Source organism: Liolophura sinensis, chromosome 9 (genome assembly GCF_032854445.1).
Source record: "Liolophura sinensis isolate JHLJ2023 chromosome 9, CUHK_Ljap_v2, whole genome shotgun sequence".
NCBI lineage: Eukaryota > Metazoa > Mollusca > Polyplacophora > Chitonida > Chitonidae > Liolophura > Liolophura sinensis.
In genome coordinates, this window is record NC_088303.1 from 22102330 (window position 1) to 22219632 (window position 117303).

Consider the following 117303-nt stretch of genomic DNA (forward strand, 5'->3'; position numbering starts at 1 on the left):
TTACTGTCAGGCCACAGTTAATATTTATTTGATTGGAGCCTAACGCCGTACTCAAAAATATTTCGGTCATGCGACAGCAGCCAGCATCATGGTGGAATGAAACCTGGCAGAACCCAGAACCATGCGCAGGTTGCTGGCATATCTTACCATGTACGATCGGAGAGGAAGCCAGTATGAGCTGAACTCACAGCGACAGCAGTGTTGAGAGACTCCAGGGTCATTGTGCAGCACTAGCACACTAACATCTAGGAGACAGAGGACCTCTCCCGCAGTTTAAAAGTCAACAAATTATTTATGGGAAAGTATTTGGGGTGTCTCAAACTTTTTACGGATGGTCGTGAGTTTCACCGTGCTCTGATCAGTTACCTCACACTACAATGCTGGCCGCTGTCGTATAAGTGAAATATTCTTGACTACGGCGTTAAACATCAATCAAATAAATAAATAAATATTTAGGGCTCTACGACTGCATTAATTTTGAACTATCAAAATCAAAAAACATCAGGGATCCAAGTTACACCGGCCTGGATAGCACAGTTGGCAGCGCGTCCGCCTCGGGAGCTGTAGATCCAGGATTAATCCTGGGTCGAGTTTACCTAAGACCTTAAAAGAGGAAGTTGTAACTTCCTCGCTTGGCGTTCAGCATGAAAGGGAGAGTGCAACGACTGGTTGACCCGTATCAGTATAATGGCTTGGGCGGGCACCTTACTTACCTTCGGTAAGTCGTCTAAGTGAAGCAGCTCTAGATGAATCTGAAATTCTCACGGGAAATCCGTCTTGCAACAAGGAGGCACATTACATACACCCTAAGGATACCTTCGTCGTCATATGACTGAAAAATTGTTGAGTATGACGTTAAACCCCAAGCACTCACTCACTCACTTACAATATACATACGAAGCGGCCTGCGCCTACATTTCACTCCAATACGGTATCATATTCATACTCATTAAAGAGGAAAAACTTACGGCTGACTTTAGAGAGTTTGCAGAACTATGGTTGTGTGGTTAAGATGGTCATCTACCAAACGCTGGAATACACACAATGAGGCTTTTCTCCCAGCGTCAGGGATTTTTTAGTCCCTCTGCGTCTAGTGTAACTGTTCTGGTGCCATAAGTGGCAATACGTGGTGGTCAGCATGCTATTTCAATATCAATACGCCGAAAAACACCAATCAAATAAATAAATAAATATTTCAATATCGTCAGCACAAAAGCAAAAATGAAAAATGAACTCCGCAGATGGGGTTCGAACTACATACTTCAGGCGAGTAATTTCCCCAGATTAGAATGGAACAGGCGGCGCAAAAAAAATAAACAAGACTTTATTTTATTTATTTTAACTCTTTTCGCTTTAAACGTTTAAAATTTCAGCGTACTTATGCTAATCTATATTCGACAATTTCTTTGCAATAAAACTTGTTAAAGAGGAAATGCAAAAGGAAAGATAATGAGTTTTTTCGACGAGATTAATTAAGTTTGAAATTTTTGCATGGAATTTCTTTTTTTTTTTTTGGTCTTAGGTACGTTGTAATAACATACAGTTATACACAATCGATGTAAGAGAATCTTTGATGTTACTGACATGAGTTTGATGAAGTCATTCTGAGGCATGTGTTAGGTATAACATTTAGCCAGACAGTCGTTAATGATAACATATTTTAAGTACAAGATGTCATAAAATATAAAAGACCTCGGCATGAAGATTAAAACTAGAACGGTGACGACAGTGTGATGGTTGGCCAGTGGCAACGCAGAAGCGGTGAAATCCAGCATCTTGTCAATTAACCTTGTAACCTTATAATTGCTTATGAACGCACACCCTTGGACCACGGCTTAGGCAGAACCAATAAGAACATTCACAGAGACATTAATTGCAAATTTATAGGACGTCGCTGGTTTAAAATTACTTCAAATATTTACAAAAAATAAAAATCAGGCATTGCAAGAAGAGCAACCATTATTCGTCAACCTTTTCCCTCACAAACCACAGTTTAATAAATCAAATCATGCCATTTCTGGACACAGGACGAAGTGCATTTGTGAGCAAAAGAAAATAAGCATTAAGAAGAGAAATTTACAATTTATACGCGTGCATTAACTGTCATGGTCTTTTCCTTACAATTCTAATCATGACATCATGCCACACTGTGGCAATGACCATGCGTTCAGTGGCAATGACCATGCGTTCAGTGGCAAGAACCATGTCATATTTATACAACTTACATTAGTGCATGGTCTTTAACGTTTCTCGGGAGGCTTAAATTTGGAAGGGCGGATCTTCATGTGCACCCATTGTAAAGGGGTTCTGTTTTTCCATGTATACCACATGACGTTACGCAGATTGTGAGGATCGACGTCAACCCTGGCGCTGTACACACCGTTCAGATTGACGTTAGCACACCTACCAAACCACCAACCGGCGCCATAGTTTTGAGCACAATGGCGCTCAGGGGCAATGTCGTTATCGCTATCCGGGGTGGAGAACATCATGCCGCTATGAAGCTGCATGCTATCGCCCGCAGACCCCGAATAACCCCTCACAAACAGTCGGCACTTGCTCTCTTCGTCGGATACGTAAAACTGCTCATACATGGCCCAGGCGGACTCCCCCGTGTAGTCGGATATGCGCACAACGAGTTCCGTCTGGCACTGGGACGTCAGCTGGTTCACTCTATGTAGTCCCATCCAGAATTCACTTAGCAAGTTCCCGAAGCCCGCCATGTAGTCATCCCATCCTCTGTTGAAGTCCACCGAACCATCCAGACGCCTTTGAATTAACGTCCAACCTCCCCCCATATGTTCTAGGTCACACAGGACCAAAAAGCCATGACCGACCCCGAACGGGTAGATCCGGTAGATTCCATTTCGTACAGCCCCGCACAGTTGGATATCAGCGCAATCTGTCGGCTTGTAACAATCTAACCGAGGCGGTAACATGGAATTCTCGTTGAACGCGTTGAACATCTGCTTGGTTGCAGTGGCATTGGAGTCGAGTGCTACGTAAGAGTTGCCCACCGAAAAGGTGGAGTCCATGAACAAGTTTATATCTTGGAAAGTTGGTATGGTGTTCCCGTTAAGCCGTTGACCTTTATCGAGTTGAGTTACAAACTGCGGGAATTGCTGGGCATTGGACACTGTTGCTGGTGCCAGGAACGCAAGCAAACAGAGACAGTAGCTGTAGACAACATCCATTCTGAATATGTTGCGATATAGTTGACTACAAGCCTTACAGAACTTCATTAATTCTGTTATAAATGGGCTCTGTCATCTAATCCCAGATGTGCCGTCAGGTTGACCGGTGTTAACAATTATTTAAAGTGAGATTAACACACAGTGAAAGAACATGGACTGTGACCGGCCTTACAATGTCAGAAGAATGTACACGTTATTTAAGCTTAATGATTCTTTATAAAAAAAATGCCTGTCATAAACCCCCAAATTACCTAGTTTATATAGCTATGAGTAACACTGTGTAAAAGCTGGTGGTTTGCCTCTGGGGTCTTTCTCTCGAAAACCAGCCGTCAGTACCGATGTATATTAACGTTTTAAAAATAAACATAATAATTTATTACACATCCGGTTAAAACACATAATTAGATGCATAAAAACTAAATGTACACAATTTATAACAGGGTTTCAAGACACACCTGCATTTTATTTGCGCTCAGTAAAATTTCTGTAGTGGGTGAGTGTACTGCATTCTGTACATTCCTCTAAAACTTAAACCTAAAACTTCTAAAAGTCTAATATAGGGTAGCAGGCAGTGTCAACAAGAACATTTCAACTGTATACTACAATGTCTTTAATCAAAAATAACAGTTTCAATGAAAGAATGATTTGATTCGTATCAGTAAAAACATATGTTGTTGTCTACGTAATTCTTCTGTCGTAACTCATCGATGTGTATTGTAAGAACCACGACTGCCAACTCCAACGTGCTGTAAATGTACAGACTGGGAAATCTTTCTAGCCTAAAGCTTTGGGGTGACATTTTATCATTGTTCATATATTGCGAGAGAACAATTGTCAGTCTAGCTTGGACCCCAGGCGCCATTGTACTGACAAATGTACTCCATTATTTCTTCTTCACGTACATCAATCATAATTCACAGAAAATTCTAGGCCTTTGATTCTTGAATACATGCCCCTATAACGGGCTCTTCTTTTAATTCATATTTATTATACACCTGCTCGTGTCGTGAATATTATATCTCTTTATTTATTTATTTACTTTTTCATTTATGTATTTATTTATTTATATATTTATTTATTTGACTGTTTTTTCGCCGAACTCAAGAACATTTCACTTCTACGTAGAGCCCGGGTGGAACCCACGACCATGCCGGACCTTCAAACGTCCAGACTATATTGAACAATCTGTTATACAGATTTCAACATATTCTACCTTAGAGAGCTAATGTCTATTTATATAATGAGCTGTGGAATAAGTAATTAATGTATTCCTTTGTTTTATCCTTGTTAACATAGCCCTGTGTACGAGTATCAAACGGAAGAAAGCCTCGATCCTATGAATGAAACTGCAGCAAAGCATGCCTACACAACAAGAAACACTTGTGTGGTATGAACACAAATTTGTGTACTCTCCAACAAAAGTCTTGTGTTGTATTTGAACAACTCTATCTTGTGTTGAATTCATACAAGGTCTGTGTTTTATTATTTTGTAACACAAGCATGGCTACTTTACATTTATCTAACACATGTTTGTGTTGGGGTAACACATTCACGGAACGTCCTTACTGGTTGACGGCCGGTATAGGAATGTCCGTTTTGACGCATAAATTATACTGCAAACCGAACCCCGAGAACAATTCGAGTCTTAAATTTCCCCCAAACATTCGGTCACGACCCGCTGTGTACAGGAACTTCGCTTCTTATTTAGCACTAAACACAGAGTCAAATACAAGGACACTTTGATACCCTTTGGGATTGCCCAAATTACTGGATACCCTATAAAACCCCAAAATACGGGGAACTTCACCTGACAAATTCAACTTAAATGTTTCAAAGAAAATTTCTGATAGTCATTTGAATTGACTGTCTTTTTTTAAATCTGAAAATAATTTAGCCCAAATTGGCATACTAAACGGGTGTATAGGAAAGTTATATATATGGCCCGGAAACAATTTAAGGTACCGGTATCTTAATCTTTCTGCACACAGCACCCCCGCCGCCCACTTCCCCAAGGGTCCCCCATACACTCGAAAGAGAAAACCACACGAACCACATGCTAGTGACCCCACCCTTGTGCGCATCACGCATATATGTGGAGTTAATTACAGGCCCGGCTAATGCATATGAAGATAAAAGAGGAAGCTGCGTTAATGTTTTGTTCAGCAACAAACAAAAAGCATTAAAAAATTATATAGCCTAAAGTCAGTGAATAAAGTTATATGATGGAGAGGGCTTTCGGATTAAGTAGCTGGGCTTACAATCCCATTTTCACGTGACATTTTATGCCTATATTTACAGCGTGTATATTCCTGAATATAAACATATGAAACTGCACACAAAAAACGCTTGTGTCGAAATATAACTCACAAACTTGTTTAAACTTGCAACAAGTACTGTGTATACCATCCAACACATCTTTTGTCGATTCTTTCAATACAAGACGTTGTGTTCAACACAAAATATAGTTGTTCAAATGTGACAAGAGACTTTCATTGGAGAGAACACAAGTTTGTGTTCAAACAACACCAGTGTTTTTTTCTGTGTGGTTTACACCAGGCTTGTAATAATGTATCGAAATCAAAATTTCTACACGTCGTTGTTCTATTTGATGTTAACTTCATTTTACTTACAACTCCTGTTGCGACGTTAATGCGTATATACTAGTATGTCATTCTGCACTCATCCAGTGCCGCAATGCAATCATGGGCTAATAGATCAAACTGTTTTATACGATTTCCAATATTTGGGCTAAAAATCAGTTAACACGTTTCTATGTTGTCGGTACGACAAATCGCACGTTTCTATGATGTTTACCACTGCGGGTCGGTACGACAAATCGCACGTTTCTATAGTGTTTACCACTGCGGGTCGGTACGACAAATCGCACGTTTCTATGGTGTTTACCACTGCCAGTCGGTACGTCAAATCGCACGTTTCTATGGTGTTTATCACTGCCAGTCGGTACGACAAATCGCACGTTTATATGGTGTTTACCTCTGCCAGTCGGTACGACAAATCGCACGTTTCTATGGTGTTTACCACTGCCAGTCGGTACGACAAATCGCACTTTTTTTTTCTTGCAATTTCGGTGTTGACGCAGTGATATCGTGCACTTGCTTACATCAAGCCAACTTTGTTTTCTTCTTCTGTGTTGCTTGCTGAACCGACAACATTTTTACTTGCAATTTCCGTGTTGACGCAGGAATATCGTGCACTTGCTTACATCAAGCCAACTTTGTTTTCGTCTACTGTGATGCTTGTTGAACCGACATCATTTTTTCCTGCAATGTTCGTGTTGACGCAGTGATATCATGCACTTGCTTACATCAAGCCAATTCTGATTTCATCTTCTGTGTTGTTTGTTGGACTGATATCATGTATTATTTGCGGTATGTTTATTTGTTGTAATAACAACAACAAACTGCTCACAATACCTGTGTTCCAGTGACTGGTTATTTGGTAGGTTAGTGTTAAACACCACAATCAAGAATTTTGCGGTTATATGAGGGCGGTCAGGTTTATGGGTGGAGGAAACCGGAGCGCCCGGAGTAAACTACCGCACCTGACAAAACCCCTGACTTAAAGCTACAGCCGAAACAGTGAGAACTCGAACATGCGAACTCATTGGTAAAGGGGTTGGCATGGGCAGCGAATCAGCCCTTCAGCTGACCGCATGAGCCGAATTTGTTAACTACATCGTGGGTGTGTGCTGAAACCGTCTTTCAAGGTTGGTATTAATTACCAGTGGATTTGTTATGACGTTTAGGTTGTCGGACATATAGGGTGCAGCAACTCACCTCATGGAAAAAAACATGCATGACAGTAAATATGCGCTTTTGTAACGTATTTATACAAATGCACAGACAAGACTAATCGTCCCCTACACACATTTAACAAGACTTTAAAATTATACTTGTTACTGCCCTGTTTGGGGCTCAGCACTGAGCTTGGAAACAGTACAATGTGACTAGGTAGGGTATCATGCCTGGTGTCTTCGGCATGATATTTCAGTGGCGGCAGAACTTTGGCGGGGTGCACTCGCCCTGCCACAAGAAAAAAATATATGTACACCCACTTACTGACTCCTTGTCATGTTGTCATTTGACCTCTCCGTTACACACGAGACATCGTTTTTGTTTCATGGTCGGACAGGGAGTTTTCTGATTCCCATGTTTTTATTGTTCTGCGAGTATTTGTGACAATAAGCAGTCGACGCTGATCTTTTGTGTGATGTTACATGGCGTTCTCAGTTACATGAAGCCAGCATGAGATGGACCACATTGGTAAAAAGCTCCTGGGTTAACGTGCTAACAACTCATCTATGGAGACCACGCCCACCTTAAATTAATCAGAGTATGTCCATACAGTGCACTTCACATGTTGTATGTAGTTACCGTGTTAATCAAAAGGCATACCACGGTAAAAAGCAAATGAATATGGCTTTAAGCATATGGAAGGGGATATCCGTTCCCCTGTTAAATCCTGCTATGCTTCTACGACATTCGGCTATGTGGCTACCGAAATGTGGGTATGGTATGTATCTGAACATTGCAAATTGCGATTGCCGCAGGTTCTATCTTTCTAACGAGAAAGCTTGTGAGCGCGTTGAAATTTCAAGGGAGGAAATAGCGACCCCTGGTGTCATAACGGTGCATCACTACAGATGAGCGCTCGAGGTGCTCTCATCTGTGGTGATTCCCCGTTATGACAAGAGGGGGCGCTTCGGTCAATAGTAAATTGAAATAACAACCACTCGAGTTAAGATTTCGTTTTAGCTGATTTCCCATGTTCGGACGTTGCTGTGTGCTCTTTTGTTCTTACTTCATAAGAAATACTTTCTTACTTAACTGGGGTAAATTTATTAGACTTCATGTTTCAAAATTTTATTGCCCCGAGACTATTTTTAGGTATGTATTCTTGTGTTGGCTAGTACTCTCTTGACTCTTGGTACTATATGAACAGGCCGTAGAACTTTACTGGTATTAATGATAAAGCTCGCATGAAGTTCAAGTAAAAGTCAAATAACGTCTAAAAGCAAACTGCTCCAAATACACCGTTGCTTTTTCTGATTAGATTATCTATTTTCAATGCATAAGGGGACCCATCCCAAACGTTTCTGTGTATATCTGGTTAAATGCCTAGGCACCAGGCTTGTATGTCTTTACTCTAACATGTTTAAGCATAATATTATCATGGGCCCATCGGCAAACATATGGAAAATATATGCCACAAAAAATAACACACATACACACAAAATTAAAAAACAGAACAAAACAACAAACAAACAAAAAACGTCACATTTTATCAGGTCAGTGTAAATTTAGGGGCCCCCTAAACCCAAGGGGCTGCTGGGCAACTTCTGACTGTGAGTGTGCCTATGCAAGACGATGGCGGGGACGAGGGACTACTTCGAGCAAAATGTAAACAACAACAGATTTGAATCAGCTGCTGAAATATTAACAACCCTCATAATTTCATTACAAATTCAAAGGAGTTTTCAAACATTGTCACAACACGTGCAATGAAATCATCAGCAAAACTACTAAAAAGTCCTGGTAATTTTTTGGGTAATTAGCAAAATTCATCCATGAGTGACGTCTTATTATCTTAACAACAACGACAACTCAACAGTTTGCCGTAAAGTGGACTGTACTTCCAGGGTTGGGAGCAATTGTTATTTTTTCCTTTGTTTGATTACAGCGCCCTCTGTTGTCACAATGGCGCATCGCCACAGATGAGAGCAGTGTTGTAAGAAGTCTATATGGCTAACAGCGTTACTGGCACATTCGTCTCATCCCTAGCCAGAACTGCAATGGTGGAAACAAATGCACGCCATCGACAGACAGAACCTACGGTATCACAATTTACAATGTTCAGATTACATGCCTTACCCACATTTCGGTAGCTATATAGCCGAATGTCGGTAGACACAAAGCAGAAGCTGCAGACTTACATAGCAGTGTAGAACTTGCAACGTTCTAAGTTACACGCATACGGTTTTGGCGGATCTCCCTTTCTATATTAACGCCACTTGGCCAATAATTCAGCCATATCGTCGCGAGTATCTCAGCCGCAAAGGGTTTCTTCATTGCAATGTTTCCAGTTTATTTCACACAAATCCTTCCCTTGCAACTACGAATTTACACACGTACAAAATCAAGACTTATCGCGCCGTGCAACTGTAAGTAATGAAGTTTATGTGGATTAAAAAAAGAACACACATACATCGTTCCCTTGTAACTGCCCATTTATATACTGGTACAGACAATGCGTATCGCTACATGTTTTTTTTTTTTTTTGATTGGTGTTTTACGCCGTACTCAAGAATATTTCACTTATACGACGGTGGCCAGCATTATGGTGGGTGGAAACCGGGCAGAGCCCGGGGGAAACCCACGACCATCCACAGGATGCTGGCAGACCTTCCCACGACGGCCGGAGAGGAAGCCAGCATAAGCTGGTCTTGAACTCACAGCGACCGCATTGGTGAGAGGCTTCTGGGTCACTACGCTGCGCTAGCACGCTAACCGACTGAGCCACGGAGGCCCCTATCGCTACATGTAATAACTCAGTTGTAAACTGAAGTCTTTGTAGTTTACTAGTCACAAAGGCAAACATCAAAGATCAGGATTTCTCCAAAGGGTGGCCACCACTGAAGTATCATGGACAAGACACCAGACAAAACATCCCACCGAGCCACATTATACTGACATAATACAGTGCTGTTTCCCTGCTGTAGCCTCTCTCAGTGCTGAGCACCAAGCGAAGCAGCAACAAGTGCGGTACCATCCTTAAAGTCTTTGATACGACCCGACCCGGATTTGATTCCCGCCCTCCCGACTTCGAACTGGTTGCATTAGGCTATTTATTTACAATGCCCAGCGGAGTTCCTGGTATGAAGACATCACGTTCGATGACAAAGCCTGTGGGGGTTTCTTCACTTACACATGCACGACGGCAGTCCGGTTTATGTGTGGAGGAAACCATTGCTCGGAGTAAAGTGTCGCCCTTCGCAAGATATGAACAAACCTCTTGACTTAAGGCCGTGGTCGTGTCAGCGGCAACTGCATGTGCATATAAATTTGAGTTGGCGTTGGATCTTTCTCTTTCAATAAACGGTGTATCTATGATCTGAAGGCTCTAAAGAATTCATATATAGCAAAGGCTTTGAAAGATATTTTACCCACCTTACCCGCTGGAGTTAAAGCAAACCACACACTTTCCCGACGGTACATCTTATCTGAATCTATATTTGTACAAAGTCAAAAATGGTTTCCTTTCTGGCAGACTTTATGACAAGAGGGATAGTTTCAATTTTTGACGTTGTAAATTATCCTTACTTGGACAGCAATATACCAAAGGGCCCTGCAAAATACCGCGTGCACCTCCTCTTGTAGCATTTGTTTCATCCTGTGTGTTGTGTGAGTAGAGTGACAATGTTATTCCATCAAACGCCTCCAGTCGAAGTTTCTTAAGTTTTACAGTGAATGTAATTCTCTTGTAAATAAATATCTACAGAGCGTCCAGAATCTCTCGCGCTCTGTGTCATGAGTGTGTCTAATTCCGCTTAATCCGGGGCTAGGGGCAGTATATCCATTGTGTTGAATTAGATCGCCACACTGGATATATGAATAGTTGCAATCAAAGCGCAATTGAGATACATATTTATCTTATATCTTAACTTATATGCATGTACTAGCACGAGCATTGTACACGATTTGAATACTGATTTCCTTTATTCGCTTAGTACATACCTTGCGTCTTTCCAGCATCATTGAAAACTGTTGACTGCTTCTCTTTTATGGTTCCGTCCTATTTTCGTATTTCACTTTCTTAGTTCTTTGGTAGTTTGTGTTAAACGTAGTTTAGGGAATAGACCTTGCGATTATTGACCTTGAACGTACATCTTGGTTGCCGGCTGGTATACGAATGTCTGTTTCGACTTCAACGGATATGATATATCTATCCGTACATGTACTCTTATTGACTGACAGTTCCTGTCATTTAAGGTACGGTACATTTAATCGTTTTCTGTTAAGTTGGTTATGGAAGCGATATCATTGGTCCATTTGAAATGTTTTAGGTGTAGTAAAACATTGGTTTCTTTGGAAATGACGTCATCGATGAAAATACCGTGAACGTGGGACCAGCATAGTGCCCCAATACAAGGTTGCTTTGACAGAAATCATCGCTGACGTAACCAAGGCAGTTTACGTATTTTCCGGACTGTCTTACGAAAACTGTACTTTAAAGCCATTTGTACACCTCAAGAATAAACCGGAAAAGGTTTTTGTACCTATATATTAGGCCACGCCACATGCTCCATATTCAGACATAAATTTATTTATTTATTTATTTATTTGATTGGTGTTTTACGCCGTACTCAAGAATATTTCACTTATACGACGGCGGCCAGCATTATGGTGGGAGGAAACCGGGCAGAGCCCGGGGGAAACCCACGACCACCCGCAGGTTGCCGCCAGACCTTCCCACGCAGAAATAAAAACCAAGTGTTTCGTGTATCCTTTCAGCATGGTTCTCGTTGAATGTGGCGGGACCGGCGGTTCTAGTGTTCTAGAGATGTTGACTAGCTGCATTGATCCCACTCATTTATTTATTTATTTGATTGGTGTTTTACCCGGTACCGGTAATCAAAAATATTTCACTTTTACGAAGGTGGCCCGCACCCCAGTATTTGTTCTTACAAATAAGCTGGCAAATTGACTGACCAACATCTGTACCACCACATGACCCATGGGCCTAAATAAACTAATAAATGTTGCTAAGCAAAATTATTCAAGGTATAAGCAGAGATTATTAACACGCTTGTATAGTCTGAATTATCATTTATTTCAAATGGTCACTTTTAACTCGGAACATTTATACACATACGTCTGAAACAGTAAATTGTTCTGGTTTTGGTAAACTGCATATTAAATACAAAAATCTGTAAATTCTGTTACCTGCCAGAATTTTGACGGCTTGCACTATGAATATTTAAATCACACCTTTACTTATCACGGTTCAATGGGATGTCATTCCCTTCTGCACAGTTTACGTGCCTGCCTTCATATATATCCAACGACCACTAATGAAACTTCCAAACGCGTCTCAAGCTAGATTTCAACATTTTCTAAAAACTGGTTTATGTTATATTTTAGTGAAGTTCTGCAGCTAGGCAACCGGACACATCTGTCATGTCAAAAACTCAACCTCGACCTCACACATTGCTGCGTAAATACCAAATGATGAAGAAATCCTCACCCTGCTATCCACTAGACAACCTGCACTCAGATTATGATGCGTGGTGAAATGCACAATGACAACATAAACATTCAACTCAATAACAACAATGACAAACTACATACACATGTATTTACAAACCCATGAACAATATATAACAGTTCATTAGTTGTATTATCAACAATGTAACCATACCAAATCAACATCTATTAACAAAACATAAATTTAGAATCAGTATATGGCAATATGGTTACAAAATTCATAACAAAACGTTTAACCTCTCCTCAAGAAAGGAACGACACTACTGCACTAGGGTAAATGATGTAAAGTTTCGCCCGTCGGTTACTGTCGTTTACTTCAATTCGCACTGACAGTTAGCGGCAAGATAACAGAAGAGGGTGATTAGTTTGTTTATTTCATTCGGGAACTGTCCATATAATCCCCTGACCACTGCGGATTCTCGCCCGCGGCGCCCAGTCAGTAAAAACCACAATCAAAGCAATGAATCATGGGATACACTTTCCAAGTCTGGGGGTGAAACTTAAGGTCAGTTACCGTTTATATTTTTAATGATGAGAGGCTGCAGTGTAATAGTTAATCAAACATGTGAAATAAACATATTTTGATTCTAAACAACACTGGGCTTACCGATTTACATTACATACGTTTTTCTCAAGAATTCTTGCAAGTTATACGTGTATTTAATAATAATGCCGTTCTAACCCACGAAAAATATTACATGAAACTTGATATGTGAAATTTGTAAAAGTGAATTTTGTAAGTTCTGCTGTCATTTTGATTCAGGATGTATGTGGCGTAAAGGCAGAGAAAACAGTAAAATTGAAGTGAACACACAGTCAGCCACTTAAGCTGAATTAATTAATAAAGTAGTAATTCAGCAATGTTCTAAAAATATATAAAAATTCTACACCGCTTATCAACAAAATAAATAGCAAACGATCGTCAGTACCGTCACACTTTTGGTGACGCCATTTTGCCATGTTATAGCTATCTGGAGTGACGTCTCAAAACCTAGCACATCTCTCGTACCACCGGTATTAAACAATGTGACAATGAGAAAATACAAACAAAATCGCCTGATACCCCAGCTAAGAGTGTATGTATGGGTGTAAGCATTAGGCCTAGCTGGCTGTACCGACTTCAGGGAATTTACTGAACATAGCAGTACCTTCTGATTGATAACAGTCCCTTTCATTCAGTTTTTGGAAAGATATCTTCAAAATAAATCTGACTTTACTAAGGAAAAGTAATGCAAATTCACAATATTTTCTTCAAGTAATGACTCTCCCGAGGAGGTTTTCTTGCCAGCTCACTCTTGCAAGTTACTGCAGCATCCTGCCCAACATGTATGCATTGTGAAATTGTACGCGGGCAGACGTTCACAGTTCCCTGCTCATCAGGTGTGGTTCAAAATGCATCAGTTTAGCACTTAAATTAACAGCAAAAGTCATTGCATCGACATCTGTCTATCCACTGTAAGAAACCAAACTGACAATCGAGAGCTAATAGTTTTTTTGACAGGATAGTCAACAGTCAACTGTCACCTGACGCTTTCAGCGCTAGTGATTGGCCAAGTTCAAAAGGGCTTCTACAACATGGCTACTCAGAGTCAATTGCCCGTCAGTGCCATATCACCAATGCTGAACTTCATCTTCTCGGCTTTCAAAACTTTATAGTAAGTATATATAGTGGCAGACTTTATGTTCACTTTAAGTAAAGGTCATATCATTAAACACAGTCCAGGAAAAGAATTTGATTTCTTTTTAAGAGTCTAGAGTATTAAGCGGCAAAAACCTCACGTGACATCACTGGTCACAATATGATTAAAACTGGCAAACCCTAGAATACAAATCTGTTTCGAATGCATTTTATGTTTGAAATAAATTTTTAAAAGAATAAACTATTTTCTTGGATAGTGTTTAATGGTCATTCATTTCACATCATATACTTCAAGCCAATGCCTTCTTTGCATTAAAGATTTCAAAGTTCCATGCTTTGCAGGCCAAAAATTTACTCTTCCAGGCTACTTGGAATAAATATTAAGCAAATACAATTTTAAAGCAGCGTGTAAGGTACAAATAAGTTGCACTTTCACATCCACACGTACATGGCAGTGCATCAAGCAATTACAAACAACACATATTTCAAGCATTGTGTCCTTCTAATTAGACCAGCTCATTTATCTGTAGTCTTCCCACAACAGGTGTACCACGCTGGCTCAGAATTCCACGGCTAATCTACTAGATATTAACCCGTGGTTTTCTCAACATTTCAAAGCCTTGAAAAATTATTTTCAATTTCCACGCGATTCAAGGCTTGCAGGACCCACACATATCTGCTTACAATCCACGCACTGGGAAACAAGATCTCTCCGTAATCTCATCTATAAATGATGAATGTCTACTATTTCCCTGTATTCTAAACCTGTTTGGAATCAGCGTTTTTTCACCTGAGCCTACATACATGCATAAACCAAGGTCATGTGTAATTTAATACAAGCATGGCAAATGGTATTACACACACCTCATTCCCAAACACAAACTAATTTCTTTCGCAAGTGTCCACAGCACTCAAAGAATAACTGTAAACCCGTGGGTAGCCCTTTCCAGAACACCACAAATGTGTGGTCATGTAAACCAGATTAGTTCCCTCACAAACACGTGAAAACCAGCATGTATGTACCATGACAGTCACAGTTACAATGACATGTAACTTCACTAGCATCAAAACCAGAAGTTACCAGGGAAATTTTATTGATTTATTTAATTTGATCGAACAAATCAATAAAAGCCATTCCGTTTTAGCCGTACTCAAGAATATTTCACTTATGACTGCAGCCAGCATTATGTAGGGAGGAAACTCATGACCATCTGCAGGTTGCTGGAAGATTTTCCCACGTATGACCAGAGAGGAAGCGATGTTGCATCAGCTGGACTTGAACTCACAGCGACCACATTGGCGAGTGGTCCCTAAGTCACTGCGACATTGGCACGATAACAAATAATGCACATAATTGCAGCCTGTTAGCATCACATTAATGTCATTATTACGTTATTAGAGGATTCATAGCGCACGTATGAAATCTGACAATACACAAGTATATTAATGTAAACTGTTTACCAGCATCAATCATACATATTCCCGACTTACTTGTATATGTCTTAGTATCAACTGGTCCTGCATTATGGCTAGGTGTCATTCCAGCTATACATGTACAATTATTCAGTCATCAACATTAAAGATTTTCAGCACAATGCAAGAAAAAAAATTGTTTCTTCTCGATGTTGAAGAATTAGGATCAATGACATAGCCCAGGACACCAAAGACTCTCATCCACAGAGTTATTTAACCAGGCTCCACTGCTTGAACACCAGGGGAGGTAATACCCCATAACCTTGATTCAGCATAAACAAGAGAAACCACACGTTCACAAACAGCCCGGGGAAGTTCTACTCCACAACTTTGCTGAGTGTTTTCTCCCAGGCACACTCAATGACCAATCTGAAGTACTCTGGAATATTACCAATACAAAAGCAGATGAAGTCTCATCACCAGACTCTACCACCAAACTTTTTCCTTGGTCGCAGCACTTTTTTGCGCAGATTCTGCGAAGGTACGGTCGTATCCGCAGACTGACTTCCTTTTCTGCTGGCCTGTGACTCTGCAAGCGGTGAGACCAGATTTAGGGGACTATTCGTGGGAGAACACTGGGGAACTGAGTATGTTTTCTTCCCACGCCTGTAACAAGGACAAACCAAATGCTTCTTCACTAAAAGCTCATCAGGACTGGATGACAGTAATTAGAAACTAGAGTAACTATAAGAACGTCAACATGAAACATCTTCTGATTTTAATCAAAATTCTATAAATACTCTGTCCATGTGAATGTAGCCTTGGTATAAAGAATAATTGTATATCCAGTTGGCTAACTTGTAATTAACAATAAAATATTTCACCTTCCAGAATATCAAAAATTCAAATGCTTCCTTCCACCTGAGAAAGTAGGTCAAAGGCCAGAAGAGCTGACTTGTAAGGTTTGGAGTTTACAGGAGAACTGATCAAAAAAAAAATTGATGTTCATTTGCCACAAGGATTCACAACGAAGAGTAGGAAAAACAAGTTCATCAAAATATTTGAAATGAACATCATTTGAAGAAGACAGGCCAAAAGGTTACAAGAGTTCAGGTGAACACAACATAAGCCATAACAAATGCATTACTTTGAGATGAATAAAAGAATACCAGCAGCATTGTGGTGAGTATAACCCCTGAGGGGAATCTTCATGGGTGTTGATGATGGGTAAAGTGGTTACCATGACAACCGTGCAAGTCAACAAATGTGTCCATCAAAAATAGAAACTATATGCAGAAAACAGTTGGAGTTGTGGCCTGGACATGTTATTTACATGTTCTATATAAGGAAAATGGCTATCTGGTAACCATGGCAACAGTGCAAATGGAGAAATTTGAGTCGCGATATATCATCATCCATCAAAAATGAAAAAAGTTGAAGTTATAGCCTTGATACGAAATCATATTTATCTATATAGTATACATAGGGAAACTGGTGACCTGGTAACCATGACAACCGTGGAAAAAAACAAATGTGAGTCACGACACATCATCATCTGTGTATCTACCAAAAATTAATATTCTCTGTGGCAGAGATATAACTTGAGATATAGCCTGGACACCAATACAGATGGACAGACGGAAAAAATCGCTATAACATAATACCCTCCGACTAATGGCAGGGGCACATAAAAAATAATATAATCCGTGTCAAAGGTGAATAAAAGAAATATTTCAAGAATTCAAACCCATCACACTGCTTTCAAAATTTTATCCTATCCTCCCGCAAATACACATGTATGACGATCTCAACATTTTCCTTACCCCAATGCCTCAATGTTTTCACAGGTAAAAGAGCACCTTTTAGTGCTTTTTATTAATCTTTTTTAATTTCATTTTAGAGACAAGACTACAGTGATTCGATTGGCCAATTTCAGGACTTCAGTCTACACAAAACAATGCCCTCAGAAAATGCTTGAATATTATCTTGTTACAAAGGTTGAAGAATTACAGTGGTTGCCTACAAAAAGGCATTGCATGGATTACATGTAAGACTGTTCTGTGCTACACTTACCTGGACTTTCTTGGTTTTTCCACCACTGGTGTTCTAAACTCAGGTGGGGCGGGAATGACACCCGGTTCAGAGGATGTGTCTGACATCTTATCTACAGACCCCCTGCGAGTCTGAGAACGTGTGAGAGGTGGGGAGAAGATGAACGAATGGATAGGGGTAGAGGGTCTTTCAGCATCATCTGAAACAGAACAAGAAAACATATTAAAGCCAGCAGCACATGCCATGTCCAGTGTTCCACACTTATTTATGTTTCTACTATACAGAGTTATTGTCTGTATGTTACAGTTGTTGCCATCCCTGCAAAGGTTCAGCTGTTATAATGTTTACTTCTCACTGCACACTACTGTTGTCCAGCAATATTATTTCTTTCCCCAAATTTTCTCTTCACATCAGTGTTTCTTATCTGTTGCAATGTTTTTCTTTTCACAGCACATGAGAGATGCATTGCTGTGTGGCTGTTACAATGTTCTTTGTCTCATTGTAGATATAGTTGGGTGACTGTTACAATGTTTTTTGTCTCACTGTGGATGGGACATGTGTAGCTGTTACAATGTGTTTGTCTCACTGTGGATGGGACATGTGTAACTCTTACAATGTGCTTTGTCTCACTGTGGATGGGACATGTGTAACTCTTACAGTGTGCTTTGTCTCAAAGTGGATGGGGCATGTGTAGCTGTTACAAGTGCTTGGCTCACTGTGGATGGGACATGTGTAGCTGTTACAATGTGCTTGGCTAACTGTGGACAAGACGTGTGGCTGTTACAATGTTCTTGCCTCTCTGTGGATGAGACGTGTGGCTGTTACAATGTGTTTCATCCTGAAAGGGATGGGAATTGTGTTACTGTTACAATGTGCTTTGTCTTAAGGGGGACAGGAGCTGTGTGGCTGTTACATTGTTTACACAGGAATTGTGTGGCTTTTATAGCCAGTAACTTACAGTTTGCCTCTCTTTCCAGCTGAACAGGTTCTGAGAATCTAAAACTTGGTTCTGTCACCATATCTGTGTCCTCAGCTGAAAATGTAAAAATTCATCATTGTCAAATGTGCACAATTTTTTATTTACCTTTAACCTGTCAAAAACACTGCCAAGTTACATTTTTATTTTGCTTGTGTCATGAACCGAAGATTTATATGTTCATATAATGATAGGGGAAAACAGAGCAGAATATAAGAGAGATCAAGCACTGATGACAGCTGGTCAATACACGGGCAAAAGTCTTGTTGTACTTAAATCTCAGTATCACTTGATAACAACGCTACAGATATGTCAGTGACAGAGGTATACATACTAAACCATTGCATACTAAGGTCTTCATGACACACAGTTACTCTGAGTGAAAAAAAAACAACAATCAAATACATAAATAAATAATCTGTTTAAAAACTGAATAGGTACAAAGTAAAAATGTACATGTTCACCGAGGAGTTCAAGGACATAATGATTCATAAAACAGAAAGTATATGTCTTTTCACCTTAATTATAGAACTAAAAAGTTCAATCCTTTGGAAATAATCGTAGTGAAAGAATTATCACTTCCTGTGTAAGAGAGAATTCTTACTTAATTCATTAATCTTGGTATTTTTCGGGGCAGGTTTTTGGGTGGATGCTTTGGTAGCTCTGGCCGGTGAGCGCCCTGGAGACCTTGCTGGTGAGCGTGCAGGTGGTCTGCTGGGTGTGGAGCGGCCCCTAGATGGGGAAGCTGTCGGTGAAGGGGGTGGCGTGCTGCCTCGGCTGGCCTCTTTTTCACGTAATCGAGAGCTCTGTCTGGTGGGCGTGACAGGTGCAGCAGAGCTACGAGTCGCAGAACGACGCCCAGGTTTTTTCTTTGAAGAAACCTAAATGAGAGTGATAACAACACTGTACGAACACGTAACAACCAAGCAACTGCTACACAGGTAAAACTATGTATATTGGATATAACATCACGGTTAAGAAATGTGTCATTACGCCATGTACACGAATGGCAGGTAAATGAAAATAAAAAATAATAATCCAACTGTCATTAAGTGCACGCATGTCTAGATGACAGGAAGATATATATATATATATATAGCGTTTCAAGGAAATCGGTGTAAAGCTTTAGTAAATAATAATCCGACTATCATTAAACTAAAGCATGCACAAGTTCAGATGATAATAACGATGTATAGCGATGTAAGATGCATGGAAGTCAGTACAGTACTTTAGAAGAGGTTGCATGGACAAAATCTAAATGCGTTGAAAAGCAGTATTTCACTATTATTAAAAATAATTGTCATCAAACATAAGCTTGAGTAAATTAGATGATAGGCACGATGTATAGGAAGTTTCATCAAAATCTATGTTTGGGAGTTCCAAGGACAATATTGTGTCTACAGACAAACAGACAAGATTCCAGCATACACCCTCTGCCTTTGTTTCAGGAGAATAAAAATGGTGAGACAAAAAGACCATGAAAATGGGATGTTACACGCTAAATTACAACTCCATTTGTGGGGTTCTGTGAATATCTCTTGCTGTATAAAAGGTATAATACCAACTTAGGCTGGTTGCAAATTGATTGTTATCCCTGTGACGTCTAAAAAGGATTTCTATCCTACAGTGTTTCCTGCCCTAACTTACCAAACCTCCCCAGAGAATATTTGTTTGTCCACCTATAATAACCACATTGAGTAGCATAGCTTGCCCCTGCATCTTACCTTGTCTTGATCACTGTCTGAGGCCATGTCAGTGATGTCTGTTTCATCAGCTGCTGACATCTCCGACCCCTCTATCACGGACACATCAGAGATCTTTTTGGATCGTGTTGGCGTAGGTGGTAATGACCCCATGGGACTTACGGACCTGGAGCTCCGACTACGGGTAACACGGCCCTGAAAACCAATCACTCAAAGGGTTGGCAGCAGAATCTGACTGAGACGACAGCTGCCTGGCATGTATTACAGGCAAGTTCAGAGTTCACTTGTTGTAAGACATCTTATCTGCATACATCAGACATAGTTTTAGGTGAAATTAACATCAAAACTTACTGTTATTTTACATACAGTTAAAGGCCTGATGGATCAACAGGCCTTGAGGCAGTATATAAGTACATAAGCTCCTGACATTCTCTGTGCAGAATACCACTAAGTATTTAACTTCTGTGTGAATGTTTGAATGACGGCAGTATTTCAGCCTTACCATGACAAAAATACTTTAGAACCAGGAATCAGCTGAGTTGGTCAGATCTGCCAACTGTTCAAACCGTTGACTACTGTTCATAAGCTACAAGAATTCATTCCAATATGTCTTTTTATTACAATAAAAAAATGAAAGTAAGGTTAAGTGATGTGACTAAGATTATACCTCCAGTGAATCAAGGCGCTCCAGCTTAGCCTGGCTGATAGTGAGGACATTGCTCCTCGTGGGTGACCTGCTTGGCACCGGGGAGATCGGGATGGAGGTGGTTGAGTGAGGGGACCCTGGGATAGGGACTGGGGAGCCTGAGACACTGGCAGATTTGGCTGGGGATACCTGTGTGGTACTCAACGACTTGCGGGGAGATCCCGAAGGTGACAAATGCAAATGTAGCAAATCACTTTCACTGCTCTGGAAAACAACAAAAACAAACACACCAAAAACATCAAATTCTTTTTCTTTTGGGAAGAATGAGTTGTACTGAAAAATAGTTTGTACTAATTTTTAAACACAGCATATCACAAGAATTCTGTTGTCGGCCATGGAAACACTACAATTGACACACCTTGTGCACGAAGTGATTGATACTCTCAGACATACAAATTCGATGCAATTTGTTGAATGTTACAAACCAAATACTACAAAAAAAGCCACAAAACTAGCTTTAAACCCAATCAAATCTGGTAAGTTGATAAGATAAATCACAGTGTGCGAATGTGGTTTTACCACAGAATAAGTACTGAAAGATCAGTAAAGTGTTTAAGTCTCACAATAAGAGGCTCTATGGTAACTTTTGATGCACTTCTTGTCTGTACCCTGGGTGAGACTTGGCTTGGTGGCTCAGGAGGGGCAGAGAAGGAATTCTCTACTTGGCTTGTGTCTACAGTCAGGGGGTGGTGTGCATCTTTCTCAGGGGTGGTTTCCTGCTGAGCCTGAAGTACAGGTATCTCCCAACCTGTTGTCTTCTCAATGGGCACTGTGACAGAGGCATCAGTCGATGATGGTGTGATCTGGAGACGCAGTGGGGACATCTGACAATCTGACTGATCGACAACGCCCACCAAGGGCAATGGGAAAGGGGAATCACCTGGGGATGAATCGGGAGTCTCTAGTCTTGGTTCGGGATCAGTGGATTCCTGAATCACAGATGTGGAAGTGGAAGTGGAAGTAGAAGTGGAGGTTGTCACTATCTCCTCAGTCGTTTCACTCTCTTCCTCTCCTGTGGAGGAACTTTGTGAGGAAGTTTGCCCACGCAATGTTGTCGCTGTACCTTCAAAGCTGACACGCATCTCCTGTCCATGAATAGGAGAGCGACTCTTTATGGAGGACTGTGTAAATGACTGGCTCTGTGATGACCTCTGCATGGACTGGGAGGTTACAGAGGCCAGTTCGGGAACAACTGAACTCAGTATAGCTGTTCCATCTTGTAGATCTCCCCCTCCCTGTGCCTCCTCATCCTCTTCACTGGACTCTTCCATCATGTCTACATCCTCCTCTGTTTCAGCATCAACATCTAAATCAGCAGCCTTGTCTGAATCTGTTACCATAGCCTCTACTTCTTCTTCAGAGCCTGGACAAAACACAGCAGCCACAAATCTGTCATCATCGTCAACTTGTCAAGTTGGTATTCAGTACAGGCTTTTCAACTATTATTGAATGAAACTTTGTTAAGTGCCAAAATATTTGCTGTTTAACTTGTCTGATTGGTGTTTCACGCCGCACTCCAGAATATTTCACTTATCTGACAGCCGTCAGCATTACGATGTGAGGAAACCCAAGACCATCTGCAGGTTGCTGACAGACATTGCCACATTAGGCCGGAGAGTAAGCCAGCATGAGCTGGATTTGAACTCACAGCCATCACATTGGTAAGAGGCTCCTGGGTCATTGCGCCATCCTGGCACACTAACCACCTCAGCCCCCTGTATGATTTTCGGGGTTCCAATAAAGAGGTTCGCAAGTACAGATGATCACAGATAATTAAGTCCATATCATGGCTTCTTGAAAACACATATGTATTGAGTAGCTATGAAATTGTCTCAGCCAGGACTCTGCTAAAGACAAGACTGATTGTCCTTTATAGTTTTTTCTCCAGTGGAACTGTTTACTTCATTTCCTTTCAATTTGTTAAATACAGTTTACGGATTAACATGGCATAAATACTGTATATAGAGAATATTTATTGTGAAAATAAAGGCTTTGGCGGCCCCCATTAAACAAGCAACTGGAAACTTTTGCATGTCAAGCCCCATCTTGGAAGTAACAAAGTGATTATTAGACAATATACATCACCTTCCTGTAGTCTTTGGGACCTGTTAAAATTAAATGTAATGTCATCATCAACGTCCACTTCTATATCCTCCTCGTCATCTGCATCTTTCTGTTTCCTTGGTGACAGATGATCAACACGAGGGGCAAACTTTGGAGAAATCCTGAAACACACAGTTCAATCTTTCATTATTACATGGTACTGAATGTTCCAGGATACTGCTGGAAAGAACTGAGCAGAGGCTGAGAGAAAACATTGCCACAAGGTAAATCTCGACATAATTCAAACAGGCCATATTGTGATTAAACTGTGGTCCTAACACTCAGAAAATTAGATCAGAAAATTCATGGGAAATGAATATTACTGAATATTAAGGAAACTAATCCACTGGTATTGAAGACAGATTCCTTTTTTTTCTTGGTAAGTGCATAAAAGGAAAAATATCTGGCCCCTGGGGTCTTACTTTTCTGGGGTTGGGCTTCTGTCCTTCAGTGATCGTGGACTAGGGGGACTCCTGCGTGGGGAGGGTCGGCCCAGGGGTAGGGTCGGGGAAGAAGGTGATTTCACACTGTCTGCAAACCTCAGCACTTTTGGAGTTCCCACCACACTTTTGGAAGTTAATGGGGATGGCACATTTTCTTTGAAGCTCAACTTCTTTGGTCCTACTACGATTCGCATGGAGTCATCTAGAGTTGTGTGCACCCTTTCTAAAAAGAAATACGGAATGCGTTATAAAGCGCACCTACTTAATTCATCACAGCAATACACTGGGGAGGCACTATGAATTGTCCTTGAAATCTCTGGATTTCTCAACACCTCACAGGCAGACATTCTGAACAGAAGCATTTTAAATCTTAGCAAAAGTTTATGAAGCTATTTAATATTTAATGCCAGCAAGAAGAGCAAAAATTGTTCTGAAAAACGATTTTCTAGATTAGCCATTTGAATGCTTTATACAATGGGCAAAATTAGAAGGATTCTACATGAAAATCATGATTTCAAAAGATCGTACAAACCTTGAGATGTCCGCTGAGTTGATGGCGAGCTGGAGACAATTTTGGGACTGGGTGACCTCTGGATAAGGCGTCGGACCTTGAGTATAGACTGGGGCGTGGGCTGAGCCGAGGGCGGGCCAGTTGAAGGACATGAAGGTTTTCGAAGAACTGGAGGCGTCTTCAGCAAGGACAATGCACCAGCGCTCATGTAACGAGACATTCGCCTGAATAACACAAAATCAGAAAAGATCACGATATGACAAAAGTATTTCAACCTTTCTCAAGGCCATATGGAGTACATTTAACCTATATAATGAAGTAAATATACAGATTTTATCCAATTCCTGTCCTGGAAAAGATAATCATAAAGATAAGTACAATATACATGTACTTTTATACAAAACGATAACATTCAGGCTAATTAATACTGAGGGGAAATTTATAACTTATAAATTCTAAACAATTTCCTGACAATATGTCCTTTATTTGACATCTGGTTCAGTCTTAATTTATACTGGAATGTAATACCTTTTAGCAACTAAACCCTTCAGTGGAGTTTCACTATATGCCTCCAAGGATGCATCAGTCAGCTTTTTCCATGGATACAGAGTGGCTTGTTCCTCGTCCTGTGGCTTAGTGAGGGTCTGTTGGGGAGTTTTCTCCACACGGGGAAACACAATGCTTTGAGACAGGCTAAAAAGTATATGTAATATTTAATTAACAAGCTTGTGATGTCAAGGAACGGCTATACCAGGGAATATCCCTCTCCAATACACATTAAAGCAGGGTTTATAACAGATGCAGATTCATCCTAGATTGCATCTACTGAAACCCCAAGATTCATTCATAATTGCATTTGCTGAAACCCAATAGATTTTAATAATTGCATCTGCTAAAACTCAACGGATTAATACTTAATTGCCTCTGCTGACACCCAATACATTCATCACTTATTGCACTTGCTGAAACCCAATAGATTCATCAGTAATGCCATCTGTTCAAATATAGATGAAATTCTGATTCATCCATGATCTCAAAACAAATAAAGATTTATCCACAATTCATTTTATCCTTCATTCCAAAGATGCATTTATCCTTCATCTCAACTGCTGAAGCCCAAAACAGATCAAGATTTATCCATAATTCATCTTATCCTTCCCTCCAAAGATGCATTTATCCTTCATCTCAACTGCTGAAGCCCAAAACAGATCAAGATTTATCCATAATTCATCTTATCCTTCCCTCCAAAGATGCATTTATCCTTCATCTCAACCGCGGAAGCCCAAAACAGATCAAGACTTATCCATAATTCATCTTATCCTTCCCTCCAAAGATGCATTTATCATTCATCTCAACCGATGAAGCCCAAAACAGATCAAGACTTATCCATAATTCATCTTATCCTTCCCTCCAAAGATGCATTTATCCTTCATCTCAACCGCTGAAGCCCAAAACAGATCAAGACATCCATAATTCATCTTGTCCTTCCCTCCAAAGATGCATTTATCCTTCATCTCAACTGCTGAAGCCCAAAACAGATCAAGATTTATCCATAATTCATCTTATCCTTCCCTCCAAAGATGCATTTATCCTTCATCTCAACCGCTGAAGCCCAAAACAGATCAAGACTTATCCATAATTCATCTTATCCTTCCCTCCAAAGATGCATTTATCCTTCATCTCAACTGCTGAAGCCCAAAACAGATCAAGACTTATCCATAATTCATCTTGTCCTTCCCTCTAAAGATGCATTTATCCTTCATCTCAACCGCTGAAGCCCAAAACAGATCAAGATTTATCTATAATTCATCTTGTCCATCCCTCCCAATATGCAAATTCATCCGTCATCTCATCTGCTGAAACCCAATACAGATCTCACGCACATACATACACTGTCCTTAACCTGTTTGCATATAACTGAGCAACTTTCAGTGCAATTCATGTATGTTTTATGAATGGAGACAAAACTACACTGGTTGAGTTGGCCAATTTCTGGGTTTCACAAAAAGTATAATTTTATCAGTCTACACTAAAAATGCCCTCAGAATGTGCTTGAATAAACAAACATGCAAAAAGGTTGAAGAATTACAGTATATGTGTTCCTGTAACATGCATTTCTCTGACATACTTGAACAGCTATTCTTTCACTTACCGTGTCTGGCTCTCCCGTTTGGGGGTGGTAGGCGTGTTAATAAACAAACTATTCTCACGATCCTTTCTGCCAGTCCTGCCAAATAAAGTAACTATCACAATATCAAATATTACATACCAAAATCAAAAGAAACAGACATTTGAAAATGCATTTACAGTCAAACCTGTACCTACGGCCACCTGTCCATCTGCTGTAAGCGGCCACTCTCTGCCATGACCAAACGATTTTCCATGTTAAACGACCTGTAATATGCAGGCACCTGTCCAACGCGTCCAGCGGCCAATATATTTTGCAACCAAGTTCTATATCAGCCTGTCCTGAGCGGCCGAGACTATTAACAGTAATGATGATTGCCGCATCAGACATTAACAAATTTCAAAATGGCGACCACCCGACTTCAATAGTTTTTGTAGTGATTAAAAGTTACAACCTGCCACTTTGTGATGAGAAGTGAAGTGTGAACATGATGGTTAATAGCAGTGAGCTCTATTGTTCTTTAATCAGGCCTAGCTGGTTATTGTCCGGACACCCTTGCACTGTGGCAGTGGATCTGCTCCATGCTGAGGTCCACGCTATGAATGCCATAAATAGCGGGCAGACTCGGACATAATCGGATAAAATCTGACCTCCTGTGGTTCCTCCCATAAATGGTTTCTTTGACAAATTATCTGGCTTGCTTGGTCATTATCTTTGCAGGCAGATGGTGCTGTATTTTCATTTCGCGGGGTCAAAAGATTGCCTGGACCGAACACATGGAGAAATTGATCTCCCTTCACTTGTACATGTTGTTGTTTCACCGGTAATGGCAAATATGATTGAACATCTCGGCAGTCTGCCATTTACAGTCCAAAACTTTGTTAGAGTAGTCATTTATAGCTACGTAGGCCAAACTATCACATGGCTTTTTAGGGCTTGACAATGACAGGAAGAAAGTTCTCCTGTCATGCGTACCTTCACCTCAAACTCTTTCTGTAATCGACTGTTAAATGCGTGAAATCCATAGGTCTACCTCACAAAACTTGAAATTATTGAGTTACTATATTACTACAATTGTTTTATATTTCTATGAAATTTATGTAGCTGACCAGATTAGTGCTTTAACAATTATGTGTAAGATTATTATGTAGGCCTACATGTGTAGATTTCCTGAAACTTCCTGAAATTCAGTTGTGATTTGGCTTGGTCTTCACAATATAACAAACTGTCACATGCGGCCACTTTTTACATGTCCCTTCACTGGCCGCATACAACAGGTTTGACTGTACTTGACTGTTTGATGTTCTAAAGATTAACTAAACCATGGAAAGATTCCTATTCAAAATATTTGGAGTAGGAAGGCCTAATTAGTTAATTTGAACATGCATGTACAAATAGTGTAGTACTGGAAGAAAATTTTTCCCATTACAAGTTTTGTGTTCTTATTGTAACTGCACAAGTTGTATATAGCAGAAAAAGAGAACTGATTTCCTTCAAATTTTGAAAAGACGAATTTACTGTTAATACTTTTCCTGTACGGTCATACAGGGCAGTCTTCAATGAATGAAAGATTATGGCTTTACGCCACCAGGGCGTCTTGAAGGAACAAATTATACAAATTGACATTGATGCTCTCAAAGTAAAGGCTTCACTTTGTATCACGCTATACAGTTCTCACCGCTTTGTCTGCATGATGTCCTCCTCCATATCACCGATCTCGCCCACTTTTTCCATCATGGCCTGGATGAGGGTCGACTGTGAGATCACATGACCCTGCACCCCACGAGAGACCACCGTTGACAGGGGCTTGGGGCGTGGCACTGGAAACACACCATAAAAAGCCAATTAGACACTAATCTAGCCCCTGATGTTACTGGATTATACTTTGTGCACAATTCTACAACATTCTGACTTGTTTCAAATTCACACGGTTTCCAAGCATCCAATTATTATACATGATGATGTTGACCTGACAGTCCTCTTCACTATGACAAAACTGTGCAAGGTGAATTGCACTCAGTAAAGATTCAACAAGGTCTGATTATTACACATGATGCTAATATTATGTCACCCGAGACTGGTGCAGAGGAGAAACGGACAAGGTCCCAGGAAGACCAATCTGTCTTAGACTAAAATCAAACTCAGTCTTTGCTTTCAAATAGATTTCCACTATGCCAAAATTATGACTTACCTGAGGAATCTCTACTTCAATACCTAGAGTTCTCTTTGATCTTCAAGGTGAAATTGAAAATTGGTGCTTAAATTTAAATCTAAGCTCAGGAATATTACCACAAGCTAAGACTATATCGGGCTTAAATCTAAGACAGCTTTGTGATCCTGGGGCCAGGGCCTGTATTTATAAACAAATTTAAGATGTAAATCAAAAACTGTAAGTGCTTAAAAATCCTCGGAACTCGGAACAGAAAATGACTCAAATTGTGGCCAATACATTGTTCTGTAGTAACGAGCCAGTTTTCAAAGTTTCAACTTTCTACAGTGGAACATTTTATTTGTAGTTGTTTGAATTTTTGACCTAAAGTCTTAAGACGTTTGATAATTATTGGCCTTAAATAGACTAATTTCATAAAATTTATGCACATTTACTTTTATCACAGGCAAAAAATGCAAGTCCCAGCTTACAACATACATGAAAACATGAACAGTAAACTTAAGTTGAATTCAAGGTTGACTTTTAGTTCAGTAACTACTTCACTTGAGCAACATTCTTTGTGTCTCCTATTCTGATCTATGCAAATATACCAAAAAGTGCACAAACCGATTCTGTTGACAGTGTGGTGCTCCTTCACAGCAGGAAGACGCTCAAACACCATTTTTCTCTGGACAGCTGGCAAAATGTTCAGGTACCCCTCCACCAGAGCGTTGCGTGCAGCTGCCAATTCTCTTGCTCGTGGATTGCTTTCACCCTGCAGCCAACCAGAGCAAAGTTCATTCTCAACATCACTCATATCAGATTTCGCCTTAGTATACCAGAGGGCAGCTCAAAGATCACTACAATCTGTAAATAATTTTTTTACAACAGATTTAACAGCATTCAAATATTTAAAATCTAAAGTAGGCTCTTTGTCCTAGGATAGTGAATACTCCTATGCCACACTGACATTTCTTCTCTCCATTCACCTGGAAGAAAGGTGTGAGCAAATTCCCTGGAGGCCAAGCTCAAACAAGGAAAAGAACTACTATCTGACCAGTGGACCACAGTGATACAGCCACATACCATTGCTCTGTGTTTGAGAGTCTCGTTAAGGCGTATGCCCTCGATGTAGCGCCCGCGCTGTAGGTAGTACATCACCAGCGTTTCCAGGGAGTTGGGCTCGCCATTCTCCTGTAGGTACTTTATCAGGTAATGTTCCTCCGTTTCAGATAACGGCAGCTCCAACAGGTTCACAAACGTCTTAGCTGAAAATGTCAGTTCGATTAAGATTGACAGATCTTTACAAGTTATATATGAACTAAGATTTCATCCGTAACTAAGTTTAGCCATTTCACCAGATTCTGAGAGTTCTGAAAGGTGTTTTCATGTGTGTTACGAGGGAAAGATGACAGCCCATTAATTCACTCATCATTAATGAAATAATCACAAAACCAATAGAAAATCTAGCGTTAGTGCGTCAGTACTGAGTATGTGTGACAGTCCATGTGCTAGGGCTGAATACTTATAGTATGTCTGTGATCTGGGACACACTTACTCTGCTGACAGCCCAAGAAAAGGTGGTATAGCAGCTCCTTCTGGTTAGATTCATCTCTACACTGTCTCTGGTACTCCCAAGCTCTGGCTGTGAGGCTACAGTAAAAAGTAAGACACAGAAGAAATGAGGACAAGAGACTTCAGCTACAAGCTCTGGCTGTGAGGCTACGGTTAAAAGTTAGCCATAACACATGCATTTTAGAACACACTTTATCCTTATTCCCCAAACCTTTTCCTTACAGCTCAATTCATGCAGCCTTTATAATTTGATTATAAAGACAAAACTAAATTTGTTTAGTAGACCAATTTCAGGGTATGCCAAACATCAGTCTGCACAACACAACGCCCTCAGAATACGCTTGAATAAACACCCTAAAAACAAGTGAAAGCTTGAATTACAGTAGAACATTGTACACATGACCCATTGGGGCAGATTCCTGGGATCAGCTTCACTCTAACTTGAATGTGTATTTAAGGAAAAAAATATTCAACTTTGTGTTAATGTATTATCATTTTGTGCTCCCAATATTAAACAATAAGCCCACAAACAAGCCTTAAAATCAGGTTTTAAGTCTTAAACTGCTTGAATTCAGAACTGCCCATGTGCAATCAACCCTAGGAAAGATTCCCACACGAAAATACACACTGTTTAACTACATGCCTACATTGATTAAGATTTACACCTAAACATTAGCCACTCTTTCCACTGCATTATGGATTTGTGATCATAATCTCACACAGCCAAAAAAGCATGAAAAATATTTTGCACCATTAAAGAACAATGTAATATATATTTATTTATATATTAATTTGATTGTTGCAGAGCCTAGGGGGGAAACTCACGGCCATCCGCAGGTTGTTGTCAGAATGTGATATATATATACAATGACATTATCTCCCACCAACCTATTAGCCAGCAACACAGTGAGCTGCAGTTTGATGTCCTCTGGTCCCGCACTGGTGATGGGACGTGAGCGTATGTACCTGAGGGCCAGTTTACTCTCTCCTTGATACAGCAGGGCCTTGACCACGCGGTGACACTGCCAGGGGCCAAGCTCACCGTCCACCATTGGCTGGGTTAGCACCACCTCAGCACCCTGCAGCAAACACAGGCCACCTCAAAATATGTAATACTAAAGGATATTCTCCTGTAACTAAAATACCAATTTATTAATTCAGTTAGATGACTGAGAAACCACATGATAATGGTAATGGGAACCAAGCAGAGAGTGGATTAAAGCAGAGCACACTAGGTGGAGAAGCCCCAAGGCTTTATTTATGTCTTGCTTAACGCTATACTGAACATAGCAGCCAGCGTCATTAGTGAAGGAAACCAGAGTGCCTGGGGGAAACCAATGTGCCTGGAGGAAACAAGAGTGCCTGGAACAAACCTTTGGTAAAATACTGACATAGTTTCCCCTAACGTAGATTTTAAAGCTTCAGCTGAACCAGCTACAGCACGCCTCGAGAATGCAACCCCATTGGTTAACAGCTGATTGACTATGGCGTCATATTCGGTTCATGTTTTTTCTTTTTATTTTTCTTTTGATACTTTTGTAATGCGAGTTTTTTTTTTCTTTTCACTGGGAAGTCTGCTCCTGTTGTACCTGTCTATAGGCTTTCATCAATATACAACAGACTGACAAAATATAGCATATATGTACCTACAATGTGGTTATAAATTCTTATGGACTGTCTTGGCATTTACCTGAAAGTCTTTATGATCCAAAAGCCAGAAACCATGAACTAATCGAACCAAGCTCTCGGGCATAGACATGGCTTGACCAAAACAGGAAATCTTCTCGGAGAACTTTAAAATGGCAAAACACAGTAGGGATTAATCTTTCAATAGCAACACACAGTAAATCTGAGATAATCATATCAAAATCATGACAATAATCTTGAACCAAAATGGGACGAATGGGGTTCTTGTTTGCACAAATCACGAGGAATGGTGCTAGTTTCCCTTCAACATGAATTATAAAACGATGGGCTGCATTTAATTTTTATTTTCAAAAACTGACCAGAGCCACGCTGGTTAATCTGAAAAAGTGGGCCTAATAATTCGACAAATGTTTTGTCACAGGTACAAAAAACGCACTGAATTGCTCTCTCACACGCCAAAAGTTTGAGGAATTAAGGTAACTGTACATTGTAAATGAGAACTGTTTGCTAACGCACCTGTTCCTGATACTGCATGTCCCCGGCTGAGACGATATCTAACAGAAGATACAATACCACACAGTGCTTCTCTACCAGGGGGATGTCTTCCAACAGGTACATGTTGATCAGAGCCTGTAAAACGTACAGAGTATGTCACATAGAGTATGAGTATCACTTCCTTGTATTTTAGATTGATGACCATAATTGTTTTCTTCACCACTTAGCACTTATTCTGGACCATTTGTCTCTATTTTATATCAAATGGCTGGATCCAACACATCCAATGTCCCACCAGTTTTCCGGGTGACAATGTTACTTTTCATTCCATTCCCGGTGAAAGCAACTGTGGCCTCATGAAAAACTGTGTAACCAATTTGTAACTAATGTGTGGGACATCCAGTTGACCGCTTATGATTGGTCAATTGCTTGACTCACAGTTTGAAAAGGTCAAAAGTCAGTATTGCCTCAGCTTGCCGCATAATATATTCAGTTTATTATTTATTCTCGGGACGGTATGTGACTCACATGTAAGCTTGGAGGAGGATAAAGGCCATTACCCCCTTCACTGTCCCAGAGGTCCGACAGGGAGGGGCCCATGTGCTCCATCAACCCATCAATCATCAACAGATCAGTCTCCTTCACATTGCTGCCAAAATAAAGGATAAGTTGCATTCAAAATCCACGATGATTTTTTGAACATTTATTTGCCTCTTGTATACCTGTAACTGCATACTCAAGAATTTTTCACCTATATGATGACGAGTCAATTAATATGTGGAGGAAAACTGAATGCTTAGAGTTAACTGCTAACCTATGGCAGGTTATTGGCTAACTTCCCCACATGTTACATACGCTATTTTGTGAGAAGACAAGTAGTCTCGTGCAAATATCACGGTCCTCAAAAGAGAGTTTTGTCTACTGATTCCTATCACCAAGGCTAGCACATTGGAAATTGGGGAAATACTGGAAATTCTCTACCTAAGAACAGAGCTCAACCTACTTTGATGCTGAAGGGGAAGAACCATGCAAAATGTTGAAGATAATGTGAGGCCCTGTACTTGAGGCAAGCGGTTTCTAGTTGAGCATTTCCTAGTCTCTGCCACTGATAGCTGAGGGTAAGAATAAGCTCTGGCAAATCTAGGCAGAAAAAGAAGATGCTCTCTCGCTTTTACTGATGTCATATCTGCACCTTGAGGGCACACTTGTGTTTCATGCATCTATTGTGATGGTGGGTGACAGAGAAAATAGTTCATCAATAAGCACCTGTGAAGTTTCTTCAGTTCCATTCTCCTGTTATTGAATGTACTATACAAACTGCTTGCAGGGTAGGCATACTGTTCCTGGCTCAACTCCTCAACCTCTGCAAAACAAACCGATCCTTGGATGAGTCACAGGAAGTCAAATTATTCTCAGACACATCAGGCAAGAAAGGAAATGACACAATGACATTTACAAGACTGTCTGTAAATGAAAATGTATGTCTGTCAATGTTATGCTTTCAAAAGTCTTTAGAACTTCATAATACAAAAAAAAAATACCGAGAGAAATCTACGAAAACAGATAATATTTCTCTTACATCTAAGTTGACATATTGTACATAAAATTTATGTTGAAGTTTCTACATCTTAACCTAGTTAAGGTTGCTATTTACAGACAAATCAGATAATGAATAAGCAAGGCATAACACCAAGACCAGTGACTTATTTTGCCTGGAAAAATGACTTGCTGTGATGTCCCGAATGATCACCTTTCATTTAAAAATTCATGAGACCTGCACATACCATCATTCTCTGGGAGAAGTCCTCTATGTATGAACCAGAGGACCACAGTCAGCTGCTGAAGGACTAGTTCTATCACCTTCAGTCTGGTGCTTAACTCATGTACACCTGAAAAGTGAACAAGCTTTTGATACGACAAGTTCAAATCAAACTGAAAACATGAAGAAATACATATTCATTTATTTATTTATTTACTTGATTGAGTGAATATTTTTATTTATTTATTTGATTGGTGTTTTACGCCGTACTCAAGAATATTTCACTTATATTTCACTTATTATGGTGGGAGGAAACTGGGAACCCGGCGGAAACGCACCACCATCCGCAGGTTGCTGTCAGACCTTCCCACGGATGGCCAGAGGGGAAGGCAGCATGAGCTGGACATGAACTCACAGCGACTGCATTGGTGGGAGGCTCCTGGCTAATTGAGTGAATATTTCACTTATACTATGGCAACAAGCATTATGGTGAGAGGAAACTTGGTTGAGCTCAGAAGAAACCTTTCCATGCTGGACTTAAACTCAGAGATTGTATTGGTTAAAGGCTCTTAGGTAATTGTCCTGTGCTAACATGCTAGCTTCTAGGCCACAGATGCCCCCTGATGTGAGTCAAATGTAAGCACTACCTGACCGGCCGCATTTCTCATACCTTGGTCTGTTATGGGAGATGACTGTGCGAGAAAGGCTTGGAAGATGGTGGGCATGTGAGAGAGTTTCTGGTGACAGTGATGGAGAGTTTGCAGTGCCCTCTGGTCCATAGGCACTCCCGACCAATCATACAGAGGCACACCTGTCACAAATATCGCAGGTATGTTCATACATAAATCAACACAAATTTATAACAAAGTTATAAGTTAAAGTTACTAGTTACATACATGTTCTTACTACAACGGTTCTATTATTTGGTACCTGTCCAGACCAAAAATATCTGATATGACACAGTGAACATGTGGAGTTCTTACTACAACGGTTCTATTACTTGGTACCTGTCCAGACCAAAAATATCTGATATGACCCAGTGAACATGTGGAGTTCTTTCTTACTACAACGGTTCTATTACTTGGTACCTGTCCAGACCAAAAATATCTGATATGACCCAGTGAACATGTGGAGTTCTTACTACAATGGTTCTATTATTTGGTACCTGTCCAGACCAAAAATATCTGATATGACCCAGTGAACATGTGGAGTTCTTACTACAACGGTTCTATTATTTGGTACCTGTCCAGACCAGAAATATCTGATATGACCCAGTGAACATGTGGAGTTCTTACTACAATGGTTCTATTATTTGGTACCTGTCCAGACCAAAAATATCTGATATGACATAGTGAACATGTGGAGTTCTTACTACAAAGGTTCTATTATTTGGTACCTGTCCAGACCAAAAATATCTGATATGACATAGTGAACAACAGGACAGAAAATTTTTGACTGGGGTTTAAAAGTCTCTTTCAATATTATTTTGTTTATATCATGACGACGTCTCCTTCCAACAGGCTGGACCCATTGTTAACATATTGATGGTGCTGCCTCAATAGAACGCCATGACAAAGACACCAAACACAACGCCATACCAAACCAAAGTCAGTGTCAAACTAGGTAGTACCAAAATTGCCATGGTTTAAGTCTTTGATATGACTTGCTTCAGACTTCAGACCCCGAATGTACCATTTACAAGGCAGAAAACCAAAATGGTAAAACGAATCATTTTCATAAAATATCTTTAATATCACTTTTTCTTGCGATGAAATATTTTTTGCCTTATGGTGTAGACTAAAAAGCTGAAACCACCTAATACATATTTTGCATTTTATTTCGCTTCAACATCACAACTTTCAATTGCTGTGCTTTAAACAACATAAAATGTGGCTGTCCCTTTAGAGAAACAGTATCTGAACAGGTACAACAACAACACACTCTTCACTTACAGGTTTTATCAATCATGTCCTTGATTTCTCCAACTCTTGCCCAAGACCAATCCAGTAAAAACTTTAATGTACAACCTTGTGGAGTGAAGTCTGCAAATGTCAGAAAGACAAAATATTTTATATGCTAAGGTACCTGAAAATGATCTATTGGAGTTCACAGCCTAGTAATACATTGTATCTAAAGTGCACCAACACTAGGGATTTATTATAGACCATTAAGGAAAATTGAGTGAACTCAAACTTGCTTACTTTCAGAGGAATTGGCATATTCAAGAAAACATCCTTGAAAGTCTTAATCCAGCAGGAGTCCAGTGGAAACAAAATTTAACTATAACAACTGTAAGTGGTACAATGTAAATAAAATTTGCACTTTTTTCAGTGCATATGATATTTAACAAACACTGAGAACTCATACACCACTCACCTCCATCAGCCCACTGTGTTATACAGGTCTTGATGAAACTGACCAGGTTATGATTCAAACACAACGACAGCAGCGCCTCCCTGAGCTGCTGCTGAAATAAAATGGAACGTCATGTGAAAGTGCAGATCATGTTACTTGATAAACTGACCATATTATCCTCTGAAAAATTTATAATAAAACTATACTATTAGTTAAACAAAATCCCTTGGCTCTTGGGCTCATCATTTACAAGGGCCCCAAATCATTAACCTTATGCGTGCACACAGACATGTAGATATTTTATAGCTCAGCAATATAGGGGGCATTACAGCATTCACAAGAACTGAGAAGCCAAATATGTACTAGGGTCAGAGAAAGTAGGTCAAAGGTCAGTGATGCAGACTTGGGCAAGTGTCAGGTAGTCCATAGCTATGAAGTGAAGTACTACAGAGTATAGCATATTACAACAATTTATGGAATTCAGTTTTGGTTTATTTCAGATGGACTCGCTGACAGGGCATGATCCATACAACATGATGACAAAGACAAACTATGAGGAACTATAAAAGTTAAAACAGTACTTAAAACAGTGCCAGGATTGAACCCACATCCTTACGAATGAAAGACACACGTCTACAGCCACTTGACCAGCACTCATTGGGCAGGTATTAGATTAGAACATCACACTCTACTACTGGCTGAGGAGTAAGGCTGCTGATGTACTTACTGGCTTGTGTGGTGTGGGTGGGTGTCAGTTAAGGCTGCTGATGTACTTACGGCTGGTGTGGGTGGGTGTCAGTTAAGGCTGCTGATGTACTTAAGGCTGGAGTGGGTGGGTGCCAGTTAGGGCTGCTGATGTACTTACACATAGGGGTGGGTGGGTGTTGGTTAAGGCTGCTGATGTACTTAAGGCTGGAGTGGGAGAGTGCCGGTTAAGGCTGCTGATGTACTTAAGGCTGGAGTAGGTGGGTGCCAGTTAAGGCTTCTGGTGTACTTACTGGTTTTGATGGCAAAGACTGGTGATGATCTTACTGGATTGCGTGGGAGGTCCTCGGTTAAGGCTGTTGATGTACTTACTGGTTGGGGTGGGTTGGGGTGGGTGGGTGTCAGTTAAGGCTGCTGACGTACTTACTGGCTGGAGAGTAAGGTTGCGGATGTACTTACTGGCTGGGGAGTAAGACTGCTGATGTACTTATTGGCTGGAGAGTAAGGTTGCTGATGTACTTACTGGCTGGGGAGTAAGACTGCTGATGTACTTGCTGGTTGGGGAGTAAGGTTGCTAATGTACTTACTGGCTGGGGAGTAAGACTGCTGATGTACTTGCTGGTTGGGGAGTAAGGTTGCTAATGTACTTACTGGCTGGGGATAAGGCTGCTGATGTACTTGCTGGTTGGGGAGTAAGGTTGCTAATGTACTTACTGGCTGGGGAGTAAGACTGATGATGTACTTACTGGCTGGGGAGTAAGACTGCTGATGTACTTACTAGCTGGGGAGTAAGACTGCTGATGTACTTACTGGCTGGGGAGTAAGACTGCTGATGTACTTACTGGCTGGGGAGTAAGACTGCTGATGTACTTGCTGGTTGGGGAGTAAGACTGCTGATGTACTTGCTGGCTGGGGAGTAAGGCTGCTGATGTACTTGCTGGTTGGGGAGTAAGACTGCTGATGTACTTACTGGCTGGGGAGTAAGACTGCTGATGTACTTACTGGCTGGGGAGTAAGACTGCTGATGTACTTACTGGCTGGGGAGTAAGACTGCTGATGTACTTGCTGGTTGGGGAGTAAGACTGCTGATGTACTTACTGGCTGGGGAGTAAGACTGCTGATGTACTTACTGGCTGGGGAGTAAGACTGCTGATGTACTTGCTGGTTGGGGAGTAAGGTTGCTGATGTGCTTACTGGCTGGGGAGTAAGACTGCTGATGTACTTGCTGGTTGGGGAGTAAGGTTGCTGATGTACTTACTGGCTGGGGAGTAAGACTGCTAATGTACTTACTGGCTGGGGAGTAAGACTGCTGATGTACTTACTGGCTGGGGAGTAAGACTGCTGATGTACTTGCTGGTTGGGGAGTAAGACTGCTGATGTACTTGCTGGTTGGGGAGTAAGGTTGCTGATGTACTTACTGGCTGGGGAGTAAGACTGCTAATGTACTTACTGGCTGGGGAGTAAGACTGCTGATGTACTTGCTGGTTGGGGAGTAAGACTGCTGATGTACTTACTACTGGCTGGGGAGTAAGACTGCTGATGTACTTGCTGGTTGGGGAGTAAGGTTGCTAATGTACTTACTGGCTGGGGAGTAAGACTGCTGATGTACTTGCTGGTTGGGGAGTAAGGTTGCTAATGTACTTACTGGCTGGGGAGTAAGGCTGCTGTGGCTCAAGGTTCTTGGGAGAAGACCGGCGTACACACACAGGTTAAACATCTCTGCAGGGGCCAGGAGACAGTTTGGGCCCTGCTGCTGCAGACTCATCAACACCTTACAAACAGACAGCACAGAATCACTACATCATACAAACACAAACATTTACATGTGCAGTGGTGCATCCCTCTACCTCTACAGGGAAGGACTGGGGAAAGAGAATTTCAAATGAGCACTGATGCACTATTATTTGATAATGTTAATTCATTATTGGAAAAATTATCATACTATAATGTCTTTTCATTTCAAATATCACATCAGAAATAACAAAGATTACTTTTCTTAAATTCAGGTATAACAATGTAAACATAAGGCCGTGCCTTTACAACTAAAATAAGCACCAGTAAATTTGCATGACAGTATAAGGTTTCTGCATTAAGGAATTAGTCAAAGCAAAAGGGAACAGCTTTCCTGACTTTCTTATTCAATGCTGACAATTATGTGTGAGCAGGATTTCTTTAACTGTCTTTGTGTTGCACATATCAAACAACAAATTCCGAATAACTTACCTGTCTTTGAGTTCCCTGAAATCTTGCTGAAACAAAACTTGTCTCAAGAACACATTTAGCTTCTGCAACAGAAAAGCACAGAACAACTTTCATGAAAACATACATATGTAAACTTGAACAGCTCAGCTGTTTACTGTCCCCTTTCATTACCAGCTCTTAATGTTTCACATCTTTCTTTCTGGTATATATACATGTACATTCTTCACCATACTTACGGTTACTCAATAGTCAATGCTGTGTCTACATGTATGTATATAAAGGTTTTATTCACATCTGTCTTGTTATAGGATATTGGTTGGTTTTCAGACATCATCAGACTGAACTTGCAAGATGTACAGTGAAAAAATACATAACTATGTGCAGAAAAACAACGCAGTAATTTTGAAACCTGATGTGGATGATTGATGAAAACATTAATTTAAATGACAAAAGCAAGTCTCCATCTACTCACCGAACGCCAGAGATGATGGATAGAAGTGTTGTTCAGGGGCCAGAGGAGCATTATTGATAAATTTCCTCACAGTATCATAGCCAACATGGACTGCCTGTAACACAACACTATTTTGTTGACTTATTCCAAGTATTGAAATCCGGCTCACTATTACTGTGTTCATTTAACAACTGACTAAATACTGTATGCTGTATCAAGATTTCCCTGACATATGAGTACAACATAGGTGACAGGAAGTCAGAAATCCTAGTGAGATTATTTACACGTATTTATTTGATTGATCTTTTACACATATACTCATATGAAATATTTCAATTACATTATGGTTTATAAGGGGAAGAAACGGTACAGTGCCTGTAGAAAACCACTGTACATGGTCAGAAACCTCACAGCTCCAGGTGACATTTTAAAACTAACAATTCTGATTCTAAACTTTAAAGCAGAATGAAATTTTATAAAATGTAACTCAAAAAGATACTTTCTGAAAGCTGTTAAGTCTGTGAATGAAAGAAATTTGTATGAAAACTTTAGTGGTAAACAATCAAATATCTTGTTCAATTTACTTGCTAGTTTTAATACAACCAGATTAGTTTGGGTGCCCAACTGTTCAGGAGCCAAACACTTTTTTGGAACTTTCTTTTGGGTTCTAAATATGTCCCTGACTTCTCACGTAAAGCTGTAGCTCCTTCACAGAGAGTTCAATCCAACACCTGAATCTAGCGGCCTCGAATGAAGCATGTGACCTCTCTGTGCAGACCGTTTACATTATAAATGAACGATGTCAAAATGTTTGGCAAATCTCACCAGCAGGCTATCGGGGGCTGCAGTGTCTGTAATTTGGTCCAAACTGTAGAAGGCAAAGTAGGAACACAATTCCATGGAACCAGTAACCCTAAAATATAGGACAAAGAAAATTCTATTTGTGTTGCCAATAGTACCAATGGCCTGTACTTCTACAAAATGATAAAAATGTTACAATCTTCTTTAGTTATGGCACGTCCTAACATCTAGGGTTATAGATAAGTTTCTGAGCTTTCATTATAATGTTGTAACTAGATACTGGAATAAGGCCCTGGCTTTTCAGTGCAATTTGTTCACATTTTTAATTTAATTTTGGAGGCAGAACCACATTGGTTGCACCAGCCAGTTTCAAAGTTTTACAAAAATTAAAATTTTATCAGTCAACACAGAGTAATGCCTTCAGAGTTTGCTTGAATATTGAATAAACACCTTGCAAACATGTGAAAAGGTTGAAGATATACAGTATATTCCAACTGACCACAAACGACTTGACAAAAAAGTCTTTCAGCCTTGATAAGCCATAACAAATGTGAGCCTACCTTAAAGAGGTGGGCATCTGGGCGTGGTACCATCTGTTCATATCAAAGAGTCCGAGGTACGCCCTGGTATTGGTGGATGAGCCTGCTTCCTGAGCCTCCCAGATCACCACACTAAGGCTGAGGTCAGGGCCATGTAAACCTGCTGCCGACAGAAAGTACCACATACCCCACATTACTGTATTTCAGCTGAACTTTGGTAAGAAGAAGCATATAAAGGCCTGAAATGACATCTTTGTCACTGAATGACACTGAAGTTTTCCTGGTAAGAAGTTTATCAGAATTCACAAAAAGCTCATGAGTTGCATTTTAATTTATTTATTTGATTGGTGTTTTACACCATACTCAAGAATATTTCACTTATACGACAGCAGCAAGCATTATGATGGGAGGAAACCAGGGCTTGGCGCTTTAGGTTAAATACGGTATATCCAAAACTACCCTTCCTCACTTTTTTCGGATTGTATTTTAATGAATTAAATGCACATAAAAGCTTGAATTCTACGGTGGGCTTTGCTGAGATATTGATCATCATAAATGCCTGTCATGTGAAACTGGGTTTTTATTTTACATTTCTTTTCACCTTTGGTAAAAATGTTATGAAGTAAAGTCTTGATGTTCAACATCTGTCTAACAGACCTTGGATGCAGCTATAAAAGCCTAACCTTAATTTCTCCAAAAAATTACAATGCAATGCTCTGTTTGATTAAATTACTGAATTTTGCTTAAATTACAATGTTCCCAAAAACAATCATTGAGCCAGTAGACTGAAGTTTAACTGGACTTTAAAAAATGTTAGCCAGATATACAGAAGAACTTGAAATGCTGCTGTATCACCCCCACCTTCCCACCAACCAAGGCTTAAGTTAATATGTCTTACTCTCTTCAAAGGATTCTTCGCCCTCTGCCTCCTTATTTGGTGGGTTGTAATACGGGTCCTGCATTGTGTAACAGCCCAAAATACGACTCCATGCAACATCCTGGCCAAAGGGTGAAAAAAGGTCAGCGGATAGATCAAGGTCAAACCGCAAACCCACAGACAGCAAGTCCTGTATAAAATAAGAATAGCAATCAGACACCATAAAATGACATAGAACCAGAGATTTCAATTATATTATGATGGGAGGAAACCTATGATTATCTGCCGGTTGCTGACAGGTCTTCCCACATACCGCCTGAGAGGAAGCCACCATGAGCTGGACTGGAACTCACAGACCACACTAGTGAGAGGCTCCTGGGTGCTGCACTAGCACGCTAACCACTAGGCTACGAAGACCCCACAGGCCAGTTGAGAAGGGTAATTACGAATATTCAGCGCTTTGTTAACTTGATTTCGCCACAGCAAAGTCATTAGTGCTTACATATCCAAGTCAATTGAGAAGGTTACCTATACCATTTTCAATAAGTTTACTTACCTTGTAAAATGTACCATAGCCACTGAACCAGTCCTTACTGCTGTATGCCAGCTGATATAGACTAACACTTGCAATGCTATCCTGCCTGCAATGAGGAAAGTCAATATGGAGAGCATGAGCTCCAGTGCGAGTCCAGGGAGTTGAGGACACTGGATAAATGAATTTTGTGTTTATTTCCAATCCACAGTTGCATGTATGACAACTTCTATATCTAAAATCTGTTTCATTCTTCGGAAATACAGGTCTGTTATCTTTGATTCACTAACATGGAAATTGGTCTTGTTAAGAATGCTGTCTTCAACATATCCAAGCTGTGCGCTACAAACACGTTTCCTTTAATTGTACATTAATTCTTACTTCGCACCTCCTAGTTATTTGTGAAAAATAAAGACCATAATATCACAATGCACACAAATGTACCTGGTGCATGGAAAACAAGCCAAACTTTGCCATAAACCTCCATTTTCAATTTATACCGTCAAAAGGGCCAATGACAACTTGTTTGGGAGTCTTTACTTTTTGTGTTAACATGAACAGAAGGAACTGTAAGAAACTACTGTGAAAAAAAAAAAAAAGATGACCATAATTTTGGAAGAGCAGCCAAGTCCACCCTCGAAACGAGTCCAGTGATTCAAAAATGACAGTTTACCAGTGTAAATGCTGTTTGGGTAGATGTGCTGGTAAATCTGAGTTAATTGCAACATAACAGTCTTTATTATTCCTACATACTGAGGCAATTTGAATTCAGAATTACTTTAACATCATAAGAAACTAGTTTTCTGTGCATACAGCTTGAACACCTTACGGACAGTACACGCGACAGGACAGAGTTCCATGTTAATAGTGAATATAACTATTCCGAGTGACTGATGTGGAAGCTGAGCAGGGAAGACGGCCATCGATCTCAGAGCTAGACAACATCAGGCAAATAACCCTACCAGATTTTTTTTTCTTTATTATTTTATTACTGAGAAATGAAGACGGATGATGAAACACTGAGCACTGTTATGAACTGATCTCCCTCAGAAAATAAAGCATTCTTGCCTATACAGAGCACAAAAGAGTAAAATAAGTCTGTTTCTGATTCTTATGCTCAACCACAAAAATATCCGAACAATAAGAGAATAAGCATAGTGTAGCCTCGCTATAAGACGCCTCAATATAGCGCGCAATCGGATATAACGCAACCACAATTTTGTCCCCCAAAAATCTGTGGCGTACTTTCATGTGAGAACACCTAAAACTGCAAACGAATAAAGATTTTTCAACAAGAAATATACAAAAATAACACAACATCATTTGCTCCATATCTCACTGTTGGTGTGTGACCCATGTTTTATTTGAACTTTTAGGCTTAAGCTTTTGAACATTACGTGAGCATAAGCAAAAAAAAAAAAGGATTTTATTACGAATAATGAAAGAGGTTGTAGCTGGTTACATTTTCTTTGCAAGCAAGTTTGATTCCAATCGCATGTGACGTTGTTGTTGCAGCATTACTTCCGTCTGTGTGTGGGGGGCTTCGTCAGCAATGCAGAACACATTTTGCTCACTGTGACAGGCATACCTCATAAAGGGATTAATGTTTGTACACTTTCCATAAATGGTGATAACTCGCTATAAAGCGAGGGTTAAACTGCAGGGAGTAATATTTAGCTTACCGGTATGCTGACATGTTAGAGTTGAGATGAACTCGCTCAAATGTTTGAGAATGGCTTCTTAATTTTGGTCCTCTTTCCTTCATTTAATACAATGATTTAGCATGATATACATTAAAATGGTTAACAGTATTTTTGTTTTGTTCAGCAGCTATATTGCCGTCACGTGTCATGGGTTGGCAGTCATCTGCCACCTGCCATTTTGAATCTGAGGCATCTCAGTTCCAGGAGTTACTTCTGAAACGAGCAGACAGCCAAATTGGATACCAAATGCACTGCATCTTTTTTATTTAAAAATAAAGTCTACGAAGTGACGTGAATTGAGCTTGTGGAAATGTTTAACATGCGGCGAGTTCTGTAGATCAGCTCTGGCTAGCTTCGCGGGATATGACTGTAGGATGGTGCTGGAATGCTTGAATCCTTATGTAATAATAAATCTCATGCATTTATAGTAAACTAACAATACAATGGCTTTGATGAAACACATTTTACCTCAATCAAACTTCGGTCAATGTCAAAATCATGAACTGTAAGACTGAATGTAGCCATATATACTGTAGCCATATATGAAGGGTCAGATATATAAAGGGTCATTTCATTATAGTGCGAGGCAGCCTATAACGCCCTCAACGTGTCCCCAAAGCGACGCGTTGTAACGAGGTTACACTGTATAATCATTTTCTTCTGGTCTGTACATGTCAATGCAGCTGCAGCATTGCCTGGTAGCCGTGGAAATAGAACATTCCTATATTTATAATTATACAATATTTATATAACTTTTACCAAACCTAAATGCTTTCCAAAATAACAATTTTCACCACTGGAATCAAGTTCTGACAATTTTGTGACAAAGGGATTCCATCAACTTACTCCAGTTCAGAGGGAAGACAGCTACGGGCAACCCACAGATAGCAGAAATTTTTGGGGTCATTCTCCGGTTCTTGATGTGCAAAATGTGTGACAGAGGGTAGGTCCATTTCCAGTCGACTGCTGTACCTGTAAATAAGGTCAATGGTAACCTCAATAATGATAAACTCAATAAAGCATACATAAAGATAAATATTGTGTGTATGATCATTTAAGGACACGTTTATCCTACAGTTGTCTTGATTTTTTTTACTTCCATCTTTATTTATTTATTTTATTTGATTTGTGTTTTGTGCCGTACCCAAGAATATTTCACTTATACGCCAGCAGCCAGCACTTTGGTGTACTCCCACATTACCAGGGCATGCCCATTTTAGGAAACTGCCATCTTCTTGCATACTACTTAAATTGGTGGTAGCTCTCCAAGACATACAATCCTTCTGGCCAAAATTGTGCAGCCAGTCTTATCAAAGTTTGGAGAAACTTAACGTCATATGGTCAGAATTCAGCTTCGATATGTTGAACAATTTCTTTTTAAATCCCATTTGCATGTAGACTTTGCTAGACAGGTTTTACGTAACACGTACCCGAGTTTTTCACTTATATAATTACAGAAAATATGTAATAGTAAGTGATTAAGTGAGTGCTTGGGGTTTTACATCGTACTTAACAATTTTTAATTCATATGATGATGAAGGAGCCCTTAAAGTGATGTGATGTAATGTGTCTCCTTGTTGCAGGACGGATTTCCACCGCTCTTTTATCTAGTGCTGCTTCACTGGGATGACTTACCCAAGGCAAGTAGGCCTCCCGCTTAAGCCACTATACTGATACTGCTATCCAGTCGTTGTACTGTTCCCTTCATGCTGAACGCCAAGCGAGAAAGTCACAACTTCCTCTTTTAAGGTGATAAGAGGGGCCTCCGTGGCTCAGTTGGTTAGCGCAGCATAATGACCCAGGAGCCTCTCACCAATGCGGTCTCTGTGAGTTTTGATGCTCATGGTCGTGTGATGCTCTGCCCAGTTTCCTCCCACCGTAATACTGGCCACCGTAGTATAAGTGAAATATTCTTGAGTACGGCGTAAAACTCCAATCAAAAAAATAAAATAAATAAATAAGGTATTTGGTGTGACCCAACCCAGGATTGACGCTGAATCTACCACTTCCTGAAGCGGACGCTCTACCAACTGTGCTATCGAGGCCTGTAAAAATATGTAATGGGAGGAGGAGGCCAGTGTGTTGGCAAAAAACAACCAACCTTTTCCACATGACACTGGTGGAAGTCATAAATGGTGAACTTCATGTAAGATTACAAGAATAAAAGTTTATGTAAGATGTAAGACTACACGACTAAGAGTTCATGTAAGACGACAGGACTAAGAGTTCATGTAAGAATACATGACTAAGACTTCGTATTAGTGATGGGAGGCATCTGCTACCACTGACTAGGCTACTCAATATCACCGTGTCCATGGTGTCAATCAAATCCTAATTCGGATTAAGGAGTATACATACTATTAGTTATATGGTTACTCAGTGATAGGATACGAAAATATATGGTGTCAGTAATCCTCATATATAGCGTTAATATGAAGATTACGATACCATTTATTTTCCGTAATCCTGAAAAGACCCATCAATTCAGTGCAGAACTGAAGACCCAACAAAAGGAGGTAACCTACACAGCCGACACATTCGACATCGTCTGCTTGATTCAAGAATATATCTGTGACTGTTGTTGTCCAATGAAAATTGAAATTGATGTGGAGTAAAGCTACATGCATGTTCATGACACACCCACTTACTCCAAAACCGGGTTAAACAACTTCCAAAGCTGGTAACATCCAAAACTGAAGCCTACGGCTAACTTCCCAGTTTGAGGAATATACTGTAAACAGGTAATGGACACATCATCTGGAAAATAAGATAAAGGTATGACATAATAATTTAGAATCAACTCAAATTAGAGCTATGTACATACTCAGCTTCAATCACCTAATCTCAAATTTATACAACACAGAAGAAACTATGATTACATGTGTGACATTCAAGAAGTCTTTCCTATAGCCAAACCCTTCAAAGTGTTACACACATACCTGCCAAGAACTTCTTGATGGAACTATCATCAGGTTTTCTGTACACAAAACTGCTGCGGTGGTGACTGTCTTCTGTGAACAGAAAATAAACACTCTGAAATTTTGCTTTATATAAATTTCTGTTACATCACAGTTACAGCTTTTACCAAGACCATTTTTGAACCTTTTCTTCGTCATTAAGACCAATAACTAGTTAGGGTGCTAGCAACAGTGTTAGTCAGTCTGATCATTCCTCATTGGTTTCTGCCATGTCTTACCATCCAGAAGCATGCATAGGTGCTGTCCCTTGGACATGGCATGTTGTCGTTTGGCAGGTACGTCCTTAGTGCGAGGTGAAATGATGCATAAACCAGAAGGTAGAACAGGACCAGTCCTCATCACATACTCATCCAGACCCAGATCTGCCAGCAAAAAGATATCTATATCTGACAGGTATTTAAATTCCAAACAGAAGGCCTAGTTGTTCTCACATACCACCTTAGCAGAATAACTTTCTCTCACATATACATGTACATAAGCTAATTTCAGCTGAAGCCTAGAAAAAGGATTGGAAGAAATCATGCCAAAACCTAGAGAAAATTCAGCATTTTGTCAATACAGTTTTACACAATTACAACCAGTCTATCTGGCCAATGGCTGGTTATTTGAACCAGGGTGAGTAGATTGTTGTCAACTATCTGCATGTAGCTATAATGAACCCTGAAGACACACTGACAAAAAGACAAAAATCGGCATCACACCTCAGAAACACAGAAAGCTTCATTTCAATAATCTCCCTTATCACATGACTTAATGCAAGATTAGTTTTTGAGCTGTGAAACTAGGAGAAGAGGGACCTTGCTCTTGACTGCCTCTAAAATGTTGAGAGATCTTTTATAAAGTTCATGTTTTTCTTCTATATTCAACAGAGTTTGCCAAAACTGTCCGTTGTACATCTAGCTCTTTTTCAATAGGGAATTTTTAATCTTGCTCCAAATGGCATAAAAACACTATATAATGTATAATATATGAGCTTTCTAAATCAGTTCACAAAATAACAATGCGTCTTGAAGGTTGGTCTACAAAAAGTTTCTGTTACTTTAACTTCAAAACTGACCATCAGCCACACTCGAAATTTGGCTTAATCACTTCTTACCTAAGAAGTAAACATAGCCGCATATGGTGCCCACTGCAACTACTCCACAGAAGTAGCGCAGCTGTTCACAAAGAGCCCATCCAGGAACCGAATCCCCCCTTGATGTGCAAACAACTTCTACAGTAGATATCTGTGTGAAGAAGAGAGAAGTAAACTTAACAATCTGTCTACAAGTATTTGCCCTAGGACACAGTGATCAACAGAACAATCTGATTGAATTTGGTGATTCCCTTACTACAGATATAACAAACACTTGCTTGTTTTCAGCGCAAATACAAATGATCTGATGATAGATCTCACACAATCTTACTATTACATGACTGGAACCATTATCTCAGCTTACAACATATACAGCTGAAACAGATACAGTTAGAGGGTTAGCCTTTACATTAAAAATGAGTGAATGACAGCACTTTGTCTACTTCATTTCTTAAAGGCTTTTGCTTACCCTTTGTGGAATTTCAATTGCCTGTATGACCTTGGAGGTGAAGAAGTTAAGAAGACACAGCATGCCAGCACCAGGGCCTGTTTCCATGCCAACCAACAGGTGACAATTGCTGCCTAGCCAACATTCTTTAACACAAGTGACCTTTGCACCCAGATCATTGATTTCTGTGTCAAATCTTTTACAACCAATCAGATTCCCTGTGGCTAAGGACAGAACTTCTACCACAGTGTCTTCTCTTACAACACAGCCAATTCGTCCATCTGAAAAAGACAGATCACCAACATGAACAATACGTCTTCACGATTAATGTGGCAAAATCTCATGAGTCAACATATTTATTCTTTGTCAAAGTTAAAAGTCAAGTATTTTAGGCCATGACATCCAAGATGCCTGGTTTTCCTAAATACCAAGACGGTACAATGAACTGCTAATGTTTAGATAAATCACAACAAATTTAATTTCTTGTGGTAAATCTATTTCATGTATTTGTTATTTGTGAAATAACTTCCACTGTCAAAAAGTGCACATAAATCATATACATGCACTCATTTACCTTTAAAAACATAGGCCAATGGGGTCCTGTCTTCTTCCTGATCTCCTTCCACTAGTAATCTCCCTTGGGATGTCTGAAACGGCCGTAGTGCCTGAATGAAAGCAGAGGCTGGCCCCGTCGGAGGCATTTTCACACCTGCTTGCAGAAAGCACATTAGAACTGCATTTAAAAAACATGTAAAACGAAGGCATTTGAAGTGTCAGAGAACTAACCGACTTCACATGAATTAAAATACGTTGTGAACGATCGTTTTGATAACGCATTGACTGTGGTTTGTTTCGGTAGGAAACAATAGGGAGATTCTGTTTACGGCTAGTAGTAGAGCTAGAAAGGAGAAAATGAGCTCTTCTTTGATGATGTGTCTGCGGCATATAACATTTAATTTATTCCAAGGCTGGTCCAAACCTCAACAATGAACGTTTAAATCAACTGAACTAGATTTCATATTAAATTAAGGGGGCATGGGTGTACATATGTATATTATGTCATCGTATAAAAGAATATGTCCTTTACACGACGATCAGCATTATGAGGCAAACCATGCAGAGCCTGATCCCACTATCATAAGCAGGTTGCTACCAGACCTTATCATGACTTCTATGGTAAAATTTCCTACATGAGCCTACATGACACCAGCAGGCTGATAAGGAACAAAGGTGAGACAGCCGAAATTGTAGCATCCGTATTTGTGCAGGCCTGTCGTTTCATAACAAACACATGCTAAGTTACTAAGATGCAAGGTGACAAAACTCTGGCACTACCCCTAAATCAGTTCCTATTTTCAACAATTTCTGATTTTACCTGCCTCAATGTTAAATCTTTTAACTGAAAAATCCTGTCGGTCTATTTCGCAAGTGAAATGAAGTGGGCCTTTAAACCCACTCTAAAACGGCTAAACACATCGATTTCTTCTGTGAACTGAAGTGTAAGACCTGCCCAGAAAGTTTACAGCCCAGAGCATCAGTCTGGATTGACTGAAACTCACCACATGAGCAATTGGTCTTGACATAGCTTTTATAAAGTATTCAACAGTAATATGTGGTTGTCACTCTCATTCTGTAAAGGACACATCAAAATGATCAAAAACAAAGGGAGAAAAACAAAAACATCTGTGCATTAACTAAATTCTCTTCAAATATTATCATTACTTGTCAAAATAAACAAAGATTTCTGTCATCAAAAGCAATTCAAAATGAAGTCTGATTTGCTTTTTTGACAGGGTACTGATTACATGAAATTTACCGTGAAAATCAGCCACTGGTAATAAGAAAATAAAGAAACCCACAAACAGTGAGTTACCCCATGGAGTATTAACTATAATTATCTGTGGATAGACAGTCTACATATTCAGAGAGATAAAATACACTCCTACTTTATGTAACAATGAGTTTCCATTTTTTCCACAACAAAAACGGCTTAATCTCAGCAGCCTGAACTGATGTCCTGTCTGGCACACATTTCCAGGTTCAGCCTTTGAACAAAAACATGCTTTTATAGCGAATCAATGTCACTGGTAAATGTTCATATCTGGCAAAGAAGGTTTTGATTTGCTACTATAAACAGACTACCGAAAACGAAACCTGGAGACATCAGCGCCACCTGACGTCAGGTGGAGGAAACCAGTCAGGGCACATGCACTCAAATGCAGTCATTTGCACTAGACTAATGCCAAAAACAGAGTGATTGGAAGCCGAAGTAGGTCAAATTATTTGTGAGGACCGATTTGGTAGACACCAGAGTAGCTTAATGTGTGTCATGTTTGATTTCACATGCCCCTCTGTCTCCAAAAATTGCATTTTTAAATCTAATCTACGCAGATGGTCATTAATATTTTCATAAATGGAAGCTAACTCATCATGCGAACAGGTTGCTTCGCAGAATTTAGATATGTTAAAATTGAGTTTACCTCAAATTTTGAATATTTCTTTCTAAACACAACCTCAAATTGAACAAATGTAACCAGTTATTGAGTTTTTTATTCAATCAACAGACTGAATACCAGCTCGTACACATGACTTCTATGAACCCCTGCATTATGGTGGGAGGAAACTGGGCAGAGTTTGAGGGGAACCCACAGCCATCCGCAGGGGGCTGGAAAACCATCCCAAATAGAGGAAGCCAGAGTAAACTGGACTTGAACTCACAGAGACCGCATTGCAAGGAGGCTCCTTGGTCATTGCGCTGACGTACTAATCCCCTCGGCCACTGAAGCCTCCTATTCTCTTCAAATCTACACCAGAAATTAGCGTGCACTGCTGTTTCAGAGTGATCTAAAGGCTCCCCATTTCTTTCTGCAAGCATACTGCGGAATAGACCAACTGGATTTTCAGTTAAATGATTAAATATTGAGGCAGGTAAATAAAAGAAATTGTTGACAAAAGTCCTCAGTCCTCAATTTAATTTAACTACTGGTAAATGAAATGTGGTATGGTACCACAGGAGTGTGATGAACGCTTGAGCCGTGTTGAGCTAGTTTATCCCTTATTACTTTGTTTTAACAATCTCACTTGGACAGCGTGTTAGCCGCCTGCGTCAATGTCTAATGTCAGAAAGTAATGACGGCGCACAGTCTAAGTTAGCGTTGTTGTTGTCACAACATGACTTCGATGATCTGACTGCATTCACTACTCCTATTTTATTCTTCACATCGAGCAGTCAGCTTTCACTGCCTTTCCAAGTAGCTGAATGTGGGGCAATAACTTAGACCGTTTAAGGATACTTACAATCGGTGTATCTTTCAAGACAACAAATAAGACTTCGCGTCCACAAACATTTTTAGTTGTGCGCCATTTTCATTTTCGCCGGGCACGTGCGGAAATGAACCATTGCGCATGTTTGTACCCAAACCGGAAGTATTGCAAATAAAGCCGCGTGAACGGGAGATAATTCTGAAGCCGTCCTTTCGTCATCAGCTTATGTTTTTTTTGCTTTCGGGCAGAATGATTCGCCTGAAGGGCTTTGCTAATACTCCATTTTATACACTCAGCACGGGAGATAGCGAAGTTGATTTAGACGGTGAAGCGTGAAGTTTTGTTAGACGTTTGTCTAGGGAGTGTGTAAAACTACTAGTACGAGCATCTGTTGTCGACTGAGTGTGATTTTGCGTCACTTTCATTTTGAACAGCTGAACGAAACAGGAGGCTAATATAGCTGAGGAGGCCGGTGAAAGGCTAGCTGGTTTTCTCTTGATTTTACCTGTGAGGAAGACAGACATGTAGTAGGTTTACCTTGGCAATCGTGCTGCGGGGCGGCCAGCCCGAAACGTTCCGAGATGATTGTAGAAACTTTGAAAGGGCAAATGGAAAAGCTGGAGGGTAAGCTGTTATAGTCTCTTACCAGTTTCATACGGTATCTCATTATCTGTTTATCTTCATTTGTTTCACACTTTAATATTCCTAAGAACGAGGGCTGACACTTAAAACTGTAACAGAATTACAAACCTTTCTCTACTCACAGACCAAGTGTCTTATGACAGCATGATATACATGACTATATTCGCCCGGTAATGAATATGCTCTTTTTAAATAATTAGAAACCAGCAACAAGTGACGTATCTGTATGATACTATCCATTTACACCATCATAATATTCATGTAAGACTAATGACATTTGATTACTTGTTTTTATCACCCATCCACACATCATTTTATCCCACACAGAGAACTTGGTATTTCATTATCTGTCTGAATTTTACTTAAATTTTGACACAGGTGGCATTATGGTAAAATGAATGATAATGAAAATTGTTTTGCCACCGTGACAAATTTTGCAAAATATGTCGAAGGGAAATAAGGAATCAAGTATTATTATTTGTCCTAATATGTTCAAGCCTTTTTTTGAAATATGTTATTGTGTGTATTGTCTGTACACAAAGATATACAGTACCTGAAGTCTGATGACCATATATTTAATTTACTTGTATAAAAAGGACGTCTATCCTAAACAAATGAGTAAACAGGTTCACTTCTTGTTGAACTTAGTGCGATATTCATTTGAAATGGGGGTTCCAAAACACAAATCTGTTTACAATTGCATTCTTGCAGTTTTAAATGTTTTAAATTTGTGTGACTACCTATTTCTTTGGTAGAAGTTTTAAATTTAGTACATGTTAACCATGTGAACTAACACAAAAGAGGAACACGCCCACATGTGTGTCCCCCAGCCTTTTTGTTGATAACCTCACCAGAACTGTGTATTTGGAACAAAGTTATAAATAGTGCATTCATGTCTGGCTTTGGCGGGGTCAAATCAAAAATAGCCTGATCACTGGACACATGTCTGTACTTGGTGTTTTATATAAAATAGACCTGGTCATCTGTGACACACCTAAAATCAGCAGTACCGATATGCGGTATTGAGACTCACTGCAGACCGAAATACACAATTGTTAAATGTCAACATACCCATGAATAAATTATGTGTTTCACAGTGTTAGTTTCACAATATTTTTTCTTCTGTCTGAAGCTCTTTCAACCCAATTCATTTCATACCACTTTATTGTTTGTGACACTTTATACATGTGTCTAAAATATCTCTAACTCTTCACCAATAATTTCTCTCTTTTCATTCTGTAAAATTGATCAGCTGTGATAGTTATGTGGCAGTGTGTCAGACTATTTCTTCATCTCTCTGCATGACAGCTGTCATAAAAGTAAACTGGTCTTGAGTATGGCTTAAAGCCTTAACCATATCAATATAAAAATTGGAATCTACTTACATATACATGTGTTCAGTGTTTTTATTTTTTAGTTCCATAGACTTGTATATACATATGTAGTACTTGTTTCCATATTAATTTGCTTTATCACAATTGAATTAATATAATTATTAGGTTGTCATTTTAGTAAATGGGTTTAATGTCAAAAATATTGACAGTAGAGAAATATTATACATAAGACACTTAAAAAAATATTTACATGCAGTAGAATTTTTCATTTTAAGAAAATGTTTTTTATATATTTTTAATTTTACAGTTTCAGACTATTTAGCAAAAACATGGTACATTGTTTGGTGATTAAAACTATGTTAATTTTGGCTACCGACAATTACTTTGGATAGGATTCTTTGTCTTGTAAAATGAACAAAATTTAATTAATTAAAGGATTTTATTTAAATAATACATGTATTTCTCCCAACAAACTGATGACCAATCTGGCCTTTTCTTGTACAGGCCTTTAAGGAACTAACCGTTTTCCTCCACCCCTTGTCCTAGCCACTGTCTTCTAAGCAAGATACGAACCCTAATCAAATAAAAAGATGATTCAATAACTACTACCAATATGCACTCGTTGAATTTCTGAAGAAAATTCTAGTGGCTTTATATAGTGGCTTATTTTGCTCAAGGTTGACAATAAAATAAAAAACCAAGTTATGTCATAATACTTTCATAAAACATAGAGAGCTGTGGGACAGTAAAATAAAAACCAAGTTATGTCATAATACTTGCTTGTTTTAATTGATCCATGATTTGTACATGTAGTTTACTCAGCTTGTAAAACTTATATATATATATATATATATATATATATATATAACATTATCCTTATTGAAAACAATTCAATATATTTACAAAATTAGCTTAGTTTGATCCTTTTAACTTGGTGATATACTATTTAAACGTTGAAGCATATGATACAAAAGCTAGAAACATATTAAAATAAAATAGCCTGTGTTTCATCTCACAGACAGAAGCGGATCTACCTGTCGTAGCCTTTCCTCTGTTAATTTTGAAGCAAGAATGTAAGAAGCTGAATTGAGGTGCACAAACCTGTTATATTTTTTTATGACTGATCCTCATTATATTTTTGATGAGCTGTAACCCCAGTGTCATAGACATGATGTACATTGTATTTTAAGTTGTGCACAGGTGCTAGGAGTCCTAGAAACACTGGAATTGCATGCTTACATTTTAATCTTGACCAGGAAAAGTTCAGGCGTTAATGATCATTAGCGACGCATGTTATTTTACTAAGTGTGTAATTTCACGCAATCTTTGATAGGATATATATTTAGCACTGTACATAAGTGTGTCTGTACTGTGCTCATTGTTGAATGAAGTCCCTTTGTTCTTCCATAACAAAGCAGGTCATCAGTAATTTACACAGGTATGCCAACAGGTAGCTGTTCTTGTCTCTTTGAAGTCTTCATTTACCTGGAGGACCAAATGAGGTTAGGCATGATTACGTGTTAAATGTGCGCTGCCTGTAGACGGGGGGGATTTTTGTTAAGTGCACACTGACCTAGACTAAAATTGGAGGCTTCTAAAGTTCAGCATGTGTTCAGAAGGAAATTGCATAATGAGCTAGGTAGAATGGGAAATTGTTTCTAATAATCATTCTTAAAGTTCTAATGTCAGTGGTACATATTAAAATAATGTACTACATGTACTTACAGCAAAGTTACATGTGTAACAGGTATACATGTGCATGCATGGGGAATGCAGTTCACCTGAATACCATGCATGGAGCCGGAAGGATTTCATGACCCATGTAATTTCCTTCTTAGTTAATTGATTACCCTGCAACTGTATGATGTTAACTCGTGCACATCTGGGAAACAATAATAATTTGTACTAATTGACCTCTGACACACACTCATTGTTCTCTACATAAAGTATGTCTTAAAATGGGCGCATAAGGATATGTGCAACACTGCACACATGAAGGTTGAATCCCTTGCCCTTGACAGTATCTTGACATTTTGATATTTTAGTCAAGTGTACTTTAGGACAGATATGTGTATCCTATCTTACCCAGCACTTTAGGAAGAGAGTTAATCATGTCAACTGACTGATGGCGTTAGTGTGGTGCTTGTTGCGAACAGGATGTAACACAGAACACTGTCAGCAAGAAGATGTAAAGCATTTTATTTACTGCTTTAAATTAATAAGAAACCTGGGCCCTGGCTAGCTTCAAAGGTTGAAGTACTGGCTCGCTGCAACAGCCAGGTACTTAATCAACGTGTTCTGGTTTCAGATTCCAGCTGTCGCTGATTCTGTTGCGGCTTTAAAGTCCAGGAGTTTACCTGTTACCTGGCAAAATACGGTGGTTTGCCTAGACTGCTCCAATTTCAGCCACCAAATCAAATAAATAGATTATAAGAAATAGAGAATTTTTATTGATAAAATTTGTTTTAGAAAATAATTGCAGGTGTGCATGTGTCTTTCTTATAGAAGATAAATACACGTTTACAGAAAAATCATGTATATCACAAGTACAAACATACAATATTTATGACATTGGAGCTGTTGGCCCTCATTTTAAAGTTCATCATGTCTGTACTAATTGTGCATGTACACCTAAACGTTCGGCTGGGTTTGATTCAACACCACTCAATATGACACTGTTTGTGTACATATTTGTATGTGTATGTAAAATGTGTACTAAAAGTCAGCTGAGTGGAAGGAAGGAAGTTTTGATCAGTATTGATGTTGGTTGGACTAATAGTCAGATGAATATTTATGAGTGGGTTCCCCCCTTTGATCCTCTGTGACCTTACCATTAGGTGAACTCAGGCATGACAGTCGCCCACTTATGATCTAACCATCCAGGAATTTGGCACAAAGAATGTCGCAGAGTGTTCATAATTCCTGGTATACCTAGGTCGACCTAGATACTTTGTACTTTGTGCTTTGTGCGATATTGGAAATGCAAGTGGTTTCACGTTACCATGACCAGTATGTTTTTGACATAGCTACGTTCAGGCTGTGCAACTATATACTGTGATTGTTTGTGTTAAATGTACAACCAGCTGCATACAGTTTAAAAATTTAGTATGAGACATTTTGAAACATTCCAGAGTTCTATGGAGTGCAGAAAAATAACTTGCATATTTTTATGAAGCTTGCATCTTCAGTGACACAAACAAATCCTTTAATAATTATATGCATAAATTTCACTGAAGAAAGAGCTTTAATGGTTGAAAAGGCTGAAGATTTACAGTATTTCTGGAATGAAAAGATTGTAATTAAAATACTTGGAAATTTCAAAGGAGTTATCTTTATCACAGTTTTACTAACCTTAGTAAAATGTTTCCAGAAGAGTGTTTTATAATTTTCCGACCATTTTCCAAACCTTGCATGTGAAGATTTTCTTTCCTTCAAATGGCTCATGTATATGAATTATCTGTTCATAAGTAATGAAGCCATCATTCATGTCCTTGGATCTGATGAAAACTGTTTCCTACTTTATCTTGATCAGGGTTTTTTTTTTTTTCACCTTACCTGATTGTCTACTGTATCATTCTTGTGAGAGCTGTGTGGGGAAAGTTAGAGAGAGTAGATTAGCGGTATAGACTTATTGTATTCTCAGGTACATATCTACACTCAAGCATGACAAGGCTAACTTTTTTAGGTTTCAGAGCACTTTAGTATATATAAATGTATTTACTCTAAATGTGAGTAATTAATAATAATGTATAAATTCAATGTACATACACATTTATTCATGTATTGATTTCTTTATGAGATTAGTGTTCTACACCGAACTCAATAATATTTCACTAAAACAACTATAGCCAGCATGGGAGGAAACCAGGCTGAGCTCGGGTGAAATCCATTATTATCCACAGGTTGCTTGCAGACCTTTCCATGCACAACTGGAGAGGAAGTTAGCATGAGCTGGATTTGAACTCACAGCGACTACATTGGTGAGAGGCTACTGAGTCATTGTGCTGCTCTAGCACTCGGCCATGGGTTCCCCTTGGGGGTGGATGTACAAACAAATGCCTGCCAACTGCATGTATGCTGGTATATATGTATGTACAGGTTTTTTGTGGTCATTTTGGTTGATGGTAGGACATGGGTGAGGATAATGTCATGTGAGTATTTTGTGTCCGTAAATACCGAACTCACTCATATCATTACCCTGTGTTTACATGTATCACAAGACATTAGATTCTGTGTGTACTGATAAAGTTTGTAAATTTGTACGCCATGAACGTTAGGCTGTCCAGCCATGTAGTGTTTTTATCTCCATCATGCTAGATAGCTGTTAGATTCAAAATTGCTTTTTTATCCGCCAAAATGTGGAGAAATGAGGTTATTTCATTGTTTACTTCATTGTGCATTCTTGATGCGGCCTGTTGAGGTGCGTGGTGCTAAATATACATGCAGGCCTTATAGACCGCCCTCTGGTGACTGCCAAACTAATGACACCTTAGCCAGGACTCCCAAATAATAGATTGCCCTCTATAAAAAAAATACCCCTCATCAAATGTCAGATTTATGAGTGTGTTTTTGTTGTCGTTGGAAGAGGTCCTTGAAGGGCTTGAATTAACTAATGTGTACGTGGTTTTATAAAGAATCCATTATAATGCAAGCTTGTCCAAGACAGGGGGAAAAGTGGAGTGTGATGTTCATTGTGAAATGGCTAAACGTTCTACAATGTAGATGGCGCTTCTCGGGCCTTAATATTTAACTGGAATTGTCAGACCTAAATGTGTGTTTTATTCATAGGGCTAACTGCTTCATCAAGATTTGCGGCTGAGAATTAAGATTAACGTGTAAGAATTTCCTTTCGTTTAAAATATGTACTATATTTGAGTGTGTTTTTTCTTTCATACTGTAAAATTTTATGTCATTTTCTTGTTTATTACTGATCGAAACCGAGAATAATCAAAGAGAAAATACAGCACCTTGTCACCTCACACACACACTCCATGACAAAAACTTTCACCTCTAAGACCATTTGTCCATTGAGGACCATGATAAATTTAGGGCCGAATAAAACGATGAAATATGAATCTATGCTGCTACATTATGTATCCAACAAGCCTCCTGACTCTACATCTTAGCCGAAGCAGCGAGAGCTGCAGGATTACACGACCTCCTTGGATGTTGTATATAATAACACCGATATAGATTATTTATTTCAAAGTTTTTCTTTATATTAATGCATATAATGAAAATGGCATCAGCTGCCAGAATTATCAAGTATTTAATTTATTTGTTTATTTGATTGGTGTTTAACGCTGTACTCAAGAATTTTTCACTCATGTGACAGCAGCAATCATTATGATACGAGGACACTGAGCAGATACCGTGGGTTCCTCGGGTTGCTGACAGATCTTCCTACGCACAAGTTTTTAAATGTTGGACACGGTATTGAATTGCCACACTTGCGTGTAAGGTACATGTACATACATGGGCCAACTCGGGTCACTGGAATAGGAAGTGTCTTTGTCCTATAATGTTTTGCCTGTGATTGTCTATATATATACATATATAATGTGACAAAAATCTCACTGTTATTTGATATAAGAGATCTTTAGCTATTGGTTGGAAACCCTGAATGTATCTCACATGCGTGCAAATGGCATACACTAATTCCTCAACATTCTTGCTTATGAAAGAGCACATGTCAGTTGCACATTTTTAATTTTATTTTGGAGACAAAGCTACAATGGTTGGACTGGCTAATTCCATGGCTTCACAAAAAGTGACATTTTATCTGTCTACACAGAATAATGCCTTCAAAATGTAAATGCCTTGCAAGCGTGCAGAAAGGTTGAAGAATTACAAGAACTGAAAAGCATTTCTCAAAAGATCCATTCCTCAAATAGTTTTACAGTTATCTGAAGGCCGCTCTGCCTACTGCATGGTTACTGTTACTAAAAACTAATCCAATCCTCACTGTCTTGGAGCGCAACAGACTGTGAGTTTTAGATGTTCAGTCATTGCTGGTACAGTGTGTCGCAAAACAAACATTAAAATCGTGATGAATCCTACCAATCAAATTTATTGGAAACATGATCAGTGTACAATGGGTTATTTTGGTGAGAAAATAAGCAGTGGTTATGCTAGTCCATTCAGCTTAGATTGTTGATATCATGGCGATGTGTGTTGACAAAATAAAATCACAGTGTATACATACATGTAAAGTCTTTGGCGATAGTCGTTAAAATGATTTTAATTCATGTACAATGTACATGAACCGCTATAGAATTTTTTTGCATGAAAAAAATGAGCTAAAAAGTTTTGTTTAAGGAAATACTTTTGTTATTGTCGCCTTTTCTATTAATTATATCTTCATAACTCTTTTTTTTTTTTGGCATCTCTTTTTTTCTTGCATCCTTCAAAGTTTGTCTATTGTAGGGTGTCTTGGCCATCGGTAACTAGAAACTCGGTCTCTGTCAATTGCCCTAACAGAGCCCCATTTCTACACTAATAGAGGACACCTATCCCTCATCAGGCCTCTAGGTGTCTCTCATGTGCAGAGCTGGCCAAACTAACAAATAATAAAGCCTTCCTGCCCTGTGTCCTGAAAACGACCGTATGTTATGTACTGTACATGGTTCATCAGTTCTGTATGTAGGCAGCCAGGTACAACAACCTATGAAATTCTGAAATTTGAGCCGCTACCTAAAGAGGTTTTGAAGCGTGAAAAGTCTTCTCTTAACTCTGTTTAGTAGATTTTTAGACATCTTTATTCAACAGCCAAATGTTCCCTCGTGGAAGGATAATTATGTGCCTCTGACGTCAAGGCCTTATATGAATAGCCAAGTTTAAATCGTGGCCATGGATGGATTTGTGTCTTGCAACACATATTTCATTTCAGGTGGGACTGGAGTGCCAATATTGCATGTCTTTCCTTGGATATTAAAACTTTACCACCATTATCCAGAGGTGGATACATTGTTGAACAGTCTCAGTGTGTTGAAAACGTGAAAGGAATATGTTTTGTGGCGAAGTAGTACGATATGTCTGAGGATATTAACAAAGAGTCACTGGATACATGTGGATGTTATGGCCTTTGATGTGTAATATCACAAATGAGATAAGGTCAACTGTCATTGTAAATTGGCTTGGATTTTGTAATTACTGCAAAATATTTAGTGCGAAATGGTTTGTACTCTGATGACAGTAATTTAGAGGGTTACCTGTACATGTGAGATAATTACACAAAGTGGACTTACAAGTGATGTACCGGTACATGCTGTTTTCCAATAGGAATGTCATTTCATACATGTGTACATGTGATACTGTGATCATGGTGCTGGGATTGAGCCGACTAGGTCTCAAGTTCTTCTAATATTGTAGTGATACATGTACTGCACCACAACTGTCTGACCGTTATTGTCTCTAGCTGCTTGAGCTCATGTCTTTGATTGATTACTACAGGCCTGTGTACATCTAGCTTGTGTCCGTCCAATCAGACAGGAGTGTTGCCTTTCCGGGAGGAAATACAGCTCTCTTGCGTCAATGACAAGCTCTTCACATACCAATTCCACATCATTCATGAACAACTTTTCCAATCAAGTATGAACTGAATGCGTTTTCATTATTTCGGTGAAAGAAATGTGAGTTACCTGTACATTTGTCAGTGCTTTGATGAAGGAGCTGGTTTGGATTATGTATGCTGGACATGGTGACCAAGTTTATTTGTATAGGTGAGGACATACCTGATGGTACCTAATGTGCTGGGATTTCTTATCCACTTGAATTGTTTGTCATAAAGGAGTAACTTCTGTGGAAAACCTCAGAGTGAGGCGCAGGAAAGATAGGTCAGGATTATTGTTAACGATCGATGTGAAAGTATACCGAAGTACACCATGATAGAAGGTAAGTGAGTCATATGGCCTACATATAGCAACACTGAATGTTGTTGTTGTGGGAGGTAATTGGCGATTCTCTAACATAATCAGCAGTTGCATGTACAGTACTTCTTACCTGTTCAAGTTTCAAATCTGGGCAAGGTCTCATAACATTGAACTGAAATCAGATTCACTAGTATGTCATTTGCTTAGTTTATCTTGTGCAGATTTGGGGGATCTAGCACAGGTGTGTATTGAGTGCTGTGACGTTTACATGTACAAAGTTTGCTTACATGTGTACATGTTGTTAACTGCATGTACACCTGGATACATGCACATCACATGTATATCTGTATACTAAAGGGAAAGTATATTTGTAGTATATTAGTGTAGATAAAAAACATGGTTCGACTAAGCTTCCTTATGCTTTTCATTTCTCCATAACTTACCATTTGCAAGAATTTGTTATATATATATAATTGGGAATGTTCAGAAATATGTTCTAATTTTTTTTTTAAAAGTTACATTGAATATACATTTTAGGGCTCTAGTTGCAGATGCGCATGTTCCTTTTTGCTTAGATGCGTTTTTAGATTTACCTTTGCACATGCTTGGAAATGTCTTTTATATTCAAAGATCATAAAATTAGCTTTAGACCATTGAGAAATATGTACCCTAATTCCTCAACACTTTGGCATACAAAAGAGCAACTTTTAGTGCAATTTATGAACAGTTATAATTAGATTCTGGAGGCAAAACTACACTGGTTGGATTTGTCAATTTCAGAGCCTCATAACAAGTATAATTTTATACGTCTACACAGAATAATGCCTTCAGAATATGCTTAGACTTATTAATATTAGGTCTTTAAAAAAAAGAAATGAAAAAAAAAAATGGGAGTAATATTGTACCTTAGTTCGGGTTTGTGAAGGACACACAACTATATGTAGGCTACATGTACAAACATGTGAACAGTTGCTTGAACAGCTGTAGTGCATGCACTGAGTATGTGTCCAACATGTGTGCAGAACAGTGTATGTATAAGATGCTGTGCTAAGCAGCTGACTGTATACCTATTGTGTTGGGGGTTGGTTTGACATTTAGTAGAGGTCAGTTCATCAAACAGCTGGTAATAGTGACCTACTGTCTGACCTTATGCTTACAGTGATATATCCTTGTTCCCAGTGTATATGCCAGTGTGTGACATGGATATAGAACAGGTGTGCTGCACAAGCCCCCCACCCCCCCCTATGCTCTTCTCCCCTGCACTCTTCTTCCCTACACTCTTCTTCCCCTACACTCTTCTCCCCTAAACTCTTGTTTCTCCCCTACACACACCTTTTGTCTTGTCATGGATTACGGATTATGTTCAGTCTGAGAGTTCATGGAGCAAGCAGACAAGTACCTCAGACATTCAGTATTTGTTCCATTTGGAGCTAAAGATTCCCTGGAGCAATTGATTGCCCATAGCCATGACCCAGTAATATAACAAATATTCTGAACAGATTTGTAAAGTCTGTGTAAGGCAACGGACAGATTTATTTTGTGATAAAAAATTATGACTTTCCTAGGTATGCGGTATAGTGTTACATGTATGACTGAGAAAACAAGAGAAATACTTGCAATGTGATCAAAAATCAGGTTGGGCGATATTTACCTGTAGTTAGATATTAGGGCTTGTCGTTGATAACTGAGGCTAGCCTGTACCAAACTACCGGACGTTTCAAGGTTTGCAAACTTTTCAGACAGTAAACTATACATGATAAGAGCACTGTTCCTGTTGTAGATTAGAAATTTTTCTGAAGCCTTTTGATAATTAGCAAGCCTATGCCACTGGCTAGTGTATATGTTCAAATAGAGCCAAATTATAAAGATGATCCTGAATTGTTTACAAGAAAGGACTTGGAGATGTAAAGTGACATTGAGTCAACGTAATTGGCTGGTGTGTGTACATGTGCCAGATAGAGTCGGCTGAATAACTCAGCTCAGTTCACAAGCAAAACACTGTGATAAAAACCTTAAAGCAAGAAGCAGTACAAGTAAATGTAGCTCTTGTGTATGCAATATGCATGTGTTTGTGGGTACTATATACATGGGCAATACATCCAGAGGCTAATATCACATCACACTTGTCGTTCCTACATCTGTATGGACCATGACAGTGTGGCCTTAATGGCATCTGTGTAAGAGAAAGCCCAAGTGAACAAGTCTGGGGGTTACCTCAGTGCCATTGTCTTACATTACACTCTAACAGCAAGAGCAACTTCAGTACCCCAAATTCTTAAGCCTTCTTAAATTTAAATGTTCTAAATATGTTGTAAATTGTATTCTGTGATAATTTATACAGGCTTGTCATAGATATGTGAGAGGCATAGGTAGGAAAATTTTAATCATGCATTTATCTCAGAATGTTGCCTCAGTGAATAATATTTAACTTTTTTTATGAATATATGTACATGCAGAAAGGATTGATCCTCAAAAAGTACCATTATCATCGCATGAAATAGCTGTGTGTGATTATCATGCAGGATTGTCCCTTTGAAGTGGTGTGCATTAACATCAACAGAAAGAGTTTCATGCAGTTGTAGCATTTGATTCCAAACAGCATGGTCATTTAAACACATCTCCTCAATCAGTGAGATGAAGACGTAGCTTTCATATCTAACCAGAATGATCGTTGACATCACTTTAAACAGCTACATCTAGTGTTGATTCCCAGTAAATGTGAATTTCCATTTTTAGTGTAAACCATGCTGCATATCCAAAAACTTGGACGAATGAGATTATTATATTCACTCTGAAAATATAGACTGGTCTTCCATGCCACCTGTATGATGATAAACTTTATATAAGATACGTATTTTGACACCTCATAGCAATGGACAACTTCCTATTTAGCTTGGCACATTTACAGTACCAATACATTAGTTGCCTTGTAATCATTGCATCAAGTAATGAACTAAATATACATTTAGCAGTTAAGTATGAATATAGGTTGAATAGATTCATAATATGGGATTGTTGATTCCCGAGTCCAGTGAAAACTATGTTGAATGCTGAAATTACAGGGAATACCGCTAGTGCATGTTCTATTTTTATTCAACTCAAGTCAAATTTGACATGTTGACTGGACAGTCATACCATGTGAATGCGGCTTAAAGGTTTTTGTATACAATGTGAGATTATTATATTTATCATTATAATCTTGACTTTTCTGGAACATACATGTACATGTACATGCATTTGATACATGGAATCGCATAGCTAAAACAAAAAAGAGCAAATTTTTGCTAATTAATATCATGGGGGAGAATGTTGCATGCGATTAGCATCTTGCACTTAACTCGCTGGTTTGCTTAAGGCTTCAAGTCAGTAGGCTAAGGTTAGAGACCAAAAACAAAGGTAGTTGGCTTTAATGTTTTTTAGAGGTGTAGAATTTATTTGTGCGAATTTGATACGCTCACACTCATGAGAGAAAGGTCTCATGAAACTTGAATGCTTACATTTGTAGGTACCTCGTACATCATTATTAGAGACTAAGAAAACATTAAAATGGAGTATATATCAGATAAAAGACCACTAAGAACTCTCCAAGAAAATAGTGCGATATATTTTTTTAGAATTTTTAGATCCTATGGAAAGCTGACCCAGAGGGTGTCGGTGACATGACATCCATATTTTTTGCTTCCAACATTTCGCTTCAAGGTCCAGTGGGTGAATGCATCCATAGACCTACCATAATATGCAATATGCATTTTGAATGATAAAATATAGTAGTCTGTGTATGTTAATGGGCAAAGACCTGATGTGACGTCATTGGTACATATACGGTCAGATAAGGCCGCCTCAGAATCCATAGTTTGATATGCATTTTACTAGGGTGAAAAAATTCTTAAAAAAATAATAAATCCAACTATTTTTGTGAACAGTGTTTAATGGTCTTCCGTATAGAATATAGTTCAAGTTAGTGTTTTCTATGCTTTCAAAAGGAATTTTTGATGGCTGTATTTGCTGACCAGTGCCAGTGGAGTTTAAAGCCTGTGTGTTTATGGTGGAGACACCCTTGTGTGTACGCAGTATGGTGTGTATTCTAGTGCTGTTTTGTACAGATGACTCAGCTAACAAACCTGAGGTATATGGCCTGGATCATTATGTTCCAATGCAAATCAATGGTGAGCTCAAAGCAGTTGGAGTAGGTGACGCGGCCAAACACAAGGTCTGCTGAATGGCTCAGGTTACTGGGTGCAGCATGTGCTGCATGTTGTCATGACATACATGGGCAATGACGTACACAAGACAAAACAAGTGTATATGTTACCTGCACAACTGTAACAGGAAGAAATATACATGTCCTGATTTGAATTGGAGATTTAAAAAAAAAAGCTATCATTGCTGGCCAACATGGATTATTTCATGATTTTCAAGATCAAAACAGAGCTTGAACGGACATCAGAAGATCATGTTGAAAAAGATTTTCATTTTACAGTATTCTACTGAAATGTGTATCTAAAACATGGTGTATTGAAAGGGTGTTTATTTTTATTTTTTTAATTATTTTTTTTTTATAACCTAGCCAGTGCCATCTAGATTTATGTGAAAAATTATGTTATTTTTTTATTTGTTATTTTATTCATTCCTGATACATATATGTTACTTATGTATCTTATGTTACTTATATACTTATGGTTCCTAGTACTATAATCTCTGAAAATTGTTAAGAGGTATATGCAGTGTGAAAATAGTTTGGATTTTAAGTAAAAAAAATGTTTGCCTGATAAAATAAGAAAGTCCCTTAAAAGTAAAGTGGTTGAACCTCAACCATTGGGTAATAAATAGGCCTACATTTACAGTGTACATGGTCAAATCCTCAGCACCATACTGTAGCAGACTGCTATGATTTAAGTCCTGTTACTGTGAGCTTAATGTAGTATGAACCCTGTGTGAATTTGATCTCACTTTATAAAAAAGCTTTGTGGTGCCCAAGCCAAGCTTATATAATTCACAGGAGCTTCGGGAGGTTAAATCTTTGGAATGTAACCCAGCCCTAACAAATGTCTTTCAGCAGAGGTCATGTGAGGTCGCCATGTGTCTGACAGAGTGAATAGCACTCAGTGTTGTCTCCCCTTGCGAACCATGGTGCCCATTATAAGGTCTATTGTCAGTATTACATGAAAGAAACTGAAGCTTACAGATGTCTAACACAGAGGGGTTTTTTTTGGGGGGGGGATGGAGAGTGGGGGAGAGGGCATTTACAGAGAGAGTCTAGTAGTAGTAAGGCAGTTCAGATGTTGTCCTATAGCGATAGGCCACCTGTGCAGCTGTGTTTAATGGGATAGCTGTCATATTGCAGCGGCAAATCAAAAATTAAAGCCAGAGATAATATACATGTGCTCAAGTCATTGTAGCAGTTTGCAGATGTTACATGCCAAAGACTGGCTCATTTTCATCTGTCTAATAGTCTTTTTTTCTCATCAAATGTCTTCAGACTTTTTGTTCAGATGAAAACAAACTTAAAACGATTTGCAATGAAATAATTTAAAAAAATTATGGATTTTTTTATTTTATTGGACATAAAATACATGTATAGAATCGGTTGGCACTCCATTAGTCTTTCTGGATATGTTCCAATGTTTAATTTTTGGCAACCTACATTTGTACCTGTTAAAATGTGAATAGAATTGGCTTTCACGAGTAGGCATACTGTATTGACCCAAAATTTCTTAGAAACTAAGTTACTTAGAAAAGTATTTTGAAGTTTTGTGTGGAAGATAAGATAATATTCTATCAGAAAAATGAAAGTTTCATCTCCAAAAGTAATATTTTCGATCCTGTACTTGAATCCAAAGCAGAGTTTTAGGATGAATGCAGCACGTCCTAGACTATGCATGTGACTTGAGCCATTCTAATTGACTCTTCTTGATTTTTTTTCTAATATTAATCATATTAGTTGACATGACTTTCTGCTGTGTCCTGACCTGATATGCTGAATTGTTTGTCCATATGACTACCCCGTTATGTACACTTAGAGTATGATTGAGTGCCCCCTTATTTCCCCTGTGTATTATACAGGGAGTTCACAGCTTGCCCAGTACTCTAGTCTATTCCCTGATACACATCATGGTCCTTGTGTGCTAGATCTGCCAGACACAGTCTCTGTTCCCCATTAATATCAGTATAAAAGTGCTACATGTGGTGAATGCTATTAACCAGATGTATGACAGGACAGTGTGGTTCTCTCCACTGAGCCAGAGACCTAGGCTATTTCCCTAGTTAATAGATTGTAATGACTGGAGCATTAGCACTGCCTGGGACACTGTCCAAGGAATGTGCTTGTAATGATGATGGTCAGGAAATGACCAAGTGTGGAGAACTTTGTTGGCTTACCACCCACACACAGTTTTCACACATAAAAGTGCAGTGTGACAGTGAAAGCACCTGGTGCAAACTTGGTCTTTTGCATGTACTTACCAGTTTTGAATTGCTCAGAAATAATGTGTACCTCCAATGAAAGAAAACAGGCAAGAGAACTGTGACCAGAAATACCTTGAGTTGTTGTTGTTTTTTTTGTTGTTTTTTTTTACGGTATAACTCAACCTAGCCATTATTTTCAAGGGTGGGTTTTTAAAACCATATTTACATTATTTTGATTGATTGCATAAAAAGCCAAAGGTTATACAGAAGAATGACCCTAGAGTATTTAATCAGAGATGATTTACAGAAAGCTAATATTTTTCAAAATGTTCCATATAAATGAATAGAGAAATTCTTATGAAGAAGGTCGTATGAGTTACATCGTTTAAACGTTGTCCCAAAAGGCCACCATATTTTATCCTACTTTTTTGAAACATCAGATTTCTTTAGACAAAAAAATTAATGAAAATAACTTCTCAAGAATTTCTGTCAAAGGTGAAAGTAAAAGTAGAAAAACTTATTATTAAATACAGTAATGTGCAATTTTGTGTTCCATTTTAAGCATTTTCTTAACATCATTTGATTTTATAAGATACATACACTGCACTTATCTCATGAACACAAGTTCTCATCTACGTACAGTACTGCCCAATCCTAACAAAATACTCTACACGTATCATCCACCCATTCTACGTGCATTTTGATGGGATGTGGGGTGGATCCTGGGCAGATCATACGGCCATGATGGGAGGCCCATGCGCGGATGTTGACACTATCCTGATCGGATCTTACGCGGATCTTGATGGGCTGGTACATCATGGCACTTTCACCTTTGCCTACACTCTAGCTATAAACATGACACGATGTATGTTCAGTTTGCGTACCAGGTAAGGCAGGTGTGGTAACGAGAAAAGTATTAGTGAATGGTCTGTCATTAGCTTAACTCACTCATTCAGGCCAATGGGAAGGTGATCTAGCCCAGTCCATTACTCCCGAGTTTTGCTTTCCCGATTCTTGACCAAGTGTATTAGTGTCAGTGGAAATGTAAAATCGTAACTGTACTCCCGGAAAACTGGAGGTGATGTAAGTTCTTGCCAAAAGATGTGAAATATTATAAATTATCCATTTGTGGTGCCTAAATTATGTTACACAAAAATTGTGTAAGTTCTGTTATACTGTTTTGCTCTATATTTAGCGCTTAAATTGATTTCCTCAAAAAATTTGGCACTGAAGAAAATTTGGCACTGAAGAAAATCGTGTATTGTACATGCAGGTTGTGTTTTTGCATTTACTGAATAATTGCGGAAACCGTCAAACCTCGATCTGCGTATTATCATGATTATGTGTGAATTAGTAACCACGCTGGGTACGTGGGAATATTTTTTTCTATTCCAAGAGAACAAACAAGGCTAGTGTTGAACAAGATGGCATTTGTTATGACTGAGATGAGTTTATGTGCGTATCTTAGTGTATGTCACAAAACCCCCAGCACTGATGATGGTTGGTACACCCATCTTGGCTGTACGATCAGTGTATGATGAGAACATCTTCCTGTGAAATTATGCCCTTCCTGCGTGGCTATTCCGACGCACATCCGTGCCAGATATTTCATTAGGATGGAGCTGTAGATGTACATACAAATCCATGTTTACATTTTCCATGTTTTTGTAATAAAGTCATATGTAATTAATGGACGAGGGTCTGTCAGCAACTTGTGGATGGTTGTGGATTTCCTCCGGGCTCTGCCCGGTTTCCTCTCACCATAATACTGTATGGCCCCAATTAAATCAAATAAATGAAATATTCTTGAGTATGGCATAAAACACCGATCAAATAAATAAATAAATAAATAATGGATATGTAACAGTGAATAATAATAAATATTTATGTTTCGTAGCTCATTGCAAGAATCAGCACACGTGTGATATATGATTACAATATGTTGTGATGTGTCTGTAATGACAAACATGTACATCATGATCTCTGGTCACTAGTCGAGTTCTTATTTTCCCCAGCCTTTAATAAATATAAGCCACTTTGTTGTTCCCTGTCTAATAATGTTTATAGTATCATACCTGTAACATTGAATTTGACCTTGTCCTTCCCTAGCTAGGTAGTAAATTGCCGTGTTCTCAAGTTACCTGAATACATCAAAGTTACATGTATAGGACATCTTTATCTTTATCTCTCTATCTTCATTTTGTTTTTATTATTCACCTACATGTACATGTACTGTATATCTTCAACCTTTTCGACTTTTAAAGCACTTTGAAAAGGCTGAATAATTAGGGTAGGCTACGTGGAGCAGTGAGTATTGTTCTACCCTGGTCAGAGTCACTCAGTGTGACAAGCTCACCTTACAGGAGGTTGCGTGTACAGAGTATTGATTGATGCATGGCTAGGGAATTGTTTTGGGCTGACAGAAAGTTTATCTCTATCCCCAGATAGCCATAATGTCATTAAAGTGATTCCATAGACATATTATAGCAGTGTGGAGTTGGTTTTAGAGTTGATGATTCATTAATACAAAATTAATGATTTTTATTGTGATTTAAAGTCCAATTGGTAAAGTGCATTTTTCCAGATTTTTGTGAAAATTGTTTTGGAAGAATTTGAACTGAAATTCTCTGGTGAAAACTTCCATAAATTGGAAGCCTTGAATGTGTTTTCAGTCAACATCACTGTGGTGTAATCTATTTGAGGTGAGATAAAACCAAAACATGCAGTGAAATAAACACATGGAATGTACGCGCACACTATTAAATAAATACCTAAAGTTTAGTGTGTAATTTAGAATGAATTTTCAGAAACAAAAAATAATTGAAAATAATTCTTTTGATGCCACAGCTTAAGTTTTCCTGATAAGAAATATTTCAAACTTCATAAAAAAAAACTTTGTAGTGACTGTACAACGAGGATGAATCGTTCAACGTTCAGAATCAAGCAGAATATGTCACTGGAAAAATTTTTAGGTGAAATACATGCATGTACATGTACAGTGTAAGTCAGATAGGCCATAATAATAATAATAATAGTAATAAGTAGTAGTAATAATGTCAGAATTTTGTGCATGATTGAACATGTAGATCATCATGGAATAGAGAATATTATTTTAATTAGTTGATGGTTTCATTGTTTTCACCTATATTAATGTGGTACAGAAAGCCACATTTTACATGTACACTCAGTATCTGACAAAAAAATATTATACAATGTGTTGATGGTGGGAAAATTGAAAAAAAGAAATAAAGGTTGTCATTCAATTGTCATTCATGTTCATGGTGATGCCTTTAGTGTGAGAATTTGTTTCATGACCTGTGTATGTGAACTACAGCTTGTGACCCTGATGGATTACATGTATGCATGGTTTTATCTTCCAGAGCTGTTACCTGGCATTGAGAACTATCTTTCTCAGACGTTGGCCAATGAGAACTTGTCTGATGAGGCAGAGGAATTGAGGCAGTACTTCGTGGAGCGCTTGGATATTTTGAAACTCCCACCCTCACGGCCGCCGCGCACATCAGGTCAGACTCCGTACCTTTTCGAATGGCATAATCTGTAACATATTTAACTTCTTGAAACAAAGAAAGCTTTGTTAAAGTCTAACTCTAACATCTTAATAGGTCACAGTAACATAAAATGTATTTAAATTCACACACCAATCATACCAATTGTTTAATTTTCTTGAGTGGGGTTTATATATGCATTACTTAAAATATATATATATATATATATATATTTATTTATTTTTATGTTCATGTATATAACATACTTAGCCAAGGATCTCAGCTGTGATCTTTTGATATGAGGTTAGGCGTAGATCACATCAAGGTTAAAATAGTGGTATTTAGAAACAACCTTGTGCTGAGAAACTCAGCGTAACAAAATTCAGTGCAAAATGAACATATATATGCATTAACCATGCAAAGCTCCAATAAAGTATGTTCACCAAGACATTCTCTCTTCCTCTGCCAATTTTTTCCGCATTCTGCACCTTTATGACCAGTAAATCCAAGATGATTCACAGTTGTGACTTACGCTCACATGCCATGTTGACATCCTGACCTGATAAATCGGGTTGTTGCTTCCTTCGCATGTGTGGTTGGCCTTTCATGACGTCACTATGTTTTGATCAGCTGACTGTCAGTTTTGAAAGCCATGTGACTTCAGAGACGCAAATTTGCAATCAACTGAAGGGTATGGAACAGAATGACAGACCCCTTAGGTAGTGCGAACAGTCAAATTAAGTATGCAGTGAAGAAGGGGGTTATCTTAGGCATCCGTTCCATTCATTTTAACAGAATGGTCAACGGCTGCTGCGCATGCGCACTGTGCTGACCCAGATTTTAAAAACATAGCATGGCGACCTGCTAAATACGAGCCTATTTTCAGCTTCAGCTAAGATTTACAGAAGAATGGTGATCTAAAGGCAAATAGCGATTGTGGCAAAATGTACATAAATATTTCAGCTATGTAAGCATAATACAGGAATCTGGTCGACATAGATCGCGGGTTAAGGGTGGACAGGGGTCCCCGCGTATGAGTATATGTAAGCCACCCTAAGACTGAGATCTCGGGGCTAATAACATACTGCACATTGTACTCAACTCATATGCTGATCTCCATGTACATACATGTAGACAGAGCACATTCAGTGAAGTGTCAGCTGTCATGTCTACATGTGCAGCAGCACCCAGAATACTTGGATATTAAAAGGTTAGGCCATCATTCAAAACTTCCGTGTTGTGGGCAACCCAACCCTATCAGAAGAAATAGGGTCAGTTTGTAGGGATTTTTTTTAATTCTAGGTAAAGAAATTAGCATTGAGAGAAAAATAAGACAGATCTCCAGCCGTTCATGGGAAGGTCTGCAGATTGTTGTGGATTTCCCCTGGTCTCTGCCTGGTTTCCTCCCACCATGATACTTGCCGCTGTTGTATAAGTGAAATATTCATGAGTACAGTGTAAAACACCAATCAAATAAATAAATAAGTAAAAATAAGAAAGAAATTCCATAAAAAGCCCAGAGAAAATTTTAGACCATGGCCCTCTTGTTTGGGAAGGAGGGATCAGTCTTTTTACCTCAAATAAACATATTTTTAATGATCAGTAGCCTTATTCAGTAATACAATATATGTAATATATATAATTTTCAAGGATGGTAGAGTGACGACATTTTATATCCTGTGTGAAATTGTGTCAGGTCATGTGTAAGCTCATGCGTGTACATGTGCTATAATGGTGATGGTTAAGCTGTGTTTAACCACTAATTTACTGGTGAATCCTCTGTACTAACTACCCTTTTTTTATAGGTTTTCTTATACTATATGTTACTATATTAAACCTCACCACAACTATGTATGCCATCATATAAGGAAATGTTTAAGAGGGTAAGGTTCTGGTGTGTGGTACATGGATATTGTTGGGTAGGCCCTGCCCCTCATCTGTGTGGGTGGTGTGTTGATGGAGGTGGTTTTCACGGGCTTGTACATATCCTTTGCCAGGAAACAACCTTCACAGGTGTTAACATTCTTATACAAAAAAAAAAGGAAGAAAGAATGACATAAATTAAGATTAGGTCAGCCAGTAAATCAAATAGTTGTTAGCTCTTCTCAAGTAGTAGACACTTGACCTGTGCAGTGCCATTGAAATAGGACCGGAACACCATAAATAATCACTGTTCTCATCATTTGTCGTGTAAATCATCTGGGTCCAGGTGTTCAAAAGTGTATTAGCAGTTAAGCCTTGTATTAACCTCATTCTGAACTAACATGCCGTTAGTTTTGTATTAAGCTAAGACTAGTATTAAGATTCAAGCCCGTCTTAACCTTAATACACTTTTGAACAGCTTTTAGTGAGAGCTGCCCAGTGCTGTATAAATGAATCTAAGCCTATTTGCTATTATATAAATGTAATCATCCATGAAAAGGGAACAAAAATAAGCCTTGAGGTACATAAACCATGTCTTTCTTACCCGAATAAAAAACTTATTGCAGAAATACTGATCAAAATGACAATAAAACCCACACAAGCAGTTAATAACACCCACACAAGCAGACATTAAACACACAGGCTGTAGTCAGATTTTAAAACATATGATTTTGGGTCGATACATTATACAGATAGTGCATGCTGTGAGGTGGGACATCAGAAATTGTCAGCTCGAGAGAAGTGATATTTAACAAGGGCAAAGCAAGATATCAGCCACAGCATGCACCAAACGTAAAACAGTAACTTTTGAAGTTGTACTTTTAATCACTGAACTTGTACGTCAATAATAAGGGAGCTATAACGACCGTCTAGTTGTTTACTTTACGAACAAGCAGACGCCAGAGAGCTCTCAAAGGGAGATAACTGCTGTGGAATAAACGCAGGTGATGGTTGGATATTAGCACAAGATGTTGCACAAGATGAGCATGACATTGCATTCCTTGGGACGCGTGATCATTGTACATGTTTTGCGGAATATCATGTGACCATCTCTCGACCAATGGAAACCGAGATTTACCCTATGAGGTGTAATATTATCAGATGTAAAAGTTAAAGTAATACTGTTGTGTGTAAACCAGTTGCTGGTGACCTCAGCAAACATGTAGAGTGCACATGTAAGAAGTTCAGCATAAAGCACACCCCAAAGCTAGGAATCTGCAGTATTATAGGGTCGCATAAAACCAGCGATCAATTAAATTTGTGGATTTTTTTACTCCAGTGATATGTTTTTAAATTATTCTTGTCTCAAAATATAAAATTGCAGCAGCTGGATATACATGTAATATTATCTGCAAGGCATAATGGAAAACTATATGAGAAACCAGATGTTGAGTTTCAGTTTTAATATTGTTCCTGGTTTCCTGTTGTTTTTCCTCCTTTTTACCCGTACTATGGCTAGGAGTGCTTTGTGGAATTAACTGCATGCCGGGTAATTCTTGAGATTTTAATCAGACTCTTAGTGCTTGTATAAAAAAGTGTCACCGCCTTTTATTTTGTTTTTCAGTGTCACACAAGAGTGAAGCAATAACAGAAAAAATCCCTGCATTAAAGGACGAAGATAGTGTTGATGCTGAAACCAAGGTGTCTGTCATCTCCACAAACCCTGTATTGGACTTTGCAGCCAAACAGCGTGAACTGTCTAGAACATTGCTCACACATACTGATGAAGAATCGAATGACGTAAGTAAACAGGAGCTTGTAATTGCCTGTTAAGAAACAAAAAAATGTGTACCTGTGCGTGTTTGGTATATTCACAAAAATATGAAAGCCTTTTAAGACTTTTATGAAAATGAATGGCAACATTTTGTGACATGTTTTGATGTACAACATGATTTTTGAATGAATTTCTTACTATTTATTTCAGTTTTTCTAATGGTAGTTTTTCTGCTTCAAGATTACATGTATATATACTGGGATTCTTCAACCTTTTTTGCATGTTTGCGAGGTGTTTATTCAAGCAAATTCTGAAGGCATTGTGAAGACATACTTTTTGTGAAGCCCTGAAATTGGTCAATCCAACCAATGCAGTTTTGTCTCCAACATCAAATTATAAATATGCTTAGAATGTACTGAAATGTGCTCCTTCATGTGCAAAAAGGTTGAGGAATTAGGGTATACTTTATATTTTACATATTTATAAACAAGACATGTACAGTCTTAAATACCAATCAAATACATGTAATTAAATAAACATACTTTTTGGGGGACATATATGTAAATCTCTTAAGTGCAACTTCTAAATTATTAAGTAAGGAGAACTCTGATTGCTGTTTTCTGCATTATTCAGTTTTAGGAAGTAGGCCCACTTGTTTTATCAATTTACTTGTACCTTTTGAACATAATATATAATGCTAATGATTTCTTAAACTTTAACTTAATTTTTATTGTCTTCTGAGTATATCTAAAAACCTTCATAAGCAGCTGTGCGGGAATAAACTGGTGTAGGGTGCAACTATGTATACACTGTAGCTTGTGGTGAAAGTGGAGCAAGGTGTTTGGTCTGTACATATGAGTTACTTTCTAATCATGACCATTTCACATGCAGTATTATAACATTGTAGAAACAGTGACCTGTTTTCTATGCATACATTTTATGTATTGTAAGGTACAAAAGTTGTTCAATTGCCCCAGGAAATATGCATTATACCGTCATCATTCTTGGGGAAATAGTTTCATGCTGAAAATTACTCCAAGTTGCATTTTTAGTGTGGAAATGGTAAGAAAACAGGGCAGCTTTGTGTCTGTTATTTGAAACAACGTGCTAATTGCTGATGGATAATAATATCCTTGAACCTTTGCCACAAAGCATTTGTTTCCCTTGCAATCACCTTTAAATTGTAAACATTTGCTCATGACATGAGACAGTGAGTAGGAAAATATAAATTTCCACCATTTACAGGAATGGAGCAGTTTGTGTCGTCAGTCACACCTTTTCCTGCCATTTCTTCAGGTATCCAGTCCTTATCACCTTGACATCTAGACTTCTTCCTGGAGGTCATGGCTGGCGCATTAATCACCTTGACCTCTGAACTTCTTGTCTTAAAGGTCATGGCTGGCACATTAACATTGACAAAATTCCCAGCACCTTGTTATCTGGTTGTATAATTTCCCTGTATGATTTAAAAGGTTATATTTGTCAAGGTTCTGTTATAGCATCATGGCTATCAGATTTTGTGTTTGAACAGCGCATTTTACATCCCATCTTGTATCATTAATAAATCTACGAGCGCTCTGTGTCTGCAAAATGGTCTGCTGAATTTATCTTGTGAAATAATTTACAAATGAAGGGTTTGCCTTACAAAGCGCATGTACCGTTATGATAATTTACCTTTTTCTGGTCCTGTAGCCATAGACAGTGCCTACATGGTAATGGTTACCATGGGAACTGCCTGCTGGTTGTCAAGTCTCCAAGCTATTGTTTTACACTCAATAATGGAAGTCATAAACCTATTGGAGCAGTGAAAACACCCAACCAGTACTCTGATTAGATTACTTGTACTTCTGTGTTCTGTAAAGGCCAGTCAGGTTTATAGATGAATTTGATACTTTAGGCTATTCTTAAGCTTTATATGTTGCCTACATGTGATACTTGTGCATGTAAGCAATATCCTGTCTTGGATATTAACCGTGATCTTTCCGAAGTTTAAATGAATTGGTAGCAAAAATTAGTTACTTGTAGCTTAATTTATAATGACATTTACGTCAGATTGGGTGTGGGTTTATAACATATGAATGATTGATTATAGCTTTATGCCACTTGGGCAGTATGTTGCAGCCATATGGTGGTGATACAACGTAGAGGAATTATTTCAGTAGATACATTTTGCAAACAGAGCATTGGTTTTCTAAAGTCTTTTTGGCAGCCAATTTCTGAGATTCTTTAGCTGTCTCAGATAGCATTGTGACTATGATATTGGACCATGACCCTGTTTGGTGAAAATCGCGCAGCGTGCATTTTTATTGCATTTAATCATTTTTATTCAGCTTTGAACATGTTCTGTCACATTTTGCACTTGTTATTGATTGCCATCGGTACACTGATCTAATTTGCTTAAGGGTTTCTGTATTAAGGACTGTGATGTGTTTTTATTTTATCACTTTGTGATAGCAATGCATGGCTTACATGTGCACTTCACACCTTGGGCTGATTTTTTGTGATTTTCTTTGCTGCTTCCATTTGATCATGAAGATTCTCGCTTTGCAGCATTGTTTATAATTATCACATTCTGTGTTGTTTCTATGAAACTACAATTTTAAGAAACTTGATGAACCCTAAAATATTTGAAACTGTTAAATGCTACTTTCTTAGTTGTTCTGGTAGGTTAATTGGTGAACAGTATGATGGAAAAATGTATTGGGTTGGTAGTCAGCCGAGAGTGAAGGAAGCCAAAATTGAAAAGCATGGTTGCTGTGCCAACTCTTGTCTGATAATTGTCATAAAGCTGCTTTGAAATTTGGCTGATTTTGTTTTCTTCTGGATTGTTTAGGGTTTTGTGTTTTTTTTTGTGTGTTTTTTTTTTTAAGGAATGAAAAATGGGGGTCTTAATTGACTTTTATATCAACTAATTTTGTACATTTTCACTTATTCGTCTTGTTACTTACTGATGCAATTTATAATATTTTTAATCCACTTTTCTGAGTCAGGTATGAAACTTTTATTTTGTGCAGGAGGAAGGCAAGGTTTATGATGACATTGGCGATGATGATGGGAGGTATGTGTTGTGAAAACCTCAGATTTTACAGTGCATGTGAAATATTGCACGCCATGGCCCACACTTGATTTACATGTTTTCTATGTAATGTTCTGTTCATTACCTAAATATCCTGAATACCAAATATTTGACCACAAGGAATAAAGTCAAAATGTGTGTTCCTTGCGTGAAAATTCTATATTTTATTGGGGCCCGATGGCCAGCGCGGCGCTATGACCCATGAAGTTCTCATAAATGCAGTCAGTTTAAATCCAACTCATACTGGCTTCCTTTCCTGCAGTATGTGGGAAGGTCTGGCAGCAACCTGTGGATGGTTGTGGGTTTCCCCTGGGCGCTATCCATTTTTACCCACCATATTGCTAGCCGCTGTCCTCTGTAAAGTGAAGTATTCTTCAGTACGGCATAAAACACCAATCAAATAAATGAATAAACTATATGACATCAGAATGACAACTCTTTCCTCCCTGAAATTCTTGCTCTAAGACATGGTGATGGTATTAAAATTAGGAGGTGAAATTGATCATGAGCTAGTAAACATAAAATTGGTGTCACATGGAACGGAAGGATATACAATCATGTATTTTCTGAATTATCGTACTTTAACAAATGACAAACTTTGTAAATTGACGTATGGTTATTCTTTTGCTGAAGTGTTTATGGCCTGAGCAGATAGGTAAAGGTATAAGGAAGGATGACTACCATTTTCATTTTTGACAGTTTTCTGCCGTTTTGAGAGGTCACTCTGTTGATCAGTATGGCAGTGCTTGAGTGATTTATCATATTACAGTATGTTGTGTATGCGCAAATCCTTTAAAAGAAAAGCACCAGGCATTGGTAAAGTATCCCACACAAAATTTAAAATCTATGTATGAAGCAAAATTATACAGATTAAGAAAATCAAAAATGCTGCCATGTTATTGGTTGTGATCAGTCAGGCAAGAGCTATATCTGTAACCAGAGAACGCAGCGCTCTGTTTCCACTTATATCACCCCAACCCTGGTTTGCCTCTTCACCATATGTGTATGGGATGTGAATGGCGCCACATCATAAATTCAGTTACCATCCCACGGTCTTGTGTGTGGGGTGCCAGTGACGCCACACCATGATTTCAGTTACCATCCCATGGTCTTGTGTGTGGGGTGCGAGTGACACAGCATCATGATTTCAGTTACCATCCCATGGTCTTGTGTGTGGAGTGCAAGTGACACAACATCATGATTTCAGTTACCATCCCATGGTCTTGTGTGTGGGGTGCGAGTGACGCCACATCATGATTTCAGTTACCATCCCACGGTCTTGTGTGTGGGGTGCGATTGACGCAATATCATGATTTCAGTTACCATCCCACAGTCTTGTGTGTGGGGTGCGAGTGACGCAACATCCTGATTTCAGTCACCATCCCATGGTCTTGTGTGTGGGGTGCGAGTGACACAGCATCATGATTTCAGTTACCATCCCACGGTCTTGTGTGTGGGGTGCGAGTGACGCCACATCATGATTTCAGTTACCATCCCACAGTCTTGTGTGTGGGGTGTGAGTGACACAGCATCATGATTTCAGTTACCATCCCACGGTCTTGTGTGTGGGGTGCGAGTGACGCAACATCATGATTTCAGTTACCGTCCCACAGTCTTGTGTGTGGGGTGCGAGTGACACAGCATCATGATTTCAGTTACCGTCCCACAGTCTTGTGTGTGTGGTGCGAGTGACGCAATATCATGATTTCAGTTACCCTCCCACGGTCTTGTGTGTGGGGTGCGAGTGACGCAACATCATAATTTCAGTTACCATCCCACAGTCTTGTGTGTGTGGTGCGAGTGACACAACATCATAATTTCAGTTACCATCCCACAGTCTTGTGTGTGGGGTGCGAGTGACACAACATCATAATTTCAGTTACCATCCCACAGTCTTGTGTGTGTGGTGCGAGTGACGCAATATCATGATTTCAGTTACCCTCCCACGGTCTTGTGTGTGGGGTGCGAGTGACGCAACATCATAATTTCAGTTACCATCCCACGGTCTTGTGTGTGGGGTGCGAGTGACACAACATCATAATTTCAGTTACCATCCCACAGTCTTGTGTGTGGGTCATGAGTGACACAGCATCATGATTTCAGTTACCGTCCCACGGTCTTATGTGTGGGTCGTGAGTGACACAGCATCATGATTTTAGTTACCATCCCATGGTCTCGTGAGAATTTCAGATTAAAAATAGATTAAATGATTTATCAAGCACAACAGAGAAAAAATGGCTGTGGCTGTTTGTACCGGTTTCCAACCCTCTTCCTATATAACTCCTATAAAATTCTTTTAAATTTTGGTGCAATTTGGATCTGAATCTGGGACCAGGAATTTTTTGAATGATCCTTCACCATTGCAAGATAGGACACAATGCAGATTATTGTCGTTTTGTATGACAGAGGTTTGTGCTCTCTGAATGCGTTCTAGTATTGAAGTTGTGCTTGTTCTTTTGTGACAGTGATATTGATGGAGAAACAAAAGATGACCAGGATTTGTACGAGGTTCCCGTTACCAGTGCCTCCAGCGACAACCTAGGCCCAACATCGGCCTTGTTTGATTTTCCTCCGGGCTCCAGCGATGACCTCAATAGCACTGACACAACATTGGACAGCTGCTCCCGCCCCAGTTTACCCATGATTGACATCGTGACCACACCCCCTCCCCCTGTAGGTCCACCTCCACCTCTCCCGCCCCGTCATCATCGACAGTCCTCAGATGATCGCAGCACTGGATCGCTACGTCTCAGCATGACCATCAATGAGCCGCCCGAACTTCCTGCCAGACCGCATTTACCTCCACGCTCAGAAATCTACGCACTTACAGAGCGATCAGACAGATCAGAAAAATCTGAGAAATCTGAAGATCCGACAGATGATGGAACAGGTGAGTTAACTAGTAACATGTTTAGTAGATCTAAGGTGTGTTGTAATTTTTTAACCTTCTGGTATAAGCACCTTTTCTCTCAAAGCTCTGAAATAAATCAAACATTTTCTTTTTCTAAAGTATATTGATGTTCTCTTGTGCTTTAATGATCTCAGTATAATTTACCTTTCACATGTGAATAGAGTAGCATTTAGAATTGTCAAATTTGCATCTTCACTTAAATTACTCTGATGTGTGTCAGCATCACTTGAAGTAAAGATGTTGACATTGGTGACAGATGTTTAAATGATGGCAAGGAATCACAAAATTTTACATGTTGATGTGTTTTACTGTTGGTTTATACAGTAGTTATACTGTTGGTTTATACAAATGTGGCATATTTGAAAAAACAAAAACAATCAGTTTGAATGATAAATGTTTAAAAAATTTTGAAGTGTTTTCTTATTTGGCTTTCTGCATATTGGTATTTTGCATGTGAATCAGTAACAGTATATATTGCATGTGTTGCTTTATTATAATCAGTTTAACTCCAAACAGGAAAAAATCGGTTTTGTGTATCATTTTGGCCTCGGTCTGTTCTGCATATTAAAACAGTAGCATTTGTGTAATGATATTTGCTTGTGGCCTGTCATCACTGACCTTAAGATTGGGTGCTAATTACAATTCTTAAAAATATTTACATGTATATTCTTAAATCAGATAATATTTGGCAGGAGAGTTAACAGAACAGGTATAAATCGGACTGCAGCTAGGATTAGTGAAATTATATTCATCATCAGTATATAGATGGTTTTTTCCATACTCCTTATCAGTGGCTGTGGAAATTTTCTGTCTTTAAAATGGAAAGATGCACACAAAATCCTTAAATTCATAGTGCATGTTCAAATTGTTTTGTGGGTGGCAGCATTTTGCCACCACATACATGTATAGCTTAGGCTTTTTATTCTTGACTGGAGCTAGATAGTCTTAATTCAGACTGAAAATGTGTACTGTAATTCTTCAACCATTTTAACCTCTAAAGCACTTTTTTCAGTGGAATTCATGCATAAAATTATCATGAAAATGATGCCAAAAATGATTTGTTTGTGTCACTAAAGATGCACTAAACCCAATGGTTCTCTCAGCAAGTTTTAAAATATTAGTTGCAGTGGTGGGGCTGGGGCCACTTTCACAAAACTAAGAAAGTCATCTTTCTTGTAACTTTTTTGTAAAAGACGTTGACTAGGTTATAGTGCCATAAGGCGACATTATTTACGAGAAAAGTTACGAAAAATTGATTCACGAAGTTTGGTAAAAGTGGACCCTGTGGTAGAAAGCATATACATTCATGAAGCTGATGTCTTGTTGACAATTAGCATTCTTTTCATTTCTGTACACTTTATTGTTTGAAAACATAGTTTCCAATTTACCAATGTACATACTTCAACATGTCTGAAGCACATATACACATGTAAGCGATCCATCTTGTAGAACATTCATGTTAGTAATTCTTGAGGTGTTATTCATTATTAACATACATGTTGATATACATGTATATGTATTGCTTTACTGCTCAGGGATCTATTTCATGAGACCAGCCCCAATAGCAAAGTTGTAGAGGGCCGCTTCGGAAGCGGTAGATCCAGGTTCAATCCTGGATCGAGTCACACCTAAGACGTTAAAAGACGAAGTGGTAACTTCCTCGTTTGGCATTCTGCATGATAGGGATAGTGCAACGACTGGTTGACCCGTATCAGTATAATGGCGCGGGTGGGGCGGCTTACTTGCCTTCGGTAAGCCGTCACAGTGAAGCAGCACTAGATCATAGAGCGGTGGAAATCTGTCCTGCAACAAGGAGGCACATTATAGGCACTCTAAGGATTCCTTCGCCGTCTTATGACAGAAAAATTGTTAAGTACCCAAGCACTCACTCACTCACTCACTCTATTTCATGAGACTCAGGGACTGGTTTTGGTGCTGCCAATCCACCCAAGACTATTGATGCTAAACGCTCATTAGCATACCCAGCTCTGACTAGTTCCACTCCACCGTTAAGACAAGAGGTTTGTGTGCTACTTGACAAAGGGCAATAGTTTACTACAGGCACACCTATTCACTATATCTATCGATCTGATCGCTCCCCCTATATAAGTAAAAACAGGATTCAGCGGAGCGTCAAATGAATTGATGAATATATTCAAGAACTTCTCCAATTCAGTGGTAGCATTTGCCCTAAATGTTTGAAATGTCGAAACCTTGTGTTTCACTGATTAGTTTAATGTAAAACAAGAGTAGTATAACTTTGAAAAACGAAAGGCTCATTTTACCTTTGAATATAATCAATTCCCTTGATGGCAAAAAAAGTGCCAAAGTATTGAGTAAAAATGAGTCTTTCGTTTTTGGGTGTTATACTACTCCAGTAATGTTGACATCCATAAATAGTTTTATTCACTACTCACATTTGGTTTCATTTTACATTTCTGCTCTTATTAAATCTTATTAGGTCATATCGTTTCCTTTAAAGGATTGAGTGAAAACTGAAAGATTTGTGAAAATACCCCGTTAGTTTCAGTCAATGGTTACATTTTTTGTTTCATCCACATGCAAATTTTAATGTTCGATTCCCATAATATTACTCCTAGTTAACTTTCAGTGACTTCGTGTTTTGTCCTCTTCCAACATATTTTCTGTTATTTAATAATACATTTTATAAGATGCTGTTCATTATGAATTTGACATTTTACATGCAACTAAAACAGTAATCAATATGTAACCCATTTGTATATCATCAGATACAACATTAAGCTAAACATATATTTCCCACATGTGCTCTATGCTCCAATGTAGTGTGTATATATATATATATATATATATATACTATAACAATGTGTAATGATAATGATGGTAATATCTAAAAGTAAAAGTAAATGAAAATGTAAAATAGTGTAATAGTTTAATTTGAATTGCTCTGTTTAAACCTGACCACCTTCATGTACATGTACATAGAAGTAAAATATTTTCGACTACAGAATGAATAGAAAAATCAGAATAAAAATAAATTGAAATATGGATAGAGATTTGAGATTTCTTATACAAATGCCGGCAGTTGTTTTGCATATTATGATGATTTAATTATGTTTACGCATAGTAAGTGCTATATGTATTTTGGGATTTATAAAGCACGTTTGATGACTTATGAATGATTTCGATTACTTTGCGTTCAACAGTTCAAAGAATTTATTTCACTGCTTGTATCATTAGTGTGAAGCGGTTATATGTAAAAATAATTTTAATTTTATCTTCTTAAAATTTATGGAACAACTCAAGAGAATCCAATTTAATTTTAATATTTGAGTTGATTGAAAAAATCATTTGTGAAATAATTTTTTGCCATTTGTTGTCAGACCTGTGTGCATACAACATTGCAAACACACGCAGATTATAACTTTGTGTTTTTTATTATTTTTGTCTGCATATTCCTTAAAATCTTATTTTTCACTCTTCTTTTAAATATGAAGGTATTACAGTATATCAGTTAACGGTTAGAAACAGTCCTAATGATTTTCATTTGAAGATGGGCAAATGTAATTGAGTGTTACAGTTGTTGTTGGAGCTGATTAGGAAAGGTATCTCACAGGTCTCAACAACTCCACAAGCTATGCTGTAAGTGATCAAAGTTATAAGCTGTCATTTTTTTTTTCTCCTCACCCAGATCCGTCTGTTAAAAAAGCTGTTCCCAGTAAGTACAAAGTTGTTCCATGTGAATGTGGTATAAATGTTGCTGTTGTTGGAAAGAGAATTTGTCTCCGGCACGTTCGACCTGTTGCCCTGACTTTCCCTTCATTTCGACCTTTTGCCCATTGTTGGAGACTCTTATATTGTCTACCTTCCTCAACCCTTAAAAATGTAACTGTCAGTTTTCCTTCCTTTGTTTGATGAAGTAGTTGTTGTACTCCTTGTTGGTTCCTGTATTTCTGTTGTTCCTCTGTTGTTTTAGTGGAAGAGTACAGTACATTGTTTCTTCGTTTAAAGCACATTTTTTCACCTCACATACAGGTACTCTTTGACTCGCATTCATGCAGTGCTGATCATCTTTCACATAAATGATAAATATACTTACACTGATTTCATTTGACACCTTACATATGAGTATTTCACTGAGATCTGTGGTGTGCATGCAATAACACAGTACCACCTCATTACCAAACTAATTGCACTGGTACTTTTTACTCTCTTAACACAATCCAAATTATGTACATATTAGACATTTATTCAAAACTTATTTCCGAAATTTGATCTTCTTACAGAGTTTATTTTGATAAAAACAAATGTTGTATTATTGATGCTTTCTATATCAATACATTACCCATTACAATTCATTATAATTCAGTGCTTGAGGTGCTTCTAACATAAATAACACGACTGAAGTGTGTGCCAAGAAGTTAACCTACTCCCTAGATGATGGGACAGTCTTCTGACGGAAAATACACCATGATAAAACATGGAACTGAGCTATTTTACATGTACATGGCTGAGTGCTGGTCCTACTCGGTCTTCACATATCTAACAGTGCCATCAGAGTAACTATATCATTTAGGCATTGTCATTCAGATAGGCATTGAAGATTTTGCTTAAATGTTTTCTGAACAGCTCATAGGAAAACATGAAACTTTGGAAGAGTTTAGAGCACGCTACACTATATCTTGTTACCATACAGAAAAATTCAAGGCTGAAAACTCTAGTGATATGCTAATACAAATGATTATTGCTTGGTGGAGAGGGGGCTGCTTGAACGCATCATTCCTGAAAACCACAGTCAAGATGATGTCATGTACAGTGCAGTTGTAGATAAAGCCATTCAGTTGAATATCCAGCTCGATTTTTGCATTTTTTGCTTTATTGTGGAAAGCTGGTGGCTCTGTTTGGGTTTAGAGATGCATCCCGCTGTATGTCAGTTGCTTCCAATAATATATGCAAATGAGTGGGCTTTTGTACAGCTGATTGGTGGAGAAAAGCTCATGTAATTTTACATGAAGGACTGGAAAAGTTTTCATTCCTATGAGTTTCAAACTGAAACACTTTGTTTGTCATATCTGTTGTGAATGCTAAGTAAAGTCTTACAACCTTGACCTCTAACCTTTGACCTCCCTGTCTTACCTTGTTTTTCTGTACTTTGTGTTGTCTTCTCACCCAGTCCTTAATGGTGGAAAATGTGGATGCTTCTGTTCGTGGGAATGTGAGTAGACTCAGTAGCTCTTTCCCTATATAATGTAGCATTTGTTTCCAAGACTGTTATTCTGTCTTTTTGTCTGCGATATTAACTTCTCATGTTATTCATATACGTATATGTGACAGAATACTCATTGATTTATGTTTCATTCTAAACTCTTTTGACCTTCTCAGTTAGCAGACTTCTGTACTGAATGTAAGCCGTGAATAGCCATGTTTGTTGTCAACAGTCAGGCCTCGTCAACCAATTAATTGGTAGATAAGCTGCCCATTCTCAGGCCTCAGGATGACACTGCACCGCCAGTATTTATTTCTGCATGTACATTCATGCACCAATGGTGAGCGGTGGTGACATGCTTGCATAATAAAGTCCTTAAAGTAATGTGAGCTAAACAAGGCACTGTACTGTCGAGCAGAAACAGTGGTGTAGTGTTAATTCATAGTATCTGCCACATGGTCTCAGATTGCAACCTTTTTTGTCCTTGAGGTGGCTTTCTGATTATAGTGATGAACTATAGTAAAAACTGTATTCTAGAAACGGTTAACACTACAGTACATATGATAAAACCACCTACTTTGTACCAGTACACTGTGACCTGTGAAAGGAATTCACTCCAAGTTATACATCTTGTGTCATATACATGTAGCACATCGTGGATGACTTGGTATTCAAAACTGACAAACCTGTCATGCAAATCTCGATAAAGAAGATCATTAAAGGTGAACAGCAAAGATTATTGATCTGAAACTGAAAGCTATACATGGTGACTATTGTAATATTTTCATGTATATTGTATCTTATTTTTGGTCCAAAATGAACTGCACAAAGCTTGGCAGTGTTATTTGTCCAAAGTGCCTTGGTTTGTTCCTTGGAATGTTGTGCCGTTAAAGTGTCCCAGGTTGAATCATGTGCACTCCAGCGATGTCACAAAAACTGCCACATTGGTTATAAACAAAGAAAGACAGTCTTAAAGAAAGATCAAAAATGCTTGATGAGTTTTTTTCACAAGAAGAAAATGTCTTCCACAACCTCGTACAATAACAGAAGGAATCTCTTTATGCCAATTTTTGCGCAGTGTGAAAACTTTGCAGTTCACCTTTAATTTCCTAGCATACATTTAAAACATACATGAAGTACTCTTCGTTTCTAAGTTGACAGACGAGGGTTAAAAGGGTAGGTTACAGGACCGAAACTTAGCTGTCAAGAAAATGTAGACTCTCGTGCCAGTTGTCAAAACTATGCAAACAAGTTGACAGACAATGTCATTGACAGAAATGTTGTGAGTAATTATTTCAAAAATTAGCCAGTATTTTATCTCTGTCCACTGTTGCAGTGTTAAGTTTGGTTTTGTCTCATCAGTGTACTGGGAAAACAGGACTAATTGTGTAAAGAATTTTTATTACATTCTTTGGCATGCCAAGTGTATTAAAAGCTGTGTTGACAGAAATTGTTGTTAAATGTAAAATATGTCCTTGCTCATTGAGTTAGGATTTATTTACATATAGTGTAAAGGTCACATTTGTTGATATTAATGTAAAAAAGTAACTGAATTGAATTCAAATGAAATCAGAAAGCCGTCTACACAATTCATCCGCATGAGGGTACAACAAGGATGTCTGCTGTAGTTACACTTATTCAAATCTGCTTTGAAACACATAAGGTTTCATACATTAGTAGAACTTTGTTGAAATTGACCTTTGGTGCTTTACATATTTACATAAACTGCCAGAATTAATCCATATATGCCTGGATTTAGGTATTTGTGTACATTTTGTCTATGTAGTTTCCATTATTTCATCGCTTCTGGTTTATCGACTTCCTTTCTTTCAGCTCTGAATGTGTTCTGTGTTCTGATTAAAAGTGCTTGCTGTGTAGTGCTATCATATCAGAATGTGTCACTGTGATAGCTTTATTTATCTATACTTGGTTTTACTACCATTGCTTTATTAAAAAGCACCAGACTCTGTTAGTGCGGGCTGTTACAGTATATGAACTCAAGTTCCATTGATTTCCTCCAATACCAACACATTTATACATAAATCTATATGTAATTACATATAACTTGTCTGTATCCATTATTGATGCCAACCTTCAGGGTCATATCTAATTAGAGCTCCAGAAAACATATGGACTCACTTACTTTTGACAACCAAACTGAAAAAGCTGTATTAAAAATAACAGGTAAATTATACAAGCATGTCATTAGTTTTCATTCAAATTTCTTTTGTTCAGAAAACTAACAAGCACCCAGAAAGCATCATTTTCAGTTGCATTTTGTAAAATTTCTTTATGCACTGTCATAATGTCATGTTTAACGTTTTGGATAAAATCAAACTTTCAATCTCTAGATATGGCCCTGCTCTTGATCAGTCCTTACTTAATTTCCTTATGCTTGTTATTGAGATTAGTATTAAGCACATATATTTTCACTATATTAATCTTATTAATCTCCATCCATTCTGACAGTGACGTGAAAACAAACATGTAAATCCTTAGTTTTTACACAGATTTTGTATTGGCAGGGCGCCTGATGAGATCGCCATTTATGATTTTGTGTTGTTAGATGAGATCAACTACATGAACCAGCAAACAGTGGTGTATGGTGTGGCTGGGCTTGTCATCATTGCATGTGTCTTTGGCATGGCATTGCAGTGAGGCAGCACTTTAAGTGTGTATGCATTGAAACTGACCTGCTCATAGGGACACTGTATAAGTACTTGCACAAATGAAGCAATCAGAGTTATTAAATGTATGTTTCACTTAATCAGTATAGTTGTGAAAAAAATGACTTAAATATGTGCAGGAGTTTGAAAGAAAAGTATTAATGTCTCCAAGCTGAATTTGGTCTTCTTCCATTATTTTGCAGATGAGACTGGGACTTCATATGAGTCCTATGAAGAGGAGGCTGGTGCGAATTCACAGGATTCTGATCTTCTCACCAAACTCAACCTTAAACTACCCGTGTAAGTCTTTGAGTTTGTAGGCATTAAGTACATATTCAATGTCTTCAGGCCACAAGAGACCTGGGACCACCTGGACAGAGTGTTCACAACACATAAATCATGTAGCGTGGCAGACATGCAGTCTAGGCATTTTATTGCTCTGTTAGTTACATGTCTGTACTGTAACTACATGTATTCCAGTTTTGTGAAGTGAGCTCGGGACATGAGGTGGGCAGATGTGTATTTTTACATAACCCCAAATCCAAATCGGAAGTTTTAAATCCTTCTCTTAAGATTAATGGAGCCTCCATGGCCAGGTGGTTAGTGTGCCAGCAAGGCGCAATGACCCAGAAGCCTCTCACCAGTGCCATCGCTGTGAGTTTATGGCCAACTCATGCTGGCTTCCTCTCCAGTGGGAAGGTATGTAAACCTGTGGATGGTTACACCTGGCTCTGCTCGGTTTCTTTTCACCATAATGCTGGCTGCCGTCGTATAAGTAAAACATTCCTAAGTACAGCGAACAATTTCAGTCAAAATCAAATCAAATAAAACGCTGTCAGTTTTTCTAACAAGAATTCAAATTTTAAGAATTATTTTGTAAAGGCCATTGTTACAGGGCTGAATAATGACGGAAATTGTGGCAGACTTTGTTCTACACTTTACCTGTTGTATCATCATAAAAAAAGGAGGACTATGGGATACATTTTATATAGTGGAAAATTGAAATTCTTCAAAATGATGAAGACATTTAAACTGAAACATGAACCTTCATAAGTCTATCTCATGAGATTTAAATATCACTCTAAAACATGGTTTGGCCTTTCATGAACCTCACCCCTCTTTAATATTTGATGGGGACTTCCACCCCTCAATCAAGGTTTGTGAAAATCAGGATGTTGGGGATGTCCATGGCCGAGGGGGTTAGCACGCCAGCACGGCACTATGACCCAGGAACGCTCCACCAATGCGGTTGCTTTGAGTTGAAGTCCAGCTCATGCTGGCTTCCTCTCTGGCTGTATGTGTGAAGTATTCTTGAGTACGGCATAAAACTTCAGTGAAATAAATAAAAATAAATAAATGAAAATGACGATGGGCTTGTGCCAGTATTTAGCCTCACAAACTAGAATGACTCCGTTGTTGGTATGGATGTTTAATATAAAGAGGCTAGTGTTTTTGTCACTTCATTCTACAGCGTTCATTTGCGTTCTTTAACTGCTAGCCGACTTTTATCTCAGTGGTAAGTCATTCAGAATGCTCTTGTGTGTGCCGTTTGTGTTTGTATTTGTTTTAGAATGAGTGTACCTATATCATAGATTTCAGCTATTCTGTAGACATTGGCCTATACAATTTTTATGTGGTGTACATGTATTTGTCTTTAGCTTATGTGTTTATCATTATTTGCACTTGGCAGTTACCGTTATATATTCATGAATATATGCATGGCATCCAAGATTTATTTATTTTTTTTAGTTTCTCTTTGCACAGCACATTATTGATTAATCTGTTCAGTGTGGGCATTGTGCATGGTGTATAAGAAATCTGTCACTTGGCATTAGCCGATCACCCCGTCTAATTTTCGAAATTTTTTTGTGTGTCCTTCTTAATACTCTAATTTTTTATACAATATGTGATAACATTCCTCTCTAGTCATATTTCATAAAAATGGAACTTCTATTAATTGCTTTAAAGATAAGCATCCCCAAAATGAAAATTTTTGGCTCAGAATAGAAAGATATAATTAAACCTTTTACATTTAAAGTTGCCCTTGCATAACAGGCTATTATGGCTATTATGCCATTAGGGAAATGCCCGACATCTCATCCACTAGTGAAGGGGTATGCCATGAATTTAAAATACATGTTCATGCAGTCTTCTGATTAGATTGTTAAAAGCATTACAGCTCCCTGTTTAAGTAACACACGCACTGATGACCTTTGGTTTTTATCGAAGTGTTCTTTATTCCCTGGCTGACATAGTTGGTTTGAGGGTATACACAACGTCTTTGGTCTGTCTGTAGCCAAACTGTGTGTGTATATATATATGTATGTACATATATGACTAGTAACATCAGGGAGGGGATAGTGTACATTCAAGTTGTTGTTTCACATACATGAGCGCTTACAACCCGACGCAGTAATCTGGTTGAGTTGAGTTGCGTCAGGTCGGAAGCTTGTGTGTAAAGCTTTAACAGCCTTATTTCCTTACAGTATAATTATATGCATGAATTTTATGAAATAATTAACAATTCGTGGTCGCTTTGCATCAGCTGCAAAAGCCATGTGCATTTTGATGCAGTCACTTTGTCACCTAATCGTACAGTGTTGTATTTGTGTAAATGTTACAGATTCTTGTTATGAATGCCTTTTGTGTTGCATGAACACAAGTTATAGAGCGTACATATGTGGCACGCATGTGTTTAACACACACTTATAGAAAGTAGGGGATTTGAAGAATTATGAAGACTGTCCCTTCATTTTGTGACAGAAATCTTTTGTAGAATTTTTGTGTCTTTGAGATATGTACATACTCATGTGCTGAGATTGTGAATACATGTAGTCCAAAAAAGGCATCATAGGAAAATGTTTAACTGTTTAAGGGAAATATTTTCGATTCCTTGGAGAAGAGTATATAGCTGGGAATGACATGATTTGCCTGGAGAAAAGGTTCTGTTGACATGACTTTATGACGTTTTGGAATGTCTTACTTGAATACTTGAAATTTGGGGAAGTGTTCTTACGGACAAGGTTTCTGGCTAGAAAACATTTCATGTGGCACCATCGGGAAAATACCTAGACTGGAGAAAAATAAGCGATGAGCACATCATGTGTCACATCACGGAGTTGAAGAGCATGGTGGAATGATGTATTCCTTGGTCAGTAGACAAATATGCAATGTGTCAATGAAATTTCAGGTAAAGATACAGACATAATTATACATCTAGCATTGTGCAATTATCATGATTGTAGGTTTCGAGTGTTCCTAGTTTGCACTCAGGGCAGTATATCACAAAAAAAGAGGTATGTTGTATGCCATGATGGAATTCCAACTAATTACAGCCCTATTTTATTATGCTTTGTAATATATATATTCCTCTAGTGTGACTAAACTCTAGACCAGTTCAGACTGACAGCTAACAAACGTTCTTCATTTCTAAATGTACATTTGAAAGACACAGTATGTATAGTGATATATAAAACTGCACCTCACAATCAAGATACTTGTACACCTGTATCTGTAATTAACATTTCATTGGTATTAAGCGCTAACAGTTCCAAGCTTACATTTTCATTCTGGTAAATCATACAATACCATTGTGATCAGTAATTACATTTTCGTTTTAATAAAGCTGTAGCAATATTTTGATCAGTGGGTATGAATAACATTAGTATGCAGATGATTTATAGGTTTCACGTGTGTGGTGATCTCTCTTCATTGGTGGTGCAGCCAATTCTGTGTTGCTGAAGCTGTGTATTTTGTACCTGCACACCTGACAATCTCATCAATTTTAGCATAAAATATCAGGGACTTTCACACAATGTCGCATAATATTTGAGGTTTCTTTAGACTGACATTTTGTGTTTTGGAAACAAAGATTTAGTGGTCTGCCTAGATAAGGCCATGACTTGAGGAGTTAGCAGGTGCTTGCACATGTACTTGAAGATGTCTCCAGTGTTATGGGTGCACATGTACTTGAAGATGTCTCCAGTGTTATCTAGTACAATCTCAGGAAGGGTAGCATGGATTGATAAATATGTGTGTCATCATGAGTGCAGAAAGACCATGATGTTAAAGACGTTATTCTTCCTTGGCTATTATTACTAATAATGGTGCATATTTATTTGTTTATATGAGGAAAAGTTTTCTGCAGTATTCCAGAATATTTCACTGACCGAGCACTGGTCATTGGGTTGTGGGTTGAGTCATCTGAAGTTTTGAACTGAGCCAGAAGAAACTGGTCTCGAAAAGGCTGACAAGCCAGAAATCTGGCAATAGCTATATTAGAAAATCTGTCAGATTACAATGATCAAGTGTAGGAAAGAATGAACACTGCCCAGTACACCATGATGTGCAACAATTTAACAAGGATCTCTATTTCCAAGCATCGCTCAATTGAACTTATCATTATCATTGATAAAAAAGATTAGTTAATTTCTTCATTTAATTGATGTTTAGCTTCACGGTCATATAAAGAAACATTTAAGTCAGTCACTATGTACTTCATTGCACATGCTCTGGAAAGTACATATAAAATGTGGCTCTATAAAGAGGGTTTTGGGGTGAGTAGGACATTTTTTAAAGGGTTTTAAACAACTGTATGATGTCGCCTTCTTGAGGGCAAGTGACAATCTCAGCCATTGTCGTTGCAGTATCCAGTTGGTCACAGTTTAAGTATTATATGGGTCTTTTGTGCCCCTTCCTATTAACACTCCTGAAGAATTCTTAGACGTCCCTTAAACAGAATTATATCAAAGTAAAACTATTTATTGGTCATACTTTATGAGGATATTTTAAGTGTTTCCTGTATGTTTACGGTTATTGGTCAAGATAATTAAGTAACACTAAGCTGCCATTTCAAAGATTGGCGTTAATTATTTTGAATCTCAATGGTTTCAGGCCTATACCCAGAAAAAAGAAGAAACGGAAAGCGTTCAGCAAGTCACAGTCTTCCTCGCAGTGGGACTTAAATCTGAGTTTTAAAGATTTGAATGAAGTAACCATTTGTGGAGAGTTGAATTTGCATGGGAAGCTGACATGGAACAGGCGAATAGTCGCCGTAACTAACAGACGTTTGCTGTGTTACAAACCAGAGAAAATGGGCAAGCCTGCACTGGTGGTACAGCTTCCTGGTTACCAGGCAACATATAATGAGCGGAAAGCCCGAAAGGATTTGAGATCTTACTTCACCATCCATTGGCAGAGAATTATGTATTTTTAGTGGACTTGATTGAGTGGGCACAATCATGGTGTGAGGTAAGATGAACGGCCTCTCAGTTTTATTGTATTCGTCTCCTCAATGCTTAACAGTTTAATTTGTACGAAAAAAAATGCTGTATTTCTATTTTACGTATTAGTGCTATTTTCTCAACAGTTAATTAGTATAGGGTCCTCCGTGGCTGAGACGGTTAGCGTCCCATTGCGGCGCATTGAACTAGGAGCACTCACCAACGGTCGCTGTCTCTAGTCAGCTTCCTCTCTGGCAGTGTGTGGGTATTCCAGCAACCTGCAGATGCTTTAGTATAAGTAAAATATTCTTGAGTATGGCATAAAACACAAATCAAGTATATAAATAAATAAATTATTTAGTGTATGTATGGAGTTCATTGTGAAAATAATTTACATTGCTGTAAATTTAAATTTATATGTAAAATGCTCTTGAAAGTTTCAGATTGCATACAGAATGGTTACATCATATAATAGCCAGTGTATTAACATTTGTGCAATACAGAAAGGCATGTACTGGCATGAGAGAACTTACACTGTTTGTTGTTGTTGTTTTGCAGTACATCAGGCTGCAGCAGATGGGAGAGAAGCCCCGGGGAGAGTGTTGCGTCTGTACCGCCATTCTGGTTCCTTCCTTACAGACGTGATGTATCGCAAGGTCAGTTGGCAAGTGGTGATTTGTGTGAAAAATGAGTTCATGTCACTCGCTGCTTAGAAATGACTCGAGACAAAGGCCGCATTAGCCCAATAACATGTCAAATTATTTATAACAATATAGAAAGGATAAAATATTTAAAACATCAACATATTGAACCACAAATTTGCAATTGAGATTCAGCAGTAATTAAGGTAAGCCTGTATGTTTAGAAAAACTTAAGTTAGTTTTTAGATCTAGGTGCGGGATTGACTTTCATGCATAATCACGTGAGATCTGTAATATTGGAGTGTAGACTGTAAACAAGAATTTCTGATATTCTAGGTCTGTCTGGCTGAGAGGCCGTACGGGGAACGTCTGCCATCAACTTGCGGATGGTCGTTGCTTTCTCCAGGCTCTGCGTGGTTTTCTCCCACCATAATGCAGTCGTAGAAGTGAGATATTCTTGAGTACGCGTAAAAGACCAACCAAATAGATAAATAAATGTCTGGCTGAGAAAAGCCAGTAGTGCACCTTAATGAGTTTTTTAGGGGTTTGTTTAATTAGTTTTTTCAACAACATGCACCTAGAGAAACCTTTCAGATGCAAGGAATTATGGGATATGCATCTAAGTATACTGTGTGGAAAATGCACGTGAAACTAAAGTTACCATTGTCTGTGCCATTGGTGTCATAATAAGTATAGATTTAACTGTGGATCAAATTTGCCATGTTGTTGTTGTCAGGGAGAGGCTTGCTCTGCATCTAGCACGTCCATCGCTAGTAGTGATGCAGGGAGCGAAGTTGGATCATACGGCCCAGGTAGTAAGAGAGGTGAGTAAGCAAAGACATATCACATGAGAATCTATAATGGCTCTTGGGCGTCGTATTACTGAAAAAGTTTTAAGTACAGCACAAACCCAAAGGCAAGCATACATATACATACATACATACATACATAAGAATCACAGGTTTTACACCTGCTTACTCACAGTTGACACACTTCAGCTGGTTAGATATTCCATCAGTCCCATGAAGTAAGGATGATGGAATTGTCTGCAAAGGAATTCTAATATATTCTCATCTTCAAATCTCCATTGTCAGCTGATGTCAAATTTATCATTCCCAGATACTGTAACATCTAAAACTGTCTTGAGTCAAGGCAATTCTAAAGTCCCGTTGACCCAGGAGTCTCTCACCAATTTGGTCGCTGTGAATTCAAGTCTAGCTGGTACTGGCTTCCTCCCCGGTCGTAAGTGGGAAGGTCTGCCAACAAGCTGCGGATGGTCATGGGTTTCCCCTGGGCTCTGCCCGGTTTCCTCCCACCATAATGCCGGCCGCCGTCGTATAAGTGAAATATTCTTGAATACGGCGTAAAACACCAATCAAATAAAAGTCCTGTTGGGATATTCATACGCGTAACTTAACATGAATCATGACAGTGTGAGTTTGGGGTCCATTTCATGATTTTGGGGTCCATTTCATGACTTAGTATTAAAGGCCTACCCTTTAGATCCCTATTTCCATGATGTACCTGCCTTTCTTATTACTATATATTTTTCATATACATGTATTTCCTGTTCACTGTCCAGATTTCATGTGCACTGTAATGCCTAGAATTTCCCATTCTTAAGTACTTAGAGGTTATTATCTATTTTCCCTGTCTCTTGTTCATATACATCGAAATGCTTATTTCCTCATTCTGATGCATGACTAAATTTCCATTGTCAGATTCCAAAGATCGCTCAAACCGTGTCTCGTCTCTCGCTCAAAGAGCATCAACATTCCTCATCAAAAAGCGTGGCCCAAAGAAGCAGACTGTGATAGGCATCCCTGCGGAGATCCTGAGTGAGGCTAGGCCCCGCCCTGTCAGTAAAGATGGAAGTTTGGAGGGCCGGTACAAGGGTCTGCCGACCAAGGCACCCAAGCCAGGGTCGACGGAGCCACAGTCCAGTCAGCCCCGAGACTTCAGAGTCTCTCATGAAGGTAGGGTATCCTTGTCAAGCTTTGTAATTGGAAACACCTGTAATTTGAGTTCAGTAGACAAACCTGACTTAGCCAGTTGGTTTTGAGGCTGAAACCAAAGATTGCGAGTTTGATAAACCTGGATATTTAAAGTAACTTGTTTTATTGTAGTTGTGCCTGAAAAATCTTGAAATTGAGCTTCTGGTACACATATACCATGGGCTGACATGTTAAGAACCAACTTGAGGTGTACATAGTCTGGTGAAATTTGTGTATATGAAAATTCAGCTAACGTCCTCAGTTTTGATTGCTTCAAGCCTGTATACATGTACCCCGAAATCGAGAGATCTAAATGAAACCCTGGCACCCTTTTAAAATGGCACTTGGCTCTTAGCACTGAGAGGTTAAACCAAAGAAACATGACTGGTTAGCCCCGTATCAGTATAATGTGACTGGGGTATCTTGTCTGGTGTCTTCAGCACGATACTTCAGTGACAGCACCACTTTGGCAGCATGATCTTGCTCTGCCACAAGAAGACATAGTATATGTGCACACACCTGATGACTCCTTGCCCTCATATGAATTTTGTAGTACAACATAAAAATTAAGTATACATACCTACATCAAACCTGCATAACTGTAGAATGTATATGACAATTAGCCTGTAAAGGTGTGTAAACCCTGTGCAACACTACAGTGGTCAATATATAAAGAGACCTGCCACATAAGCTATTATTCCCCCTGTCCAGCAATAGCCCCTTCGACAGTCAGGTCTGAAGTAGAATGGGAACTGAAATGTTTTGTCGACTTCCTTTTTGTTTGCAGGTTACTTGTATGTGTACAGCACTTATAACAGAAAGCGTATTGGTAAGCGCTGGTGCCTGGTGCGTGAGAACCAGTTTGAGTGTTACCCTAGTGAGGAGAGCAGTATCTGCGAGATGAGCTTCCCGCTAAAGGACTGTACATTCCGTCATGCCAAACAGGAGACCAACAGTGAAAAGAGTTTTATGATCCTCCACAACCAGACGGAGAAGATAACTGTTGAGGTATGCATATGTTTTCACAGCATGCTGTTTGTTGCAGGGCTATAAAAGACACAAATGCAAAACGTGATTATATGCAAAAAACAGAGAAACTCACCCCTGTTACAAAGTGTTCTCTAACTGTGCCATTCATCATTTTTGCATTAACTGTCACTTTCTACTTTTGAAGAAATCTTGATAAAAAAAATGAACAGGCATTTCATATAACCTGCCGTTCATTTTTTCTGACTCTAAAATGAATGAAGCTTACACCATTTGTTTTTGTATTCAGGATTTCCATAGGCAAAAAAAAAATGGGGGATATATGGGGATTTAATTGTTCTTTGGAAATATTCATGAACACAAATTGATTGCAGATTTTAGAGAGAGCTGTGAGAAATTTTAAATTTATTCAATATTTGGAGTGCTTTGTTCAAATTAAATAGAATTCCGTAAATACATATATTTCAGCTGGTTTTGGGGGAAATAAAGACTCGCAAAGTATCAAATCTTTAAATTAATCGTTTACTGGGGTCAGTATTCAGAAGCAATTTTGATTTGTTAAAAAAGGTTCTCTTCCCTGTGAGTATATATGTTATGAATTTATGGACTTTATTAACAATTTATTAAAGTTGCATTCTTTCTGTTTCAAGTTCTTTTATTCTTTCTGTTTCAAGTTCTTTTATTCTTTCTGTTTCAAGTTCTTTTCTTTTATATTTGTCGCCCTACTTACGTCGTTACCTGTGCTTCAACTTTTACCTATCTCTGGTTATACATGTACGCTGCCATCTTTCACTGGAAAGCTATTTCTGGTGTGAAATAAAAGGTGTTCTTGAAATTGACAGGTTCTCATGGAAAGATTTTGTGGACATTAGTATCGATTTATTGAAGTCTTTGTATATTTCTTTATTTCTTTGTTTATGTTATTATGTTTTATTGCAGACTCAAGCCCATAGAATACAAACGTGCATGATAAATACTGAGATTTTATATGATGACAGCTTATAGCCAAATGATGTATTAATAAAGAGTATGACTCCACTTAGCACATGTTACCGAATGAACACGGACGTGTGAGGATATACATGTATTTTATGTTTGTTTCAGCCATTGCTGTTTGAAGTGATGGATGACTGGATTAGTGTGTTGTTACGGGAGACAAAGACTGCTAAGGTTCCCGAAGGACTTGATCGTTATTACACTGAGAAGGAATACGAAGTCCCTCCAGAGGATCTTCTGAATCAAGACGAAGACCCGGACGATCCATATTCCTGTATCAAAGACATTGTGAGTGGATTTCAAGCATACATCTACATTTAGTATACAAAAAACCAGATGACAGAAATTTTCTTGTTCCAAGTACTTGTAGTTTGGCCTCTCATGTGGTTGAAATACCTGATTTGTCTCTTGATCTTGGTGCCTTAGTAAGCAAGTGATGAAATAAACTTGACATAAGTATCTAGTAGTAAGAACAAACTGACTAGTCTTTCAATCTTGTGACATTTTGAAACATTAGGTCAAACTAGTGCGTTAGAAGACTGGCTAATTATGAGTGTGTCTACATATCAATTCACAAAAGTCACTAATTGTTCTAACATTGTAATCAAACAAAAACAATTAGTAACTGCATATTATTCATTAAATAAAATCTTTTAAAAATGAGAAGATGTAGAATTCACAATTTTCTCTTTTTTCAAGATTTTCTCTAAAGTTTCCATTCTCTGATAAACAAACTCACTTCCTTTCTCAGTCTGTGAACGGAAGTGCTGAAGAAGAAATGGCAGCCAATCCAGAAATAACAAAGGACACAAACGAAAAACCAAAGGAAGCTAAAATTGTGGCCGACATGTACTCTCCTGTATTGTGGGAAACAAAGAAAAGAAATTCTTCCAAAACATCAATCTCTAATGAAAAAGAAGCAACTTCGCCTTCTGCTGCTCTGCTTGACCATGACAAAATGTGTATCAAAGAAGTTGGAGACCATAGCAACCATTCCCAGAACTCTACACCTGACGTCCAGCCACCCAAATCAATGTACACAGTAGGTGTGACAGACTCAGGCTACACTACTGCCTCCAGCCCCACATCGACGAATCAGGAATCTCCAAATGATAATGGAATTGTACAGCCAGACAACAGGGTGACCACTCCCGGCAATCCAAATACTATGGAGTCCCTCATGAAAGCTTGGGATGTGAAAGCCAAAATCCAAACCATAGAAAAAACAAAAGCAGAGAGCAGCATTCCAAAAACAGCAGCCAATCTGAAATTTCCCATTCAGAAGAAAGCTCAAGGTGATGTCAAATCAAAGGCTCGGTCATTTGATGAAAAAAATAATATTGAAAGTACACCTACTCCGACACCACCAAAAAGGAGACGGTCATTGTCAGCGAAAAACAAGGATAATTCACCCAAGACATTGTCTACCTCTAGTCCCTTGAAGCCTGTCTCACTCAATTTTGCATCCTCAGATTCAAAGGTTCCTGTCTCTGGCTCCATAGATGAAGAAAAAGAAGTTGACAATGACAGATGTGCTAAGCCTGTCTATGAAAGCTCAAGTTTACCCTCTCACAATAAAGAACTCTCATCAAGGGAGACAAACCCTGAAATGACTGATATAACCTGCTCTGAATCACAGAGCAATGGACATGTTAATCTGCCACTAAGAGAAGACAGTGTGAGCTCATCTGTGAGCTCGTGTTGTGATACAGATTCTTATGTCACGGACTCTTCCGATTCAGCGCTACGATCAGAACATGAAACTCCTATAAACTCTGACAGTGAAAGTCTGAATTCCCAACATTCCCCAACACCAGAGTACAAAAATCCAGCCAAAGATTCTAAAACAATGGACATGATGTTTTCATCACTTGATGACAGACTAAAATCGATGGGGGAAGATAATCGTGATATTGACTCAAGGGAGGGCAGTCAGGAGCGTCACACATCCAGAGAAAGTAGCCAGGAGCCAACGACGTCTTGCAGCTCGTGGGACAGCAGCCAAGAAACAAGTGAGTACCCGTACCAAAAATTCAAATTAAATCAAGTCTGGACAAAAAAATAAAGAACACTGTAAAAGTCAGTATACTGACACATGAACATCCACTAACTATTTACCTTATTCCAAGCCCCAAGACAAAGAACTATCAAGATTGCTGATTTTATGCTAATAGTTTCTTCTAATTCTGAGTCATGTTCACAGGGTGCAAGTAGACCCATTAAATTCTACTAGTCAAATGCAGCTAGGACATGAGCTACTTCCTGTAGTTAAATTTTTCAATAACTTGTCCTTCTCACCATTTAGAGTATTAACAACTATGTGTAACTGTCATACTTTCACTCATATTGTTACCAGATCTGCCTATATGTACGATTTGGGTATTTTTTTTATGCTGCAGATGTAGAAAGTATTATTGTACCCTGAAGACGTCTTCCTGACATCTCAGTTCTAGAGACTAAGTGAAATGTTAGTTTAAACTTATTTTGCATTGGTGTTTCTGTTTTGAAGTGATTTTAAAGAAGAGCTGAAAATATTTGTGCTGAACTGGTTGTCCTGATTTTGTACGCGTAAAATTTATTTGTACATGTAAACATAAGTGTTTGTATACATGGCATTCACGAGGGGTAGGCAGGTCTGTGTTATGTATTTGTTTGTTCTGTCTGTACTTTGAGGCCCTGCTACTCCATTTGTTTTCGAATTCAGATTTCCAGAATTACTGTACCATTGAATTGGCCTGTTATCATTCGTCTTGTCAAAATTGACGAATTGCTTCATGTAAACGTGGTTTAAAGTATGACGTGACTCCAGAGTGAACCCCAGACCTACCACTTTAGGAGGAGACACTCTGCCGCTTCATCATGATAGTGTGGGTAGCTCCCCATTTACCAGTTTGTCTAACTTTCTGTTCTTCACATGACGCTGTTTTGTTCCAGATTTTTATAATTTTGACAATGGGTCTAGCCCAGATACAACACAGGAGGATGCTGACGAACTCTTCTTCCCTGAAGGTGAGAAAACTGGTGAGAATTCCCACAAAAAAGAACTTGCCTCATTGTCTGTGAGTAGTGAAAACAGCCTGAGCTCTGATGTGACATTACTTGGGCACAACACAATTTCCACCGACTCAGTCAGTGGCCATCTTGATGATGACCTTCAGGAGGACCCTGACAAAGGCTCACAGAAAGACATCTCTGATTGGATCAACCAGTTGGACACGTTGAGGCGGAAGCTAGTGGAGCTCAAGAAGAACAGGTGTGTTTTTTTTCTTTCTAAGCCAAAGTTGTACCCCTGGGTTGGTGAGGGTGAGTGAGGGAGAGGGGAGGAGGGCTGTTCTTATAAAACATTATGTGCCACCTTAACATACTAAGATCTTCTACTGTATTAGAAACACTGATTTTACGAAAAAATATTACTGGAAAGTGTAATTTGTGTGTGTGTGTGATTTTTGATTATTTATGTGGAGACATGTATCTGAACTGAATCGTGTTAGCCTCCTTCCCAAAATGTATCATGTACTTTTGCTAAGGTTTCTCGTGGCTTTGAAAGATTTCTTCTTCTGTCAAACCTTTTCTAAATTTATAAATGTTTGTTATAACCTTTGTGACAATCATGGGTTATGTAAAGTTTTTATGCAGTTTATATCTGTTGGGAATGTAGAGTCTACTTTTCACATTTTTATAACCTGTACAACTTCAATATTTCAAAATAACGTACATTCTGAAAAGAGCCTTTCTGGTATTGATCATGGTTGAATGCATTTGTCTGAATGTGATGTTAACTTTGAGCAGGATAAAGATTCGAGATAAACGCCTGCGAGCCAGAGATGAGAAGGAACTGTTTATTTGTGAGGAAGAATTTCAGCGATTAGACGATGCCTGCAAGGAGACAGGTCAGGAGATATCTGAGCTAGAGGGGCGGATCAAGCTGGTGGAGGGACACGAGTTGACACACTCCACGGAGGCCTAGCCAGCACAGAGAATCTTACAGGTATGAGAAATATGGGCAGTGGTTTTCAGGTTATGCCATAAAATTTGATGATTGCAGGTTATTTATCCCCATATTGAAGATATTCCAAAATAAAATTATGGTCAGAAGGCTGATAATTCATCATTTCAGTTCAATTCTGCTATTCCACTCACATCACTATAACTTGATGATAACATTTCTGTACATATGGTGTGCAACACTCACTGGGGAAAAGATGTTTGCATAATAAACACAGAAATGCAAGGGCTGTTTGGCAGGAGTGGGGAGGGTTGAGAGAATAATGATCTTGTGAGGTTTTGTATTCAAATTCAGCAGGCGATCATGTGTTGTGTACTTTTGTGTTGACATCAGTGTTAATTGTCTGGTGCTGTATGATGTGTACAGGTTTTGTCTGTATTAGTAACCCTGGCACATAAAAAAACAAGGGAATATCAGTTGATTAGATGTATATATGATGTTTGATTTATATTTCTGCTTTCAGATTGTGTGTCTGATGTACAGGCTGCTATACACGTAACATGTATGGAGGAAGACTTCAGACTAACGTTGTGACTACTTCATGCTTAACTTCCTAAGTGCCATGTTTGGTTGTGAATTGTATTTTTTTTTAACCTTTTATTGTTTTTGTTTATTATTATTATTACCATTTCTACATGGACATTTTGTCCCATTTTTGTAAGGGAGCATCCATAGTTCCATTTGTATATAGACATGTACCTGCTCATTGAGTTGTTCTCCTGTGTTGTTTTTACCTTGTACATAATTGCTCCACCTGTGGAATATCCTCTCATTATGGACATAATTGAGCAGATGTGCTGGCTGAACCTGGGTCAAATTTGCAAACAAATGATCAGTGGCAAATTTAAGTGAAACATTCAGTTTGAAAAAATCGGTGTGTAGTTTTATGTTTTTTAAAGGCTTGGGATACTTTGTCGTCAATAATACTGGACGTTCATGATTTGGGAATCATAATATTTTATTTTGGGTATAAATATGTTAGACCCGTATAAATTTACAGTATAAAAGCTCTGTACAATTACTGACTATTACTGTGTTAAAAATTTTGCTCCTTTTGCTCTACACTCCCATCCCCTTTTCCTGTGGATCCTTGGACTGTGATGAGCTCCGTTTAACCATTTTTTCTGCTATATATTTGATAATATTTGGAAAATACCAAGTTGGAGATCACAAACAAGAAGATCAAACTGCAAATATTTATCTTCCGATTTTGTTTTTTTTTTTTTTTTTGTTTTTTTTTTTAATTTTAATAATTTTTTTGTCCATTATATATATATATGTATAGCCCCAGTAATAGGGATGGAAACGAATAGACTTTTTCATGAAAATATCCTTCTCAAGTGAAAGTAACCACCATACGTACAATTTATTGAAATACTCAGATGCTGTTAATCTCTCTGTTATATCTTATTCTTGCTATGGAGACTGTAGTACCTGTATTCAAATTTGTTGACTCATTTTCAGAGTACCTTATTTGTTTTTGTTGAAGGTTGACATGGTTGATATTTGCATAAAATTTGATGGGGGGAAAATACGTTAAACTTTAAGTCTTTTAAATAAAGGCATCCGTCCAACGTTGCTCTGGAAATTAATATCTGAAATACTCCAGACATACTCTGTGTCACTAAATAGTCAATAAAGGTGCCTTAAAAATAATGCTCTCACTGAAAAGTACTAAAATCCTTCATTCTTAACAGAATATCATTTCATGTGTAGTCAGATCTCAAAGCTCTTCTGGTAAAGTGAATATACTTCAGTTGATTTATTTCCTAACTATTAGTTCAGCTAGGATTCATCTTATAGTCATTGAACCACATGTAGATCATTGACATTCAGGTTGAAGACGAATAAGAAACAGACTAAAACTCAATTGCATATGGACAGAATGAATAGCAAGAGACTACAACTCCTCGTGAAAATAGTGTATTAAACTAGAAAGAGATTAAAACTCCTCTACCGTGAACTTTCATTTCTGGTTTCCTACATTTCAGTAATGAAGGTTTTCTTTTTACGAATGTTGCAAAGAGCACATATAAATTTAGTTCAGGTTTAGTTCAATAGTAATACAAGGTAAAGGGTCACAAAAATATTTCTTACTTAGAAAATGTAATATGATACATGTAGTAATAATTTTGAGTATTTTGAGCTAGTATGGATTTTAATGTATGAGTTATAGTCTTTACTCTTGTAGTTTGAAAGAATAATTCATTGTGTTTGTTGAGAAAGAAAAGGTATTCTTGTTCATGTATGTTACAGTTATTTAGACACTTTGTAGTGTTGGAACATTTGTATTTATGATAGAACATTTTGTAACAGTGTACAAATGTTGTGCATGGTGCTGATCGCTTACACCAAATTTTGATGCTGGTACTATTACAATGTGCTCCATTTTTCTCATGTTGTGATCATTTTCCCTGCAAATATTTCATCAGAATTTTACAATTGGGTGTGCAAGAAATATTCTTTTTTATGCCAAAAAGGAAATGACTGCATATTAATGACTTCTAAACTTTTCGTATGCAAAAAGGTTGAGAAGTCAGGTTATGATGCGTACATATATTCCCTCCACTTGAAATTTCTCTATATTATCCAAAGATTTTAATCATATTATAACAATATACCTAACCTCTCTACCTGTATTGGTTTGCACGCATACTGTTGTACCATGGTTGTCATGACAAAATGTTTTGACTTTACAAAAACCTGGTTGCTGAAAGTGTTTGTGGTTTGGTGTTCAACACTAATGGAATACATAATATTTAATTACAATGTGGAGATACAAGTTACAACAAACATGATATTTTCTCAGACCTGCTTATAATGACCCAATCACAAAGATTTGTCATTGTCCATTAACTCCCTCTAGCAGAGTTATTGTTTTCAGCTTTAATACCTTTCTAAATATTAAAAATGTTGGTCAGGTTTTTACCACACATGTATAGTAATATTCTCAGGTAGTATAGGGCTGATATTTACACGCATAAATCTGGATGATAAAATGAAGAATACTGTAAATAATTTGTAACTGTATCCTGTTTTGGCATCTTCATTCACTGCTGTGCTATTACCAAATATTACAGTATGCTTACTGCTACTTGAGCTGAGGAGTACCATTTAAGATAAACAAGATGGTGATTGTCTGACAGAAAAAAAACCCTTCAAGCTTTTCCCATGGCTTGCCCTACAGTCTTGTTAGTTTTATGTATTTAAGCTTTAACAATAGAATTGATCAGAATGATAATTCTGAGCCCCAAAAGTAATGTTAGGCTGCATTTGTTGAAATATTTACCACACTGACTTAGCCTTATTTATGGGGTCCAATGCAAGCAAATGTATAATTTTGTTAAAATAAGAAATGTATAAAAAGAGTCTGGATTTTCAGAATTAAATATTTTTTTAATGTGTTGATTGTCACTGACCAAGGACTTTGTGAACCAATACATTCTTCTGGAACTTGAAGGCAGTCATTGTTAGTTTTTGCAAAAACCTGTACCAATTCAAATTATAGCCTGACAGGAAAAGTTTCACGTTTATGTAAATGTGTGGTTTAAAGGATACATGAAAAGGAACTATAAAACAAACATTATGTTTGTATGCCAGATGAAGAAAATTATGCCCTGGAAGTTTTGTTCAAAAAAAAATTCATTTTGGAGGGGTATGCATATTTTCCGACAACGGCCAGATTTTTTCAGAAATTACGTCATAGTTGATCTTGCTCGGAACTCGGTGAACATCTCAGAAGTGCCCCGGCCCGGTGAACCGCGTCGCTACAGTGTGGGCAAGGTGATGTACACAGATACTGTATGGCTTCTGTGGGCCAGCTTAGCGCCCCTCCGTGCCCCTACACGCACCCTACATTTGGTCTGTTCCCCCCACACCTTCGCCCCATGTGGCCAGATCTGTTCGGTCAGTCACTCACAGATTTCTTTTTAAACAGGGATCATCCTTGACGTTACGGCTGTAAGCTACTTAATTTCCGGACTGACCGTTGGAGCGTTAATAAAACTGTACTTTGAAGCTTTGTTTGTACTGTTATATGTTACTACACATGATAATCTGCACTTTAAGAAATCAAACCAAAGTGTTTCATGCATCCATTAATAATCCTGTAAGAAACTAGATTTTTATCTATTGAAATGGTACAATTTACCTTTAGCCCAGCATGTACATGTGTCTACAGATTTTCTTCTTTATGGATATGTCTTATGTTCTTTTATTTGCTTTTTTCATCATTATTGTTGTGAAACTTTAAATCTGTCCATTTCTAGCAAAAAGTTGTCCTTGTCTAACTTGTGTTTTAGTTTTCCACATATTATATCGTGTCAGTTTTTAAATGACTGCCTGTACATTTGTAGCCATCCATGCTATTTTTTTGATCTTTTGATTTCAGTCCAAGTTTATAGTAATAATATCATGGGTGTGTTTTTATCATGTTTTCACTGGTGCAAAGAATGTGCAAAATTTACTGTGGTAAAATGCCAGTCACATGTATACATGAACAGTAGTGTTGTTATATATATTTGCTTGTATGATGTAAAAGTTATTTTGGTACTACCAATAAATGACCAAATATGTGTAGCCCATATTTGTAACACAGTCTTGTTGTAATGATGGAAGTGTACGTGTAGATATTTCAGCTCTGACATTTCGATCACAATGCTGACTGATTTGTGTTATTCAGCTGGCAGCCTCAGTGATAGATTAGTCTCCCTTGAATAGGTGCAAAACCCAGACAGACATAATGGTCGAATAAAACCTGTAAGTAATGTGTTATGAACATGGGCATATTGTAATGCAAAACTTGGACTATTTGTGTGTCGAATTGTGCTAAAAAATGTTAGGCATTGCACTTGCTGTGTTGCAACAACATTCTGGCTTTGTTTTTGACCATAGTAGGAAAAAAAACATAAACAACACCGAAAACCAATGAAGGGTACATGTTGGAATTCTTTGTGGACTTTAAACAGTTGTCAGCTTAAACGTGAAGTTATTCATGAAGTCTGTTTAAACTTGTAAATTTCAAGTATGAAGATCTTAAAACTGTTAGATTTCAACTCTTTACAAAAGATTCCTTGCTGTAAAACAGCCTTGTCAGTGTGCATTATTGGACATTATTTTCCTTGTAAAGTACTGATAATAGCAATATTACATTACTGCAATGCTTTTCTCAGTCTTGTGTAAAATGGTTAACCTGTTTGGGTGTAACCACATTTTTTAGGCATTTGCGATAGCTTTTATATAACGTTGGCTGTGGTTGCTTTTTTGTGAGCATCAATGGTGTATGACTATTGTGTTAAAACATAACCAAATGGAAGCTCTGAGCCCTATGACTTAAACTTTTTTGTTTCCACCTGACTGAGCATTCCCCAGACCAAGCTTTGTCTATTCCTTTTGTCAGCTGTACCATACTCCTGTGCACCTCATGCACTCAATTCCAATCAATTCCAGGTGAGAATCCAGGTCATTATAAGTGCACCACTTACACAGTTTTAGACCAGATACCATTGGTGCAAGATGTTTTAATAGAGATTTTGATAGTTTTATAACCTTTCTGATTATTTTGTTTCTTTTTTTCCCCCCACATGTGGGTTTATACATGTACATCATCAACATTGCTAATTTCATGTGTTTTAACAACTAAAGATGGTAGAAGGCTTAATCCATATATCATGCATAAAATGTAGGATCTATTTTTTGATTTTGTGGTTTATATACATGTACCTCTCATTTTCGATCAGTTGCTATTCTTTTTTCCTAGATTCTGTGAAATATACCAAGGTTTTGAGGAATTATCATAATATTTCTTGTAGTGTGTCATAATCAAAGTTCACATGCCACATGATGATCAAATAATGAACCAATTGTAAAAACTACACTTTATGTGGAATGAACAACAGTTATACTCATCTGTTGGAAACATCTATTTTAGACATATGTAAATCCAAAGGGTCAGTACCGTCTAAAGACAACTGTCTTTCAAATGTCATAGGGAAGAAGTAAAAGTGCAATATTAAGTAGATTTTTTCCTTGTCCTAGAAGCGATATTTCCAGACTGATGATTTTGACCATTAAGTCCAATTAGAATTTCTTATCTCTTTTGTAAATACTTCTGTGCTAGAAAGATATTTGTAAATAGATTCAGAATTTTTGTTATTTTTGGGTAACTCTGAAAGTAAGAAGTATGAGTGAGTGTGTGTGAGTGAACAGATGAATTTACTTCTTCTTTGATGTTGTCATTTCATATTTCATCTTTTGTTTGTTTTTTTACCTTTCTCTAGATGAGACCTGCTCAGACCAAGGTTTTGTTGACATTTCAGGCATTCTGTCAAAATGCTGAATAAAGTATGTTTTACATACAGAGTTTGTTATCAGGGTTCTTTGGTCAGCAAACAAATGATTTAATTGGAATCATGTATTTAGATCAGGTGCATTATTATGTCACTTCATCCTAACTGTTAAGTTTATATACAAATTTAAAAGGTTACAGTGTTCACCTCTAAGTCAGGAGGGGCGTCCGTGGCTGAGGGGTTAGCACACCAGTGCTGCACAATGACCCTGGAGCCTCCCACCAATGTAGTTGCTGTGAGGTCAAGTCCAGCTCATGCTGGCATCCTCTGCAGGCGGCATGTGGGAAAATCAGCAACCTGCAAATGGTCGTGGGTTTCCCCCGGGCTCTGCCCAGTTTTTTTGAACTATAATGCTGGCCACAGTCGTACAGGTGAAATACTCTTGAGGACGGCGTAAAACACCAATCATGTAAAATATTCTAATAAAATCTAAGTCGGGAAACCTGGGATTAAACCCAGGTCTGGTTGTACCAAAGACAAAAACGGTATTTATTGCTACCTCTGTCGGTGCTCAGCACTGAGAGGTTAGAACAAGGTAAGAGGGCTGGTTGGCATGGATCCAGTATGATTATTTATTTATTGGTGTTTTATGCCATACTCAAGAATATTTCACTTATACTGGCAGACCTTCCCACATACATCCGGAGAGGAAGCCAGCATGAGCTGGATTTGAACTCACAGTGACCACATTGGTGAGAGACTCCTGGGTCATTACGCTGTGCTAGCACACTAACCAAACTGAGCCACTGAGTATAATGTGGGGTGTCATGTCAGGTGTCCTCGGCATGATGCTTAGTGGCAACACCATTTGCTGGCATTAACTTGCCTGCCGCAAGACAACACAGTATATGTACTCACAACTACCCTTGAATCCTTGACATCATACGACTGAAAACTTATGTACTACGTTAAACCCTAAGCATAAATATATACATACATACATACATACGTACATAGACACATACATACGTACATACATGTACATACCGAGGAGGTTAGCGTGCTACATTCAGATACCTCCAGCATGAAACCAGAATGACAGCTCTTATGTATCTGTGAAGTATTTTGGACACCTGCAACTCCCCTAGAAGTTTTCACAAAGCACGGAACATAAGAATTTATTCGTCCAGGTATGCACATACTTTGGTAACTATATTTTTAGACAAAACCACCTATGTGGCATCTCATCTCCTTGTTGCAGGAGGGTTTCATGTTACTGTCACATTACAAGAACATCCATCTCCTCGCAGCAGGAGGGTTTCATGTTACTGTCATGTTTCAAGAACATCCATTTCCTTGTTGCAGGAGAGTTTCATGTTACTGTCACATTTCAAGAACATCCATTTCCCTGTGGCAGGAGAGTTTCATGTTACTGTCATGTTACAGGAACATCCATCTCCTTGTGGCAGGAGGGCTTCAGTACTGTCACATTACAAGAACATCCATCTCCTTGTGGCAGGAGGGTTTCATGTTACTGTCACGTTTCAAGAACATCCATGTCCTTGTGGCAGGAGGGTTTCATGTTACTGTCATGTTTCAAGAACATCCATTTCCCTGTGGCAGGAGAGTTTCATGTTACTGTCACGTTTCAAGAACATCCATCTCATTGATGCAGGAGGGTTTCAGTACTGTCATATTACAAAAGCATCCATCTCCTTGTGGCAGGATGGTTTCATGTTACTGTCACGTTTCAAGAACATCCATGTCCTTGTGGCAGGAGGGTTTCATGTTACTGTCATGTTTCAAGAACATCCATGTCCTTGTGGCAGGAGGGTTTCATGTTACTGTCACGTTTCAAGAACATCCATTTCCTTGTGGCAGGAGGGTTTCATGTTACTGTCACGTTTCAAGAACATCCATGTCCTTGTGGCAGGAGGGTTTCATGTTACTGTCACGTTTCAAGAACATCCATGTCCTTGTGGCAGGAGGGTTTCATGTTACTGTCATATTACAAGAACATCCATGTCCTTGTGGCAGGAGGGTTTCATGTTACTGTCATGTTTCAAGAACATCCATGTCCTTGTGGCAGGAGGGTTTCATGTTATTGTCATGTTACAAGAACATCCATGTCCTTGTGGCAGGAGGGTTTCATGTTACTGTCACGTTTCAAGAACACCCATTTCCTTGTGGCAGGAGGGTTTCATGTTACTGTCATATTTCAAGAACACCCATTTCCTTGTGGCAGGAGGGTTTCATGTTACTGTCACATTTCAAGAACATCCATGTCCTTGTGGCAGGAGGGTTTCATGTTACTGTCATATTACAAGAACATCCATGTCCTTGTGGCAGGAGGGTTTCATGTTACTGTCACGTTTCAAGAACATCCATGTCCTTGTGGCAGGAGGGTTTCATGTTACTGTCATATTACAAGAACATCCATGTCCTTGTGACATGAGGATTTCATGTTACTGTCATATTTCAAGAACATCCATGTCCTTGTGGCAGGAGGGTTTCATGTTACTGTCATATTTCAAGAACACCCATTTCCTTGTGGCAGGAGGGTTTCATGTTACTGTCACGTTTCAAGAACACCCATTTCCTTGTGGCAGGAGGGTTTCATGTTACTGTCACATTTCAAGAACATCCATGTCCTTGTGGCAGGAGGGTTTCATGTTACTGTCATATTACAAGAACATCCATGTCCTTGTGGCAGGAGGGTTTCATGTTACTGTCACGTTTCAAGAACATCCATGTCCTTGTGGCAGGAGGGTTTCATGTTACTGTCACATTTCAAGAACATCCATGTCCTTGTGGCAGGAGGGTTTCATGTTACTGTCATATTTCAAGAACATCCATGTCCTTGTGGCAGGAGGGTTTCATGTTACTGTCATATTTCAAGAACACCCATTTCCTTGTGGCAGGAGGGTTTCATGTTACTGTCACGTTTCAAGAACATCCATGTCCTTGTGGCAGGAGGGTTTCATGTTACTGTCATATTACAAGAACATCCATGTCCTTGTGGCAGGAGGGTTTCATGTTACTGTCACGTTTCAAGAACATCCATGTCCTTGTGGCAGGAGGGTTTCATGTTACTGTCATATTACAAGAACATCCATGTCCTTGTGGCAGGAGGGTTTCATGTTACTGTCACGTTTCAAGAACATCCATGTCCTTGTGGCAGGAGGGTTTCATGTTACTGTCACGTTTCAAGAACATCCATGTCCTTGTGGCAGGAGGGTTTCATGTTACTGTCATATTTCAAGAACACCCATTTCCTTTTAGCAGGAAGGTTTCAGTACTGTCACATTAGAAGAACATTCATGTCCTTGCAGCAGGAGGATTTCAGTACTGTCATGTTTCAAGAACATCCAGTTCCTTTTAGCAGGAGGGTTTCAGTACTGTCACATTAGAAGAACATCCATCTCCATGTAGCAGGAGAGTTTCAGTACTGTCATATTAGGGTTTCAGTACTGTTATATTACAAGAACACCCGTTTCCTTTAAGCACGAGGGTTTCAGTACTGTCATATTGTACGAACGCCCATTTTCTTGTAGCAGGAGGATTTCAGTACTGTCATATATTACAAGAACACCCATTTCCTTGTAGTAGGAGAATTTCATTACTGTCATATGTTACAAGAACACCCATTTCCATGTAGCAGGAGCGTTTCAGTACTGTCATGCTCACCTCCTTTTCATGTTTCAATACGAAAGCAGTACGTCCCCTGCGGCATGTATCTGCTTTTATGTACATATGAAAGCAGCACACACCCAATGTCTTATGGCTGGTGTACCCATGCATATGAAAGTAGCACACCCCCAATGTCATATGGCTTGAGTATCCATGCATATGAAAGTAGCACAACCCCAATGTCTTATGGCTTGTGTACCCATGCATATGAAAGTAAGCGCCCCCCCCACCCCCCGCCATGCCTTATCACTGTCGTACCCACATATATGAAAGAGCACACCTCCAATGTTTATGGCTTGCATACCCATGCATATGAAATGTACACCCTGCCCCCCACTCCCAAAATCTTATATGACAAAGCTGGCATATATGGAGGTTGCACACCTCCTATGTCATATGGCTGACGTATACATGCATTTGAAAGTTGCAAACTCCCAATGTCATGTAGCTGGAATACGTGTGCATATGACAAACCTGGCATATATGGAGGTTGCACACCCCCAATATCTTATGGTTGGTGTACCCATACTTATGAAAGTTACCCCCCCCCCCCCCATCCTCAAGGTCTTATGAGTGGCGTACCCATGCCTATGAACGTAGCACACCCCCAAGGTCTTATGGCTTGGGTACACATATAGCCATGGGTACTCGTGTAGCTGGAGCATGTGTACACGAGACAAAGCTGGCATATATGGAGGTTGCACACCTCCTATGTCTTATGGCTGACGTATACATGCATTTGAAAGTTGCAAACTCCCAATGTCATGTAGCTGGAATACATGTACATATGACAATGCTGGCATATATGGAGGTTGCACACCCCCAATATCTTATGGTTGGTGTACCCATACTTATGAAAGTTACCCCCCCCCCCCCCCCCCTCAAGGTCTTATGGGTGGAGTACCCATGCCTATGAACGTAGCACACCCCCAAGGTCTTATGGCTTGGGTACCCATGTAGCCATGGGTACTCGTGTAACTGGAGCATGTGCACACGAGACAAAGCTGGCATATATGGAGGTTGCACACCCCCAATGTCATGTAGTTGGAGTATGTGCACATATGACAAAGCTGGCATATATGGAAGTTGCACACCCCCAATGTCATGTAGCTGGAGTACGTGGACATATGACAAGGCTGACATATATGGAGGTTGCACACCCCCAATGTCATGTAGCTGGAGTACGTGGACATATGACAAAGCTGACATATATGGAAGTTGCACATCCCCAATATCATATGTATACATGTACAATTTATACTAAACTTACACAGACAGTATGACAGTAAACTCAGACCCCCCCCCCCCCCCCCCCACCGGCTGCACATCGCCTCTCTTACACAAAACACAAAAAACACTCATATTCAACATCATCCTGCAGATTTATTGACATTTCTACAGAACTGTGTAAGTGTTTGAAGTTCGGTAACAATTACACAGAGATTTCTTACAGTCAAAAGAAAAAAAAGAAGACATTTGTTACAATTACATGCATGATTCAACTTACAAAATCGTGATTAAAAAAATTATTTTCTTTTTACACACACCATATGGTTGCAATGTCTATGATTCAATCGCAAAATGCATGCAGCAAATTATAATAATCTATTGCAAAAAAACTCAATTTTGGAGAATCACCTGAAAAATCATGGTTGAATAACTGGCCTTGTAATCTATGCATGCGGCCTTTAATTATTTGATTACGTGTACTACCTTACTTAATTTATTACGATCTTGTGCTTAGCTTTGCTAGACATCACAGCATATGGCCTTGCTTAAATTTCTCTGATGGGTTTAAGATTTTGGACAAATGATGAAGTGGAGAGTAGAGGTACTGTTACCCACAATTTGAAGGCCTTTCTACCTGGATGAACATGAGGGCAAATAATTTAATCCATTTTAAATTGCGCATTAATGCATGTTTCTGGGCTTTTCAAGCAAATGTCATCAATGGAATGAACAGTCTAATCAAAATGTTGAATACTTTAATAAGTGAATACATGAAAGCTGACATTTCGTCCAATATTTAACATTGATTTAATACTGTACTCATAATCCAAAAACGTTTCCTTTCAATCCTCACTTGGTATATTCATTTGTTTCGGTCAGCACAGGATGCATCATTACAATACAATTTATAGGTACAATAACTTCTTCCACCTTCTCTCCTTGTAGTCCTGGTCTTGCCATTAAAGTTATTTGTAAACTGAAAATAACCTGCCTTAAAAATAATACAAACAAGCATGTATTAATTTATCTACATTATTCTGTGACATGCTTGCACAGAATCCGGTTCCGTTTTCAATGACCTTCTCCCCACCCTAGACAGCCCGTATACCTTGGTGTAATTTGCACAGGGAAGTAATTGTTGTGAAATCTTTCATCCGTATATCATTCTCCAAAATGATAGGAGAATACACTTAAGCACATGTGAAGCAATTGAAAAATTACAGAAATTATAGGCAAACATAATACAAAACAAAACAAGGCCACAACCGTCTTCAGTAATAACATGCTTGACATAAAACAATTATTCATCTCATCTTTTCCGTAACATAATGTTTAGGAGCAACTCAAATTTACAAATTGCCTATATACATGTATGTGTGATAGCACAAAAACTACAAAAACAAAAAGTGCTGTTACATTCTAAAACAAAAATTAAAAATATACAAAGGCCAACAGTAGTTAGCAGTACTGAAGATTGTCCTTTTCAAAACACATTCACATTTTCAAACCTAGATTTTCAAGTCTAATTCTCTTTTAACAGCTACTTTTTTTTTCCTAAGCTTCTGTCATTGTCCTAATGGGAGGCATGTCCATCAGAAATTCAGGTCCAAGCTCAGCAGTAGGTCATGCACTTCTGTGATAGTATTATTGGTCATTAACTTTACTTGATCAGTGCAAAGCAATGAGATTTAACACATGCATGTTACCACACTGTGCAAGAAAAAGGGACGAAGCCGCAGTTCAAATGAGTCAAACATTGTCCCTCACAAATTCATGCTGTCACGTCTGCAAATCAGAATCCTGATTGTCCAATTTTATTTTTATTCTTTGTCATGGCTTTCTCCAAGTTTGTAAAGCAAGTATGAAATGCCCTTGAAGTGAGAAACCTAATGGATACTGTTAACTTTTAAGTCCAACAAATCTTGAAGTCTACTGTAAATAGTGACAAGACCAACAAATACAGGAGTGAATTTGAACATAATGATCACTCCAGCAGGAGCCTGAATCGCCTTTATTTGGACAGATGTTAGATAGGTTAGGGAGAAGGCATGCATTAGGAAGGAAAAAGGTTGTTGTTGTTAAATAACTGCGTCACTACTGGTAAATGTACATATAAATATTAACCAATAATCTGTAACTTTCATACAAAAAATTTGTATGAGAAGATGTAAGTGGTTTGTTAGTCATCAAAGTTATAAAAGCCTGCAACTGTACATTGTCACAAGTAGCTTACACGTAAGTATATAACTCATCTTTTATGCAAATTAGCGCATGAATGTGTACACTACATGATATCAAAACATCATGATTATGTTGTCATATGTAAATTTTAGAAAGATATACTGTCATTAGCAGAGAGCTATTTTGCAATAACAACCTTTTTCTTGTCCTTTTTCATTGAAGTTGTATCTCTCCACAGGAATAGCTTACATTAAGTAGAAACGTAATACTGAAAATATGCGAGTAATGAAAAAAACGTGTACATAAGCAACAGAAATAACAGACAAACATGCTTAAATGATAAATGTTACTGGAAAACATGAAAGAAAGAAAAAAATAAAACACACACACCAAAGACATCAACACTACATGTGAACAGATATAACATCAATTGTAACAAAGCTTTTACATGTCCAAAAATATTATGTTAAAAAGATTTAATGTGGTTTACACTGAGCCACCAAAGCCCAATGATATCTGTTGTTTTTCACAGACAGGTAGGCCTATACTCACAATCATATTATAACTTATCATAACTAACGACTTATCAATGCTGAACAAAAATGTAGGTACGCATGGATCCATAAAAACAATTAAATTCCCTCATGTTCTCCTTGTTTATACATGCATGGCATAAAAGGAGAAAAACATACTGTGTTTAAAATGACCTGCATTTAGAATCAATATGCAAAGTATTTACAGTTTGTGTTTGAAAACGTTTACGTATACAAAAATTGGTTCATGTTAAATTTTCTCAACAACATGTACATGTAATATGCTGGTTTCCTCCATTATTACTATTTTAAAATATGTTTAGAATCTATATGTACATGTATGCATGTATGCATAAAGATGGCTTCTAAAACTGTAGTGTATATATTAAAGATTTGGAAAAAGAAAAAAAACAGTTTGCGTAAAAGCAAAATCAAAGTTCACCACATCATAGGAATATACTTAGCCAGAACATACAAAAATATTATATCAATTTACATGTGTCATTAAAACTGTTTTTAATTACTCTTAATAGACACTTTAATAAATGGGCATATAAAAGAGGTAACCTTTCGAAAATACATGTCATTTCTGCCCT

The 117303-nt window shown here is 38.5% G+C and overlaps 3 protein-coding genes across 3 annotated transcripts; 1 reads left to right on the forward strand and 2 right to left on the reverse strand.

Moving 5' to 3' along the window:
• Positions 1-2240: 2240 nt before the first annotated feature.
• On the reverse strand, positions 2241-3194 carry LOC135475701 (fibroleukin-like). The gene has a single exon (XM_064755632.1). It carries the CDS (start codon positions 3192-3194, stop codon positions 2241-2243), a length of 954 nt encoding a protein of 317 aa, XP_064611702.1.
• A 10635-nt stretch (positions 3195-13829) lies between these two features.
• On the reverse strand, positions 13830-51819 carry LOC135475067 (protein ELYS-like). The gene is made up of 40 exons (XM_064754811.1): positions 51741-51819; positions 49018-49152; positions 48465-48724; positions 48017-48146; positions 47139-47282; positions 46882-46953; positions 46591-46699; positions 44789-44914; positions 42264-42348; positions 41729-41897; positions 40852-40990; positions 40316-40403; positions 39512-39605; positions 39061-39122; positions 38483-38608; positions 36154-36244; positions 35730-35819; positions 34448-34588; positions 33803-33907; positions 33285-33381; positions 32547-32667; positions 32040-32153; positions 31567-31668; positions 30765-30955; positions 29860-29954; positions 29388-29569; positions 28929-29076; positions 27831-27972; positions 26177-26251; positions 24553-24717; positions 24046-24248; positions 23493-23736; positions 23053-23192; positions 21531-22330; positions 20929-21171; positions 20283-20456; positions 19163-19439; positions 18541-18615; positions 17604-17781; positions 13830-16196 (listed from the first exon to the last, which is right to left on the reverse strand). Exons 2-40 carry the CDS (start codon positions 49142-49144, stop codon positions 16007-16009), a joined length of 6114 nt encoding a protein of 2037 aa, XP_064610881.1. The 5' UTR covers positions 49145-49152; positions 51741-51819; the 3' UTR covers positions 13830-16006.
• Positions 51820-51960: 141 nt separating this feature from the next.
• On the forward strand, positions 51961-103989 carry LOC135475702 (uncharacterized). Its single transcript, XM_064755633.1, is given in 20 exon segments — positions 51961-52331; positions 71340-71483; positions 74953-75128; positions 76348-76398; positions 78117-78160; positions 80644-81068; positions 86242-86283; positions 89144-89240; positions 93834-94087; positions 94090-94190; positions 94606-94818; positions 95540-95627; positions 96525-96779; positions 97585-97805; positions 98352-98363; positions 98889-99068; positions 99532-100792; positions 101715-102033; positions 102570-102768; positions 103250-103989. Coding segments are annotated over 19 exon segments (4104 nt in total). The 5' UTR covers positions 51961-52288; the 3' UTR covers positions 102748-102768; positions 103250-103989.
• Positions 103990-117303: the final 13314 nt, after the last annotated feature.

Bases quoted from the DNA above. Each gene is read 5' to 3' on its own strand.
- LOC135475067 (XM_064754811.1), bottom strand. From the start codon at position 49,144: ATGCCTCCGACGGGGCCAGCCTCTGCTTTCATTCAGGCACTACGGCCG. The intron at 48,147-48,464 runs GTAAGCAAAAGC...TTCTTCACACAG, and splicing joins CAATTGAAATTCCACAAAGG to ATATCTACTGTAGAAGTTGT. The intron at 29,955-30,764 runs GTTGGTGGGAGA...TTTTTACTGTAG, and splicing joins ACTGTGTTGCTGGCTAATAG to CCTCACAGCCAGAGCTTGGG.
- LOC135475701 (XM_064755632.1), bottom strand. From the start codon at position 3,194: ATGGATGTTGTCTACAGCTACTGTCTCTGTTTGCTTGCGTTCCTGGCA.